This window comes from Budorcas taxicolor, chromosome 15 (genome assembly GCF_023091745.1).
Source record: "Budorcas taxicolor isolate Tak-1 chromosome 15, Takin1.1, whole genome shotgun sequence".
Classification (NCBI taxonomy): domain Eukaryota; kingdom Metazoa; phylum Chordata; class Mammalia; order Artiodactyla; family Bovidae; genus Budorcas; species Budorcas taxicolor.
The window spans coordinates 23,859,212-24,003,390 of record NC_068924.1 but is presented as its reverse complement, the minus strand read 5'-3'; the positions used below and the strand labels follow the sequence as shown (position 1 = coordinate 24,003,390).

The following is a 144,179-nucleotide window of genomic DNA, read 5'->3' as shown; positions in this document are numbered from 1 at the left end:
TAATTGTAAAGGATTTTGAATAAATACTAAAGAGTTTTAATTTTATTCTGAAGACAATGGGAAGTTATTGAAGAAAGCTAAACATGTAAAAAACATACTCAAATTATGTTTTGGGAAAATGACTCAGAAAGGAAGGTCAAGGAAGTAATCAAAGTTCTCCAGATAACTCCCCTTCTATCTATAAACTGTTTCTGTGTAAAGAGGTTTATCTTAAAGTGTTGGCTGATAGGATTAGAGAGGCTGAGAATTTCTAACATCTACAGTTGCCATGCTGGAGATCCAGGAGAGTCAGTGTGTAGATCGGATTGGAAAGCCAGCAGACTTACGATCCAGGACGAGCTGATGTTTCAGTCTGAGTTCTGAAGACCAGACAAAACAATATCCCAGCTCATGCACTCAGGCAGGAGGAATTCCCCTTTACCCATGGAAGTGTCAGCCTTTTAGTCTATTCAAACCGTCAACTGATTGGATGAAGCTCACCCACAGTAGCGAGCACAATCCACTTTACTCAAATGAAAGTGGAGAGTGAAAAAGTTGGCTTAAAGCTCAACATTCAGAGAACGAAGATCATGGCATCCGGTCCCATCACTTCATGGGAAATAGATGGGGAAACAGCGGAAACAGTGGTAGACTTTTTATTTTGGGGCTCCAAAATCACTGCAGATGGTGATTGCAGCCATGGAATTAAAAGACGCTTACTCCTTGGAAGAAAGTTATGACCAACCTAGATAGCACATTGAAAAGCAGAGACATTACTTTGCCAACAAAGGTCAGTCTAATCAAGGCTATGGTTTTTCCTGTGGTCATGTATGGATGTGAGAGTTGGACTGTGAAGAAAGCTGAGCTCTGAAGAATTGATGCTTTTGAACTGTGGTGTTGGAGAAGACTCTTGAGAGTTCCTTGGACTGCAAGAGATCCAACCAGTCCATTCTAAAGCAGATCAGCCCTAGGTGTTCTTTGGAAGGAATGATGCTAAAGCTGAAACTCCAGTACTTTGGCCACCTCATGCGAAGAGTTGACTCATTGGAAAAGACTCTGATGCTGGGAGGGATTGGGGGCAGGAGGAGAAGGGGATGACAGAGGATGAGATGGCTGGATGGCATCACGGACTCAATGGACATGAGTCTGAGTGAACTCCGGGAGTTGGTGATGGACAGGGAGGCCCGGCGTGCTGCGATTCATGGGGTCGCAAAGAGTCGGACACGACTGAGTGACTGAACTGAACTGACTAAACAATTCAAAAGTTAATCTCATCCAGAAGCACCTTCACAGACACATCCAGAATAGCATTTGCCCAAATGTATAGGTACTCTGTGATCCAGTTCACTGACACACGACAGTGGCTTGGATGAGAACAGTGGCTACAGCAATACAGAGGAAATTACGGATCAGAAAACTGTTAACAAGTTGAATGGGATTTGGTGGCCAGTTAGTTTTGAAAGATGGAGGAGAGGGTCTGTGATAACACCTGGGTTTTGGTTTGGGGAGACTAAGTGAAGGGTAGTTCTTTTTACTGTGATAATGTCATCTGGTTGTCTCTTAGCTTCACCAGTTCATGGGGACAAACGCTATCACATTAACAGGATAACTATCAATTTCACTAACTCAAAGCCCCACCTACAGATGGTTGCAAAGTTTTCCCAAAGAACTCCTGGTCTCTTAAAAAGTCTGACCCACATTCATGAATCCATCGAGTCACTAGACATGGGCGCTACCTCTGCAGGACAGAGATCCATTGTGCCTGCCCTCTCATTGGCACCAGCAGCCTCATGGAGCTCTGCCCAGGTGTGCAGAGGCTGTAGGGGGTTCACATCCACATGGCCACCTGCTGGGAGGTCAGAGGAGAGAGCTCCTTCCCCTTCGGCGATGAGACTGTCATAGACCATACAGCTTTCACAGGGAGATTCTTTTCTTTTTTTTTTTTAAAAAAAAGGACTTCGTGGCAGATTTATTCATAGCTCAGAGTGGATAAAGCCCAATGTTCATCACCAGAAGAATGGAGAAGCAAATCATGGCATGTCCTTCCAATGGAATACAATGTTTTACATACAAAAGTACACATTGCTGGGCGTCCCTGATAGTCTAGTGGTTAAGATTCCAGGCTTTCACTGCCATGGCCTGGGTTCAATCCCTGGTCAGAGGTCTGAGATCCTGCTAGCTGTGTGGTGCTAGTGGCATAAGGGAAAAAAGTGCAAGTTGCCGACACACGTGATGCTATAGATTACAGTCACATATGGTATGTGGACTGAAAGAGTCCAGACAGCTCATATTGCATGATTCCATTCATAGGATTTCAAGGGCAGGCAAAACTAATCTATGGTTCTAGAAATCAGAATAGCAGTCACCTGCGTCAGACGGGGCAAACAGGTGGATAGAAGAAAGAGGGACTTTTCTGGGATGCTAGAAAAGGTCTGTGTATCTCAGTCTGGTTGGTGATTACATGGGTAAAAATTCAAGCTGTGCCTGAAGATTAAAGAATTTTACGTACTTCATGTATGTTACACCCTGAGAAAAATAACAATGTCACCCTTGAAGCCCTTGTTCCCCAGGTACATACCTACCATCCCCTAGCTTCTGGGGGCTCCTCCAAACCAGCTGCCCTGCATCACCCAGATCAGTACCTAGATCACTCCCTTCCTATGACCACTGGGCACTTTTGGCAGATGTCCCACTTTTGACATCATACTAGGTGTCTCCATATGTGGTGAATTCTCTCCCAGAGGCCCAGAAGTTCTTCTAATTTGGCCTCTGCTAGCTGCCCTCAACCTCTCACCCCGCCCCACCCCACTGCACCTGACACGCCTCTATGTGGCTGGAATCCAAATGTGGGTGGATTCTCTGTCCACACACACAAGCGGTCCTCAACCGAATGAGTCAGTGCACGGAGGGAGAGGCTCAAAGACACGAGTCTTGTTCAAATCTTAGGGTGGTACTTTTAGGGTCTGGACTTTTTGTTTGCTTGCTTGCTTTGTTGTGCTTGTTTACTCTTTGATTTTGCTTTGGGATCATAGATGTGGGGGCTCGAGGTAACCACAGTCCTCATTCTGTGTTATCACCACCAAATCTGCATACGATCTCACTCTTATTTATTTCTTCCCCTTAATTCCATACCTAGAGTAACCGTTTATCACACAAGCAAGAACACTTTCGGGAAGAAAAAGAGAGACTTTAATAATCGTTATGCTGGGACCTCAGGGGTAAACCAGGATGGCTGCGGGCAAACCAGGACATGAGGTCCATGCTTATACCTGTGTCCATTCTTGTATCCCTCTAACAACCATTCTATTTTGTTTAATTTTATGTTTTTCTTTGGTATGTTTCTATACAATTGTGTATTTTTGTTTTGTGAGCAGGCATCTTTAATGTACATAACTGATACTTTGCGATAGATCTATTTCTGTTTCTTACCTTTTTCACTGAGCACCGTTCATGTCTACCTCGACGCTGTTGCTTCTAGTGAATGCAATAATCCTCCGTGTCGTGCGGCCTCCACAGGTACCCATGCACACACCTGGTGGTGGACGCCCACGTGCCCAGCCTCAGCCCATCACAGGACACGCCATCATGATTCCCCTCATTCAGGAAACCTCAAGGGCTGCTGGGAGAATTACTTTGGGATCTCAGAAACAGAATTGCCAGGTTGTTATTTAAGTAAGTAATACCAGATTGCTTTCCAAAATTTGCCTGGCTCTTCGTGACTGACGTACACGTTTCAGCTCCAGCCCAGCTGGGACGCCCCTGGGGAGAGAAGGCTGAGAACAGAAACCAAAGAAGCACCAGAATTTGGGGAGTAAGCAGAGGGGGTGGATATGATGGTGAAGACTGTGACCAAAGTGGCCACAGAGGAAGGAGGGAAAGCAGAAAATGAGATGGGGAGTCATGGTGACGCCGTGGCATGGTGGCCTGGAACGCTGGCTCTGAGGGCAGACACGCCTGCATTTGACCTCAGCTCGGCCACCAACTAGTTATACAACTTTGGTTTTCTCATAGGCACTCAGCCTTGGTTTCCCCACAAGTCAACTGGGTATGACAAGTCCCTGCTTGGACAGGTTGTAACTTAGCTCTGTATCTGGCACATAAGCATCCAGGAAATGCTAGGAATGTGATCTTCTAACAGTTTCTCATCCCAGCACTTATCAGAGTTTGTGGCTATGTTGTCATTTGTAGGATTATTTGGCTAATATCTGTATCTTCCACCAAGTTGTATGCTGCCTTGGGACTGGAGCCCTGTCTATTTGATGATGACTTTATCGTTAGTACCACAGTAGCTGGTGGGGTTTCCCCAGTGGGTCAGCAGTAAAGAATCCACCTGCCAATGCAGAAGACGCAGGTTCAATCCCTGGGTTGGGAAGATCCCCTGGATGAGGAAATGGCAAGCCATCCCAGTATTTGTCCCTGGAAAACTCCATGAACAGAGGAGTCTGGTGGGCTACAGTCCATGGAGTCGCAAAGAGCTGGACATGGCTGAGTGACAGTCAACAACAGACAGTGCCTGGCACAGAGGAGACAGGATAGAGATTTATTGCATCGACGACCCGATGTAAGTAGAATGTAGAGGTTATCACTGGTTGTGGTAAGTGCCATGAAGGAGAAGACATCATGAATGCTGGAGAATAATTGGACTAAGGGAAGAACACAGATAGGGTAGGGAAATCTCTGCGGAGATGACATGAGCTGAGGGAGACAGGCAGAGAATGGATGGTCCACCTGGGGAGTTGAGGGAAGAGCATTTGAGGCCAAAGGACAGCATGCTCAAAGGTCCTGAGGCAGGTTAGGGCTTGCCATGCATTGGGAAGTCAGTGAGGGATCTTAATCAGGAAAGTAACATATAGTGAGCATGCAGAGAAGCTAGGAAGCTGTTGCCATGGAAAGATTATGATGACTTGTAGGGTGAATAGATGAAAAAGAGTGGGTGTGGTTTGGGTGCATTTTGGAAGTGGAAGATGATGAGTGATCAGGTATAGGGCAGGAGGAAAATACATATATCAAGGTTGACTTGGGCAATCGTGTGACTGGTGGTGTCATTTACTGGGACTAGAAAACCTGGGAGGAAATAGGATTAGTGGTGGAGTGGGAAACTGAGAATATGAAGCTTATATCTCAACATACTAAGCTTGAGATAACTTCAGATCACCAAAGGGAAATAGTGAATAAGCAGTTAGAGAAATCTGGGGAGAGGCTCTGATTTATTTGGAGTCATCAGCCAATGAGATGGCATTTAAAGTCATGGGAGAGACCTCCCTAGTGTGCAGTGGTTAAGATTCTGTGCTTCCAAGGCAGGGGTCGCAGGCTCCATCCCAGGTCGGGGAACTAAGATCCCACATGCCGCGAGGCTTGACCAAAAAGTTAAAATTAATAAAATAAAATAAATTTATGGGAGAGGATTGAATAAACTCCAAAAGGAATAAAGTATCAATGGAGGTGCTAAGAAGGCCCTACGCAAAGCCTTGGGCCTCCAGCATTCAGAGGCTGGTGGAGGAGCCAGCGAAGGAGACTGAGCAGGCATGCTGAGCGACACCAGAGAACCGGAGCGGGTGATGCCGTGAAAGGCAAGAGGAGGGGATGGGCAGCTGGCAGGCTGCTGAGAAGCCAAGGAGGAAGGGGAGAGGGAACAGCGGCCTTTGGAGTAGGCGCCTTGAAGGCTGACAATAGGTTTTGCAGCATGCGGGACCTTTGGTTCCTTGACCAGATGGAGTCTTAACCACTGAACTGCCAGAGAAGTCCCTGAAATAAGGTGTTTCAGTTCAGTTCAGTTCAGTCGCTCAGTCATGTCCGACTCTTTGTGACCCCATGAATCACAGCACGCCAAGCCTCCCTGTCCATCACCAACTCGCGGAGTTCACTCAAACTCATGTCCATCGAGTCAGTAATGCCATCCAACCATCTCATCCTCTGTCATCCCCTTCTCCTCCTGCCCTCAATCCCTCCCACCATCAGGGTCTTTTCCAATGAGTCAACTCTTCACATGAGGTGGCCAAAGTAATGGAGTTTCAGCTTCAGCATCAGTCCTTCCAAAGAACACCCAGGACCGATCTCCTTTAGGATGGACTGGTTGGATCTCCTTGCAGTCCAAGGGACTCTCAAGAGTCTTCTCCAACACCACAGTTCAAAAGCATCAATTCTTCGGGGCTCAGCTTTCTTCACAGTCCAACTCACATCCATACGTGACCACTGGAAAAACCATAGCCTTGACTAGACTGAACTTTGTTGGCAAAGTAATGTCTCTGCTTTTCAATATGCTATCAAGGTTGGTCATAACTTTCCTTCCAAGGAGTAAGCGTCTTTTAATTTCATGGCTGCAATCACCATCTGCAGTGATTTTGGAGCCCCCAAAAATAAAGTCTGACACTGTTTCCACTGTTTCCCCATCTTTTTCCCATGAAGTGATGGGACCAGATGCCATGATCTTCGTCTTCTGAATGTTGAGCTTTAAGCCAACTTTTTCACTCTGCTCTTTCACTTTCATCAAGAGGCTCTTTAGTTCTTCTTCACTTTCTGCCATAAGGGTGGTGTCATCTGCATATCTGAGGTTATTGATATTTCTCCTGGCAATCTTGATTCCAGCTTGTGCTTCCTCCAGCCCAGCGTTTCTCATGATGTACTCTGCATAGAAGTTAAATAAGCAGGGTGACAATATACAGCCTTGACGTACTCCTTTTCCTATTTGGAACCAGTCTGTTGTTCCATGTCAGGTTCTAACTGTTGATTCCTGACCTGCATATAGGTTTCTCAAGAGGTAGGTCAGGTGGTCTGGTATTCCCATCTCTTTCAGAATTTTCCACAGTTTCTTGTGATCCACACAGTCAAAGGCTTTGGCATAGTCAATAAAGCAGAAATAGATATTTTCCTGGAACTCTCTTGCTTTTTCCATGATCCAGTGGATGTTGGCAATTTGATCTCTGGTTCCTCTGCCTTTTCCAAAACCAGCTTGAGCATCTGGAAGTTCATGGTTCACCTATTGCTGAAGCCTGGCTTGGAGAATTTTGAGCATTACTTTACTAGCGTGTGAGATGAGTGCAATTGTGAGGCAGTTTGAGCATTCTTTGGCATTGCCTTTCTTTGGGATTGGAATGAAAACAGACCTTTTCCAGTCCTGTGGCCACTGCTGAGTTTTCCAAATTTGCTGGCATATTAAATGCAGCACTTTCACAGCATCATCTTTCAGGATTTGAAATAGCTCAACTGGAATTCCATCACCTCCACTAGCTTTGTTCGTAGTGATGCTTTCTAAGGCCCACTTGACTTCACATTCCAGGATGTCTGGCTCTAGGTGAGTGATCACACCATCATGATTATCTGGGTCATGAAGGTCTTTTTTGTACAATTCTTCTGTGTATTCTTGCCACCTCTTCTTAATATCTTCTGCTTCTGTTAGGTCCATACAATTTCTGTCCTTTATTAAGCCCTTCTGTGCATGAAATGTTCCGTTGGTATCTCTACTTCTCTTGAAGAGATCTCTAGTTCCCATTCTATTGTTTCCCTCTATTTCTTTGCATTGATCGCTGAGGAAGGCTTTCTTATCTCTCCTTGCTATTTTTTGGAACTCTGCATTCAGATGCTTATATCTTTCCTTTTCTCCTTTGCTTTTCACTTCTCTTCTTTTCACAGCTATTTGTAAGTCCTTCTCAGACAGCCATTTTGCTTTTTTGCATTTCTTTTCCATGGGGATGGTCTTGATCCCTGTCTCCTGTACAATGTCACGAACCTCCATCCATAAGTTCCTCAGGCTATCAGTTCATCTGTCTATCAGATCTAGTCCCTTAAATCTATTTCTCACTGCCACTGTATAGTCATAAGGGATATGATTTAGGTCATACCTGAATGGTCTAGCGGTTTTCCCTACTTTCTTCAATTTCAGTCTGAATTTGGGAATAAGGAGTTCATGATCTGAGCCACAGTCAGCTCCCAGTCTTGTTTTTGCTGACTGTATAGAGCTTCTCCATCTTTGGCGGCAAAGAATATAATCTATCTGATTTTGGTAATGTCCATGTGTAGAGTCTTTTCTTGTGTTGTTGGAAGAGAGTATTTGTTATGACCAGTGTGTTCTCTTGGCAGAACTCTATTAGTCTTTGCCCTGCTTCATTCTGTATTCCATGGTCAAATTTGCCTGTTACTCCAGGTGTTTCTTGACTTCCTACTTTTGCATTCCAGTCCCCTACAATGAAAAGGACATCTTTTTTGAGCATTAGTTCTAAAAGGTCTTGTAGGTCTTCATAGAACCATTCAACTTCAGCTTCTTCAGCATTACTGGTTTGGGCATAGGCTTGGATTACCATGATATTGAATGGTTTGCCTTGGAAACGAACAGAGATCATTCTGTCATTTTTGAGACTGCATCCAAGTACTGCATTTCAGACTCTTTTGTTGACCATGATCGCTACTCCATTTCTTCTAAGGGATTCCTGCCCACAGTAGTAGATATAATGGTCATCTGAGTTAAATTCACCCATTCTGGTCCATTTTAGTTCACCGATTCCTAGAATGTGGACGTTTACTCTTGCCATCTCCTGTTTGACCGCTTCCAATTTGCCTGGATTCACAGACCTGACATTCCAGGTTCCTATGCAATACTGCTCTTTACAGCATCAGACCTTGCTTCTGTCACCAGTCCCATCCACAACAGGGTATTGTTTTTGCTTTGGCTCCATCCCTTCTTTCTTTCTGGAGTTATTTCTCCCCTGATCTCCAGTAGCATATTGGGCACCTAATGATCTGGGGAGTTCCTCTTTTGGTATCCTATCATTTTGCCTTTTCATACTGTTCATGGGGTTCTCAAGGCAAGAATACTGAAGTGGTTTGCCATTCCCTTCTCCAGTGGACCACAACCTGTCAGACCTCTCCACCATGACCTGTCCATCTTGGATGGCCCCACACGGCATGGCTTAGTTTCACTGAGTTAGACCAGGCTGTGGTCCGTGTGATCAGATTGACTAGTTTTCTGTGATTATGGTTTCAGTGTGTCTGCCCTCTGATGCCCTCTTGCAACACCTACCGTCTTGCTTGGGTTTCTCTTACCTTGGACGTGGGGTATCTCTCACGGCTGCTCCAGAAAGTGCAACCGCTGCTGTTTACCTTGGACGAGGGGTATCTCCTCACTGCCATCCCTCCTGACCTGGAAGGTGGAGTAGCTCCTCTCGGCCCTCTTGTGCCTGCGCAGCCGCAGCTCCTTGGACGTGGGGCTTCTCCTCTCGGCCACCATTTAAAAAAAAATAAATAACAGGTTTATTGAGATATCGTTCACATGCCACAGAAATTGTCCCATCTTAAGTATATGGTTCAGATTTTTCCAATAGTCTCAGAATGGAGCAGCCACCACCATGATCTAGTTTTTGAACTCTTCCCTCACACCTGTTAACAGTCACTTGTCTTTCCCCTTCCTACCCCCTACCCAATCCTAACTCCAAGTAGCGACTAATCTGCTTTCTGTCTATAGATGTGTCCGTCTGGATATTTCATGTAAATAGAATAAAACAAATGCAGTCTTCGTTTCACGTAGTGTAATGTTTCCAAGTTTCATCTATGTCACAGCATGTGTCGATACTTACTCCTTTTTTTTGGCCGCCCCATGAAGCATATGGGATCTTAGTTCCCTGACCAGGGATCGAACCAGTGCCCTCTGCAGGGGAAGCACAGTGGTCTTAACCACTGGACCACCATGGAAGTCCTCCATATATCATTCCTTTTATGACTAACATTCATATTATTCGCTTGTATGGATATGCCACCTTTACTGATCATGCATCGGTTGGTTGAAATTTGGATTGTTTCCACTTTTTAGCTATTATAAATAAGGCTGCTGTGAACATTGTGTACTAATTTTGCTATGAACATATATTTTCATCTCTCTTGGGTATATACCTAGGGTGGGATTTCTAGGTCATGTTAAACCTAAGTCATACTATGTTTAACATCTTGAGAAGCTTCCAAACAGTTTTCCAAAGTGGCTTCCAAACCGTTTTATATCCTCACCAACACTGTCTGAAGGCTCTCATTTAGTCACATCCTCACCATAACTTGTTACTGTCTTTCTTTCATTTTAGCCATCCCGGTGGAGGTAACACGGCATTTCATTGTGGCTTTTTAAACATTTGTTTTATTGACGTATAGTTGATTTATTGTTGCTGTTCGTTTGCCCAGTCATGTCCCATTCTTTGCGATCCCACGGACTGCAGCACACCGGGCCTCCCTGTGCCTCACCATATCCTGGAGTTGGCCCAAGTTCGTGTTCATTGCATCAGTGATGTCATCCAGCTATCTCATCCCCTCACACCCTCTTCTCCTCTGCCCTCAGTCTTTCCCAGCATCAAGGACCTTTCCAATGAGTCATCTGTTTGCATCAGATGACCCAAATACTGGAGCTTCAGCTTCAGCATCAGTCCTTCCAGTGAATACTCAGGGTTGATCTCCCTTAAGATTGACTGGTTGATCTTGCTGTCCAAGGGACTTTCAGGGCTCTTCTCCAGTACCAGAGTTCAAAGTTGATATATAATGCTGTGTTAATTTCTGCTCTACAGCAAAATGATTCAGCTATACTTGTATGTAAACATTCTTCTTCATATTTTTTCCATTATGATTTATCACAGGATATTGACTATAGTTCCCTGTGCCATACAGTGGCCTCTTGTTGTTTATCCATCCTGCATATAATATAGGTTTGCTTTTGCTAACCCCAAAGTTCCAATCCTCTCCTCCCCTCCCCTTCCCCCTTGGCAACCACAAAGATCCTTCTTTTGCCATTGCTTTGCACTGTCATCGTTGTCATAAACCAAGTATCCATATATATTTGTGTTTATTTCTGGAGTTTCTATTTTGTTCCGTTAGTCTATGTACCTATGGTTGCCCCAAGCTGTCTTTATTACTGTAATTATGTAAGAAATCTTAGGAAAAAAAAAACAGTATTGGAAATCTTCCAATTTTGTTATTCTTATAAGATTTTCTTCACCTTTAGCATTTTTTACAAGTGCATTAAAATATAATCAGATAATAAAAGGATAGGGACGTCCCTGGTGATCCATTAACACTCTGCTGCTGCCAGTGCAAGGGGTGCAGGTTCAGTTCCCGGCTGGGGAACTCAGATCCCACATGCTGTGCAGCTTAGCCAGAAAATGTTTTAAAAAGTAAAATAAAAATAATAAAAGGAGAATTAGTCTGCTGTGGATTGAATTATGCCCTCTGCCAATTATATGTAGAAGTTCTAACTCCCAGTGCCTCAGAATCTGACCTTATTTAGAAATAGAGTCTTTGCAGATGTAATCAGGTTAAGATAGGGTGACGCTGGAGTAGGGTGCGCCAGTATGTTGGGTGGGGCTCTATTCCAGTATGAACAGGGTTCTTATAAGAAGAGGAGAAAGGAGACACACAGAAAGAGTTGGTTATGTGATAGAGGAGGCAGAGACTAGAGTGATGCGGTGGCAAGTCAAGGGATACGAAAGGGCGATGACCACCACCAGAAGCTAGGAAGGGTAAGACAGGAGTCTCCTCTATGGGTTTCAGAGGAGCATGGGCCTGCTGACACCTTGATTTCCAACTTCCAGCCTCCAGACTGGGAGACAGTAAATTTCTGCTGTTTTAAGCCACCCAGTTTGTGAGATTTTGGTAAAGCAGCCCCAGGAAACTAATACAAAGATGTTATAACAATCAATTTTATACATGAAATAGACAAATACCTAGGGAAACACACTTGGAAAATTGATTTAAAAAGAAATAAATATTTTGAAATCCTCATATCCATTAAAGAAATTCAATCTATAACTTAAAAAACTTATCTCCACACAAAAAAAACTATAGCCCTATAGCCCCAGATGACTTCACTAGGGATTTTACCAAACTTTCAAAGATGCAATTTTAAATCCTCGGTAATGTGGAGAATTGGCCAGCGTCATAAATAGATGTTATAAGATCCCAGGGGAAAATGATGGAGACTTCACATTCTTTCAGTGAAAATGGGATGGCAAAGAGAGGATGGATAGAAGAGATTTTAGGGAGAAAAGGCAGAATCAACAGAATTTATGGATGTTCTAGACGTGAAGGAAAGATGCTGGACCGACATCCTTGCTCAGGTGTCCTCCATGGACATCGGAGTCAACAGTTGTAATATTCACTGAAATATTACAGAGAATATGGAAGAGAATATTACAGAGAAATATTCAGAGAATATGGAAGGTACAGCTGAAGGAGGGGGTTGGTAGGGATCCAAATTTGACCCACGGGGTTTGAGGGGAATGTTCGAGGATGGATGTTAGCTAGAAACTGGATATGTAGTTTAGGAGTGCAGTGTGGCTTGGAGGATACAGCGTTAGGAGCCCACTGTGATATTTGAAGCTGTGACAGTGGCTGAGATCTCCCCAGGAAGGAGTGTTGTCCGGAGAAGAGGTTAAGGACAGCAGCCTGAGGAATATAAAGACCTAACGGTTGTCAGTCCAGAAACTATTGCAATTAAAAAACAAAGCCAGGACTTCCCAGGTGGTGCAGTGGATACTAATCCACCTGCCAGTGTAGGGGACGTGGGTTCAGTACTGGGCTGGGGAGATCCCACATGCCGCGGGGCAACTGAGCCCCAGCACCACAGCTTCTGAGCCCGTGCTCTAGAGCCTGTGCTCTGCAAGAGGAGACGCTGCAATGAGACCCTGCATGCCACAACTAGAGAGCAACCCCTGCTCACCGCAACTAGAGAAAGCCCGCGCACAGCAGTGAAGACCCAGAGCCACCAAAACTAAATAAATAAAATGTAAAAGGCCAGAAACAAAACAAAAAGCCCTCTCCAACTAGGTGGAATGATAAAGAAAAAATGCAATTATGTATAATGCATAACAAGTGGTCTCAAGATAGGGTTGGTGGATAGATGGAAAGGACCTGGATTCATTTCCTAGGGCTGTCATTTAAAAATCGCACCCATTGGATGGCTCCAAAGAATAGAAACTTATTGTCTACAATTCTGGAGGCTAGAAGTCCAAAATCAGTTGTCAGCAGGCCCACGTTCCCGCTGAGGCCACGGGAGAGACACCAGTCTCTGCCTCCATCGCCACGTGGCCATCTTCTTTCCGTGTCTCCTCTTCCTACAAGGACACCAGTCAGATTGGATCAAGGGCGCATCGTACTTGAGTATGACCTTAACTAACTACGTCTGCAGCCCAGGACAGAGCCTTTCCATCTTTCTGCCCTGCCTTTCTCAACCTACTGGCTTGGCTTGAGTCTGCTTTTCTCACGATCAAACCTGTCAACGACAGTCCCAGGCCCCACCTCCAGCACAATAGTCAATTCCTAGAATTGGCTGGTTTTCCTGGAATCCAGGTAACTGGGTGAGTGGTAAGAGGGGGCAGTGGATTTTGATTTACTGCTGAGCAGTGAAAACAGGTTTACCGAGACAGAACTCAGTGTTCCGAGCTCAAGTTCAAACCCAGCCACATCCTGAGCTCTGAGTTATGGATAAGAGGTCGTGACTGCCGGGAAAAGCTTAGTACCTCCTCATGTATTTGCTGGTGCGCACATCTGTCTCCCCATACGTTCAGATGCGCCTATGGGCCGTCCCTTTCCACCTACTTCTCTCTCTGCACTTTTATTGTGGAGCTTCACGTACACACATAGCGATCTAGGGCCAAGTCCACGTTCTGGCGTTTGCTAGTGGAAGGCCTCTCTTGGCCCCCATTGTCACAGTCGTGAAACAGAGATAGCAATTGCATCTCTCACAGGGTTGTTGTGAGACTTGAGATCATTGTATAAATAAAAAGAGGCATATGGAACTGTTATTATGGCTACACTCTCTCTACACATCGCATCGTCGGGCCAACTGACCGCTGATTCCCAAGTGTTGGATGAGTACAGGTTTAAAGGTGTATTTATATTGTATGATTCCATCTATATGACATTCTGGAAAAGGCAAAACTATGGACACATTAAAAGATCAGTGGTTGCCAGGGCTCGTGGAGGGATGGGGGTGCGGGGAAGGAACAGGCAGAGCGCTGAGGGTTTTTAGGACAGTGAATCTACTCTGTAGGACATTTAGTGATGGATACATCTGTCCAAACCCATAGAAGGTGCAACAGCGAGAGTGAAGCCTGATGCAAACTATGTGCCATGGGTATGGGATGTGCCAGTGTGAGCTCATCATTTGTAACCAATCTGATGGGGGTTGTTGATCATGGGGAGGGCTATGTAAGGGGGTGGTTAGAGGGGTACATGGAAAATCTGTGCTTTTCACTTAATTTCATCATGAATCTAAAACTGCTCTAAAATGTCTTTAAAAAAAGTATATTTATAGCCTTCAACTTATACCCACCTACATGCGTCTATACCTAGAGAAACACTTGCTTCTAGCATTGCATATAAACATACACACAGCTTTCCACTTGTCTACCTGTCTTTCCAGCAGCTACTGCATAAACAAGAGGCTCTGCACAGAATCTCCATCGGCGACACTGATATATACAACTTTCTCTCCTTATGCAAATGCGAGGTGTGCCAATCCTGGGCCTCTGAGAATCAGATGCCCATGTGGGATTAAATGTGCAACATTTTACTGAGAGGAATGCCTGTGATGGGGTCTGGAGAGGGAGACAGGGAAGGTAAAGAGAGCTGTCAGACTGCTTGGTGGGAAGTCTGGTCTGAAGTGAAAGAGAGAGAAGGAACAAGGGAAGGAGTCTTCCTGGACTGCCATGCAGTGAAGAAAAGCTGTGGCGAGGCTGTCGGGGAGTCCTATAGCTGATCGTTCATCAGAGGGGTCCCCGTCTCCCGGAAACAGGTCCTTCTTAGCATCCCTGCCAGGATCAGCGCCTGGTCTGGAGCAGTCCTTGGGAGGTGTGGCCTCGACACCAGCCTCCTCCTCCCCTCCCCAGAATTTAAAACAAAACAAAACAAAACAAAACAAAAAACAGATTAAACAGTTCAAATGTGGAGAATTCACCTGGGGACAGTATCAGCTGTGTGGTCCTCTCCGCCACCACGGCTTTTCTAGTTGGAGCCTCTGCTCAGAGAGGCTCTTCAGGCTGGCCTCCAGAGGGCCAGGGCTGTCCAAGAACTAGGTGTGTGCTCTGCTCCAGGCGTGCCTTGGGGAGCTCTGACTGAACTGCCTCTGCTGCTTCCTGGCTGCCTTCAGGGAAGATTCCTCACTCAGGGCAGAGGCCAGGACACCCTTGGCTGGTTTCTTCCAGGACCCAAACCTCAGATCGGGAACAGGGGGAATGGGTAGCACCCCCTAAGGGATCCCATGATGTCTCCCGCTCCCTGGGGTCCGTGCCCTCCTTTGAGGCTGGGCTGCCCATCCAGCCCTGATTAGAGGACAAGGGACCAGGGTGGGCCAACCAGGCCAGTGACGTGGTGAACCACCTTGCGTCCAAGGCTGGGTCCCACTGATGAAGGTGCAGAGCCGCAGTGGCCCAAGCCCAGTACTGCACAGATGAAAGTCTTATTTGTGTGAAAGATATATCTACAGAGGGAGCAATAAACTGCAAAGCAAAGTATGAAGGTTTGCAGCAAATGCTGTGAAGTTTTATATTCCTGAAAACTAGGGATAAAAGATATAACCATTTAAAGCAAAGTGGATGAAAGGGGCTTCCATGCGATTGTAAAGCATCCTTATAACAGTTAATTGCTAGTTTCTTATTACAGCGGAGAGAGTCAAAATAACCTTTAAAATAGCCATCGTTGGAAAGGGAGAGGGAGAGGGGTCAGGGACAGGAGGGAGTGCTCTGCAAGAAAGAGGGTTGGGGCCCCAAGTGGTCTCAGGGGAAGGACCACTGTCACTCCTGCAAGGCGGTTCTGCCCCCAGTACTAAGGGACTGGTTGCTGCTCACTCACTGCTGCAGAGAACTCGAGTCATTTCGCCACCCTGGACCACAGCATGTTTTTCAGAAGGGAAAGAGTGCATAGTGACCTCCTGGGTCCTCCCAGCTCCAGCACTGTCCACCAGTGCCCGCACATTCCAGGCACTGTGTTAGGAAGGTGGAGGGAGGAAGGCTGAGATCCTGAGAATGGTGGCGATCACTGCCATTCCCATGTAATATGCTGTTGAACAGGGGTATGCGTGGGTGTTATGGACACTCAGAACTCTCAGAGAAGATGGCATCTGAGCTGCATCTTGGGTTGGGTAGGGACTTGCCAGAATGACATCCTAGCAGGGGACTAGTATGTGTAAAAGGCCCAGGATCAGAGCTTCCTCAGTGGTTCTTGAGGTCTGTGTAAATGTTCCTTCTGTGGTTGTACAGCCACCCCATAAACTGGGGCCCAACAGCAGACCTTCGGGGTCGGCTCTCTCACCTCCACCCCCATTTCCCACCGGCTCCCTTACATCAGGCCCCTTCAGGGTGCTACTGCTTAAATGTGGGCTGGCCCCAGGGGATTTCTGCTTTACTCCCAAACTCTTGGGGAAGCCCCAGGGAAGTGTCAGGAAGCTAGGGAAAGGCCCAAATCCATTTTCCCCTTTAGCAATACAATTGCCCTTTCTCTCTGCTCTGCGGGAGGGCATATGGGTTTCCTCCTCCACAAAAGGGATTATTAACAAAAAGTAAACTGTTAAGACAATGGTTTGCTTTGGGATTCCTTGTCAATCCAGCCCCAACTTTCAACCCCAAGGGGCACATCTCCTGCTAGCAGTGCCGGCTCCACAGTGCACCCTACCCCCACGTTCAAGCTCAAGCATCTCTGAGGGGGAGGGACCCCCAGGACCATGTCCTTCGGATAGTGGGGCAGGGAATGGGAGCCTCAGAGCCCCTCCCTGCCTGCCCTCCCACCCCCCCGCACCACTTCCTGCTCCAGAATCAGCCCATCCTTCTTCCTGGGGGCAGGGGGGGCAGAGGCCCAGGGAGGACTCCATGCAGCTAGCTCTACTGAGGACATGCGGCATTTGACCTGTGACCCCCACAGGAAATCCTTCCAACCTCTGAGACCAACCTCAGGAGGGAAACCATGACCCCGGAATGGACAGAGGGCAGTGCGGAGGCCTCTCCTCCCCTCCCCCAGCCCACAATGGCTCAACTCTGGAAACTACAGGCGTGGAGGCTCTCACAGCCAACCAGCCTGCTTAGGTCTCAGCCTTGGCAGGGGACCAGGGGACCCAGAAAAGGGGAGGAAGTTGCCTGCACTCCGCCTGCTCGGGACAGCCCATGTGTAATTATTAATGTCATGGTCTGTGCGCAGGTTGGAAAAGAATTCCCAGACATGAGGCAGAATAAGAGGAGAATAAAGTTTATTAGAGAGGGAGATGCTGTTAGAATAGCGAGCTGGCTCAAGGGAGAGCCAAACCCTTTCACAGCCCAGTAGCCAATTTTTATAGCTTCAAGACAGAGACAATTCCTATTGGAACAGTGGCATTAAGTGGTGGTTAGGATGCTATAGGGTGGGCATATTACCTAATATGGGGTCAGGGAACTGGCTGGTTTAGATCCGAGGCTCATGGCAACAGTTGCTAAGGGGCTTGGTCAGTTCCAGAGACTCTATCCTGTGACCTTGGTACAGGGCTCCACATCTGTGACCTTGATACGTGTGCTATGCTTAGTCGCTCAGTCGTGTCCAACTCTTTGTGACTCCATGGACGGTAGCCCACCAGGGGCTCCATAATTAACTGTGCTTCCAGTTCCAGTACAGAAACACTCTGGTCTGGCTGGTAATTACAAGATCATCCTGGCAGAAGGGGACTCACATGGAATCCACATCACCAACCCCTTCATTCATTCGAATACTGAGCTCCCGCCCTGAGCCTGGCACAGGTCTGGTCCTGGAGACACAGAGCTGAGTAACAGGCAGACAGTCCTGATCTCGGGTGCCCTCAGCCTGCAACAGCTTGGAGCGGGGCTGGGGTTTCCAGTTGGAGACTGAGGCCCAGTTAACGGCAGTGAAAGCACCAGATCCCAGCCCCTAGACCAGTGGTCAGTGACAAGGGCCTGGCCCTTTGGCTTTGCAAAAGAGAATTTCCACAAAGATAGAAAGTAGTGAAGCAGGCAAAGTATTTATCAAGAGGAAAAAAGAGTACAGTACATGTGGATAGGCACACAGGCAGACTCAGACGGAGAGGCCCTGAGTCGCGCCCTAGTGATAGTTTAAATCACTTACATTAGGCATTTCTTCTGGTTTTTCTTTGGCCAATCATTTTGATTTCCCTGGGTCACAGTCCATATTTGGTATATCTCAGGATCCTTCCAATTGTGTGCGCCCATCTCTTAGGCAAGATGGAGCCTACTGCTAAAGTCTGTGGGTAGCTCACCTTTCACCTCTAAGGAGCCTTTCCACACATGTGTGGTCGGAGAGGTCTCCTGACTTTGAGAATGAGAAATATGTGGTCTGGGCAGGGCCCAGCCTCCTCCCTTAGTTGTCTTGCTGTTCTCACCTTGGAGTTTCTCGTCCATAGGGAGCGAATCTCCAGTTGCTTTACCCTAGGGGGGCCCACCCGCCTTCTGCCTGAGTCCCGGCTATGGGAGCTCACAGATTTTGGCTGCTGCAGCCCCAAACCAACTATGGCACAGCGTGGAGGTGCTGGGGGAACGTGCGTCATTCTCTTCATTCCCTGCCTCCCGATTCCCCAGTGCTGTTCTGGTTGCCTGGGTCTCTCTTTCACCTTACTTCCTGCTCCTTAGCCCAACTGGCATTGGAGGTGAAGAGTAGATTAGAGAAAGGGTTGCGGATAAGGGCTCCCCTTTGCACACCAGGTGTCTCTTTCTCCAACCATAGCTCATTCACTCTTTTGCCCACTAAATGCCAAGCATGGACTATGTGCCAGCCCTGTGTGAGTGGTGAACAAAATGAGAAATAACCTGCCTTGGGCATCTAATGGGCTGGGAGTCAGGATAAATGCTAAAGAAATCACCCGACAATAAATAAATGAATCACAGTCCTGGAGAGAGTAAAGAAACAGGGTGGGTGTTGAAATTCAAGACATGCTGAATGAGGCCAAAGCAGAGAGAGGAACACATCGCTCACCTTCACGTGACTTTCGAAGAGGGGACTTCTCGTGGGAATTTGAAGCCCATCTGGTGGCTAGATTCAAGTTTCATGGGTGAGAGCAGAAAGATGAGTCCTTGGGTGGAAAGGGCAGGGGGTGGCTATGCCAGCAAAGAGAAAAGGATAGAGCTCAGAGCTGGCACCTCGGGCCGTGATGAAGGGTCACCTAGCGGAAAGGCACCATTTCCTGGACCCTAACCTCGGAAGGTCCTCCAGGGGTTGTTCTACCCGTGCCCCTTGCCTGTACTACGGTCTCAAAGAGGGCGGATCAGGAGAAGGATGTGTTTGTCTCTATGAAAGTCTTAGTAGGGAGGTGATTTTTCACCCCATGCTATGTTTAACATGTTGCCTCCAGAAGCCCTAAGGTGACTACCTTGGTGGTCCAATGGTTAAGACTTCCCCTTCCAATGATGGGGGTGTAGGTTTGATTCCTGGTTGGGGAACTAAGATCCCACTTTTCTCGGCCATAAAACCAAAACATAAAACAGAAACAATATTGAAACAGATTCAATAAAGACTTTAAAAATGGCAGAATGATGCCCCTCTCCCCAGATAACTTCTCCCTAACACCCAGAACCTGTGATTATGTTGCATTACAAGTCAAAGGGTCTTTGCAGATGTGATTAATTTAAAGATCTTGAGGGTGGGACTTTATTCTGGATCATCTGGGTGAGCCCACCAGATTCACAAAGGTCATTATAAGTGAAGAAGGAGGTAAAACAGAGAGAGACACGTAAGAAAGAGAGATCTGAAAGATATTATACTCCTCCTGGCTTTGAGACGGGGGGAAGGGGCCATCAGACAAGGAATAGAGGCAACCTCTAGACTACAGAAGAGGCAAGGAAACACAGTGTCTCCTGGAACTTCCAGCAAGAGCAGAGCCCTGCCAATCCACTTTGGACTGCAAGATAAGGAATTTGTGTTTTCAAATTGGCAATTTGTTATTTGCAAAACAGAAACAGCGATACAGACATAGAGAATAACTGTATTGATACCAATTGGAGGAAAGGGAGTGGGATGAATTTGGAGATGGGGGCTGACATATATACACTATTAGATAACTAATGGGAACCCTATGGTACAGCTCAGGGAACTCTAGTGCTCTGTGGCGACCTAAATGGAAAGGAAATCCAAAAAAGAAGAGATATATGTACATGTGTAGGGGATCCACTTTGCTGCACAGCAGAAACTAACACAGCATCGTAAAGCAACTATATTACAATAAAAATTAATTTTAAAAAGAATCAACAGGGGAAATGAATGAATAAATTGGTAATCTGTTACCGCAGCAGCGGCAGACTAATACATACAGCCAGCACGCTGCAAGAGCAAAAAGTTGTGGTTGTTGCCCTGCGATGGGCGAAGAAATCATGCCATTAACTCTGCTCAGGACCAACATCATCTCTGGTTCTTACCCCAGAGGCACTGGATGAGTGTCTCCCAGGGTGCACCTTCTCTAACTACTGACCTCCACCCCCACCCACACCTTCCCGGCTCCTGCTCTGGGCAGCCCCTCACTCTCACTTTTCCCTTCCCAGGACCATCGAGGATCATCTCAGAGCGTGTGTGATGTGGGCTGGAATTGGGGCCCTAGAGACACCGGCAGCAGAGAAACGTGGGGAGTCTTCCATGGACCTGTGTGTGTACGGGTTTTAGCTAAAACGGCTCCTTTCACCATTAGGCATTGATATCTTCATCACACAAGCAGAAAGGGGGAAATAAACTAGGTGTGCAGCTTGGTGTGGGCTTGAGGCCCGAGCACGGAAACAAAAGAGGCTGCCACTGAGGGATCAGTATGGGCACAGCCTCTGCCCAGAGCATCAGAACAGGGCACCGAGCTCTCTGAAACATGATCCTTGGTGCTGGCCAAAAGGAAGGGGCTTGCCTTGAGAAGAGGTGACTCAGAGACTCCCGAGGAGATGGGGCATTTGGGGGGAAGTGGGGTGAGGTGGGGGCAAAAAGTGTTTCGTAGGCCCCTCCATAGAACTTCTGGACTTTGCCGCCACCTTGTGGACAGAGTCTAGAAGGACAGGGTTGTGGCTGCCCTTGGCTGAAGTCTCACGCCAGGCCCTTAGGATGGTACTTCTTCCTGAGCTTTGAGTCGGGGGTTCTTCAGGGCACACAGAAATGAATCCTACGCTCCTATGATTCTGAATGTCATGCTCATGATGTGTCCTTCTGCCAAGAATCTAGTTATTTTTGCAGACAGGGACACAGGAGGTGGAATTGAAGGGAAGAGATCCAACTCGAATCAGGATAATCCACCCAAGTGTTGCCCAGTAGCCACAGGCTTTCCCGGAGAACTTGAAGCTGTGGTTGTATGAAGGAACTCTGTACAAAGGAGCCTGGGAGTGCTCAAGGGCAAGGCAGAGGGGGTAACAGTAGGAAAAAAAGGGACAGGAAGGAACAGGACATAGAGATGTGGGTTCAGCCTGGTGTGGACAGAGCTGGCCTTATAATGAGCGAGTGACCAGCTCACTTTCTCCTGCCCATTTCTAAAACGGAGACAACAAGGAAATGGGAGAAGTTCTCACCCATTCAGAATGTGATGTGAGCAGATGGAGGAAGGGTCCATATGCCACTCAACATCCCTCTACTCCAGCCTCACGACCTCCCTAGGCTTTTGCACCAAGCTGGGAGTGTGAAAATCAGCTTTCTCCACAGACCCTATGAGCCGGTACTAATGTGTACCCATTTTTCAGATGAGAAGATTGAGGCACGGAGGACTGAAGTGCTTGTCCAAGGTTTCACAGTGAGCATGTGATGGGGCCAAAATTCCACTGTGGGGGAGTCCACTCCACACAGCATGCTCATACTGCACCAAGTAAATATATTGCAAAAGGAATTGGGTGACCACACTTCTGGTGTCCTAGCTCTGGGTCTCTCCCAACTTGAGCTCTGGCAGGAGAATGATGCGGTTTTCTCCATGGTTTGCCCCTTCCCAACCTAGATAAAGGTCTCTCTTCAAAGGCTTCTAGGAAACGAGGTTCCATTCTTCCCTTTCAGACTCCCAGTCTCATGCATGTCAGGAATATGGCTCTCAGGAAGTTTCTCCTGCAGTCTAACCTTCACCCATCTTCCTTCAGGTCAAGTCCAGATAGAAGGTCCCAGACAGGAGAGAGAGCATGTGGACAGGCTTCTGTCTCAGAGAAGGGTATTCTTGGTCTCTAAAAGCAGGGTTTAATTCTCTACCAGTGACAGTCAGGGCCAGCCAATCACAGGCCTTAATGGGAGAGCTTAAATTATAGAGGACCAAGTTAGACGAAAGAAAAAAAAAATCAACAAAACCCACCCCACTCCCAGCCCCTGGTACTGCAGCTGATAGGTAATTATCTGCTGTTTGTGTGCGCTGTTTGGGCTCCAGCCCTGACTGCTCGGGATGGACAGTGTGGGGACCAGGCCATTGGGCTGGTGTCAGGCCAAGACAATTGAGAGGGGCCCCGGCCAGACCCTTCTCGACGTCATCTCCGCCCTCCCACCCCTCTACTCCCCTCCAATCAGGGGAGGAGCTGCCCTCTCTTGCCCAACACCCTCCCTGCAAACCCCGGGAGGAGAGAGGGAGTGATTAGCATGGGGCATTGTCCCCAGATAATGGGTCCCAGCTGCCGCTTGCAAGAAGAGACAAAGCGCTCGGCCGCTCCACAAGCATTATCCCCTCGTTAAATCTCTGTTATTAGATTAGATTCAAAATGTATTGATTCAGAGTCTGGCAGGGGGGAGGGGGCGCGGAGGACGGGGATGTGGCTGCGGAGTGCGGAACCACAGCTCTCCGAGGGCGCGCCCTCCCCCTCCCCCTCACCGCAGCAGGCAACTCTCCTTCCCGGTCTCTGAGCGGAACCTCCCCTAAGCCCAAACCCTGACTCTGAGTTCTGCTGCTCGTCTGGACCCTCGCCAGAGCTGCGGAATGTCCACTCTTGCGGGGGGCGGGGGCGGGGTGCGGGGGCTGGGGTCGTGGAGCGCAGATGAAGCCCGCCGCTCGGGAAAGGCAGCCTCGAGGAGATGCAGGCGCTGAGCTCCACAGCTGGGAGCCCTATGCAGGGCTGGGTCGCCCAGGCTGGGCGCCTTCAAGTCCTTTAAGGCAGTCTTCTGAGTAGAAATGACAGGTTTGGAAAGCAGTGCGGATGGGAAAGGAGGTGAGAACTGGGACTGTTGGTAGATGAGTGGAGAAGGCTGCAGAAGAGGAGTGGAGATGAGCTATAGAGAACCTGTCTAGTCAAGGCTATGGCTTTTCCAGTGGCCATGTATGGATGTGAGAGTTGGACTATAAAGAAAGCTGAGCGCCCAGGAACTGATGCTTTTGAACTGTGGTGTTGAAGGAGACTTTTTGAGAGTCCCTTGCACTGCAAGGAGATCCAACCAGTCCATCCTAAAGGAAATCAGTCCTGAATATTCACTGAAAGGACTGATGCTGAAGCTGAAACTCCAATACTTTGGCCACCTGATTCAGAGAACTGACTCATTTGAAAAGAGTTGCTGGGAAAGATTGAAGGCAGGAGAAGGGGATAACAGAGGATGAGATGGTTGGATGGCATCACTGACTCAATGGACATGAGTTTGAGTAATCTCCAGGAGTTGATGATGGCCAGGGAGGCCTGGCGTGCTACAGTCCATGGGGTCGCAGAGTGGGGCACAACTGAGCAACTGAACTGAACAGAACTGGGCTCTTCTCAGAAGCACTTGTTTTTAAAGACTTGGGTGGAGAATGAGAAATATCATATGATATCAAGTATCATATGATATCAAATATATGATATCAAATATCATATGATATCACTTATATGTGGAATCTAGAAAGAAATGATACAAATGAACTTATTTATAAAACAGAAACAGACTCACAGACTTAAGAGAAGGAACATTGTGGTTACCAGGGGAAGAGACAGTTAGGGATTTGGGGACGGACATGTACATGCTGCTATATTTAAAAATGGATAAACACCAGGGACCTACTGAATAGCACAGGGAACTCTGTTCAATGTTATGCGGTAGCCAATGGCACCCCACTCCAGTACGTCCTGGCAAATCCCATGGACGGAGGAGCCTTGTGGGCTGCCATCCATGGGGTCGCAAAGAGTCGGACACGACTGAGCGACTTCACTTTCACGTTTCACTTTCATGCGTTGGAGAAGGAAATGGCAACCCACTCCAGTGTTCTTGCTTGGAGAATCCCAGGGGTGGCAGAGCCTGGTGGGCTGCCTTCTGTGGGGTCGCACAGAGTCGGACATGACTGAAGTGACTTAGCAGCAGCAGCAGCCTGGATGGGAGGAGAGTTTGGGGGAGAATGGATACATGTATATGTATGGCTGAGTCCCTTTGCTGTCCCCCTGGAACTATCACACCATTGTTGACTATACTGCAATATAAAATTAAAAGTTTAAAAAAAGACAGTTGGCTTAAATAAAAAAATAAATTAAAAATAAAAATAGATAAGAGAAAAGAAAAGACATGGGTAGTTTCTGGTTTTCTCTCTCTGCCTAGGACAGAAAAAGAGGGAAGGAGCAGAAGTGGCTAAAGAAGGAAAAAGGGAAGTTCTGGAAGAGACAGAGGTGGAGGGAGCTTCCACGAGTTCTCATATCCCAGGCAGGGTAAAGGTCTGCTTGGGCGGCACCCAAGATCGATACTGATGGACAGGAGTGAGTAAACCAGGGGCTTCTCGGCCCCGGGCCTCAGTTTCCCCTCCCTGGGCAGCACAGCCTGGTTGCTGGATCGATGAGCTGATTGGCTGTGGCCAGTGGAGCCGACGATGTTACACGTGGCGGCTCATTCTCTAGGTGGTTAATTGGCTGCCTCAATGCTGGGCTCTGTTGCTCCATTGATTGTGGGTGGAAAGTGGGGAGGGGGAGATGGGGAATCAATACGTTGATGAGTGTCTTACTAGCTGTTTGGTTGGACACTTTGTCAATAGCCACCCACTTACTGATCAGCAGTGCATGGACAGTGCCAGACCATCCAGCTTTCTTTCTCTCTCTTTCTGGCCTGAGACATAAGACCCATGACTGGCCCATGACTGTATGACTTGGCCCAGCAAGTCCAAGTGGAAAGTGCAGTGGAACAGCTTTGATCCCAAGCTCAGGCTCCCAAGCATAGGCTGCCAGGATCATCCTGAGAAAGTCGGGATAAACAGGATAAGCAGGATCAAGATAAACATCTTTAGCCCAGTCTTTGCTCAGCAGAAGGCATCTATTGTGTGCTTGTGGGTGTACTTAGTCGGTCAGTCATGTCCCACTCTTTGCCACCCCTTGGACTGTAGCCTACCAGGCTTCTCTGCCCATGGAATTCTCCAGGCAAGAATACTGGAGCGGGTCGTCATTTCCTCCTGCAGGGGATCTTCCTGACCCAGGGATCCAACCAGCGTCTCTTAAGTCTCCTGCATTGGCAGGCGGATTCTTTACCACTGTGTCACGGGGAAGCCCATTGTGAATGGGAGCCATTCTCCAGCCCCGCAGTCTCCTGTTTTTTTTCCTGGAAAACCTACGCATCAACAAGACAAAGTAAAATCCTTTACTAATATCAAGAGCACATATGTCTGAGGTGGAAGTAGCAAATGAAACTCATCCCAGCTTATATTAGGAACCAGCAACCGGTGAGATAATATTTCATGAGTTTCTCCTGCTGGAGAAGCTGGGTGAGAAGCAGCTCCAGAAATCTAAACCAGACAAGCCTGCTTCCTCAGCCTCTAGGCTTTTTCAGACAGGAAGTTCTCAAGGCTCTGCCTCCCATCCAGCCTCCTTAGATGGTCTGAAAATTGGAGATGCAAGAGCTTGGGGTCAAGGGAAGGTGTCGGCTCAGGTATTCTGCAATGAACCCCTTATAGTTGGGCAGCCTGGAATAGCTCAGCCTAGATATTTTAAGAAGTCCTTTTCATTTAGCCTGGAAGACTTCAGTTCCTAAGAGACAGGCAGCCCAAGACAGGGAGACTGATAAGACTGGAAAGAGAAAGGAAGAACCAGAGAAAGTCTCAGGCAAACACAGCAGACTCTAAGCCATCATTCTTAGTGGGTTCTAGCATTCCTCTCCTCTGAATACTTGTTAGGTGGAGGGAGTGATGCAGTTTGGATGTTCCTTGTGCATGCCTGCATGCTCAGCCGCTTCAGTCGTGTCCGCCACTTTGCGAGTAGCCCGCCAGGCTCCTTGGTCCACGGGATTCTCCAGGCAAGAATACTGGAGTGGGTTACCATGCCCTTCTCCAGGGGATCTTCCTCAGCCAGTGATCGAACCTGTGTCTTCTGCATTACAGGCAGTTTCTTTACTGCTGGGCCACTGAGGAAGCCTGAGATGTTCCTTAGCATATCTTTAAACCCTGATGTGTGAGAGAGGGGCCAGGATCTGTTATGTAAGATCTCAGACCATGCCTTGGACTCTCCCTCCCTCGTGGTCCTGCTTTCTGGTGGCTATGCCAGGGGCTGGCTGCTAAGAGTTCCCAAAGGAGCTAGGTAAGTGCAAGACTTAGCATTCTCTGCTTTCAAACACCAAACCAGTGGGTGCTGGCCGTGGTGCTGATGTTCTTGCTAAAGGAGAGCGGGCTCCCAGCTTCCCCAAGAGGCCATGAGCCCACAATAATAACAGGACTATGTAGACCCTTCCATCATCTTTCCAGGGGATTACAGAACTGAGCATCATTCTCCCCACCTCCCCACTGCTAAGTGTTCCTGGTTCTGATCCTCACACCTTGAATCCCACCTCCAATTGTCTCCTTCAGAACAGCCACCATTTGGTCACCTCTTAATTCCTTGGGCCAGAAAGCACCAAACATCTGAAACCACAGATAATTCCCCAACCTCATTACCACCGGTAACTTCAGACATCATCTCCCATCTGCTCGGATGCTGACAAAGGGTCAATAAGAGAGTTTAGGGATTCATCACATTTTATTATCTCCTTCATCTGATGGGTGTTCAGGGAAGTGGCCACTGGTGAGCAGTGAGACCTTAGGGTTGGATGAACCTAATGCAGAGTAATGAGGCCCAGGTGGCAGACAGCTGGCTTACCTTCCACCTCAAAACAAGGCTGAGGGGGTGAGCAGAATTCCAAATTCCCAGTTCAGGGAAATGCCCGTGGGGAAACTGAGGCTTGATGTTTTAGACAGAGTGAAGTCAGGCCTTGTGTGTGTTTCTTCTGATCCAAGAGTGTGTTTTAAAGCCATAATGGGCCTGTAGGGGAGTGGATGAGCATGGAAGAATCTTAAACACCAAGTTTGGGGGAGGGAGAGTGCAGGCCCTGGTTTGGGACTGCTGAGATGCACTGGCACTGGAAATAGGCAGGAACTGTATATGTGCTTTGAGAACATCACTGGTGCCCCTCGGCCCTGAAATTCCCCCATTCCCATCCTAACAAGCGCCACCACCGCCCACTCCCGCCGTGGCCGGGCGCTGGGCTGGGCCCACTCAGGAATACTGCCAAATGGACCAGAGTGTGACCAGGGTGACGCTGTAGGCCAGCACCGCCAGCAGGTATATGCGGAAGAGCAGCCGGTCCAGCACGGAGCCCACACGCAGCCAGTCCCGGGCCACCTCTCGGCTCCCCTCCCGCTTTTCCAGGAAGTGCCGGATCGAGGTTAGCTCCTGCAGCAGCCCGCGCACCGCCAGGGAGGCCTCCCGAGGCGGTGGGGGAGGGCTGCCTCTGCCCCTCGGGGTCTTCTCCAAGTCCCGGGGTCCCCCCAGATGGCTGCAGTGGTTTCCCATGTCTAGAAGAAGGACAGAGCATTGGCAAAGGAGGGAGGCCCAGCAGGCTCGTGTGAACACTGGCCTTTACACTTCTAAGGCCTCAGACATTTTTACAGTGTATCATTTCAGACCTGAAGAGTACGGAGAGTAACTTACATCTTTGGGTACCCACCGTCCAACTTAAGCAAATAAAGAAAGCCGATGCAGTTGAAGATCACTGTATATCCTTCTTCCTTAGTCACATCCTTCATCCCTCCCCAGGTCAGCAAGACCGTGAATTTAATGTTTATCCTTCTTGCACGCATTTTTTTTTTAACCCAAGGGATTTCCCCAGCCATTTGATATCCGTTATATCATTTGAGAGCTTCCCTGGTGGCTCAGATGGTAAAGCATCTGCCTGCAATGCGGGAGACCCGGGTTCAATTCCTGGGTCAGGAAGATCCCTTGGAGAAGGAAATGGCAATCCACTCCAGCACTCTTGCCTGGAAAATCCCATGGACGGAGGAACCTGATAGGCTACAATCCATGGGGTCACCAAAGAGTCGGACACGACTGAGTGAACCTCCTGGCAGCCCCATGGAGAGGCAGACTTAGAGTGATTACTAACCACACTCTTCACATGAAGATGTGAAAGCTCAGAGAGGTTAAGTGACTAGCCTGCGGTGACACAGCCAGAGCATCATTTATCGGTGAGGCCACCGAGGTCCAGGTATCCGGACTCCAAATCCACTGCTTTGTCCACTACATCATGTCACCTCCCTGCACTCCTCTTCATGACTTTGAATCCTTCTTGACCAGAAAATACACCTTCAGATCACTGCCTTCACCAGGCGAGCAGTAGGATTAGGCATTAGTCTATTGCACGAGCTCATGATGAGATGGTCTTAGGTTAACCAAACATCTTCTACAAAAGGCCAGGCCCCAGCCAGGAGGAGGACTCAAAGGAGGGGAGAAAGGTGGAGGGTTTAAAACACCAGCTTGGAATCAGATGAGCCTGGGTTCAAATCATGCCTTCGCCAGGTCCTGGCTCTGTGACTTAGGGCAAGCTGTTTGGCCTCTCTAGGCTTCTGTTCCCTCATTTGAAAAATGGAAATGAGGATCCTATTGGGTCACCGTGAGAATGACCTGTGATAATGCACAGAAAATGCTTTGCACACACCTGGTAAAGTGCTCAAGAAATCAACAAACCAATCACTACCACCACCACCGACAGAAGCATGAGGAACTTAGGATCCCTCTGTGCCCTGTCTCTCTGCCTCACAGGTGTTTGAAATGCTAAAGGGCCAGGTCTTTGGCTGATTCTAATGAGAGGGCGTTAGGAACCAGGCTGCAGTGTTGAACTACAGGAGGGTAGTTGTCCCATGAGTGCCTGTTGTTGTCACTGTTTAGTTGCTAAGTCATGTCCAACTCTTTTGGTACCCGAGGGACTGTAGCCCACCAGCCTCCTCTGCAGACCCCATGGACTATGCCAGGTAAGAATACTGGAGTGGGTTGCCATGTCCTTCTCCAGAGAGTCTTCCCAACCCAGGGATCAGACTCGCGTCTCCTGCATTGCAGGTAGATTCTTCACTGCTGAGCCACCAGGAAAGCCCTATAAGTGCCTGGGGGCATCCACTTGACCTCCTTTGGGATCCATCTCAGGCGAGGTCACCCTCACCCCAGAGGTCTTAAGTCCTGACACGCTCAGTCTCTGGGACTCCTAAACCCTCTTCCCCTCCACCCAGGCTGCTGCTGCTGCTGCTGTTAAGTCGCGTCAGTCGTGTCCGACTCTGTGCAACCCCATAGACGGCAGCCCACCAGGCTCCCCTGTCCCTGGGGTTCTCCAGGCAAGGACACTGGAGTGGGTTGCCATGTCCTTCTCCAATGCGTGAAAGTGAAAAGTGAAAGTGAAGTCGTTCAGTTGTGTCTGACTCTTAGCGACTCCATGGACTGCAGCCCACCAGGCTCCTCCATCCATGGGACTTTCCATGCAAGAGTACTGGAGTGGGTCACCAGTGCCTTCTCCGCCCAGGCTGATGAGTGAATACAAAGTGAGGAAGGGGTTTGATTGATGCCTTTGGCTGAAGTCTGCCATGAGTTCTCTGTGCAGGACGGTACCCAGTTCACAGCCCTGCCCAGGCTCTCTGGCCTGGCGACCCCTCCAGAGCCTCCCCCACAGCCAAGTCCCTGCCTCCAGGTCAGAAGTTCCCCTCCACGTGGGACTCTCCCATTCCTGTCTCACCTGAGCAGTCATCGGTCTTGGTGGCTTGGGAGGTGGCTGCGGGCCTCCGGGCCATTGACTGCTCCCCTAGGCAGAGGAGCAGGGTGACTCTCTCAAGAACCAGGTGGCGCAGCCAGGCGGGCACTGGCTGCTGCAGGTCCTGTTTGTGTACCAGCCGCACGATGAGGATCGTCTCGGCCAAGCTGATCACCAGGAGGGCCATGCACACGACGAAGTAGACACCTATGTGCCCCGGGACGGGGCGGGGTGGGGGACACACACGGGAGGTAGGAGAGGCGCGGGCTCCTCGGCCCTGGGGAGCTCTCCCCCAGGAGCCGGCCTTACCGATGAGCGGCGTGCCAATGGCCGTGGCGGGCAGCGTGTCGGACACGATGATCAGGAAGACCGAGTACCCCAGGAGGAGTGTGATCTTGAAGGAAACTCTCTCACCGCTGTCCGGAGGCAGGTAGAAGCCCACGATGTCCACCACCATGAGGAAGATACTGGGCAGAAGCAGGCTGACCGCATAGAAGAGGGGCCGTCGGCGGATGACCACCTGGATCGAGAGAGGAGCTCAGGGGAGTCGGGGCAGACAGGATCTGGGCCCAGGAACCCCCCTCCCCATCCCAGATCCTCTTGCTTCATGGAGCTTTCAGCCTCGACTGCTGAAAGATATAGACAAACCCCAGATACTGTCCCTGGATCAAAGCTCGTGGCTGTTCAGGGAAAGTTAAGAGACAACGCAGCTGTGTTTCCCCAACCACTTTGCTGAGGCTGCAGGGCACCCTGGAGTTGGGAAAGGGCCATGGAGGTTTTTCCCCATATGCCTCCTGAAGTATGCTGGGGTGTGCCCCACTCACATAGAACTTCATCTCTGCGTAGCTGTCACTGCTTTCTATGCTGAACTCCTGAAACTGGGTCAGCACCCCCAGCAGCTCCCACTCGCCCTGGTTCATGAAGACGCTCCTGTCGAACTTCACCTTTTCAGGCAGGCGCCACAGAGAGATGTTGATGTCCTGGACTGAGACAGGAGACACAGGGCAGCTTTGGAGCCCAGGCCAGGGGCATGCCAGGCCCTGTAAGGGTGGGGCAGCACCCACATGGCATGGCTCAAGTCTCCAGCTCGTAATCTTCAGCCTGTTTCTTGGCTGTAAGATGAGGTCATAGTGCACCCTGTACCTGTCTGTGCAGTGGGACTGTACAGAGGGGACGGGTCTTGGATGGAGACACAGCAAAATGCAAACAGCCAGGCAAACTATTAGAATGCCTTCTCCTCTTTCTGTCTCCCCCCCCACCACACACACACACTCATCCCTTCAAGCACTCCTCTAGGTTACCTGTTAGACTTCCTCACGTAGGCAATGAGCAAGAGGCAGCTTTCCTCATCTTTGCCTTGACAGAGCTGCCTGCCTTCATATTTATTTATTTATGCAGCTACGCTGTGTCTTTGTTTTGGCATGTGAGAGAGCTTACATATGGCTGTGGCATGCAGGATCTAGTTCCCTGATCAGGGATCGAACCCAGGCCTCCTGCTTTGGGAGTGTGAAGTCTTAGCCACTGGCCCACCGGAGAAGTCCCTGAGCTGCCTGTCTTTAAAGGTGAATTAGGAAAATAAGCAAAATCCTCCCTTACAGAATAGCAGTTACACTGCTCCGCATCTATACTAGCGAAACAGATACACATGGGCAGCAGGAGACAGCAGTATCCGTTGCAGCAAAATACTGTAAACGATCTAAATTCCCACCAATCAGGGAAATGCTTAATAAAGTTTATGCAGTCCAAACCATGAACTCTTCTACAGCAGTCAACATTGATGAGGAAGAGCTAAACCTGCACTACCTGGAAAAATGCCCCAGACTGGTTGTTAAGTAAAAAGACTCAGGTACAAACATATATTGGAACACAAAATATTTTACATTTATGTAAAATAAAAATCCATAAAACAATGTCTGTATACTTTCCATAGATGTGTATGTATGTGTATGTATTCAAAGGCTGGAGAAGGATCTGGAAGAACATATTATATAAAATATGTATCAGTATATCTATGTATATCACGATACTGATAAAAATTAAGTCTCGGTGTAGGGAGTTGTTGGTAAGAGTTTGGGATTGAGTATAGAGGTCAAAAGTCAAAGATTATTTGCAATTATGACTTTTGTTCAAGGGAGTTACGTATTATGTTTGTCATTTACAATTAATAAAATCAGGATAGCACTGGAGGATGCCTTTATGCAGTAGAGGGCTGCTCACTTCACTAGACTTTGAAGGCACCTAGTGTGCGTCCACTCAGTGGAAGTTTGCCAAGCATCTTCCTTTGTGCTAGGCACTGCCTAGCATGGCCAGAAATCCTGTCCCTGCCCTCTCTAAGTTTCCATCTGGTGGAGGAGTAGATGTTGAAATAAGTCTTTACAAATGAACGGAAGTAGAGAGAAAACAGGAGCCTATAAAATTGGGTGATGGAGGTGCCTTGTTTGGGGGACAGATGGGGGTATACTGAGTAACTGACATGGACACTATGATTAGAAGTTGCGTGGAGGGACTTTGGGCTTCTCTGTGGTTAAAGAATCTACCTGTAATGCAGGAGACCTGGGTTCAATCCCTGGACTGGGCAGATCCTCTGGAGAAAGGAATGGACAGAAGGGAATGGTTCCCTACTCCAGGACTCTTGCCTGGAGAATTCCATGGACAGAGGAGCCTGGTGGGCTGCAGTTCATGGGGTTGCAAAGAGTCGGACTCGACTGAGCGACTACACTTTCACTGAGGGACTTCACTGGAGGTCCAGTGGTTACAACACCACGCTTCCAATGCAGGGGCCATGAGTTCCATCCCTAGTCGGGGAACCATCCCTAGTCCTGCCGCAGGTGTCAGAGGGCAGGAGTGGCGCCAGAAGGAGAAAAGGAGAGGGAGGGGCAAGGTGTCCCAGGAGAAGCAGCAGCATGTGAGTAAGGGAAAAAACAAGGGGTGCTGGGGCCGGGAAGGCAGGCAGCTGGGCTGGGCACTGAGTAGCAGGGGAAGCCGGAGTGGTGTCTGTGCGCAGAGGACTGGATCATGTCTCAGGAGTGCTGGCGAAACAGAGAGAGTTTTACGTAGATAGAGACATGATCAGATCTGCATGACTTTTCAGTTAAAAAGACGGGGGGGAGGGGGGCCACACACATGGGATATTACTTCCCCAACAAGGGATGGAACCTGAGTTCCCTGCATTGGAAGCTCTGGGCTTTAACCACTGGACTGCCAGGGAAGTCCCCAGATTTGCGTTTGCATAAGATCTCTCTGGCTGCTTCGAGGAGCATGAATTGGTGTGAGGGTGGGGACTGGAGGGGATGAGAATGAATGGGGACCGACTGCTAGGAGCTACTGCAGTAACCTGGGCGGGAGATGAGGGTAGCTGGCACTGGGGCGGGCGGGGTGGGGGGTCCATCAGTGAAGAAGTGGGTAGATTTGAAAGACACTTCCTGCCAGATCCTACTTGTGACTTGGGAAAAGCATCATTTGAAAGGCACTTCCTGCCAGATCCTACTTGTGACTTGGGAAAAGCATCATCCCTGACCGCATCTTGCCCTCAGTTTACATCGTCTCATTCCATCCTTAGGACAGCTGAGGGAGGTGAAGACGGCGACATAGTCAGTGCCATTTAGAGGACGGGGAAACAGAGGCTGAGCAACGTGAACAAATAAGAGGTGAGCGAACTGGAGAAGGGAGACTGCATCCCCAGGGGTGCTCCTCATGCAGGCATCCCTGGGCCCCCACCTGTTCTCCCACCTCCCAAAGCCCCTGGACTCACTGGTGTGCAGCCAGCTGGTGAAGGTCAGCGAGCAGTTCTGTACGTCGAAGGGGAAGTTGTAGATGTCCAGGGTACAGGCGGTCATCACCTGGAGGGGCTTGTAGTTCTGGACTTCGCCGTGATGCCGGACATAGACATACGGGATGTTTGGAGACTTCCCCACGTCCACACTGGCCAGGGAAGAGGGGCGGGTTTGGGGCTCAAGAAGCAGGCCAAGCCCTGGATGTCAGAAGGTCTCTGAGCAGTTCGGCAGGGGAAGAGATGCAGAACGGGCCCAGGCAACAGGACACCCTGGCAGTTTTGTCTGGCCTCGGCGTGTCCAAGCTTCTTATCTTAGGCTTCCTTACCTGCCATCGCCAAGGCCACTTTTCAAGCAGTTACAGAGCATTTCTCCTTTATTCTCCTGGCAACCTAGCCACAAAATGCAAGCCAGGAGTCCATGGACCCCAAAGCCCCGGGGCATAAGGAGAACACCTAGCTGTCCCCCACGTGCTGCCCAGCCGGGCTAGGCAGAGCTCAGCTCCCAGGATCGACAGCCTGGTGGCAACAGGCAGGCTTGGTGGCAGAGCAGACCCTTGGGTTCCATCCCTAGGAATCCCTGAAATGAAAACAATCATTTCCAGGGGTGGGGGGTGGGGACAGAACTGGAGAAATCATTGAGAAGAATTAGGGCAAGTAACGAAGTCCTGTAAGAGCTCATCCCACTCTCTTTGGGCAGACCCCAGGCCAAGCTCCCTCAAGGGAGCCCTGGAGCTAAGCCTGGGGTCCTGAGTCCGTGGCCTTCTGTGGCATCAGGCTGAGAGACAAGACGTCAAAGCCAAGGCTACTTCAGTGTTGAAAATGGAGATCCAGCCTGAAACTGGAGATCCGCAGTCCCTCCAGCCTCAGCTCTGCAGGGAGTGAGGCTCTCAGTCAGCTGCCTCCCTGAATTATGAGCATCACCCCCTGGACATGGGCGATGCAGTGGGTACTGGGTGGAGGACAACTGGCCCCCGCCACCTTCTCCTTCCATCTATCTCCCCAGCTATCTTCCTAGCCCTTGGATTCAGAAGCCCAGGCAGTGGAGCCTGCAGGATGGGGAGAAGGAATGTTGGCTGCTGGGAATAAGGGCTGGTGAGACCCACTTCATCCCTGGGTGCAACCTGTGCCCACGCAGGCACGTGTGTGGCTTGAAAGTTTGAGTGTCTCCTGGCCCCAAGTCTCCTCTGCCAACCATCGCTGGCACTTTATTCCTTTCAGAAATATTCCTGCCCCCTTTAAAAACACTGCTCCTCACTAGACTATTATGACAATGTGGATTCTTTCACTGGCCTCCTTTCTCCCTGGAAAGAGATCCTTGGGTTAAGGAGAAGAGCAAAGTTTCAGCATCAGGCATAGAAAAAGGGGAGTTTTTAAAAGAAAAGAAAGGGAGAAAAAGATAAAGGGGAATGAGGGCCCCATGCAACTTTACCTCCATTTCTACAGGTCTGGTGGAGCATCTCAAATGCAACAGCAGTGATCTTGTCTCCTGCCCCCCTGCTGTCCCCAGCCCCCACGCCTCTGGCTGCCAAGCATCCGATGACAGTACTCACAACTCATTGATAAGGATGTCTGGGACCCAGATGCTGTCTGTGGGGATGGACAGTTTGGTGATGTTGTCAAAGTCCTCCGGGTTCCACTGGAGAAACTCATCGGTCCAGTACTAGGGGAGGAGCAGGAACGATCACGGGTGACCCAGTCCATCATGGGCCAACTTCACCGCTCAGAGCCCAAGCAACAGGGTGGGGGGCATCTTCTTGGGAGAATCTGGGTGTCAGTGGCACCCAGCTTACTCAGTGGTACCCAAGAATCCCTTCCCCTCTGCACTCACACATCCCTACATGCGAATATATACAACACAGACAGATGCAGCCTCTCCCTGGGGAAGGTATCCAGTCGTTGCTAATGTTATAAACCACCTAGCCATCAACTGACGTACGTGTGCTAAGTCGCTTCAGTCATGTCCGACTCCTTGCAACCCTATGGACTGTAACCAACCATACTCCTGTCCATGGGGTTCTCCAGGCAAGAATACTGGAGTGGGTTGTCATTTTCTCTTAGACAAATCCCTTCTTGGGTCTTGATGTGCACACACATAGACAGGGGTAATGGTGTGCACCTCACAGGGTAAGACATGGCTATTGCTAAACTTTGATCAATGCCTTCCCCACTATCTTGCCAGAATGACTGGTCTAAAATGTAAATGCCACCGTGTCGCTCCTTTGCCTCTGAGCCCTCCTTGCACCTTGCCTGAGCGGTGCCCATCAGGAGCTGGAGGAGTGGGGAAATGGCTGGGGATAGGAAGACCAAGTGATGGGATCATCCTGTTTCAGTCACCCAGTTTGGGCATCATCCAATTTGGCTTTAATAGAGGGAAGAACTTTCTAGCAATTAGAGCTGTTTGAAAGCGAAGTGGCTGCCTTCTGAGCTGCCAGTCACCGAGGCGTTTGATCAGCAGAAGCGGGACAAACACTTGTTAGAGATGCTGTGGAAAACCCTGGAAACCAGAGGGGATGTTGGGGGATTTCTCCTCTGCTTGGTCTTTAAGCCGCCTCCCATTCCCAGTCCTGAGGTTAGAGGGGCCCAGATCCAGGAGACCCCAGATCTCATGAGCATGCGTCTCCCCTCCTCTCCTCTCCCCTTTCTTCCCTGCCTTCTCTTGCCCAAGACCTCTGAGACTCCCAGCTCCTCTGAGACAGAGGAGTGCCCTCAGGAAGGGTTGCCCGCCCCCCAGTCCCAGGAAATGGGGGTGGGGGAGGGGCTGGTTGGCTCACCTGCCGATACCAGATGTAGGTGGTCAGGACCTGATTCTTCTCATCCTGTGGAAGGAATGGGAGCTCAGCAAAGGCGGCCCTGTGGGCTGGGAGCCCACCTCGCACACGCCAACCCCAGTAGGAGCTGCTGCTCTGTGTGCCTGATCCCTTGAGAATGAGGAAATGGGGTGGGGAAAGGGGCCAGCTGGGAAAAAATCAGCCTTTTACTAGGAGACACCTAGGAAGAAGTTCACGGATTTCTTTTTTAACATATGTGTGTGTTCACACATATATGTCTTCTAGTATCTTCTATCCTGTTGTGTATATTTCACATAAACATAAATAATAACATAATAAAAGATTAATAGAAGACATAATAACAAGCCTAAAGAAGGCTGAGTGCCAAAGAATCGAGGCTTTTGGATTGTGATGCTGGAGAAGACTTCTGAGAGTCCCTTGGACTGCACGGAGATCAAAGAAGTCACTCTTAAAGGAAATCAACCCTAAATATTCACTAGAAGGACTGATGCTGAAGCTGAAACTCCAATACTTTGGCCACCTGATGCAAATAGCTGACTTATTGGAAAAGACCCCGATGTTGGGAAAGACTGAGGGCAGAAGGGCATGACAGAAGATGAGACGGTTGGATGGCATCGCCGACTCAACGGACATGAGTTTGAGGCAACTCTGAGAGGTGGTGAAGGACAGGGAAGCCCGGAGTGCTGCGGTCCATAGGGTTGCAGAGTCGGACACGACTTAGCGACTAAACATCATATATGTGTATATCTGTACAATTATATCTGTATGTATGTATCTACACCTATTTCCTACCTTAGCATGAAGTCAAAAGGTACAGACCCACATAAAATGAAAAATTCATCACTCTCCCTCCCTTCCATCCAATTCCCAATCTCCCTTCCTGAAACAGCCTGCTGACTCTAGTAGAGATGCCCAGCGAAGTCAGTTCTGCCCACCCTACCCCAGCGCAGCACCCGCATCTCTGCAGTTGCCTTCTTCTTATCTCAGCCCAGCATCCAACCCCCTCTGCTGGGCAGTGCACCCCACCCCACTTCAGCAATTGATTAATTGCTTTATTTATGAGTAATTCTTCAACCACGATTTAGTAACACCCGCCATGTACCAGGGACGTGTGTAGACAGTGAGGGTGTAGAGGTGAAAAGGATGGTCTGCACCCCCACCCAGCTCACCCCGGGAGGTGCAATGTGTGAAGAGCCACACGTATGCACAACCGTAGGGAGCGTAGGGTGTGGGAGAGGCAGCCATGCAGGTGACCCCAGTTTTCAGTTTGGGGAGCATCCTGAGCTGTGGTATCAGGGCTCAGGGGCTATGGGCACCCAGAAGCCCGCCATGGACTGGGTCTCACATGGTCTCCCACTCAGAAGGTCCACCCTGGAGCAGGGCAGTGGGGCCGGGCGCTCACCACGCTGAGGATGGCATAGACAATGACATCGATGGACACGGTGGTCGGTGTCCTCCAGTCCCGCACGGGCCGCACGCCCTTCTTGTAGTTGGCCAGCAGGTGATCTGACAGCCGCAGCAGAGCCGGCCTGGAGGCGTTGGGGGGCTGGGGGTCCCCCCTGTGCTTGGCTGGGAAGGACAGACAGCGCAGCCTGAGTCTGCCCCAGATCTCTGGCCCTGGTTTCAAAGCTAGTAAATGTGTCCCCACTTAATCCCACCTCCCAGAACTCCCAGATACCCCCACAGACTGAAATTCTCATCTCCAGAGCATTTTTTGCCTACAGAGGTTCCTGCCAAAACACAAAGGTATTCATAAGGGTAGCCCCAGCCCCCGTTTATATGAGAAAGGAAGCTGGGCTGTGAGAGCAGGTGGCACGAGGCAGGTGAGGTCTCAAGTCAGCCAAGGATGAGAAGGGTTGAGAGAGTCGCTGCCCGCCCAGAGGAGGTAGGCCTCTGGGGCCTGGACGAGGGGCTCTGGGAGCCGAGGGAAGCTGGCCTTGGCAGGAGAGCCTAGAGAGTGTGGCCCCAAGTGCACAGATTCTAAGCCCAGTGGTCTGCAAAGTGTCAGCCTCCGCGGAGGTCAGAGCTCAGCGTCTGCACAGCTCACGGTCCCCAGGACCCCAGCCCTCAGCTGACGAGGAGAGAAGGGTGGGCACCCAGCGAAAGGGGACATTCCCTCTCTGACCTGCCAAGCCCCCCAGGGAGAGCCCTCCCCATCCCCACGCTCGTGCAAACTCCCGAGGAGTCCTTGCCGGGCCTTCTTAGTCTAGCTCTCTGGGCTGCTTTGATGGCGTTGGCAAGAGGGCTGGCGTGGGGTCTGGAGGGAGTCAGTAGAAACCAAGCTGCTCCCAGAGCCAGAGGCCTGCAAGGATAAAATCGTGAAACCCCACACCTAGGCCCTCGCCCCACTCTGTGGGGATTTCACAGGAGCGCCTCAGCTGTCCCTCTGGGAAACAGTAAGAGTGTTTCCTGAAAGATGCCAGAAACACAAAGGGGAAAGATAGGGCGAGGAGGGGCCCCCTGGAGGACACAGGGCACTACTGGGGGCGGGTGGGGGGGGCAGGGCCTTTCACAGCCCAGGGCCCTGCAGGCTGGGCTTTCCCTGGACCGAGCTGCCTCTTCTCCCACCTCATCTACCGTGTGGGCAATCCCTACAGCAAATCCGTCCTGCAGGTTCCCTTTCCAGCCCCTCCCCTGCCCCTCCCCCGCTCCCCAATAAACTTTCAGAAAAACAACAGAGAGAGAGACCAAGATGAGAGGATGTTTACTGAGCATCCCCTTTGGGAATAATACCAATGAGCATATCGTTCATTTCAGTATCAGCCCCCTGGGCTGGCTGTTACCAGAGTCCACATTACAGATAAAGATGCCCAAGGCTCAGACAGGCGAGTACTGTGTCCTGCCAGGCAAGGGAGCTGGGATTCAGACCCAGGTCCCTGTGTGTCTTCACTGCACCAGCAACAGCCCAGGTCTTATCGTCTGGGATTCTGACCAGACTGGGCGCCTCAGACCTCAGGGCCAAGGACCAGTGCTGGGAGAGACAGAGCTCCCCCTCAACCAGAGAGGCCCCAGATCACAGTCTTAACTCACAGCCTGGGCCTGCTCGTCCCACTGAGCTACCCCCAACGACACGAGGAAAACCATCGTGCCCCTAAGCCCCTCAATGCTGTGCATTTAAGTACATCCTAACTGTGCCCGCCCTGCTTCAAAGAGCTCTGGCTGGAGAGAAAACCTTCCCATGAGGGGTGGAGGTGGGGGATGAATATTGTCTGCAACAAAGGAAATGGATTCTTTTGTGGCTAAAACTCCTTGTATCCCCAGGAGGCAGGAAAGGATGGGTGAGGGAATGCAGAGAGAAGTTTGGTGCTATCTGAGCTGAGCCCTGGAAGGAAATTTTCTAGACAACCAAGGCCCAGAGAGCTTGTGCAATGAAAGCAGAGAAGTCCGGGAAGATGACATCTGTCCTGGTCTCTACTGCTGCAGACCTGTGTGACCCTGGGTAAAATCTACCCACCCTGGACCGCAGCATTCCCATTTATAACAAGAGAGAGGGGATCAAGAGAGCTCCAACTTCCCTTACAGCTGCCCTTCGATGAGTCTGGGGGCCGAGCAAGGAGGAGAGGAGCCCCTAAGCATTTCCCACACAGCAGGCTGTGCCACGCCCCACTCTGCGAGCTCTGCTCTCACTCTTCGCTCCAGACGCCCAACTTTCTATCTGTATCCCCGGGGCGTGGAAATCCCCTCTTGCGCACATGCAGTAAGGTCCCTGACTTTCCTGTTGCCTCACCCGCTCCAAAACCCTCCTTCCTTCAAATTTTGGAGGCGCTAAGCATCCCCTGCTTCACCTCTGTCCGCTGCTGCCCAGGTGCTACGTGCTGTCCCGCCGTCTCCTTACCTTCTCCCTGTGGTGCCAGCAGCGTGGGCAGAAGCAAGCCGAGCAGCGCCCGTGGCACCCAGGGCAGCATAGTCGCTTCTCTCGGAGCAGCCTTCAGGGTGAGCGCTCCGGAGGACCAGCCTGCCCGCTGCGCTCCACCAGCCTCATATCAGCCAGCCTCCCGCACCTCCTGAAGCTGCAGCCTTACGCTGCCCCTGGCCACCAGGGCTGGGAAGCCGCCAAGTTTTCCTGCAATCAATCCTTCCGCTGGATCAGGTTTCAGGGCGGGGGAGGGAAGGGGAGGAAGCCGGCCAGGCTGATGTCACGGGGCCAATGGAGCTTAGTCCTCCCGTTCAGCCAGGTGGCCTGGCCAAGTTCCCCAAGGAGTAACTCAGGGACAGAGGGCTGCAGGAGCCCCTGGAGCAAGGGGGCAGCCTGCCTGTTGAGAGGTACTCTGGGCTGCTGCCTTCACTTATACCCCTCGCACGCATTGAGCCGGGGCATTTCTGGTGGCTCAGCTGTAAAGAATCCACCTACAATGCAGGAGACCAGGGTTCGATCCCTGAGTCCAGAAGATCCCCTGGAGAAGAGCATGGCAACCCACTCCATCATTCTTGCCTGGGAAATCCCATGGACAGAGAAGCCTGGTGGGCTACAGTCCATAGGGTCGCACAGAGTCGGACAGGACTGAAGTGACTTAGCAGCAGCAGCATTGAACTGGGGCAGAATGGGTTGAGGCAGGAGAAGCAGGAGGACCATGCTCTTCCTCCACAGGTGACACCGTGTCCCCAGCTAAACAGGTGACTGCGCATCATCAGTAAAGAGCAAATACACATTTAACTGCTCCCCAGACACACCTAACCATTGCCCCTAAATGTCCCATTCTGTGTCCTTGGGGCTCCCTATATGAATCCGTGAGGCACCCCCCCCCCCCCCACTTCCCTGTTTCTTGCTCCAAGTCCTGGCCTGTGTGGCCTGGGGGCCCATGCCTTCCACCGAGCCAGGCGCCCCCTGGAGACAGAGCCGGGACGGTAGGAGCATCAAACACTAAACTTATTCTACAAGGGGCAGCGCCAAAGCAGGAGGGAAAACACGGCAAGAGGAAGATGAAAAGAAGCAGAAGGTAAAACTGTAGAAAAGACCTGGAGAAGAAGGGGGAAAAGGAAGGAGAAAAGGAAAAGATGGGAAAATTTGTAGGAAATAGAAGGAAGAGGAAAATAGAATTAAAAGGCAAGAAGGAGGGGGACAAAAAGAGGACAAGAAAAAAAGAAGGAGGAGGAGGAATCAGACGCAGCAGGAAGATGCTGAGCCCTGAGCCCAGGGTGCCTGAGTGTGGCTGTTCCTTCCGGAATGGGACCCTGGCTCGTGGCGGGGTGGTGGATCACCTCGGGACAGTGAGGAAGCCTGGAGACCCCGTCCCACGAGCCCACATTGCTGCAGTGAGCTCCTAGGACCCTCTGAGACTGCCTGATTGTGTTGGGGGTCGGGGAGAGCATGTCATGGGCACAGTGTGTGCATTTGAAAATTAGCTTCTTAGGTAACAGGATTAGAGCGAGCTGGGCAGGCCACAGCCTTCGATGGAGATGTATTGCCCGTGCGTCTCTCTCTGATGGAGCAGCAATCAGGTTTCCCCTGAAGAAATTTCCTATTAATGGATTTGATGGTGCACCAGACAAAGGGAGTTGGAGCCGTGGCCAGTGGCGGGGTGTAAATTGCCTCCGATGAAACCGTGGAGTCACTTTTGCCCCTTTTAAACAAGATAAGAATTAGTGCGAGGCCTTGATGAACTCTCCTTGGCCAGTGGGGATGAGGGAAAAGCAGAGGCCTGGCTAATTTGATTCCTGAGCTCTGCCTGTAGACGGCCAGTCTCCTCCGAGGGAGCGGAGGCAGACACGCAGATGGCAGCTGGCCAGCGTGGGTCATGAAAAGCTCGGAGGCTGCAGGGCCCAAAGCCCCAGGCTTCCTTTGAGTCCGGCAGCTCCAGGTGCCATGGGAAGGAGGACTGTTTGCACACGTGTCTGGAGCTTCCCACCCTTTGTGGTGCTGTCTCATGACATACCCCTGATCTCTTTTCTTGCTCTCATTTTCCAGGTTCAAACACTCCAGAGCCCAGAGCGCCTCCAGGACTTGCCTCAGCCCCTAAAGCTAGTTACGGATGGAGCTGAGATTCTCCAGAATCCTGACTCCAGCTTTTCCCATTACAGCTGCATGTTTCCCATCTTCCCCAGTAGATTTTTTACTGGTCTGTAAAACTTTTACCACCAAAGAGCCTGATCTTTTAACACCTATAAACCTATAAGAATTCTGCAACCCACCATAACATCTGGCCCCATTAGGGGCCCACCTGCTAGAGAAGGGCTGGGGGAATCGTGTGGCTTCTCACCATCATCCTAAGTGGGAGATACAGCTTCTTACTCCCCAAAGCCTGAGGAGAGGGATTCAGGAAGCCCCGCGGTTGGTTGGACACTCAGGTTTGGCACTTGCTCACCAAGTCCCTACGAGACCCACCCCTCTCTCCTCTGGGGGAGCATTGAAACGAGCGGAACCCTATGGGCCTTGCCCGCCACGTCTTCAGCTTGTGTTTTGACTGTGAAAAAGCTTCAGCCAGAGAATAAATTTAATCAAAAAAGCGAGAAAATGCAGAAACAGGGGAAAATAGTCCAACAAGACTAAGTAGTCATAGCTTAGTCGTTAAGCATCGTCAGTGACCTTTAGTTCCTCCTCGAGGGCTATAGCTGCTGAACAACAATAGCAAGGGCTACAGATGATGATCTGAGCCATATCCCTGAGCTGTCTTATAGATACTGAAACCCTCAACAGCTGGAAGAAGTTAACTGCACGATGACCGGACTGTTAGCTGTACTGCCACAGCTCTGAGAACTGGCCTCAAGGAAACGGGAACAGACAGACCCTGGAACTGAAGATTAACTGTACTTAAAACAATCAAGATGACGCGGGTCAGACTACCGATGACCAATTTCAAGATGACTGTCAGAGCTGGCTGTGCGGTTTCTACATGTTGCCCCTACCCCAGCCTATAAAAACTCTTGCCCATTGGTTGTGGTGGTTGGGGTGGGGTGGTCAGCCTTTGAACAGAAGTCTGCCCTTCTCCCCAGGTGCCACATCCAAAATAAAGCAAACTTTCCTCTCCACCAGTCTTGCCTCTTTATCAGCTTTCGAGCAGTGAACAGCTGGATCCCACTTTTGGTTATAGCATGGGGGCAGCCTTTCTGCTACCCAGTTCTGGGGGCCTGACACACTTTGGCATGGAGGCTGGGCCACTTACGGGTTGTGTGCTCATGGGAAGGGGGGAAGATCCCTGCCTCAGTTTCCCTAGTCCCCCTGCCCAAAGAGGCAGCAGTGGCCTTTATAGGGAGGAGAGTAGATTAATAGTATCCTCAGACACTGAAGAGTCTCTTCTGTCTTGATCTTTCTCTCCTTGATGTCCCATCCCGTCCCGCCATGACCTGTTCCCTAATAAGGACCCGGTCTGATCCTTGGAATGGTCTGGGCCTGGCCACCACCGCCAATACCTGCTATTTATCAAACATTCTATGTGCTAGGCACTTTATCATATTTAATCCTTACTTCCTGTGAAGAAGATATTACTCCCATACTGCAGGTGAGGAAACTGAGGCACAGAGAAGTTAAGCAACCTTATATAGCGATTAAGTGGAGAGTGTGGTATTAAGTCTTATAGACTCAAAAGCCTGAGCGTTTAACCACCTGCTTGCACAGGGTCCCAGAGCATCTCTCTGAGATCCAGGCTGATGGGACTCTGGCTCCAATCCCTGTAATGGATGGGGGTCCTCATTCTTACCTTGATGAGTTTTGTTGGAAAGCTAAGCTCCAGAGTCTACTAATTAAAGATATTTTTATTGAGGAGTATCATAAGTAAGAATATATGATGACTTAATGGACTGTGAAGTGTACCATTTTCCCCACTACAAAATAGATTCAGAAATATCACACTCTACCATTCAGGTCCCGGCAAAGCCCATTTATGCAAATGTCAGGTATGGGCTGCACAGTGAATGTGGGACCAGTGACTTCTGCAGTTCCTCCTCACGGTATGAATGTGATGCTAGAGAATTTTACATATACATTATTTTAGTTATTTTGGCTGTGCTGGGTCTTCCTTGCTGCTCCGGCTTTTCTCCAGGTGTGGCGAGCCAGGGCTACTGTCTAGTTGTGGTGTGTGGGTTTCTCATTGTGGTGGCTTCTCCTTGTGCAGAGCATGGGCTCTGGGGCTTGTGGGGCTCCGTAGTTGGGGTGCACAGTCTCAGTACCTGCAGCTCCCTAGCTCTGGAGCACAGGCTCCACAGTTGTGGTGCATGGGCTTAGCTGCTCTGCAGCACGGGGGATCTTCCCATATCAGGGATTGAACCCGTGTCTCCTGCATTGGCAGGCAGATTCTTTACCACTGAGCCTCCTAGGAAGCCCAATGCTAGAGTTTTTAAATTTATTTTTATTTATTTATTTGGTCAAGCCACATGGCATGGGGGAGTTTAGTTCCCTGACCAGGGGTCAAACCTGTGCCCCCTTCAGTAGAAGCACAGATTCATAACCACTGGATCTCCAGGGAAGTCTCTAGAATTCTTAGAGTCTAATATTATTCTGTGGAGTATGGGAACATGGGAGTGAGGCTTCATTAGAGGATGCGGTTATTACTTGGGTCCTGCCACCTGGGGAAGAGGCTTTTTATAGCCCTCCAAGAAGACAGGGTGGAGATATTGAAGTAAATGACACACTGGGGATTTTTTCTGTCTTGAGAGGTGGCCGCTGATATTTGCCACCTTCCACATGCAGACAGGCAAGAAATAAGAATGAAGAAACCAGGCAAGGGGCTGATGAAGTTTAGTGTCTCTCTGGGACTCTGTGAAGCTACCGCGGGACACCAGGTCTGAGAGCACTGAGCACCCTATGCCCCACAGCAGAGTGTCTCAGCTTTCACGCACCCCTCTGCTCACCTCCCTCACCCCTTCCCCTAATACGCACTCATCTGGGATTCCAGTCTTCACGCACCCCTTTGCTCACCTCCCTCACCCCTTCCCTTAATACGCACTCATCTGGGATTCCAGTCTTCACGCACCCCCCTGCTCACCTCCCTCACCCCTTCCCTTAATACACACTCATCTGGGATTCCAGTCTTCACGCACCACTTTGCTCACCTCCCTCACCCCTTCCCTTAATACGCACTCATCTGGGATTCCAGTCTTCACGCACCCCCCTGCTCACCTCCCTCACCCCTTCCCTTAATACACACTCATCTGGGATTCCAGTCTTCACGCACCACTTTGCTCACCTCCCTCACCCCTTCCCTTAATAAGCACTCATCTGGGATTCCTCCAAGAAGGAAGGGACTCTGCTCCGTGTGCGTGGTGGCAGCAGCAATGGCCTGAGAAGGAAGCACCCAGTGCAGTGAAGCCCAAGGGACCACGATGGACTGCTTGAGTCCCCTGCCTGGAGATCCCTCTGCTTCTCATCTTCGGAGATCAGTGACTCGTTTTCACAAGGGAGCTGGTAACCCTTCCCACAAGCCATGGCCGGGGAGTGGGTCGTGGGTGTGAGAAACAGCAGAGCAGGCAGGGTCAACTGGCACAGAAGGATGGAGGTCTCACTCAAATCCTTGTGAGGATCCAAGAGGGGGATGGCCCAGCCTCTTGAATATGTCTCCTTCCTCAAGATGAAACTGTGCCACTTCTCCTCTCCCCAAACCTCCATCAAATTCCAGCCTTTTTACTTCCTTGAGATCAAAGCTTGTCTTCTTGTCTTCTGTACCCGCCACCCCCCGCCCCCCGGCAAATAAAGTCAGGTCTAGGGTGGTCTCCAGGGTAGAAGGCCATCCATAAAAGGGCATCTAGGATTAGCAACCTGGTAGCAAAGGCAAGCCTTAATGGGGATGGTGATGGGTCATTAGTCCAGCTGGCCACCCCAGAACCAGACCTGGGGACAGAGGCTTAAGTTCGGCTTCAATTTCCCTCTAACTCAAAAGAAGGAATAATTCAAGGGAGGAAGGAACCAGAGAGCACATCTTATTCCTAGTGAATGGCCATTCATCCATCTGGCCACCCCAGAGCTGGACCTGGGGACAAAAGATGGTTTGGCTAAAACTTCTCCCTTATTTGAATTCCTATCCAGATAGGAATTTGATAGGAGTGGCCAGGAGTGGCCTTTTTATCCATGCCTTTGTTTTTGGAAAATTGGAGTCTTAATATGTTGTTATTAGTATTTTCTGAGAAATTTTCAAAGAAATCTCACAAACCCCTTTGGGATTCCTAAACTTAGTTTCTTTCAATATCTTACTTTAATTGCACTTTGTACAGTTTGTATCATTTCCTTCCATCCTGTAGAAATGAGTTGCATCTCTATCCATCCTCTCCATTGTTTCTGAGAGGTGGTGAGAACACCGTGGTCATTTCCGGACTCTTCCAGAGAAAAGAAAGCAGAGGCGGAGAACACCAGCCTTTGTACCACACTGCATGGATCACAACGCACTTTCACACACAGTCTCATTCCCTTTGAAACGCACTCGATCTCTCTGAGATAGGTGACATTATCCCCATTTAATAAATGGAGAACTACCATACCAAGATATTTAGTAATTTGTCCAAGATCACTCAGCTAATAGGCAGCCAGTCCTGCTTGGGAACCTAAGCCAAGCTAGGGTGACGCTCATGAAAAGTGGATGCTGTCTTGTACCTTTTCTACTGAGATAAGCAAAGAAAGAACCCCAACACACTGTAATGCTTGTCGCCTCTTGGGCAAGCAGAATGTGGATCTAGAAATAGGATAGGCTGGGTGGGCTGGTAGATTTTTCTGTATCTACCTGTTGTGCTGTTAAATTTTGTACTATGTAAATATATTACCTATTAAAAATGTGGTTTTACAAAGAAGCTATAGGAAGAACAGAATATAAGCTGGGTAGGCATGGCTCCATCATAACCTATCTGTGTGACCTTGGGTAAGCCAGCTAAACTGTCTATACTTCAGTTTCAGCGCCTGTCAATGAGGATAAGGAATAATTGTCCTGACTGCCACATTCACCAGTCTATCGAGTTCACAGGCTTTTCTTATTGGAGTATAGTTGCATTAGTTTCTGCTGTACAGCTGAAGGAATCAGCCACACGCATACATGTATCCCCTCTTCCTTGGATTTCCTTCCCATTTAGATCCCCACCGAGCACTGAGTAGAGTTCCCTGGGTTATAGAGAAGGTCCTCATTAGCTATCTATTTTATACACAGTAGTGTGTACATGTCATTCCCAACTGCCCAATCCATCCCACTCCCCCTTCCCCCGCCTTGGTTCTGTATGAATGTGACTCTATTTCTGCTTTGCAAATAAGTTCATCTATACAGTTTTTCTAGATTCCACATATATGCATCAATTCATAATATTTTTCTCTTTCTGACTTACTTCGCTCTATGCGACAGTCTCTAGATCCAGCCACCTCTCTGTAAATGACACAACTGTGTTCCTTTTTATGGCTGAGCAATATTTCAGTGCATCTATGTGCCACAAGTTCTTTATCCATTCCTCTCTTGATGGACATTTAGTTGTTTCCATGTCCACACAGGACTTTTTTGGAGAATAACAGAGTTCAGTAACTGTTAATCTGGAATGGGAAAGGCAGTATCAGCATCACCTGGCTGAAACTGTGCCTGCCTCCTCTTCCAGATATTCTGATACCTACTCCCCCTTCCCCATTACATGATCAGGAAAACCATAATTCATAACCAGTCTGAGTTAGGAAAACCACGGATGCTGAAGGCAGGCTAATCTTGAGCTCAGATGTCAGTTGTTCAGCTGACTAGTTGTATGAACCTGGCCAAGATACCTAATCCTCATTTTCCTCATATCTAACTTAGGCACAACCATACTTATCCTCATAGGTGGTTGTGAGCATTAAACGAGATGGTGGACATAAAGCGTGTCACACACTGCCCAGGACCTAGTATGTACTCAAAAGCTGCATAGTTTCCTTCTCATTACAAATAAAAGGGATCAATAGAATTAATAGCCACCATCCATTCTACTCTCTGTTTATATGAGTTCGACTTTTAAAAAAAGATGATTCTACCTACAGGTGACACCACAGAGTATTTATCTTTCTCTTATGGCTTATTTCTCTATGCATGACGGTTTCAAGTTCATCCATGTTGTCACGGATGGCAGGATTTCCTCATTTACGGGTGAACAATAAATACTCCGTGTGTCTATATGCCACATACTGGTTCCATGTTGGCTCTTTCCATATCTTGGTTATTAGACATGGGAGTGCAGATATCTTTCTGAGGGTCTGATTTCGTTTTCTTTGGATACATAACCCAGAAGTGAGATCGCTAGATCTTACCACACGTGTGTGTGTGTTAAGTCATTTCAGTCATGTCTAACTCTGCGACCCTATGGACCGTAGCCGACCAGGCCCCTCTCTCCATGGGATTCTCCAGGCAAGATCCTGGAGTGGGTTGCCATGCGCTCCTCCAGGGGATCTTCCCGACCCAGGGATCAAAGCTGCGTCTCTTAATCCTCCTGCATTGACTGGCAGGTTCTTTACCACTAGTGCCACCTGGGAAGCCCCAGATCTTACCGTTCAGTGCAGTTCAGTTCAGTCGCTCAGTCATGTCCAACTCTTTGCGACCCCATAGACTGCAGCTCACCAGGCTTCCCTGTCCATCACCAGTTCCCGGAGCTCACTCAAACTCATGTCCATTGAGTCAGTGATGCCATCCAACCATCTCATCCTCTGACGACCCCTTCTCCTCCTGCCCTCAATCTTTCCCAGCATCAGGGTCTTCTCAAATGAGTCAGCTCTTCGCATCAGGTGGCCAGAGTGTTGGTGTTTCAGCTTCAGCATCACTCCTTCCAATGAATATTCAGGACTGATATCCTTTGGGATGGACTGGCTGGATCTCCTTGCTGTCCAAGGTTTACCATAGTTGTTTTAATTTCTTTTCCCCCACGGACTGTAGCAGGCCAGGCTTCCCTGTCCTTCACCGTCTCCCAGAGCTTGCTCAATCTCATGTTCATTGAGTCAGTGATGCCATGGACATGAGTTTGAGCAAGCTGTTCTAATTTTTAAAAGAAACTCCATAATGTTTTCTATAGTGACTGTAACAGTGTACAAGCGTTCCCTTCTCTCTACATCCTCACCAACACGTCATTCTTATCTTTTGATAGTAGCCATCTTAACAGGTATGTTGTGAAGTGATGTCTCATTGTGGTTTGATTTGCATTTCCTTGATGGTTAGTCAGGTTGAGCACCTTCTCATGGACCTATTAGCCATTTGTATATCTTCTTTTGAAAAAATGTCCACTCAAGACCTTTCCCCATTTTTCATCAGATTGTTTGTTGTTTTACCAAGTTCTATCTGTTTCTCACATTTTAGATGTGAATCCCTTATCAGATATGTGGCTTGCAAATATTCTCTCCCATTTCATAGGTTGCCTTTTCATTCTGTCGTTTCCTTTGCTGTGCAGAATATTTTTACTTTGATGTAGTCCCACTTGTTCATTTCTGCTTTTGTTAATTGTGCTTTTGGTGTCATATCAAAAAAAAAAAAAAAAAATCAAGACCAAGACCAACGTCCAGGAGCTTTTTTGCCCTGGGAGTTTTCTGATTTCAAGCCTTATACTTAAGTCTTTAATTTTAGGTTAATTTTTGTGAGTGGTATGAGATAGGAGTCCAATTTCATCCTTTTGCATGTAAACATCCAGTTTTCCCAACACCATTTATTGAAGATACTGTCTTTTACAGGCGCTTCCCAGGTGACTGACTTCCCAGGTGGCCCAGCAGTAAAGAACACACCTGCCAATGCAGGAGACCTGGGTTTGATCCCTGGGTCAGGAGGATCCCCTGGAGGAGGAAATGGCAACCCACTCCAGTATTCTTGCCTGGGAAATCCCACGGACAGAGGAGCCCAGCAGGCTACAGTCTATGGGGTCACAAAAAGTTGGACATGACTGAGCAACTAAATTACAATCCTTTACAGGCAGAGATTTTTTCCCCATCTGTTCTGTTGGTTGTTGAATTCCCAGAACCTGGAGGGCTGCCTGTAACATAGTAGGTGCTCGATAAGTATTTGTTGGGTGAATGAGTGAATGGCATTAGCAGAAGGGAAGAAAAGTGGGACTATCTAGGAAACCCCTCCAGTGCTCGTCAGCCCTCCTGGCCTTCCTGGATGGGAGGGTGGAGCCTGCCAGCTGAGGCAGGAGTGTGTCACCAGCCCTGGAGCTGGGGTCTTGGCGGCCCCCTCTGGTTCTGGGCATGTTCTGTGCAGACTGTCACGGTCTAGCTGCTGCCATGACTCTGGTCTGCTCCTTCCTTGGACACATGGGACTCGGCTGGCTACTGAGCAGCTTGAATTGACACAATAATGCATTTCTTGGAATGCAGAACGATTTGGTACCCTGAGCTGCCATTACCTGGAAGAAGGAAACACTCTGGGCCCCAGAGCCTGGAGTCCTGTGTGAGAACGCAGAGAGGTGGACAGTGGGGCGAGGCCAGGCCCAGAGCAACCCCAGCCTCAGCCCCGACAAGGGGAGGCAGTGAGGCCTTGAAGCAAACTCGGTTAAGGAACATTCAGCCCACAGCACCCGGTGAAGAGGTAAGGCCCACCGAGAAGCCTGCATGCCCCCTGCTTCAGAGGCTACCGTCTGATTCACCTCGGTGCCCATGGGAGAGCAGTCTAACCCTCAGACCAAAGCAAGACTCTCAACACAACCCAACAGCCTCAACCTGCCTTTGTACCACCGTCTTCCAGAGTGGCAGATACCTGAGAAAATTCCCTCGGGCCTTAAAAACCATCTAATCCAGCCTCCATCTAGCACCCAAATCTCTATGAATCTCCACCAAATGGCCTTCCCAGCCTTTGCTTGAAGACGTCCAGTGAGCAGAGCCCATCGCATTTTTGCAGAAGCCTTCCTTCTCTTGTCTCCCAGATCTGTTTTGCAAAACTTTCCACCCATTCAGTGCCTTCCTTTGGGACTACTCAGAGGAAGCCGAATTCCATTTCAAGGTCAGAGTCTTCCCATCATCACGTCTCTAGGCCCCTCCCCTCACTTCTTTCAGCAGAGTGTAGAGCAGGAAGGACCCAGCACAGGGAGGGCTGAGGCCGTGCGTGACCCAGCTTAGAGTCTGCAGCGCTGTGCCATGCCGTGTGCCTGGGGCCCCATGGGTACCTGACAGTGTCCCTTGAATAAGTGGATGAGGCAAAGAATTGGTGCAAGTGTCTAAATGTAAGAGCAAGGAAATGCATCTCAGCAAGAATGTGACGTCAGCAAGGCCAACAGTCGTTCACGCCAGAACTAGCGCTAGTTCAGGGGACTTTCTCCGGAGTCCCTTATCAGAGGGTTTAGAGAACTTGCTTCAGTTCGTCTTCTCTCTTCTTTCTGGGTTTGGCCTCAAGCTCATCCGGCCCGAGTTCCCTCTGTCCTTAATTCTCTGCCCCTCTTCCTGTGACTGCCTCCCCTGTCATCCTGTCCACCCTGCCTTAGACCTTTTGCTCTAGTTCTCTCTGCCTAGGGCTCGACATGCCCACTTGGCTAATTCCTCCTTCCTTCCTTCAAGCTTTTGGCTTAATCTTACCTGCTTGGTGAGACCAATCATGACCATTTCACTTAATACCTTCACCTATTCCCATCCTGCCCTGGCACACCTGATCCCTCTTACCCTGCCGTACTTTTTCTCTTTTTCCCATAGCCCCTTCACCTCCTAATATTCTACAGGATTGACTTATGTTGATTCTTTATGTTCTGTCTCCACTGATAGACTGTTACCTCATTGAAGGGAGGGAACTTTGGGGGCTTTGTCAGCTGATAAGTCCAAAATACCTAGTACAGTGCCTGACATCTAATAAGGGCTCAATAAATATTTGTTGGAAGAATCTCCTACTCAGAGAACCCAGCAAGGCCCCAGGTCTGAATTGTCTACCATATGGCACAATAGGGGCTGCGCACATATTTGTTAATAGTTGGACTGATTGATTACATGACATAGCTTTGCTGCTCTACAGCACGTGTACTGGGTAGGCAGCTGAAGCAAGACATGTGTACACAGGCTCTCCTGCAGTCACCACAGAGGTTGCCTCCACGGCCACGGGTGCCCTCTGTGCCAGTCCCGAGCAATCTGTGCAGTACAACTGGGTTCATGGTTGCCCCCTTTGCTTTCCAACCCATCTCACATCCTCCACGTGGCAAACTGAATAATGGCCCCCAAGATACTCAGGGATTAACCCCTGAATCTTTTGAATGTTACTTTATATGGCAAAGGAAGTTTGCAGGTATGATTAAAGATCTTGAGAGGGTGAGAGTCTCCTGGATCATCCCAGTCTGCCTTAAATGTAATTACAAGTGTCCTTGTAAGAGGGAGGCAGAAGGAGACGTGATGACAGAAAAGGAGGAGGCCGTGTGATGTCAGAAGCAGAAACCAGAGTGGTGAGCCTTGAAGGAGGAGGAAAGGGATGCAAGCTGAGGAATGCAGGCAGCCACGAGAAGCTGAAAAAGGCGAGGAAACAGATTCTTCCCTCAGAGCCTCTAGAAGAGCCAGTCCTGCCCAGACACCTTGACTTTAACCCTGTGAAACTGATTTTGGATTTCTGACCTCCAGAGCTGTAAGAGCACATACCTGCATGGTCTTAAGCCACTAAATTTTTGGTAACTTGTAACAACAGCCATAGGAAACTACTACAGGTCAGTCCACAGGCAGTTTCCCTTCACAACCACTAGCACAGGTATGTTTTCTCACGACACATAGAACCTCAGACTCTCACAGACTCACGTCTGGGCAGGAGGATGCTGCAATGTCCTGGGTGATGGCAGCCCTGATAGCATTGTGTTGCTCCTAGTCGATCCGTCTCATCCCTTATCTCTCCTCCTCTGGAGCTTTCCAAATGCTTTCCAAAGGTTTTGCTGCTCTGGAGCAGCGTCCCTGAGAAGACCTTCTCCATCTTCCTGCTTTGAGTATCTAATTAGTCCTAAATGAAGAGTCTTCCAAAAATGTACAGCACTTTGCACATTTGATGATCTAATCACATTTATATGCTTGCTGTTGCTGGTGATCGTCAGCCTGGAGAGTTTCCTCCCCTCTGGGTCCCCATAGGTGATTTCAGGCACATAGACAGCATAGCATGTCCCCTCATTTCCTGGGAACTTTCCAAATTCTAAAGCTCCACTTGTCATTTCACCAAACCAAGGTTGAGCAGACCAGCCCCTGAGTATTGATTCCCCCACGGACACAGATCACCATGAGGCAGGGGTTCCAGGATAGGGCTTTTTATACAGTAGTCAGCACAACAGTCCTGAAAGGTAGAATTATTATTCCCTCCTTACAGGTGAGGAAACTGAGGTTCAGGATACTGTGGAATGTGATTAGAAACCAGATACGGTGACCATTCATACTATGATCCAAATATTCCAACTGTCTCCTTTTCTGGGCACTTGGAAGAACCAATGAGTCAGTTCTTCGCATCAGGTGGCCAAAGTATTGAAGCTTCAGCATCAGTCTTTCCAATGAATGTTCGGGACTGATTTCCTTTAGGATGGACTGGTTGGATCTCCTTGCAGTCCAAGGGACTCTCGAGAGTCTTCTCCAACACCACAGTTTGAAAACATCAATTCTTTGGCGCTCAGCCTTTTTAATGGTCCAACTTTCACATCCATACATGACTACTAGAAAAACCATAGCTTTAACTATACGGACTTTTATAGGCAAAGTAATGTCTCTGCTTTTTAATACACTGTTTAGGTTTGTCACAGCTTTTCTTCCAAGGAGCGTCTTTTAATTTCATGGCTGCAGTCACCATCCACAATTTGAGTGACCTCCCCCTCAAACACACACACACACACATACCCTCTACTGTTCAAAAGAAGTGGCGCAGGTGACTGCAGACCTACATAGGAAAAAGCCAGAGCTCTGCTCAGTGGCCTTCAGTCTCCAAGTTCAGGGGGCAGGGAGAAGCGGCTGATAGACAACAGGGCAGAGGGGCTAGGGGAGACAGACCAAATGATCAAAAGGATCAGCAGGCTGTTGGGAGCCCTAAAGGCCTGGATCGCAGTCCCAGAGCCATCTCCTGCAGCCCCAGAAGCAGTGCCCCATAAAACCGAATGGGTGTTTGAAGCCAGAGAAAGTCTGGGAGACAAGAGAGCTCTCATCTCTCCCGGGACTGGGCCGGAGACATGGTGGCGCGAGGCGCGGGTGGGGAGACAGAGCGTCGCCTCCACTTAAGTGCCTCCTCCCAGCACTGGCACCTCTGGAAGGCAGGCAGTGAGGGGGCGACAGTGGCACGGCGTACCCTCTCACCTGGGGTTCTTCTTCTCCCCAACCCCAATACCCAGAGCTTTGATCAGGGGTGGCAGCAAAGCTCTTGTCCCCCTGCAGCTTGCCAGGCGGCCTTCCGGGGAAACTGGAGCGCAGATTAGCGTCCTCATCCTGAACTCCCAGTGCGCATGCTCCGTGCAGGCTTGCGCAACAAGCCCGCACCCACGCTCGCGTCTCAGGTGTGCCGCCACCGGATGTTCTGATGCGCCAGATTCTGGGGAGTGGCGAGGATGTGGGTGAACAACCGTGCTACCTGCGTCAGAAGGCCAGTCCCTTAGAGGAAGCCCCTCCCTTGTGGGAAGGGATTCACACGATGGAGGTGCATGGAGACACGGTGACCAGGCTGGCGGGAGGGCTCAGGAGTTTGCTGCTGCACTGAATTTGCTCCAGCGCAAGTGTGCTCTGGAGGAAAGGGGGGCGCCCGATGGCTGGTGCTGGCAGACTGGTTCTCCAAAAACGAGGATGTCTGCTGTCAGGGGAAGGAGGACAGTGGCAGGGGCTTCACTCCCCTCTCTCTTTGGACGGCACACACAGAGCCATCTCCGCCATCTGCCCGCAGCCTATAATTCAGCCACCCAGCTGCACTGCTCTGATTGTGGGGAGGGCAGATTACCGAGTGGAGCGCGATGATTGGCAGGTGCCCGGGGGCCCAGCTGTCCTGGTAGCAAAAACGGGCTCCACGTGACACTGTACAGCCCGAGAAGGCCCAGCTCCCAGGACTTCTGAGCGTCTCCTTCCCAAAACGCAGACTGGCCCGCTTTGCCTTCATCGTTCTTTAGACCCAGGCTTCTCCAGCTGTCAAGTGCAAGTGAATGGTCCGGGATCTGGTTAGAATTCAGATTCCAGTTTAGAGCCTAAGATTTTGTATTTCTAGCTAGTTTCCCCATGCCCCTGCTGCTGCTGATCCAGGTACCACGTTTTGAGTAGGAAGTCTTTAGAGTTTACACAGCTTTTTTATATATATGATCTCTGGGCTCACCTAACAATGCTGTGGAAAGATGGTGATACTATTTATTAACTGCTATCATTCTCAGTGCCTCCAATACACAGCACTGAGCTCAGCACTTCATAAACCCTACCTCAGTCCTCACAGCACCTCAGCAAAAGAGTTCTTTCTCAGAATTTGCAGATGAGAAAAAAACTGACATTTTGAGATAATCCATAACCTACCCAGAATCATAAACCCCATGAGGGGTAGAATTAGAATTCAAATTCCCATCTTCTAATGCTGGGTCCCTCCTCTAATTATACATAATGTTGGCAAGTTTAAGCTTCTTTTACATGTAAGAATTAAAGATTTTAAAATTAAAAAAAAAAGAAAAAAAAATTATGGGGAAGTAAGCACTCATAAAAAAAAAAAAAACTAGTTGTCAAGGATGTAAGCTCTGGAGCCAGTGTGCCTGTGTTTAGCAGAGATCCCGAGTCTGGACCCAACTCAGATTTCAATGCTAGCTTTGTTACTTGCTGGCCTGGTGGCTCAGACAGTAGAGAATCAGCCTGCAGTGCAGCAGAGCTGGGTTCGACCCTTTGGTTGGGAAGATTCCCTGGAGAAGGGAAAGGCTACCCACTCCAGTATTCTTACCTAGAGAATTCCACGGACAGAGGAGCCTGGTGGACCATAATCCATGGAGTAACAGAGTTGAACACAGCTGAGTGACTAACACTTTCACTTTTCACTTTTTTTCTTTGTAACTTGCTACCTGGGTGATTTTAGGCAACCTACTTAACCACTCTATTCCTGTTTCTTTCACTGAAATGGGGATGATAATCCTAGTTACTATGAGGATTATGCAGTCAGCTTTCTGTCTCTGTGGGTGTGGAACCTGCAGATATGGAGGGCTGACTATAAGAATCTTGAGTATTTACAGATTTTGGTATCCATGGGAGGGGTCCGGAAGCCAATCCTCTTTAGATACCATGGGACAGCTGTATATACCATGATATCTCATATATATGTATAATCTTTGTAATAACCATAGTATTATCTATCTATTGTTGAACTTAAACAAATAGTTACTTCTTCAGCAGTGATGGACTTATTCAGTATCAGCAAAAAATTGCAATCTGGGGTCTGCAACCATGGCGAGTGCAAATCTCATGCAGCAAGGAGAAAAGAACTCTTTCATAGAGAGGAAAAGGAAGCTGCAGGGGCTATAGTGAGCAGAGAGTCCACTTCGGGAATTGAGAAGTCTAAGCAGAGTGGCTTTTCATTGGTTGAGCTCTTGCCAGGCTAGAAGAGAATGATTTTCCTTCTTCCTGTTGGACTCTGCTGTCATCTCGGGTGTGAGAACTCACCCTTCTGACCTCCCTATTTTAATTGAGGTTCCTGTTTATTAATGTTTATATTATCTATCTAAAGAGATTACAGAGAGAGAGCACTTAGAGAAGTGTCTGGCACTGAAATCAGTGATATTAATTACTTGCAAAATGGCGATATGGATACTAAGGATAAAAATTATCATTTAATCATGGCCTTAGCTTGTGTCAGACACTTTTCTAAGCATCTTAATGTAGTAACTAATTTAATTCTCATAATAACCCTATAATCTAGGCATAATATTCATCACACTGTATAGAAGAGAAAACTGAGGCCCAGAGCTTTCACAACTTGCCCCAAATCACACAGCTAATAAGTGATGGAGCTGGAATTTGAACCCATTGGGGTTCACACAACACATCTTGACAGTGATTGAGTGTTTCCAGTGTACCAGGCACTGAAAATACAGCAGTGAACACAATAACCCCCCTGCTCTCCCAGGACTGACATGCTAGGGGTCCTAGAATAACACCCGCTGAGCACTCAGCATAGTGATTGGCACGTGGCAGAATTAGCTCTGCTTGCTCTCGTCCTATTTTCTTGCCTGTGGCAGACATCACTAATTGATCACAGCACAGCTGTGATTCTTCCCCGCAGAGCTGGCCTGTGGCCCAAAAATTGGTCTCAAGACAGCCCTCCAGACAGCCTCTGCCTGACCCTCAGGTCTGCACTGAGACCAGAGCTATGCGAGTCCTGAGTCACTGTGCTGCAGTGGGACAAATGAGCGTTTCTGCCCCCAGAGCCCGTGGTGTCAGCACCAGGAGGAGGCAGTTAGGACAGAGATATACAGGGAGGCGCTTATGGGGAAGAGCAGAGAAGCCAAGATTGACCAGAGTGGGGGGTAAAAAGAATGGCCCACAGCCCTCAATCCCTGGTTCTTGGCCTAGAGCTCTCCAAAGAGGATGAGCAGGGTGACGGGGGTGGACTCTGATCAAGGGCTGGTCATCTACCTGAGGTCTGTCCCTCGTGGCACCAATTAGGACTGAAAATCCAACAAGGCTCAAGTGCGCCCCGGGTCTTGGGAGCTTGGTCAGCACCTCCTCCTGGTGCTGACACCACAGGCTTTGGGGGCAGAAACGCTCATCTGTCCCACCGCTGCACAGTGACTCAGAACTGTGCTAGGCTCAGAGAGAAGTAGAAGGCGAGGTAAGGGGTGAGTAAGGGGCTCCCCCACCCAGGCTCTGGCGTCTGTTGCCTGCCACCCAGCCCACCCACTGCCCAGCAGTCGCTTCCCAGCCAGCAGAAAGCCGGGCTGCAATCCCTACTTTATGGTCTCTGCTAAATGAAGCACGAACTTAACTACATCACCCCTCTCCAACCCTGATAGGATGGGGAGGGGCTGGAGTGGCATGCTGGGCTGCTTCAGCCCCTAATCTAATCACCGGTGTGGGTCATTTCAGTTCCACACACCGGAGTGCGCTGGGGGCATGGCAGCTCATAAAAGCCTCCATGCTGGTGCTCAGCTAATTGTGAAGCGCTTACTGTCTTGCAGGTGAATAACTCAGGACTGAGAGCTTCCAGCTGCTGAGATGGCATGTGAGCCGGGAAATGGGACAGGGAGAAGCCTGGGATGGGCCCTGTGGCAGGGAGAGAGGCATTTCCTTCTTGGAGGGGACACAGTAAGTTGGGTCTCTGCCCTGGGATGACCACTCACCACCTGGGAGTTGGCAGAGAAGCTCTTTACCTTAAACCCGAAGACCTGAAGTTTTCTGGAACCTGAGAACCACAGACTAGGGTAAAAATTTAAACGCTGCCCCTTTCTACTAACCTTGCCTTTAGATATATAATTAGATCCCTGAGAAGTGAGAGGGCCTGGGAGCCCTTAGGGCTGTACCCAGGGGAGGGCTGATGCCTTTGGGGGCAGCTTTGTACTGGTGGCTCACAGGGCCACTCTTTGGTTCACTTGAGGACCTAAACCATCCAGCTTCAAGCTGGCCCCTGGGAGACTGGCTGAGTCACGGAGATATTAGAGACCAAGGGCTCAGCGTCCTTAACTACAGGGCTCCTTTCCTGTAGGACAACTGCGGGGAGAGGTGGGGATGTCCTGAAGGGAAAGTGAGACCCCTGTGGAGGCTGTGGGAGATCATAGCAGAAACCCTTGCAAGTTCTCCTGAGATAGAATGGCAAATGGAGGGCTGCCTGCCTAGACAGGGGCTGCGCTCCACCAACTCTTTATTCTAGACATCAGTGAAGTCTCCAAGAGCTGGAGCTGTGATTTCTTGGTAAGTGCTGAAAAGACTTGAGATTCTGGGAAACAGCAGATGGTAGGAGCAGTCACAGCTGGGTAAATCCCATTCTTGCTCTGTTCCTCAGTTTCCTTCCTCTGTGAACCAGGAATCATGAGATTGATAAGCACTTGGAGAGGCTGAGCCAACAATGCTTTGGAAGTAAGGGCTGTTGGTGCCCTGTCTTCCTCCCATTGCAGAGGGGCCCTCTTCCAGGAGCGGTGCTCTAGTGCCATTTGCTAATGACGGCTTTACTTCTGGATGCTGACCTGACCCAGGGCTTAGCATGTGTCCCCGGCTGCCATGTTGCGATCAGGGCCACTTGGCAATTGGACAGAGGAGATCCACACACTGGGGCCGCACTCAGCATCCATCCAGGCTTCACTCCCGAAGGGCTTTTTCTTAGAGGCTGACTTTGAGAACCTGGGAGCTATTCCCTAGGCAGGGGAAGCCAAGGGAACTGCGTGGGAAATAGGAAGTCCCTTGGCAGTACCCGCCCCCCCCACCAACCCGAGTTGCCCACAAGGAGGTATATAGTGGCTTCAGTCCTTGGCCTTTGGATTCTGGAACAAGGACACTTCTGTGGAATCCAGCCTATAACTGTATTCTGATAGAGATTGCTAGAACAGAACCTCATGCTGAAGACTCAAGATTGGAATCCATCTGCTGATAGCAGGCAAGCCTTTTTATTTCATAATATATGACTTATCTTTCAAAGTGTGCTTAAGTACATTGCTTCATTCTCATCCTCAAAATTCTGTGATACGGGCAGAATAAATATACGCAGTTCTGATGTCAAACAGGGTAGGCTGAAGCTCAGAGAGGTCATTCTCAAGGTCCCCTGGCTAGGCAGTGATGGAGCCAGGAGCAAAGTCAGGTGCTTTCTCCAAGACAGGTGGAAAGGATGGAGACCCCGTAGTGGGGACTTACTGCAAACCTTTGCCTCCTCTAATAACCGAGGAAGTGAAGAGAGATTTAGGGATCAATTTAGAGGCTAACTGAGCAGGTCAAGGCAGAGGAGGCCAGGAATAGGAAGTAGGAATCGAGGAGAGAAACAGGTGGAGGTTTGCATGGACACTTCCTGTTCACAAACTTCTTCTGCTCATTTCATTAACAGCAGCAGTGGAATTTCATGGACAATTGGCGTTGAGCACTAACTTGGAGGTAATGAGAGAGGGAGGAGGCAGGTAAAGGCTGTTTGAATTTAAATTCTCTTTCTTTGGGGGGATGGGGGGCAGATTTTTTTTAAGGCAATTTCAGTGCTGGAAAAAGTTGCAAGCAAACAGCAGTCCTCTGTAAGCAGTGTTGGGAGTGATGCCTATCTCTCAGTCCCTCTGTGTTCTACCCACCAGCTCCTAGTGGCTGTCCTGAGTGAGGGATGCTGAGGGCCTGGGTGTCTGACCCTTGGCAGATTCAGTCCCTCAGACTTGCGGAAACACACTAGAAATCTGTCCTCCATCAGTGGTGAGCTAGAATGTGTATCTCTGCAATAGTTACAGCAGAATTACCATGAAAAAAAAAAAATACTGTATGGACCTGGGCCAAGATGGGAATGAGTTAGAAATAGAAAAGATTTCTGTTCTAGGAGTGTGTGATTGATCTGACAAGTGATGCATGCGCGCACGCGCGTACACACACACACACACACACACACACACACCAGGCCATGAAATATCCATGGAGAGGAGGATGAGATTAGGTACATCTAAAGTTAGAGGAGAGGGGACAGAGTCATGGGGCAATCAGGTGGGAAGGGTGGGAGAAGGAGGCTGGAGTTTGAGCAGCGTCTTCACACAGGGACATACAGATGGATGAAACAGAAGACTAGAAGTACAGGCTTGGTGGCAATAAACCCTTTCCTGAGGAGGCTGGCAGGCAGGCTGGCTTGGCTAGATTGAAGACTGTAATAGAAAACAACAAGAGGGACTGGCTGTCCAGTGATTAAGACTCCATGCATCCATTGCAGGGGGGCATGTGTTTGATCCCTAGTTGGGGAACAAAGATCCCACGTGCCATGTGATGTGGCCAAAAAATAATAAAAATTATTAAAAAAAAAAAAAAAAAGCAATGAGAAACGAAGAAAGTCAAACATTGTGGAAGGCTTGAGTTCTAATCTTAGTGTTCAGGTTATGAGGTCATAGGAAATGGCATAAGATCGGTTCATCAATCCAGAATTGACTACTGAGGAGACTGAACCAGAAATTGGTTAGTTACCCAAGTGCAAGGTGATCAGGGCTCGTCTATCTAGACAAGAGGCTGTGGGCACAGATGGGAAGCTAAGGGGCCATCGAGACTCTGATGGCTAATTTTAAGTGTCACCTTAGCTGGCCAACTGATATTTATTCAAAGATTATTCTTGATGTTTCTTTGAAGGTATTTCTTAGATGTTTAAAGTCTTAAACGAGTAGACTTGGAGTAAAACAGATTAACCTTCTGAATGTGGGTGGGCGTCATCCAGTCACTTGAAAGCCTTATAGAAAAAGACCAACCTCCCCAGAAGCAGAGAGAATCCTGCTAGAAGACCAGCTTGGGACTCCAACTGCAATTCTTGCTTGGGTCTCTAGCCTGCCAGAATACCCTCTGGATTATGGACCTGGCAAGTCTCCACAGTCAAGTGAGGGTTATGGGCTGAACTGTGTCTCACTCAGATCCATGTGTTGAAGTCCTAATTCCCAGCACCTCACAAATGGGTGTGCATATAGAAAAAAGGGGCTTTTAAAGAAGTAGTTAGGATTAAATGAGTTCCTTAGGGTGGGCCACTCCAATATGACTGGTGTCTTTAGAAGAAGAGGAAGCTTGGACACATATGTGCACACACAGAAGAAAGACCAGATGGGAACCCAGGGAGAAGGCAGCCACCTACAAGCCCAGGAAGAGGCCTCAGAAGACACTAAACCTGTCAACACCTTGACCTTGGACTTCTAGCCTCCAGAAGTGTGAGAAAATCCATCTGTTTAAGCTCCCATGGGTCTGTGGTATTTTGCTATGACAGTTAGAGCAGGCTAATGCAAGGACAGTGGATTATAAACTTCCTGAAACTCCCAAGGGCCATGCATTAAGCTTGTTCCCCCAGCTCAGTGCCTCACGCATGGTGTGTGTTTATGAGATGTGCTAGGTCTGGATCCCTTCCAACAGGAACGCACAGGGGAGATGGACTCCCCTGGGATGGTGGGAACCAGAGCTCCAGGAGACAGACATGACTCCAGGATTCAGAACTTTGTGTTCTGGTTGGAACAAGGTTCTTCAGAAAGCAAGTCAAGTGAAGAATGATCTGAAATGGACTTACTCTGTATTCTCTGGTATGCCTAACATAATGCCTGGGGCTTCGTGGCCACTCAATACAAGTTTCGCTGAATGACTAACTGAATAAGTAACCACGACAGGACTGGAGATGGAGTGCATTCTTAACACCTTTTAAAAACCAGTTTAAACATACACGTATGTTTGCATGTGCTTAGAAATTTTCTGAAAGAGGCTGCTAATGGTGGTCCCTTCTGGGGAGTGAACGGGGTAAGAAGCCAGGCTTACTTTTCCCTGGATACTTCACACTGTGTATGCATTTTCATCATGAGCGTATTACTCCTCGGTCATTCAATAGCTCATTAGATGATGTGTGTTCTGGGGGCTGGAGAACTTTTTAACTCACCGTTCATCTCCTTCCAATATTCCCCGAAAAAATGTTCAGCCTTCCCCAAGTGCCAGGAGAGCCCATGGATGAACACTAGCAACCCTGGGTCTTCCTAGCCACTCCACGACACCCAGAGGGAGCTCAGGGTGACGGCATAGAGCCCCAGCACAGCAAGGTAGCTTTGGAAGAGCAGGCGGTCAAAGCGCTCCAGGAGGGCCAGCCACCCAAGCTCCTGTCGGTCCACCTGGTCCTGGGTTTGGAAGTAGCTGCCGATGGATCGAAGCTGGGACCAGACTTCCATCAGGGTCCCTGATGGGGCCTGGTACTCTTGACAGACGGAGGACTCTACGTGAGAGGAAGATACTGTAGGTGAGCCAGGGGACACCATGGCTCCCCCTGCCTTTCCATCAAAGCCAATGGCCTTATCCTTCAAGGAAGGTTGAGGGCAAGTGGCCAGTGGGCTGGAAGATTGGGGATTCTCTCCCTACCCACTGAGGGGAGGCAAGGCTGTGCTGAAGGAACCCTGGAGAACATGGCAAGCAGGGTGATGAGTCTAGGTTACATCCTTCTGGGAGATTTTTCTGAGGTAGCACAGCCCTTGTTGACTTAGAGCTTTAGGGCAGGAATGGTTCTTCTTTAAATTGAGGTATAATTGATATGTATCATCATATTAGTTTCAAGCATACAACATAATGATTCAATACTTGTATATACTGTGAGATGATCACCATGATAAGCCTAGGTAACACCCATCATCTCACACAGTTACAGATTTTTGTTCTTGTGATGAGAACTTTTGGACTATAGTGTCTTGTTTATGTTCAAGAATACAGTAAAGTTAATGAGAAGTTGCTGTATAACAGGGAGCTCAACCTGGTGCTCTGTGACAACCTAGAGGAGTGGGATGGGGTGGGAGGTGGGAGGGAGGTTCGAGAGGGAGGGGGCATGTGTATACTTATGGCTGATTCACATTGTTGTATGGCAGAAACCAACACAACATTGTAAAGCAATTATTCTTCTTAAAAATAAATAATTTAAAAAAACACAGTAAAAATATGTACCAGTTCATGCCTTTGCATGTCATCCTTGCCCAGGGGCCATACTCATCTTTGTATTACTCCCGTTTTAGTATAAGTTCTGCCAAAGGGGGCACTGGGATGACTTGTATATTTCTGCACATTTGGCAACTAGAACCCAAATGTATACAAACTATTTGTGCACGTGTGTGTGCGTGCATGTGTATGCAGGCATTCTGCTATTCTGAGGTCGGTGGCTCCAAACTAGTAAATAAAACTAGCTAAGGGGACTGAGGGGCTGATCTCTAGGCTACCATGAGGCTTTCCATAGAGCCAGCAGAAGACTGTCTTGTCTCCACAGAGTTGATGTAAAATGCAGGGCAGAGGCTAAGAAGCAGATGTTTCCATTTTTTCACACAGTGATGCTTGGCTACTGCTCCACCTGTGGGCACTGGGGCTGAGTGATCAAGTGAGACAAACAGGGACCTCAAGGCTTCTCACAAACCTGCTACCCCAGCAAGCTGGGCCCCGGGATCCATTCGAGGCTGGTCGGTTTCTGTGTCCCCTCGAAGACACAGGAGGGTCTGCTCCTGCTGGCTGCACTGCTCATCATAGAGGAATTTGACCAGCAGGATGGACTTGGATAAGCTGAGAACCAAGAAGGCCATGCAGACCGTGAAGAAGACCCCTGAGGGAAGGAGACAGCGGAGGTGGGGTTAGCAGGAGTCTCTGGGCCCCTTGCTTCCCTGTCTGAAAGGCAACATCAGATCTTGGACAGAAGTAATGCCAGATGGGTGCCTGGACTCCCTGGTGGTCCAGTTGTTAAGAATCCACCTGCCAATGCAGGGGACATGGGTTCCATCCCTGGTCCAGGATGATCCTACATGCCCTGGGGCAACTAAGCCCAGTGCTGCAGCTCCTGGACCCACCATCCTAGAGCCTGCGCTCTGCAGCTAGGGAGTAGCCCCTGTTCCCCTCAACTAAAGAAAACCTATGTGCAGCAATGAATGTCCAGCACAGTGAAAAATAAATGAATAATTTTTTTAAAGGCCTGGTGACCCCGGGGCTGCTCACCAATCAGAGGGGTGCTCCCTGCACTCCTTGGCACCTCATCAGACATGTTGACCTTGAAGACAGTATAGCCCACCAGCACGCTGGTCTTGAACAGAATCCTGGCTTGGCAGGTGGGCGGGAGGTAGAAGCTGCCCAGGTCCACGAGCATCAGGAAGATGCTGGGGATCAGCAGGCTCACCACGTAGACCAGAGGGTGCCTGCGAATCACCACCTGGGCAGGGACAAGCAGTCTGTTGACAAGAGGATCCAAGCCAATGGACTAGCCAAGAACACTGCCGTCCCAGCATTTTTACATAATATGAAAAGTCTACATAATTTATTTTTATTTTTTAAAAACTTATTTATTTAGCTGTGTCAGGTCTTAGCTGCAGCACATGTGATCTTTGTTACATCATGCGTGATCTTTCACTGTAGCACACGAAGTCTCTAGTTGTGGTGTGTAGGGTATTTGCAGCCCACTGGTTCCAGAGAGCACAGGTTCAGTAGTTGAGGTGCATGTGGGATCTTAGTTCCTCCACCAGGGACTGAACCTGTGTCCCCTGCATTACAAGGCAGATTCTTGACCACTGGCCCATCAGAGGAGTCCATCTATGTCGTTTGGAAACAGAAGGTTATTTTGTGGTTTAGAAAATAGCAGGGCGGGGTGATCCTTTAAGCTCTTCTGCATAACTAATATGGATAATATTATTCATAATTATAAGAAGAAGAAGCCACCATTTATTTAGCACCTGCTGTGTGCCAGGCACTGGACTAAGCATTTCATATGATTTGTCTTCTTTAGTCCTCACAGCAACTCTGGGGGCTGAGTATTTTTTTTGAGGGGGGGGTGCTGAGTATTATAACCTGCATTTTAACCCGGAGACAGAGGATCCTAGAGACTAAATGGCTTGTCCAAATTCACATAGCTGGAGAGTGAGAAACTGTTTTAAAATCAGGTCTCACACCCAAAATCTTTCTTCTTAAACCACTTAGTTTGCAAAATATTACACTGGTTTTGGTTTAGTCTCTCTTCTTACTTGGAATGCACACACTTTAGTACCTGTGTGTGTGTCAGAGACTGGCTAGGAGCAGATAGCACAATGAAACTAGGAGGGCTGAGGCGGGCTTGACAAGAGGTGGGCGGGACATACGGCGATCACAGGAGGAGGGCAGCCCCCCAGGAACTGGGGCACTGGCTGAGCTGTTCCTACCTGTAGGCCTGAAGGGGCCCAGGGCCGGCAATGTGGTTGAACCTGAGGGGAGAGGAGGCTGGGGGGACCTGTGGCATCCTCTTAGGAGCCCGGCCCGCGGGTGGAGGCTCCTTGGAGCGGGGAGAAATGGAAAGATAAACGCGTCACTCGGTCTCCCCCTCCCTCCAACCTCCAGCCACTGCTCCCCCTGCCTGCTGCTCCCAGACTGGACCAGGGCCCCCATCTCTGCAGGTCGCAGTCCAGCCTCCAAGAGCAAAAGTAGCTGTGAAGTGGGGCAACCGCAGAGATCCACCAGGGCCCACAGCATGGCTGGGCAGAGAGCTGGTCCAGTAGCCGGGAATTTTTTTTTTTTTAATTAATTAATTTATTTCTTGACTGTGCTGGGTTTTCGTTGCTGCCCACAGCCTTTCTGTAGTTGTGGCGAGCGTGGGCTCCTCTCCAGTTGTGGTGTGCGGGCTTCTCACTGCGGTGGCTTCTCATTGCAGAGCACAGGTTCTAGGGTGAGTGAGCTTCGTTAGTTGCAGCCTGCGGGCTCTAGAGTGCAGGCTCAGTGGTTGTGGTGCAGGGGCTCAGTTGCCCTGTGGCATGTGGGCTCTTCCTAGGCAAGGAAACAAACCTGTGTCCCCTGCGTTGGCGGGTGGATTCTTAACCACTGGGCTGTGAGAGAAGTCTTATAGCTGAGAATTTAAGTCTTATAACATTACAGTGAGAGCCACTGCCATTTTGTTATACCCAGCTTCTCTGGGATGGTCATAGGACGTGTCTATAATGAACACAAAACCTATTCTCATCCTTCCTGGAGAGAAACAGGATATGACAGGGCTGCTTTCCCCATCAGACTATGGACCCTTTGAGGGTGAGAATAGTAATTTTTAATCCCTCATGGGGGCAAAAATAATGCCTATTTTATGACAGAGGATGGGATGGTTGGATGGCATCATCGACTTGATGGACATGAGTTTGAGCAAGCTCTGGGAGTTGGTGATGGACAGGGAAGACTGGCGTGCTGCAGTCCATGGGGTCACAAAGAGTTGGACATGACTGAGCGACTGTACTGAACTGATCAGTAGCTCAGTGGTAAAGAATCACCTGCCAATGCAGGAAACATGGGTTTGATCATGGATTTGGGAAGATCCCCTAAAGGAAATGGCAACCCAGTCCAGTATTCTTGGCTGGAGAACCCAATGGACAGAGGAGCCTGGCGGGCTATAGTCCATGGGGTCAGAGAGAGTTGGACATGACTCCGGAACTAAAAACACACACACACACACACACACACACACACACACACACACACACACACATTCAATAAATGTTCACTAAACAAATGAATATTCTGGGCCCTGTGCTGCTAGATTTGAAAAAAAAAAAAAAAAGTCTGAAACCTCCCATTTCTCTGATTCACCAAACAACTGAATGATTTCTGCATGTCAGAAAGTGTGCTAGACCCTTTTTGACGTGGAATGTGAGTTATTTAATACTCAGTGTGAATTTGTTGGCAGGTAGTATGGCATCCTACTCTATAGATTTTTGAAAATAAGGTTCAGCCCCGTAAGTAAGCTGAGTAAGTGGGATGTGCCCATGCACCTTCTGGTTCCAAGCTCTGTGCTCTTTCCCAGACAGCCTCCTCTGTTTGATCAGACCTCGAAGCTGAATTCAGGGTCTTCTCTCTCACCTTGGCCTCCCTGCCTGGAAAAGAATTACTTCTAGATGGAGTAGAAGGTGGTGGGGGAGGAGCCTGGCTGGGTGAGATGAGATGTCACCTTGCTGGTGGGAGTCAGGTCTCCTCAGCCTTTGGGTCTTGAAGCATATCCTGACTCAGTGGAGCTCAGTAGACCAGGGCCATTTGGCCAATTGTAGTCTGACTGTGGTCTTCCGCATTAAACTTAATTGCCTGCAAACATCTAAACCAGAGTGACACTCACTGTTTTGCCATTATTTGGTTAAAATACATCTTTACCAAAGTGCAGTCAACAAGAAAAAACATGAACTGTCAAAACCCTGCATCTCTTTCCTTGCTTTGTCGTGCTGTGACAGGCGTGGCCGCGGTAGGTGGGGTGGGGAGAAGAGAGTTCAGGGCCAGAGTCCACACGAGGTCTTGCGTTGTGGGCCCCACCTGGGCTGTGGGATGGGGGGCGACCGAGTCTGCTGTCTCTGGAGGGTAGAAGCAAGAAGACCCCCCGAGACTTCATGGTGGACGTTACATAAAGGAGATGAAGAGAATAAGAATGCTACCCCAAAGAAAAGCACAAGCAGGCATGTTTGGTTAAGCAGAGAGAGCCCAGACTTAGAGTCAAAGAACAGCAGAGGCCCTGAGCCCCTCCGTTCCATGTGCCGGTTTAAGGGACTCTGGATGGCATCAAACCTCTCCAAGCCTTGATTTTCTCCCCGTTTTTAAAAAACAGTTTACTTTTGCCTCGCCAAGCATCTTGGGTACAATTGAGATCAGCTGCTGTACTCTTTAAATAAAGTTCCCACGTAAATAGCACATGCTGAGACGATTCCTCTCCACCCAGAGGCTGATGCTGAGAGTGAATAGAAATCTGGGTCAGAACCAAAGAGGAGCAGTGTGGCTCCTTAGGGTCCCTGGTTCCCAAGAAAGTGCAATTTCACCGAACCTCAATGGCAAGCCACTCCGGTGTTCTTGCCTGGAGAATCCCAGGGATGGGAGACCCTGGTGGGCTGCCGTCTCTGGGGTCGCACAGAGTCGGACACGACTGAAGCGACTTAGCAGCAGCAGCAGCAGCATGTTCCACAAGAACTGAGAGGCTGGGAGGCAGGCTGGCTTCATGCAGTCATAGGGAGTCCTGCACTTAGAAGGGCCCCATGCTTGGCTTGGTGTCATTTTGATGTTCTAATAATTTTTAAGCAAGGGACCCTGCATTTCCACTTTGCATGAGGCCCCACAAATTTATGTAGCCAGTCTCAATGTGAGGATATTCCTCACTGGATATCGAGAGTAGTTGAAAGAAGAGAGGAAACAGGTAGGTACAAGGGTAGACAATTAGCTTGGGCTGTGAGATAAAGCAGAAAGTTCTCCAACTCAAAAAACTGTATAAGTTATAAGCTGACATAAAATCGTAAACTTAGGCCTTCCAAAACCACTTCATCCATTCTTCTGCCTTTTAGCAAGGATGAGCCAGTTCTTAAGATGGATCAAACAGTACCTGTAGTTTTGCTTTCCTTCAAGAACAAAGGACCCACCTTTTTCTTTAGGATGATTTGGGGGCAATACTACCTATGGACTAGTCTGCTTTTCTCTACAAGCCCAGTGCAGCCTAAAGAAACTCTAATTTTATCCCACAGTTTTGAGAAATGTTTTGTTCCCATGATCTCATTTGATCCTCAAAGCCCTTTATGCTCATGTTCAAGAAACATGAATTGAGCATGAACAGAGGTCAGGCACAATCCTAAATATTAGAGTTAGAACTGCTGACAGGACGGGTCCCCGCTCTTGCCCCTGACTCCTGACCCCATGTCTTATGGGATCAGGAACCAGATTCTGACAGTTAGATGTTTCACAGGCCTGCAGACAGAAGTTTGCCCCAGAATGGACCATACCCAGAGTCTATACTTGATTTGATGAAAACATTTGGGACTTTCTGAGTTTATATTTAGATGATATTTTCATCTTAGAGGACTTCCCTGGTGGGTCAGACTATAAAGAATCTGCCTGCAATGCAAGAGACCCAGGCTTGATCCTTGGATCAGGAAGATCCCCAGGAGGAGGGAATGGCTACCCACTCCAGCATTCATGCCTGGAAAACCCCATAAACAGAGGAGCCTAGCAGGCTGCACTCCATGGGGTCACAAAGAGTCAGACATAACTGAGTGACTAACACTTCATTACTTTTTGGTCTTAGAATCAGTACTGAAATGGGTTAAGATATTTGGGATGTTGGGATAGGGTGGCTATATTCTGCATGTGGGACAGATATGAATTTGGGGGAGTCAAAATGTGGCAGACTCTATTGGGTTGAATGCTGTTGTTTATCACCAGTTCTGTCCAGCTCTTTTGTGACCCCCATGGACTACAGCCTGCCAGGCTCCTCTGTCCATTGGATTTTCCAGGCAAGAATATTGGAACGGGTTGCCATTTCCTTCTCAAGGGGATCTTTCCAACCCAGGCATGGAACCTGTGTCTCCTGCACTGGCAAGTTGATTCTTTGCCACTGAGCCTCCTCGGAAGCTCCCCTGGGTTGAATAATGCTCCCCAAAATTCATGTCCTTCCAGAAGCTCAGAATACAGCCTTATTTGGAAATGAGATCATTGCAAATGAAATTAGTTAAGATGAGGTCTTACAGAACAGAGTGAGCCCTTAATCCAATATGACTGGTGTCCCTGTAAGAAGAAGAGAAGAGACATACAAAGGATAATACCTTTGTAAGCATGTGAAGATGGAGGCAGGCATTGGAGTGATGCATCCTACAAGCCCAGGGAAGCCAAGATTGTTAGCAACCACCAAAAGTTAAAGGAGAAGCAAGAAGCAGACTGTCCCTCAGAGTGCCCAGAAGGAACCAACCCTGCCTACATTTTGCTTACAGGCTTCTGACCTCCAGAACTACGAGAGAAGAAAGTTCTATTGTCTTAAAGTGGTACTTTGTTATGGCAACCCGAAGAAACTAATCAGGTGGGGACTTCCCTGGTGGCCCAGTGGTTAAGAGGCCAGGCTCCCAATGCAGGGGGCCCAGGTTCGATCCCTGGTCAGGAAACTAGATCTGGCATGCTGTAACTAAAGGATCCTGCCTGCTGCAACTAAGATCTGGTACAGCCAAATAAATAAATAATTTTTTAAAAAGTGGGTACAGGCGACTTGGCCAGTAACACACAGTGGGAAACTGTCACAAAATGGACTGGAACATACTGCTTCTCTTTAGCTGTGTGTCAGTCAAGTCCTGGTTCCACCAGTCACCTGTTATCCTTGGTTAAGTTGCTTAAGTTCTCTGCACCCCAATTCAACCACTTGTAAAAATGTGGATATGTGGAGTCCCCATCTCGTAGAGACGTAAGGATTAAACACAGAAACTTTTAAAATGGTGCCTAATACAGACTCAGTGCTTGGTTTTTGTGGTCGCTGTTATCATGCCTCCTTGGGCAGATTTTGAGGCCCATGATAGGAACCTAGAGTCTTGTTTTATTCATGCTGGTGTCCTCGGTGCTTAGCAATGAGCTTGGCACAGGATAAGAACTCAAAAGAGGTGTATCGAGTTGTATTAGAGTCTGCTAATAATGGTTCTTTTAGTTCCAATGGGTAAGAGAGTGGAGTGAGCCCAAAGTGGGGCTCCCCTCTTGAAGTCAGTCTTCTGGGGGCCACTTCTCTGCAGCTCATGTCAGAGGCAGTGACCCCCGTATGCCAGCAGAATGGTACATCACCAGCTCGGCAAGACACTGCTCTCTGCAGAACTGCCCCTACCTAGAGCCCATCATTTCTAATGGACTAAAGGAGCTGGTGCCTTTAAATTCCACAGAAAGGGAAGAAAAAGCACTTTAGTTTCAGTCCGTGTTCTCCATTAGACACCCTTCAGGTGTTAGCAATATTATGCCACAATTTCATTATCCATTAAAGCCAGGTAATAATAAGTACACAAAGGTATTTGGAGCCTATTGATGTTAATGAAAGAGATCAATCTAATTCAGAATGTGTGTGTGGAGAGCTCCTTGGAGATGGAATAGGCCCGAAGGTTAGCCTCTAATTGCCTCCTTGATGATAGACCCCACCAGTACTCAATTTTGCATGACCGTCTTTATGACATAGTTGGAATTTTGACGCCCAGACTCACGCTTCATACAGAAGCCCATTTTCCTCCTCTCCCAAGCCCCTCCCAACATTCCCAATTCAGAAAGAACGGGAAAGTTGCTGCCATTTAAGTAAGATCCTTGTGCAAGAGTGAGAGCTTCTTGGATCTAGACCATGGGTCGAGTTGGTTTAGCAGAAAGTCCATGATTCACCCTGGAGGGTTTCTAGGGGTCCAAATTCTCTCTCTCTCTCTCTCTCTCTCTCTCTCTCTCTCTGGAGTGACCTGTAGAGCTTGGAAGGATCTTCTATCAAGTTTATTAGCTGCATTCAATCGATATCTCAACAAAATTAATCTACTCTAATCTAGAAAGGAAAATTATATCCGAAAAATAGGATATATGAGGCATATTCCTTCCACAAATGCCCCTCTTCATTTTTCTAGGAGTCTCCTATAGGTCTCCCAATTCCTGCTCACATGAGCATATCCGGGAGAGGATATCTGGGGTCAGGGCTCACTATAGTTCCCACAACTGTCTGCCAGTTTGCATCCAATGCATGCATGCTAAGTCACTTCAGTTGTGTCCAACTCTTTGCAACCCCATGAACTGTAGCTTGCCGAGTCCTATGTCCAAGGATACTGGAGTGCGTTGCCATGCCCTCCTCCAGGGGATCTTCCTGACTCAGGGATCAAACTGGCCTCTCTTATGTCTTGTGCCTTGGCAGACGGCTTCTTTACCACTAGCACCACTTGGGAAGCCCTTGCATCCAACAAGAGTTCTCAAGTATCATTTCTACCTCCACGTACCTCTACCATCATTCTTTAGAAAACAGAAAAGAAACAAAACAGTGCCAGACACGGGCTTCCCCGGTGGCTCAGTGGTAAAGAATCTGCTTGCCAATGCAGGAGACACAGGTTTGATCCCCAGTCTGGGAAGATCCCACGTGCCACAGAGTAACGAAGCCCATTCACCACAACTATTGAAGCTGTGCTCTAAAGCCGGTGAGCCGCAACTTCGGAAGCCCGAGCACTCTGGAGCCCGAGCTCCACAAGAGAAGCCCCAGCAATGAGAAGCCCGAGCGCACACCAACCAGAGAGTGGCAGCCATGCAGCAGCGAAGACCCAGCGCAGCCGTGAATAAATAGATAAAATAACTTAAAAAAAGGCACTGCCATACAGAAATTGAATGCTCATCCTGTTTCTGGGAACCAGTGCCTCCAACAGTGTACTGAAGGAAGCCTCCCCTCCCGTGGCCGCTGGCTCAGGCACCAGGCTGCACACAGGGTCTGTGCCTCTGCTCTGGGCTCCCTGTGGAATGCAGCCTGACTCCAAGGTGTCAGCGGTGCTCTCTGATCAACAATACACGTCCTGGAGCCACAGACAGATGGCGCGTTAGCAGGAACCAGCGGGCACCCGAAGCATTTGATTCAGTGTCAGTGGCAGCGTGTACATCAGGCCCAGGCGGAACATGCATTTAGATCTTTGTTCCTCCTTCTGCCGTCACCCTGCTTATTTAACTTCTATGCAGAGGACATCATGAGAAACACTGGGCTGGAAGAAGCACAAACTGGAATCAAGATTGCCGGGAGAAATAGCAATAACCTCAGATATGCAGATGACACCACCCTTATGGCAGAAAGTGAAGAGGAACTAAAAAGCCTCTTGATGAAATTGAAAGAGGAGAGTGAAACAGTTGGCTTAAAGCTCAACATTCAGAAAACAAAGATCATGGCATCTGGTCCCATCCCTTCATGGCAAATAGATGGGGAAACAGTGGACACAGTGTCAGACTTTATTTTTTTGGGCTCCAAAATCACTGCAGATGGTGACTGCAGCCCTGAAATTAAAAGACGCTTACTCCTTGGAAGGAAAGTTATGACCAACCTAGATAGCATATTGAAAAGCAGAGACATTACTTTGCCAACAAAGGTCTCTCTAGTCAAGGCTGTGGCTTTTCCAGTGGTCATGTATGGATGTGAGAGTTGGACTATGAAGAAGGCTGAGCGCCGAAGAATTGATGCTTTTGAACTGTGGTGTTGGAGAAGACTCTTGAGAGTCCCTTGGACTGCAAGGAGATCCAACCAGTCCGTTCTGAAGGAGATCAGCCCTGGGATTTCTTTGGAGGGAATGATGCTGAAGCTGAAACTCCAGTACTTTGGCCACCTGATGTGAAGAGTTGACTCATTGGAAAAGATTCTGATGCTGGGAGGGATTGGGGGCAGGAGGAGAAGAAGACAGAGGATGAGATGGCTGGATGGCATCACTGACTCGATGGACGTGAGTTTGAGCGAACTCCGGGAGATAGTGATGGACAGGAAGGCCTGGCGTGCTGCGATTCATGGGGTCGCAAAGAGTCGGACACGAATGAGCAACTGAACTGAACTGAACTCTGCCGTATCTGTCCCCAGCCCCGTGCTGGGCAGCCAGGATGGAGACACAGCAGGTGATTAGATTAAGAGGAAGCTGGCCTTTTGCTGTCAGGACCCCGGCTGGTCCAATGTGGGCAGGAAACTGGGCTCTGAATTTCACATCATTGCCTAAAGGTTGTTGAAGGAGACCAAAGTGACTTGACTACTCAGTTCAGAGCTGGCTATCTGGCATGGAGCAACGAAGAGAACATGAGCCATCACTGTGCACGTAGCGGGAACAGGGGAGTCGCGGAGGCTGGGAGAGGTCAAGGGGGCGAAGAACTGACCTGGAGAGTCACTCGGTCTACTTTGTCTTCCAGAGTTGCAGAACTGTTCCTGAGTTCGGCTCCCTGCCTCACCAAGCACGATCGGCGACTCTTCTCAGGATTCTGCTCCCGAGAGCCAGGGTGGAAGGCAACCCCCCACCCACCCAAACAACCCACTGTAGCCCGCACGGCAACAGAACCCTGGGAAAAGCTCCCAGAGCAAGAAATTGGTTCACTGTCCTCTCCGGCTGCCCTCAGCGGAAACACTGAATGGAGAAGAAGCATGGCGGGGAAGACAGCAAAGAAACGCGGACCTGTTCCCTGTGATTCAGGGAAGCCTCTCCTCTCTTTAACAATATTTTATGCCTGTGCTCATCATATTTAAAATGGAGCTAGGACACAGAAAAACTTGACCACCATTGAGAAGACGATATTTAGGGTAGAGGGTGACATGTAACTACAAATAGCGGCTGCGCTATGGAGAGATGGGGAGCGAGCGTGTGCGCGCGCACTCCCACACTCCGGCTTGCCTGCCCCTTCTCCCGTCTTTGTTTGTCTCCGTGCAGTGTAGGTAATGGTGTGTGCAGCCTTCTCCGGAGTGCTTGGTAGGTGACTATGTTCCACCTTGCACGTGCTACTCCCTCACATTTCCCTTTAATGCTCTCCATTATTCGGGCTGCATTAATAATGTTTGCAGGCTGATATCTTTAAAATTAATGAGGTGTTTACTCTGAGCCAAGAAACTCATTGAAATTAAAAAAGCTTTCTTTTCCACCGCCCCCCCTCCCTTTCCCTCGGTAAAAAAGTGGACAAACAAGCCACAATGTAAGCTTTGCTAAAAAACCAAGTAGAAGAGGCAAGGACTCAAGCCCTACCACAAGGAAGGCGTGAATTGGGGTTAGCTGGTGCCCAGCATTATACATCAGTCAGGTTCAAATCACAGCTGTATTTAAGAGGCCTTGTTTTAACAAGTGCTTTACTAGAAAACTGCATACCACACCTTCTAACCAATGGAGGGTTTCTGTGCCCTCAATAATTGCTTATTTCACCACCACCATCCTCCTTAGCAGGTAATTATCCATTGTAACCATAGCACCTTAGTGTAGTCTAATTTTTTCCTTCTTATTCAAAAGGTTTGTTTCTAGGAGAATTCAGCTGTGCTTAATCCTGACCTGTCTGTAGTCTCTAGCTTTCGGTCAGATTACCTGGTCTGAAGGACCCTCCCACCCCCCAGCTACCACCATCACTAGCTGACTTTGTGCAGAAAAGCAGGGTTGAACACTAATGACAAGTCTACTGGCTGCAGAAACTTGCTGCAGACCACATGTCAGGATGGTTTGTAGGGAGGGAAGGAGGAACGGTGCCCCTGGACTGCAAAGCAGCAGGCTTCACTGTCCTGCTCCCACTGCCCCCTCCAGGCAACAGTGGACACATTTCCCCAGGAACAATGCAGCCAAAAGCATTCCTGGTGGCGCATCTGAGAAGCCTGAGTTCTTATCAGGTCCGTGCTGAGCAGTTGTACTTCTCAGATCTGGAAACCACCAGCGGTCTCTGAGGATCCTGCTGGTGACAGGTTAGCTAATCCCTCAAGAAACTTAAGTTAATAATATGATAATTTTATGCATTTGCATCTGGAATAATTAATAATTTACTTAATGTCACACAGGACATTCATACTGAAGAGACATTTTTCTCCTAATTTTGGTTGCTGTGTGTGGGTTTCTTCTTTCTTTCTTTTTGCTTCTCAGTTGCAATTAGAAGTGAGAATGTTATATGTGCTGAAAGGCGTGAGGACTCCTGCTGCAGTGGCTGGTTCGGGGCTCTGTGTCTGAAAACCATCCTCTTTATGTTCATGAATGTAACCGCTCCAGCAGGAGTCCAGGATCTAAGGCTGAACCTCTGGGCTCAGATGCAAATGGATGTCTGGAGCCATCTGAATCAGCTGTGCTTAGGTGATACGAATGAGAAGATGCAGGAGAACAGAGATTGCCCAGCCTGATAGGGGAGGTGAAAGACTGCACAGAAGTGGGCAACAGGGACAGGAAGAGGGGTGGAACCTACATTGAACTGAATCTGTGCAAAATCTCCAGCGCTGTTCTGCAGGATGCGGTAGGTTGAGGACACAGAAAGAAGTTCCCACTCACTGTCATTCAAAAATGCCTTTCGGTCATGTGTAATGTCTTCTGTGCTTCTCAGGAAGGCCAGGTCTACATCTTCCACTGAAAATAACAGAAACAGTTGATTTCCCATAGAAACAGGCACCAAAGACAACCCACTTTTCTAATTCCCAATTAAAACCCTTCCTTTTAATTCTTGCTCCCATATGGACAGTCTTACTGAGATGGGGTTCAATATACCATTTTGAATTAGGGGTAATGATGAGGAACAAAAACTTTCTGGTCGTGAAAAAAAAGCAGCTATGAACTGAGGGTTTGCACTCCATTGTCTGTAGAATGAGAATTCTGTAACGTTCTCAATGGCAATGGAGGCCTAATGTTGTGTTTTCAAATCAACAGCAGCAAAGGGCCCTATCTCTGGGCACAGTACTGTGGTTAGTCTGAATTGCACCAGGAGCCAAATAACGGCAAGAAGATTTTAGATTTATAAAAAGCCAGTTATGTGCAAAAATAAAATCAATTGAGGGGCCACATAACATAATTTCACCTTTGTGTGCCCACCCAGCACAAGTGCGTTTGCCCACTAGCAGACTACACTTCTCATGACTTACCTGTGTGCAGAATGCTACTGAAGGTTAGGCTGCAATTCTGGACATCAAATGGAAAAGCATATGTCTCCAAATTGCATGCAGAGACCACCTGGATGGGCTTGGAGTGTTTAATGGTCCCAGATGAGTTCACATAGACATAGGGAAGGTCAGGTGATCTTTCAATGTCCACACTGTGTGAAACACAAGAGATCTTGTTGTTACAGAGTGAGCTTTCATCATTTTAATACATAAACAGAACTGATTATGAGATGATAGTGACCATATATCATTCCAGACTAGCCCAGAAGTGCAAAGACTGAATCACATTGTCCATGAGACAGTCATCTGGCAAACGTCGGTTCAGCAATGACAGCCTCACGGGCCAACTCACTTGCTACTGTTAAAACACAGATATAATCCAAGGGCAACATCAAGCATTAGCAATCAAATCTTTATCTTAAAGGGCTTCCCAGGTGGTGCTATGGCAACACACTCCAGTATTCTTGCCTAGATAATCCCATGTACAGAGGGGCCTGGTGGGCTGCTGTCCATAGGGTCACACAGAGTCGGACACGACTGAAGCAACTTAGCATGTATGCATGCATTGGAGAAGGAAATGGCAACCCACTCCAGTATTCTTGCCTGGAGAATCCCATGGACAGAAGAGCCTGGTGGGCTGCTGTCTATGGGGTGACACAGAATTGGGCACGACTGAAGCGACTTAGCAGCAGCAGCAGGAATCAAATCTTTATCTCAAAGGGCTTCCCAGGTGGTGCTATTGGTAAAGAACCTGCCTGCCAACGTAGGAGATGGAAGAGATGCAGATTCAATCTCCGGGTTGGGAGGATCCCCTGGAGGAGGGCATGGCAACCCACTCCAGTACTCTTGCATGGAGAATTCCATGGACAGAGGAGCCCGGTGGGCTATAGTCCATGGGATTGCAAAGAGTTGGACACGACTGAAGGGACTTAGCATGCGCGCACACACTGTATCTTAAATGATGTCAACTTAGGGTTTTGATACTGCTAACCTGAATGCTCCCAACAATATAGCTCCTCTTCAAATTGAGAAACAAAAAATAGTAACAATGTCTGAAAGGAAGCAACAACTGGCTTGAGTATTCTAAGCAGTCTACACCCCACAGAAACACAACCCAACACACTTACTACTCATTTATGATGATATCAGGGGCCCAGATGGCACTTAGAGGTAGAGAGATCTCTCTAATCTCATCAAACATGCTGGAGTTCCAGGATAAAAACTCATCATCCCAAACCTGTAGCCAAAAAGAAAATGTCACAAAGAGGCAGTGTCAGCCCCATCAAAGAACTGAAGAGGAATTTGAATGAATAACTCAATTGATCAGCCTGTTGCTACTGTCAGGGGAGAGGACTTCTCACCCAGTTCCTAAAGATGTTTGCCCTAATCAGAAACAACAGCCATATGTCTTACTCAGATTCTAATAAATCAGGCCTGCTGCAGATGTAAGGAACTTTAAAAGGAAAGATAATATCTATTCCTGGGACTTCCCTGGCAATCCAGTGGTTAAGACTTAGAGCTTTCACTGCAGGGGGCATGAGTTTGATCCTTGGTCAGGGAAATAAGATCTCACATGCCACATGGTGTAGCCAAAAAAAGAAAAAAAAAAGATAATATCTATTCTTTCAAATAATTACATTTTTCAGCAGATCAATTTCAGGAGTCCAGCATGCATAAAAGGAAAAAAAATAATCATTTACCTCACGATACCATATGCTTGTCTTTAATTTTTGATTCTGTGTATCCTGCAAAGCAAAGATTAAATACACACCAAATCTTAGAGAGTCAGTAAATCAAAGCCCAATTCAACAGTATGACAATTTAGAGGAAGGAAATTGCATCCAAGTAAATAATGCTGATTTTAAAACATTACCTTGACTCTTTAAGATCTGAATATTCCCAGTTATTTATTACATACACCTGTTGCTATAAGCTTTACTGCATTATCTATGACAAAATGATGCTTTAACTGCACTTGACATGTTAAATGATTTGCTAATCTCTTTCCTACTTTAATAGTTACTCTGCCATTAATCAGACTAAAAGATGATATATAGTTATAGACAATTCTGGACTAAAAAGATGAGACCAAGCTCTTATCTGTAATTAAGATGTTATTCCTAATCTTTGAATGAGTATTATCAATATTCCACTTGCCATTGGCAGCCTTTCCTGTTGTTACCTTATGTTTGGATTTCTCTGCTTATAAAACAGACTGAATGAGCTTAATCCAAGTGAGGTATATTTTTGATAATACAAATAGATGTGATTTCCCCATTCTGCAATGAATCAGCAATTAAAAAGGCAAAGACCCCCAAAAACAAAAAAAAATCCTCTTCATTAAATTTTTTTCATATTGAATCTAGTAAAAAAACCAAAAACATGCTATAGTTACTATGTTCTTAGGGATTAAAAGAAAAGGAATATTTCATACCACATTCAAACATTAACTCAAAATGGATCATAAACCTAAACGTAAGAGCTAAAACTACAAAACTCTTAGAACAAAACATAGGAGTAAATATTCATGACTTTGAATTAGGCAATAATTTCTTAGATAAGACTCCATAAGCACAAGCAACAAAACAAGAAGTAAATGGGACTTCATCAAAATTTAAAACTATTGTGCTTTAAAGTCAAATGACAGGAAGTCGATGACAATCCACAGTGTGGGAGAAAATACTTGCAAATCACATAGCTAGTAAGGGGTTTGTATCTAGAATATATAAAGAACTCTTATAGCTCAACAATAAAGATAAGTAATCAAAATTTAAACTGAGCATCAAAGAACTCATATAGTGAGAAGGAAACTCATGGAATGTGAGAAAATATTTGTGAATCATATAGCTGATAAAGGGTTATTATCCCGAATATTAAAGAACTTTTACAACTCAAAACCAAAATCCTTATATAAGAATGGACAAAAGACTTGAACAGACATTTGCCCAAAGTAGATATTCAAATGGCAATAAACACAGGAAAATATGCTCAGCATCACAGCTATGGACCAAACTGTGTTCTTCCAAAATTCATATATGGCTGTATTTGGAGATAGGACTTTCAGGAGATAACTAAGGTAAAATGAAGTCACAAGGGTGGGCCCTCTTCCAAGAGGCTTGGTGGCCTTAGAAAAAGAGGAAGAGAGAATGATCTCTTTCTCCTTCATATGAAGACACAGTGAGAAGGCAGCCATCTGCAAGCTGGAAAGACAACTTTTACTAGGAACCAAATTGGCCAGAACTTTGATCTTGAACTTTCCAGATTCCCAAACTGTGAGAAATAAATTTCTGTTGTTTCAGTCACCATGTCTATGGTATTTGTTATGGCAGTCAGAGTCAGAGCTGGCTTATATAATCTCTAATCACTAGGGAAATACAAATCAAAATCCACGATGACATACCATTTCACTCTCATTAGGATGGCTACTTTGTTTTTTAAGCAGAAAATAAGTGTTGGTGAGGGTAATTGGAATTCTTGTGCACTATTGTTGGGAACGTAAAATGGTGCAGCTGCTATGGAGAACAGTGTGCCATTCGTAAAAACTTAAAAATAGAACTACTACATGGTCCAGCAATTCCACTCCTTGGCATTTACCCAAAAGAACTGGAAACAAGAACTAGGACAGATATTTGCACATCCGTGTTCACGGCAGCATTAGTCACAGTTGCCAAGGGGTGGAAGCAACACAAGTGTCCATCAGTGGAGGGATGAATGAACAAAATGTAGTACATACATACAATGGAATATTACTCCGTCTTTAAAAGAAAGGAAATTCTGACACGTGCTACACTATGGATGAACTTGAAGTCTTTATGCTAAGTCACAAAGTAAGCCAGTCACAGAAGGACAAGGGGATTCCAGCATACACTAAGTCTAGGTACTTAAACCAGTCAAATTCAGAGAGACAGAAAGTAGAATGATGATTGCCAGGGGCTGGGAAATGGGGAGTTAGTGTTTAATGGGTAGAGAGTTTCAGTTTTGGAAGATGAAGAGTTCTGGAGATGGACGTGGTGATGATTGCACAACAATGAGCATGTACTTAGTGCCATTGAACTGCACACTTAAAAAAATGGTTAAGATGGTAAATTTTATATTATGTGTATTTTACCACAACAAAAATAATTATTTAGGGACTTCTCTAGCAGTCTAGTGATTGAGACTCCGAACTTCCAATGTAGGAGGTATAGGTTTGAATGATCAGGGAACTAAGATCCCACATGCTGTGCGGCCAAAAAAATTTTTTAAATGACTACTCAATATTCTGCAATAACCTAAATGGGAAAAGCATCTGAAAAAGAATAGGTATGTATATGTATAACTGAATCATTTTGCTGTATACCTGAAACGAATACAATATTGTAAATCAACTATATTCCAATACAAATTTGAAAAAAAAATGAGCAAAGGACTTGAATAGATAGTTCTCCAAAAGAAATATACAAGTGTGGCCAGTTAGCACTTGAAAAGATGCTCAACATCATTAGTTATTAGGGAAATGCAAATCAAAACCACAATGAGATACCACTCTATCCCACTAGGATGAATAAAATTAAAATAACAAGTGTTAGGAAGAATGTTGAAAATTGGAGCCTCATACATTGTTAGTGGGATTTTAAAGTTGTGCAGCCACTTTGCAAAACAGTATGGTAGTTCCTTAAAATGTTAAATATAGAGTTAACATATGACCTAGCAATTCCACTCCTAAGTGAATAATCAAGAGACTTGAAAACAAGTCCACACACTCAAAAAAACCTGTACAGAAAAAAAAAGCAAACCTGTACAGGAATGTTCACAGCAGTTAAAAAGTAAAAATAAGCCAATGCCCATCAGCTGATGAATGGATAAACAAAATTAGTATATATCCATTCAATAGAATATTTTCCAGCACTAAAAAGTAATGAAATATGATATATGCTACAATATAGATGAACCTTGAAGACATTATGCTAAATGAAAGAATTTAGTCACAAGAGGCCATTTATTGTAAGATACCATTTATATGAAATGTCTAGAATAGGCAGATCTATAGAGGTAAAAATTAGATTAGTGTTTGCCTAGGGCTGGTGGGGATGGGATGCAGGATGTGACTGCTAACGGTATGAAGGCTCTTTTTGAAGTGATAAAATGTTCTGAAATTAGATATTGGTGATGGTTGCACAACTCTGTGAATACACTGCTGCTGCTACTCCTGCTAAGTCGCTTCAGTCGTGTCCGACTCTGTGCTACCCCACAGACGGCAGCCCACCAGGCTCCCCCGTCCCTGGGATTCTCCAGGCAAGAACACTGGAGTGGGTTGCCATTTCCTTCTCCAATGCATGAAAGTGAAAAGTCAAAGTGAAGTCGTGCCCGACTCTAGCGACCCCATGGACTGTAGCCCACCAGGCTCCTCCGTCCATGGGATTTTCCAGGCAAAATTACTGGAGTGGGGTGCAATTGCCTTCTCTGGTGAATATACTAAAACCACTGAATTGTATACTTTAAATAGATGAATTTTATAGTTAGGTTATACATCAATAGAGTTGCCATTTAAAAAATGTATTAATAGAGAAAAAGGAAACCATTTTTGTTGTTGTTTACTTTTTAAAATTTAAATTTATTTATTTTAATTGGAAGCTAATTACATTACAATATTGTATTGGTTTTGCCACACATCAACATGAATCCGCCACGGGTGTACACATGTTCCCATCCTGAACCCCGCTCCAGGAGGGAGGAGGGAGAAACCCTCCCTGTACCATCCCTCTGGGTCATCCCAGGGCACCAGCCCCAAGCATCCTGTATCCTGCATCAAACCTAGACTGGTGATTCATTTCTTATATGAATATATAATATACATGTTTCAATGCCATTCTCCCAAATCATCCCAGCCTCTCCCTCTCCCAGAGTCCAAAAGACTGTTCTATACATCTGTGTCTCTTTTGCTGTCTCTCATACAGGGTTGTTGTTACCATCTTTCTAAATTCCATATATATGCGTTAGTATACTGTATTGGTATTTTTCTTTCTGGCTTACTTCACTCTGTATAATTGGCTCCAGTTTCATCCAACTCATTAGAACTGATTCAAATGTATTCTTTTTAATGGCTGAGTAATACTCCATTGTGTATATGTACCACAGCTTTCTTATCCATTCATCTGCTGATGAGCATCTAGGTTGCTTCCACGTCCTGGCTATTATAAACAGTGCTGCGATGAACATTAGGGTACACGTGTCTCTTTCAATTCTGGTTTCCTCAGTGTGTATGCCCAGCAGTGGGATTGCTGGGTCATAAGGCAGTTCTATTTCCAGTCTTTTAAGGAATCTCCACACTGTTGAAAACATTTCCAGGGAATGTATATGTAAGAAGGCTGATACAGACTACAGACAAATCCATTTCTTCCCATGGGCTTCCCTGATAGCTCAGTTGATAAAGAATCTGCCTGCAATGCAGGAGACCCCAGTTCGATTCCTGGGTCAAGTAGATCCCCTGGAGACGGGATAGGGTACCCATTCCAGTATTCTTGGGCTTCCCTTGTGCTGGTAAAGAAGTCGCCTGCAATGCAGGAAACCTGAGTTTGATCCCTGGGTTGGGAAGATCCCCTGGAGAAGGGAAAGGCTACCCACTCCAGTATTCTGGCCTGGAGAATTCCATGAACTGTATGGGGTCGCAAAGAGTTGGACACAACTGAGCAACTTTTTCACTTTTACAGTCCATCATTAAAAGTTGCATTATTCAAAGAGACTAGAGATATAGAAAATCCAAGATGAAAATATGTAAAATAAAATGTGAAACGCTCCTCCTGTTGATTTTGGTTCAAAGGTAAAGAGTCATTTAAGTAACATTTGTACTTCTGTAATATTAAGTATAATACCAGTTTCAGTAAAACAATGGAGCTGGGGAGTTATGGCATGAAAGCAAATAAACAGGTCCATTTTCTTCCCTAGAACAAGATACATTAAATTAATTTTCCAGGGAATTATCCAACCACATCAAAGATATATGATGTTTGTGCATAGGGTCAAGACTACCACTGTCCTCAGTCCAGGTTGGGTGGGGCTAGGGAGGTGCTATCGATATTTGCTCTTTGGAGGGGGTGCACCTGGAAGTGTGCAATACTCAAGACTATACAGGTGTGCACAGGGGGTGGCATAGTTTGAAAGAGAAACAATAAACTTTTAAAGTTCCCCTTTTCTGAAATCAAGAAAGCAAGTTGTTATTGCATAAATATTTCTAGGTACCTTTAGAAAAAAAGGATGGTTCACAAATACAGTAACCCGTTATAGTTGTTCAACAAAGGCTAGCCTGAGTGTACTTGCTCTACAGATTTTTGTGAATCTCAGATACTTGGGAAAAGCAGGTTTTAAAATGGTATACACTTGTCCTTCAGAATCCATGGGGGATTGGCTCCAGAGGCTCCAAAACCTTCTTGGTTACCAAAATCTACAGATACTCAAGTTCCTTATGTATAAAACAGAGAGGTATTTGCATAGAACCTACACACATTCTCCTGTATACTTTATATCATCTCTGTGCTGTAATTGCTTATTTGCTTTGGTTGTGTCTGACTCTTTGAGACCCCATGGGCTGTATCTCACCAGGCTCCTCTGTCCATGAGATTCTCCAGGCAAGAATACTGGCAGGGGTTGCCATGTCCTCCTTCAGGGCATCTTCCTGACCCAGGGACTGAACCCACATCTCTTGTGTCTTGCGCTCTGGCAGATGGGTTCTTTACCACTAGCACCACCTGGGAAGCCCAAATCATCTCTAGAATACGCGTAATTACCCAATACAATATAAATGCCATGTAAATAGTTGTCAGTGCATGGCAGGCAAATTCAAGTTTTATTTGTTGGAACTTTCTGGAATTTAAAAAATGTTTATTTTTGGTCTAATGGTTAGGACTCCATGCTTTCACTTTGGAGGACCCACGTTCAATCCCTGTCAGGGAACTAAGATCCCACAAGCTGCTGGGTATGGCTAAATAAAAAAATATATATATTTTTTCGATGCAGAGTTGGTTCAATCCGCAAATATCTGCAGTCCTCCAGGACTGATTGTACAAAGTGAAAACACTGAATTCACAGCATTTCCCTAAGAAACAGCTTGGAAGTGGGACAGAGGGGACTCCCAACCAATATCAGCTCTGTGGGGCTCAGGGCAGGGAGCTTACCTGTGGCCAAAGAATCAAAACATAAAACAGGAGCAACATTGAAATAAATTCAATAAAGACTTAAAAAAATAAGACCTCTAGTGAGAGCTCCAGGTTGGGCACACCCCTTTCTTCCAAGTTTCACTGGCTGAGACAGCCTGAGATAGATCATGTCTCACCTATGAAAGCACAAAAAGAATCCATTCTAGGCTTAGTTGCTTCCCAGGTGGCTCAGTGGTAAAGAATCCTCTTGCTAATCCAGGAGACACGTTTGATCCCTGGGTCGGGAAGATCCCCTGGAGGAGAAAAATGGCACCCCACTTCAGTATTCTTGCCAAGGGAGTCTCAAAGAGTTGGACACAGACTGAGTGTCTGAGAGTATATAGGCTTAGTTCCAGTCAACCAGGGTCCCCTCGTCATAGGGAGAAAAGGTCCGGAGTGTAGTTTCCATTCCCAAATAATACAGCTTTTCACTTACTCCCTCCTAACAAATACACCTTTACATCTACAAAGTGTCCGGACCAGTTTCTTCCCCACTGTGTATCTTGCTGACTCAGTCACGTGGCTGGGGAGGAAGGTCTCTATATCCTAATGTTTCCTTTCCACTGTCATTATATCCAGTTTGGTTCTTATTAACTGCCATGTTGATGCCTTGGCTTGTTTCTCTCTTCCTGCCCATCCCTTTGTCATGTTACACATAATAATAGTGTTAAGGATTTTTTTCCTAACATCTTAGAGGGGGTGTCTGGGAGGACTGGTTATTCAGCCCTAAAGAACACAATGTCAAAAAGAAGTTTGAGGCTAAAACTGAAGTCGGTTTTTTTTTTTTTTTTTCATCAAGAGAAACAAGTTTCTCAATGCCAGCTGGTGAACATAATTGGTTCTCTGGTGGCATTATTCACAGCTTTTCCCTCTGTGTATCTCTCTCTTTTTTTTTTCTTTAGATACCTTCCATCCTGCTTGTTAAAAGCAAAGGATATTTCAGAGAATTGGAATTCATTAGTCTTCCTAACAGAGGGAGTCTATTTAGATCTAAATTGGTGGTTAGCAAATATACAGATAATTCCCGCACATTCTTATTTATCTTTTCCAGTTCTGAAGACTATAGAAACAGATGCCTCAACGTCTGGCTGGGAGGCTCTAGTCAATGGACTGGAATACAAAGGTATCTGTGATTCGGAATTGACAAAACTCAATAGAAACAAATGGAAACTCTTCACTGTTGAGTAGATTATCTCTATAATCAGATTTCCCTAAGGTACTCATAATACCCAGAAATTCTAAGACGAGACTGTAGTCTTTCATGTAAATAAAACAGGAGGCAAAACATTATAATGAAAGCGAGGTGCAGTGATGAAAGCCGGGCTGAAAGCTCTTCACTCTAAACAAAAGTTGCCAGCAGTTCAGCTGCTGGCAGATGCATCCAGCAAGTTATCTATTCACATTGGGAATGTCCTTGTCTGAGCAGAATCTGTGAGCAATTTTCCTCAAGTTCTTCAAACCAGTCATGCTTCTGGAACGAACCTAAGGATCAGCCCACCTGAATGTAATATAGACATTTGCAAAGACTAAGTCATTCATAAAGATTCTAGAATTGAATTCACATATCCTAATTAACTGATCAGGCAAATATCTACACAGCTAGCTTTGAAGGAAGGTGTGTGTGTGTGTGTGTGTGTATGTGTGTGTGAAGTCACTTCAGTCATTTCCAACTCTTTGCAACCCTATGGACTGTAGCCCACCAGGTTCCTCTGTCCATGGAATTCTCTAGGCAAGAATACTAGAGTGGGTTGCCATGCCCTTCTGCAGGGGATCTTCCTGACCCAGGGATTGAACTGGCATCTCTTATGTCTCCTTCCTTGGCAGGCAGGCTCTTTACCACTGAGCCACCTGGGAAGCCCGAAGTAAGATATATTGTCCTGAATATTGTGGTAAATAGGATCCTGAGTTTGAAAACCCTTCCCTCCAGTGGCTATTTTTAAATAATAATAATTATTATTATTATTACTGTTGATATAGGTTATGTTTAAATCTTTATTGAATTTGCTACAATATTGCTTCTGTTTTATGTCTTTTTTTGGCCACAAGGCACGTGGATCTTAGCTCCCCCAGGTATTGAACTGGCACCCCCTGCATTGGAAGGTGAAGTCTTAACCACTGGATCACCAGGGAAGACCCTCAAGTAGCTATTGATACATTAGGGTATGAGACATTTGGGGCTTGCCAGATGGCTCAGTGGTAAAGAATCCGCTTGCCACGCAGGAGATGGTGGTTCAATCCCTGGGTTGATAAGATCCCCTGGAGAAGGAAATGGCAACCCACTCTAGTGTTCTTGCCTGGAATATTCCGTGGACAGAGGAGCCTGGCGGGCTGCAGTTGATGGGGTCGCAAAGAGTTGGACACAACTTAGTGACTAAACAACAGCGGCATAATGTGTCATTTTAACAGTCAGCTATGTGCATGAAGAAATATACATATTTCATTGTATTCAAAGGAAGGAGACATTGCTGCCAGATTGGAGAATTGAGTAAAATTTCTTTTAGGAGCTGAGATTTGAGGGCTATAATCTTTTGTAGATGGAGAATGATAAAGAAGACGCATTCAGTTGAAGAAACAGCAGAATGAACAGGATACAGGCTGGACCCAAGAAGTTCAGGTTCATTGTAACACTGAGTACACGTAGAAGATAAAGTCAAGACAGGAGATAGGGATGAAACTAGAGGGATGGAATGTAAGATTTTACATAGTTCAGAAGACAAGTTTTCCATATCCAATATAATTATATGTCTAACACATTCTTGTAAAACATAGTATATTTCACAACAGTGGAGTAAAGCATTATCTTTGAAAAAATAATAGTGTTCTTCCTTACCTATTATAATGGCTATGATTTGTTTTCTCTTATTAAGGTGGGAAGAGCTAGACCAAAAATTCAAATTCGATACCTTCAACTAATATAGACAAGTGAAACATTTAAAAAAAAAACACTATTTCAAAAGATATTAATAATTCTCATCTCTTGATGTGACTGTCATGTAAGTGATCTAAAATTGTCAGTTGCCCTGAGGTATTGAGTAGGTAACAAGGAGTGGAGTGGCATGAATTGTATTGTTCTCGAAGCTTTGGCCTACAGGGCATTTCTTTGCACTTATGTGGACAGATTTGGATTTCAGATGTCATGTGGGCAACTAAGCATTGCCAGACCAGAAGCTCCAAGTTCACTGTCATTGATGGAGTGATGCATTAAGTTCTTGCAGAGGCCTAGTGTTTTATAGTTTACAGCAATGATAATCTCAAGCTTTAAGGGTGTCAAATTATTTGGTGAATGTTAACTACTTTGCCCTGGTTATCAGTAAGTCGTTCAGTGATTATTGTGTTTTTGTAATAAAGACTAAACTTCTAAAAAAAAAAAACCTCAATTTGATATTGTTGTTCCAAGGGAAAATATTAATATAAAAACTTTACTCCTTTCCCTTATTTCCAAATAAGCCTGTAAAGGAAACTCTGAGCAATTCTACTTTACCTTCATCAATATGAAGTCAGAAAGTAAAAGGATGAGGAGAGACCTAGAAACCTTTCTTCGTCTCTTACTCAAAGCTGATGTTATCCCCGTGTTGGAGTTTCATGTAACATGGTTCATATCATGTCTTTTTCAAATCATGCTTTTCCCATTGGACAATGTCCAATAAACAATACAGACATAATAACCTACTGACAACTAAATAGCAAGGACTAATGAAATATGCCAAAGCCTTTGTGGATCACAATAAACTGTGGAAAATTCTGAATGAGATGGGAATACCAGACCACCTGACCTGCCTCTTGAGAAATCTGTATGTAGGTCAGGAAGCAACAGTTAGAACTGGACATGGAACAACAGACTGGTTCCAAATAGGAAAAGGAGTACGTCAAGGCTGTATATTGTCACCCTACTTATTTAACTTCTATGCAGAATACATCATGAGAAATGCTGGGCTGGAGGAAGCACAAGCTGGAATCAAGATTGCCTGGAGAAATATCAATAACCTCAGATATGCAGATGGCACCACCCTTATGGCAGAAAGTGAAGAGGAACTAAAAAGCCTCTTGATGAAAGTGAAAGAGGAAAGGGAAAAAGTTGGCTTAAAGCTCAACATTCAGAAAACTAAGATCATGGCATCTGGTCCCATCACTTCATGGCAAATAGATGGGGAAACAGTGGAAAAACAGTGTCAGACTTTATTTTGGGGGGCTCTAAAATCACTGCAGATGGTGATTGCAGCCATGAAATTAAAAGACGCTTACTCCTTGGAAGGAAAGTTATGACCAACCTAGATAGCATATTGAAAAGCAGAGGTATTAGCTTGCCAACAAAGGTCCATATAGTCAAGGCTATGGTTTTTCCAGTGATCATGTAAGGATGTGAGAGTTGGACTGTGAAGAAAGCTGAGCATCGAAGAATTGATGCTTTTGAACTGTGGTGTTGGAGAAGACTCTTGAGAGTCCCTTGGACTGCAAGGACATCCAACCAGTCCATCCCAAAGGAGATCAGTCCTGGGTGTTCATTGGAAGGACTGATGCTAAAGCTGAAACTCCAATACTTTGGCTAACTCATGCGAAGAGCTGACTCATTGGAAAAGACTCTGATGCTGGGAGGGATTGGGGGCAGGAGGAGAAGGGGATGACAGAGGATGAGATGGCTGGATGGCATCACCGACTCGACGGACATGAGTCTGAGTAAACTCCAGGAGTTGGTGATGGACAGGGAGGCCTGGCGTGCTGTGATTCATGGGGTCGCAAAGAGTTGGACACGACTGAGTGACTGAACTAAACTAAGCATCTCTTAAGTAGGTGAAGATGCAGTCCCAGAAAATTGTCTCTAAAATTCTAGATCAACATCAAAATAGAAAAGAGGTTTAAAGGAGTTTTCTATTGGAGCATTGTGTAAGACTACATTGTGCAGAGTAAGAGTGGGCATTTTCTGCCATTTGATTAAAAAGTATTTTCTAGGATCCTGGATATAGTGCTTTTACTAGTGTGAGTGGGAAAGGAAAGCTGAGTAAAGTGAAACTGTTTGCTAAACGAGGGATTTTGTGTGTGTGCTCCATTTAAATGCACCTGCTTATGAGGAACTAATGAGTAGGGGTTTATCTAAGCTAGGGAAAAATTATGCTAAAATAATTTACATCAGATAAAAAATAATTTGAACCGTGGTATAATTTATACTTTTATTTTAAACTATTTTCCATCAATTTCAATACCTGAATCTCAGTCAAAAAATCAGAGTCTGTAATTCATAGCATAGCACTCAAATATTAACGTAGAAAACTACCTCCATTAAAATAAATTAAAGAGAAATTATTGAATTATTTTAGCAAAGTACATTAAAATAATAGTATTGTATAGTAGGATACATTATGTATGCAAATGTAAAGGGAAAAGGTATGTGGAATTTTACTGTTGTAAGCTTTCTATATTTTATATGAACTATAATAACATTAATTCTAAACACATTATATTAAGTTAATGATGGCTATGGAAACCCCTAAAATAACATTTAAAAATAATACACAGAGGGACTGCAAAAAAGTCAATTTGATTTTAGAGGAACTAAAATCAAATATTAAAAAATATTTAGTTTATCCCAAATAAGGCAGGATAAGAGGAGCAGAAAACAGATGAGACAGCTAGAAAACAAATAGCAAGATGGTATTCATAAATGGACAAAACACTTCAGTTAACATGCACAGAGTGGCAGGTTAAAACAGCAGTACCCGGGAACTCAGCAACAGCAAGGAGTGAACGACTGGTATACACAACGACCTGGGTGAACCTGCAGGGAATTATACTGAATGAAAGAAGGCAACCTCAAAGGTAACATACTATATGGTTCCACTTATATAATAGTCTTCAAATAACACAGTTATAAAGATGGAGAAGAGATTTATTGGTTGCCAGGATTTGTCAGAAGAAAGGATTGTGTCTATAAGTGAGCAGTATCAGGGAACCCTGTGCTGAAGATTGTGTAGATCGATGTGGTGGTGGTGGAGGTCACACAAAGCTACACGTGTAATAAAATTACAGAGAAACACACACACAAATACACATACACACAAGTATATGTAATCTAGAGAAATCGGAATAAGCACCAATGTCAATTTTCTAGTATTTCTGCTATACCAAATTTATGCAAGATAAATACAGGGGGCATTGGGTGAAGGTTGAACAGAACCTCTCTATAAATTGACTTGCAACTTTCAATAAATTTATAATTATTTTAAAATAAAAAGTTGGAGAAAAGCAACACCAAACTACTTGCTCTCTCTAAGAAATGACTTTGAAAACAATGCCACAGATACTGAAAATAAAAGGAAGGCAAAATATATACCATGCAAAAAATAAACATTAAAAAAAAACTTCAAGAAAAAAAGTATTACCAGAGGTAAAAAAGGGTATTTCATAATGGTAAAAGGTTCTATTTGTCAAGAAGACATATAATCTTAAATGTATATGCATCTAATAACACGACAGAGAAAGAGACAAACCACAATTATAGTTGGGGATTTTTATATACCTCTCCGTGAATTAATAGAACAACACCAAAAAAAGTTGAAGTTGTAAGAATCCTTAGCAATACTATAAACATGTTTATTGAATTTATATTTATAGAACAGTGTACGCTTCTATTCAACATTGTACTAAAGGTTTGAGCCAGTGCAATAAGCAATGAAAGAAAAGGCATACAAATTGGAAAGAAAGAAGTACAACTTTCATTATCTACAGGCAACATGATCTTCTCATAGGAAATCTGAAAAAATCTACAAAAAGGCTCAAAAATTAATGTAATGGCAGGGTCAAGGCCAATATATATAGATCATTTATATTTTGTATGCTAGTGAGAAACAGAAACCTAAAATTAAAATACCATTTATGATAGCATCAAAAATGTGCATTACTTAGAGATTAAATTTAACCAAATATGTACAAAACCAAAAAATGCTAAACATTACACAAAGAATTAAAGAGCTAAACAAATGGAGAGAGACAGTGTTGTCATGGATTAGACGTTAAGATTTTGACTCTCCTTTAATTGATCTATAGATTTCATGTAACCTCAATAAAAAAATATGTCAGTCTTAAAAATAGAAATGAGTGAACTAATTCTTCAGTGTGTATCAAAATGTGAAGTACCTTGAAGAGTCAAAACAATTTTAAAACAGAAAATTATGTTTGGAAGACTCACACCACCCGATTTCAAGACTTCTGTAATGCGTAATAATTGACACGATATATTGATGTAAGGAGAAATATATTGACTAGCTGAACAGAATAGAATCCAGAAATAGACTAAAACTGTACAAAGAACTCTTGCAACTCAATAATAAGATAGCAAACAACCCTATTTTTTTTTAAAGTAAAAGATTTGAATAAAAGGTAAAAGATTTGAGTGAATACTTCATTTTAAAAGATAGATAGTTGACAAATAAGCACACAGAGAGATGTTCAACATCATAAGCCTTTAGTGAAATGAGTTTAAAACCACATTGAGATACCCACAAACCTAACAGAATGGTTAACATTTACAGAGATTGACAATATCAAGTGTGGTAATCACGTGGAGGAACTGAAACTCTCATAATTTGCAGGGGGAATATACAATGATACAGCCACTGCGGAAAGCAGTTTGACAGTTTCTTGTAAAGTTAGAATTGCCTTATACCACTCAACAATCCCACTCTCAAGTATTTATCCAAAGGAAGTAAAAACATATGCAAATATTTATAGTGATTTTATTCAAAATTGCTCGAACTCAGAAATAACTCACATGTCCAACAACTGGTAAATACATAAACAAACTGCAGTACATTTGCACAATGGAATACTACTACTGATACGTGCAACAACACAACATGGATGGATCTCAGAGGCATTAAGTGAAAGAAGCCAAAAAACAAAGAGGAAAATACAATATGATTCCATTTATATGAGAAAGGCAGAAACATAGGGGGGAAAATAAAATCTGTGGTTGCCAGAGACTGGGGTTAGCAGAGGAAGGGATTGGCTTTAAAAAGATGAGTTTCAGTCTGTATAATATATATCTCAAATTTTAAAATGCATCAAAAGTTCATAGGATGCAGTTAAATTAGTGTTTGGAGGAAAATTTATAACTTTAAATGCTAAATTAGGAATGAAAATAGGTTTAAACTCAATAATACAACTTTCCAATTTAAGAAACTAGACAAAGAAGGACAAATTAAGTGCACAGTAAGCAGAAGAAAGGAAATACACATAAGAGTAGATAGAAGTGAAATAGAAACTGAAAGGAAAATTCAAAAGCAACATTTGGTTCTTTAAAGAAATAAATTGATAAACAATTTGGTGATACTGGTCAAGAGAAATAAGAAAAAACACAAATTATTAATATGAGGAATGAAAGAGGTAGCATCACTGATGATCCTTTGGACATTAAAAGAATTAAAAGGGAATATTATGAAAAAATAAATTTGCAACTCTGATAAAACAGACAAATTCCTTGAAAAATATAAATTCCAAAAGTGACACAAGAATAGAAAATTTGAAAAAATTTTATGTTAGTGAAATTGAATTTATATTTAAAAACCTTCCCACAAAGAAAACTCTAGCCCTAGATGGTTTTGCTGGTGAATTCTATCAAACATTAGGGAAAAAAAATTATCTGTATTACACAATTCCTTCAGGAAATTGAGGAGGGAACACTTTTCATCTGGTTTTATAAAACCAACACCAAAAGCAGACAACTACATTACAAGAAATAAAACCATAGCCCAATAGTCCTCATTAACATAGATGCAACCTATCATAAGTAGGAATTCAAATTCAGAAGTATATAAAAAGGTTTACATGTCAGGATCAAGTAGAGTTTATTCTAGGAATGCAGGAGTGGTTTACCATTTGAAAGTCAATCAAAAATAATTTACCATATTGACTGCATAAAACAAAAATCATGTGACCATTCAAATTGACTGAGAAAAATACTGGTGTAATTCATAACATTCAAGATTTTAAAAATATCTCTCAGTGTACAAAAATAGCAGGAGACTTCTTCAACTTGATAAAGATCATTTATGAAAAATCTAGAGCTAACATCATATTTAACGGTGAAAGATTTTTCCCTGAGGATGGAACAGATACAGATATGTGCTCTCGTCACTCCCATTAACACTGGTAGAGGTCTTGGACAATGCAATAAGACAAGATAAGAAGAATAAAGAGCACACAGATTAAAAAAGGAAGTAGTAAAACTATTTGCAAATGAAATGATTGCATATATAGAAAATATTAATTTTAAAAGAACTACTGGAATTAGTAAGTGAATTTTGCAAAGTCCCAGGATACAAAGTCAACATACAAAATTAATCCAGTTTCTTTATAATAGCAACAAATAAATAGAACATTTAAAGTTTTAAGTAATATTTATAACAGCATCAAAAATACTATGGAATAAGTTTAATAGAAACATGTATGACACTTCTATGTTAAAAATAATACACTGCCTAAGACCCAAATAAATGGAGAGAAATACCATATTCAACAATTGGAAAACTCAATATTGTTAAAATATCAATTCTCCCGTTAAATTTCTCTGTGGATCTCACAGCATTCCAAACAAACTCATAGCAGGTTTTTTTTTTTAAGTAAAATGTGATAAGAATGAATATAAAATTTGAATATAAAATTTATTTGGAAGTACAAAAGACCTAAGAAGTCAAACTATCTTAAGAATAAAGTTCAAGGACACATACTATCTGATTTCAAGATAACAAATAGTCTGACACTTCTCAGTTAACTTAATTTTCAGTCAAGATACCAAAGCAATCCAACGGAAAAAGGGAAACTTTTTAAAAAATGGTGCTGGAACAAATTCTTTCTAAATGCAAAACGAAACACAAATCAGCAACAATAAAAACCTTGACCTATACTTCACACCATTATAAAAATTAATTCTCAACATGTCATAGAATCAAATATAAGGAACTAAAAACCATAAATCTTCTGAAAGAAAATATAGGAAATGTTTTGATGAACATGGAGTAGATTTCTGAAGACAATATCCAGAAAGCACTACCATAAATAAAGGAACTGGTAAAATTGGACTTCATTAAATTTTAAAATTTTGTTCCTCATAAGCTCCATTAGGCAAATGTGTAGGCAAGCCACAGCGGGAGAATATACATTCGCAATACATAGATGACACAGGACTTGTATTCAGAACATACAAGCAATTCCTATACATCTATAATAATAATAAAAAAAACAGCAACCAACACTATAAAAAATAGGAAAAGACTTAAACAGATACTTCACAAGGAAAGATACACAAGTGGTCAATAAGCACATTAGAAAAGAGTCCCTATTTATTAGTCATAGGATGTATAAAATAAACCACAGTGAAATAGTCCTACATGTTTACCATAGTGGCTAAAATTAAACAAAACTGATAATACCTGATGTTGGTGAAGATGTGGGGAAATGGGAACTCTCATAGCTGATGGGTGGGAGTTACAACGTACAATCACTTTATAAAACAATCTGGCAGTTTCTCATTAAATATATATATCTATTCTATGAGAAGTGGTGGTTATTCCACTTCTAGGTTTTACATATGTACAGCAAAATACTGTACAGAAATGTTCATAGCTTTATTTGTAATATACTAAAACTGGAAACAACACAAATGCTTATCAACAGGAGAGTGGATAAACAAATCATGGTATAGCCATAACCAAATACTACCTATCAGTAAAAAAGAAAAACTACTATGTACAACATGAATGAACCTCAAAAAACATTTCAATATATGTTAGGTGCAGACAAATACTGTTTGATTCCACTTATATGAGGTACCTAGAACAGCCAAATTCAGAGAGTCAAAAAGTACATTGGTAGATGCTAGGGGCCAGGGGGTAGGGTGGGGTGGAGAAGGTATATGGGGAGTTAGTGTTTGATGGGGACAGAGTTCCAGTTTAGGAAGGTGAAAAATTTCAGAGATGGATGATGATGAAAGTTGCACAATAGTGTGAATGTCCTTAGTGCTACTGAACTGTATAGTTAAATATCATTAAAATAGTATGTTTTATATTACTTGGCTTGTACCACAATAAAAAATATTAAAAAATAAATAAACATAGGAAAAAAATTATGCTGAATGAAAAATCCAGACACGAAGTACATACAGCAAATTTTCATTCTTATAAAGTTTCAGAATTGGCAAAAATAATCTATGATGACAGATATCAGAATGGTGGTTTTCCCTGTGGATAGAGGGGATGGTGATTGGAAAAGAAATGGGGGATCTTTGTAAGATGATGGAAATGTTTGATATAAGGATAGGGATATGAATTGTGTGGGTGCATGCAATTATCAAAACTCATTGAACTGTACATTTAACATCTGTGCATTTCAGTATCTGTATATTATGTCTCAACTGGAAAAAGGTTTTGAAAAGTAAATTGGAAAAAAATTTTGAACTATGTTAACAAGCTCAGTAAAGTCTGATTTTAAAAGAAATCAAAGTAAATCTAGAATCTATTAATATTGAAGACTTTGTAATTAAGAAAAAGGAGAAAGAAGGAGCAGAGATAATTATAGTCTATCATCTACTGAGGGTTAACTAAGATCTCTAGTAACTACATGCATTTTCTCATTTAATTCCCACAATAACCCATTTTTCAGCCATAGTAGGAAACACATGCTTTAATAAATAAATCTTTCTACCACCCTTAGCAAATGTCTTAGGTATAAAGTCCCTTAAAAACTCAGGAAACCAAGACATTTTTTTTCTCATTTTAAAATTGCAAGCAGTAAGTTGTAGAAATTGTTTCATAAACCTACTGTTACCACCAAGAAACGTGAACCACATAAGATAATATCTATTACCATTTCTGGTTGCAGCGATACTCATAAAATATGTGTGTGACCTACGCCCACAATTCTGAAAGCATCTTAATTCTGTGAAATTCCTATTTCTAGACTATCTGCCCCTCACAGTGTAAGTTGGGGGCTAGTTAGCATGATTAGGTACCCCAGGCTCACTGCTAAGATGAATCTAACATTAACTTCTCTATCGGCTCAATGAGAGTCTCAAGAAAAAAAACTTCTCTTGCATAAATAGCGGGTAATTTTACAAAAGAATCATGGGACTAGGAGATGGTAGGATGGTCCTTACCACATCCAGCACGGCGTGAACAGACACGTCCAAGTATACAGTGGTGGCCTGGGTCCAGTTGTGAACTGGCCTTACTTCCTTCCGATATGTCTGTAATAGCTGCTTGGTGAGATGATGCAGAGCAGGACTCCTGGAATGAGGCGTATGTATGGCCAGGATTCCTGAAAAAGAAAGCTATCACTGTGAGGGTGAAAATAAGAACTTAGCATCTTCAGGAGACTTCAGACTGCCCAGGGCTCGGTCACTCCTGGAAGAATATAGTCTTTAGCTCACCCCAATCTGCTGAAGTTCACAACCAACTCATGGACATTTTGTCAGACACATTTAAAGGACGCTGATGATACAGAAAACAAATTTACAAGTGACCAAATGGGAAAGAGGGGGTTAGGATAAATTGGGAATTAGGGGTTAATAGATACACAGTATGAAAAATAGGTTAAAAAAACCCCGAGGACCTACTATACAGCACAGGGAACTATATTCAACGTCTTATCATAACTTACAATGGAAAAGAAACTGAAAAAGAACATATATGTGTAAGTAAAAGTGTTCAGTCGTGTCCAACTCTTTTGGACTGTAGTCTGCTAGGCTCCTCTGTCCACGGAATTTTCCAGCAAGAATACTGGAGTGGGTTGCTATTCCCTACGCCAGGGGATCTTCCCAACCCAGGGATCAAATCTCTTGTGTCCACTGCAGTGGCAGGTGGATTCTTTACCACTAGCGCCACCTGGGAAGCCCGTACGTGTGTGTGTGTGTGTGTGTGTGTGTGTGTGTGTGTGTAAATGAGCCACTTTATTGCACGCCTGAACACTGTAAATCAACTATACTTCAATAAAGAATAAAAAAAATTAAGTCAGCTGATGGCCTAAATGCCCAGTTTAGGAGAAATCTCACTGTAAAGATAAATAAATCAACTCCATCTCTGAGGGTGCAAACTTGTGCTACGTTTCCATCTTTAGAGCTGTCTTGCATCTTGAAGACAGCATCCTTTCTTTATTCCTGTATCACCCCCTCCTGGTACACAGGAGAAAGCTTCTGATGCACTTAGCCAGCTTCCTCCTTGGATTTTTCTTTCGATTTTTCCATTTATAATTCAAAAATCACATAGAAAAACCCAAGCAGAAACATGGACAAACCACTTGAATCCAAAGAGCTGTGTGGATTTCTAAATAATGGAATCAAGGAAAATCCAATTCATATTTTTCTCCTCAAAAATCGTATTTGTTCTCTCACTCAGTCTGTCTTAAAATGCACTTGTCAGAAAACGAGATCTTCCTTTTGGGAAAATTCTCTGAGGTCCCAGGGAACAACCATTTCCTGTGACCGAGGAATCTTGATTTGCGGAGGAGCCGTGATGAGCGTCGAGGCTGGAGAGGCCAGGGGAAAGGAAGCGAGAGAAATGAGCACCAGCAATTGGAAGCGACAGATCCGTGAGGGCTTTCTCGAAATTGCAAAAAGATATTTTGTTCACCAGCTTGGCCGGCCCCTGGGGGATTCAAAGCTTCCCTCAGTTATCGGACTGAAGCAAATTGCACACCCCCCTGCCACAGCGCGGGCGAACTCTATCCGTGGTGTCCTGCGCGTGAATTCACCGCGACTCTCAGCGGTTTTGATGGTTATTTTGATGAGCTGCTGAAGGTACGCAGGCTCCATCAGGAAACTGTAAATGAGGTACCTTCCCCCTGTGCGACGATCCTGTTTATACCCGTCTCTTTATGAATGATACCGTGTCACTTGCCGCCACAGGCAGCAATTTCTATGATTTATCAATGCCAGTGTGACCAAAATGCTAACGACGGTGCTGGAGGGGACATCCAGACTCATTGTGGGCAGTGGAATATTCACTTTCATTACCATCCGAGCTGGGAATCTAATGAGCGTTTTAAACTCCCTAACTATTCATCCAACAAGACGCCAGAAGAGGCAGCCGCTCTTCAGGCATGCGGGAACCAAGGTGGGTGGCTCACATCACGCATCATCTTTAGCTTTTGTGAACTGCGATTGTCAAAGATGCGCTATGAATCTTTGTTTTGTTGTTGTTCACTGGCTAAGTTGTGTCTGGCTGTCTGTGACCTCATGGACTGCAGCACGCCAGGCTTGTCTGTCCTTCACCATCTCCTGGAGTTTGCTCAAACTCCTGTCCATTGAGTTGGTGATGCCATCCAACCAGCTTATCTTCTGCTGCCCCCTTCTCCTTCAGTCTCTCTACTTGGGACTGTTTCTTGCTGGCTGACCCTATGGGAAAGAATTCTGGACCCCAAAGCAAAATTAGTCTGGTGTTTTTCCTGTGAATTTCACTTAGGGCAACTTCAGTTTTACCTCCCTTGGAATCTCCTAAGTCCCAGCTGGGAAAACACTGAAATGTGCGTGTTTCAATACAGGAAACCACCTGAGACAGAGTTAATAATTCCGAGAAATGAATGTTCTCTACACCCTCTGCTCATAGGGCCTCAAATTCCCCTCTGATATCTTTCCTGTGGATATAGGTCCCTAATGGATAAACATATTTTCAAGAATGAGTCAAAGTCGTTGGGTAAAAAGAGAAAGTTCTGGAAGCTGGAAATAAGAACAAAAGAGCAACCGGGAGTGATAGAAAAATAAGCAAAGGGGAGCGTGCTTAAATAAACTACAGGGGGAAATAGTTCTTTGTTTAAAATGCAGAGAAATAATAAATTACATTTCTACTATGAATGCAAATTTGCCTGAGGAGAAAGATCAATTACAAGAGAGAGATTAAGGATTTAAGTGACCATTAATTAACAGTAAATTATGCCCCTTGAAAGCTAATGTGACATTCACACAAGCACTAAATGACTCACAGTTCAGTGATGTTTCAACAGACACTGATGGAAGCTATCAACAGACCCAGAAAAGATACCACTCTAGCACTGTCTCCTCGAATGCTAATGATCAGCATCAAATAATGCACTCGTAAGATTTCTGAAAAGTAGAATGTGTTACGAACTGAGTTGTGAACCACTTCTAGGTGAAGAGAGGTTTTAAAAAGATGAGGATACAATAGAATTATTCCTTTGCTTTCCTTATTTCAGTGAGTTACATACATACCTATCTTAAAGTTTTCTGGGCACTTTGATGAAAAGAGCTGTTTCTGGTTTAATGAGTATACCACCTTTAGGACTATAAGAGACTAGAACTGCAGCAGGCTGGGACCTGGGACCTAGGGTCCTTTGCTGTAGTGTTTGCACCTGGGCAAACATCTCCTGGAGAAACAGAATACAAAGAAGCTATAAGGGACTAAAAATAAGTATGTGCATGTGTAGTTAGGGCAAATTATGAACAAGATACAAAAAGACCAAAATCCCAAATGCCCCTTCTGAAGAGTGTTTGCCCCCTGCATACAACACTACCAAAGTGGTGGGCAAAATACCTAAACCACGCCTCTGGCTCGATCCCAGACCCACCCCTACCTTCATCCCATGTAAAGAGCCAGCTCAGCTCGGAGTGTGAGCTAGGGAGCCTGTTAGTTGTGTAACTTCTCCCTGCTGCAGCAGGGGCCCCAATAAAGACTTGCCTGAATTTCCTGTCTAGTCTCTGATCAATTTCTATCGAACAATAGATAACAATACATAGATCTGAGAGGTTACAATCTATCTGAGAGGTTCCAAGGACACAGTGGTTTAGGTGTGTGGTATTATTAAATACCTAATACTGATTAAATGCCTTGCTGTGTGCCAGGCACTGGGCTAGAGCCCTTTACGTAAATTATCTCATTTAACTTCTACAAGAGCTTTATGAAATAGGTACTCTACAACCCTGTTAGGACTCACTTACAGGTGAGGGACTCTAGGTGGTGAGGTTAGTACTGCTGAAGATCACACAGCTTGCAAGAGAAGAGGATGGAATTTAAACAAGGCGGATCTGGATCCAAAGACCAAGCTCTTACTCTGATACTACAGCGACTTGGCTCCGTGAGAATACTGGGAACAACAGTGAGTAGCCCTTCAAAAGGAAGAGTTGCATATGTACACTACCATGTGTAAAACAGCCAGCCAGTGGGAACCTGCTGTAGAGCACAGGGAGCCCAGGTCCATGCTCTGTGATGACCGAGAGGGGTGGGGTGGTGCTGGGAGGGAAGACGAAGAGGGAGGGGATTTATGTATACACACGGCTGATTCACTCTGTTCTACAGCAGAAACTGACACAGCCTTGTAAAGCAATTATACTCCAATAAAATAAATAAATAAAGAGTTGCATGGTGTACATTTTTGGAAAGAAACAGCTCATTGTTATTTTCTGTCTTTGTGTGTTTTCAGGTCAACAATATCTTACATTTGCATTGCACCTGACGATTTCATAATGCTTTCATATTTGGTCTTCATGAATATGCAAAATAAAAAGTTAACTTACAGGGAACCAGAATCTCTGAGAGGTACATGGACTCGCCCGGGTCACATGGCTGGTGAGCAGTGTGGTAGGAGCACATGGTTCTAATTCAGGCCTCCTATCCTATTCCAGCACACTGCCTCTGGGTCCAGCTCTAAATTGGTGGTTTGTTAAGTGCTCTTTTATTTATAAATCAACCTGATATTAACCCAGTAAAATTTCAAAGGGTAAATTCTCAGTATGATTTATGGTCAAGTGCTGACTATGAGACGCTATTAAAACACTTTCTCTGCCACATTTAGAACAAAAATCAAGCATAATACAAAACATTAAAAAGAGCAATCATTAAGAAGAATTTCTTCTATTTTCAAACCTTCATTTTTCTATTTTATCTTGCTTCGTTTAATGTTGACAATTATTTTCTGCTAAGAAACCCATTTGGCATTTAATGAAATTTCCTCTGTTTTCATTTTTATAATTAAGATATGCTTTTATCCTTTAAGTTCAACATCCAAGATTTTTAAACTTTAATGATAAGTGGCCATTTTTCTTCTCTGTCCAATAAAAAAATCATTTCCAGCTGTTTGGCTACCAAATTCCTTCCTCATCTCTGTAATTGACTCATTCCACTTTCAGTTATATTTTAAAACATGGAAATTCAGATATGAGCTCTAGGAGAACCCTCAGGAACAAAGGGTGTTGGGAAACACTAGCATGAACATAAATTTTTGATCTGTGTATGTTTTTTAGGAACCAATTGTATCCTAACTCAATTGGTTTAATACGGTAGCGTTAATACTGGCACCATGGAAGTTTAATTCCAGAAATGTAGGGGGGAATATATATATGTACACACAACATATTTGTATTCGTTTCTTAAGTATTTTTTTAGGGGAACTGTACATTCAAAACATGCAAGTTTCTACAGCTCATCTTTAGAGAAACACTCCACATCTATACAGACTTTGTAGGACTGGATGTAAAACCCTAACACCAAAATGACACTCAGGTGTCTGTAGCTATGATGGATCCAAGGGACTCTCTGTGGGCTTCTAAAGACCAAGATTGTTTTGGAATAATAAAAATATACTCTTCAGACATACAAGTAAATCTGAAAAAGAATGCTCCAAACTCTCAACATCAATTGTTGTAAAGAGAGCTTGATTTCTAAGGAAGGAAAAATTTATCAAACAAACATTTATCAAACCTTTCAGAGCATACTTTTAACTTTGTGGAAAGCCCCACTGTGTGGCCCTATGGATATACACACCTATAACTGTAGGAGCAAAGTCATAACAAAGTGTTGGTCTCCTTGTAGATTCACCGGACTGGCATTTTACAGATGGTAAATAAAAGCAAACACCTGTGAGGAGTTACATAGCACAACATAGAAAGGCTTGTCTCTAGGTTCTAGGCGTTAATATTCGATGCCTAGTAAAATCACTAACGTACTCACCTGAGGCAGCTGCCAGGACGAAGGGCCACAGAGGAGCCATTATACCTGCCAGTATTCCCCAGGCACGTCCTGAAGATGAGAAACACAACTTGCCTGCTGGATAGAATGTCACTCAGTCTCCTAAAAGAGCTCCTTTCTGCTCCATTCTTCTCTGCCGGTTTATGCCGTCCTTGCTGATGCTATTTTGTAAACACTGAAGGGGACCAAAGGCAATACCAATGCCACACAAATGTTTTGGGGTTGGTGCCATTGCAATACCCCTTAACTTCTCCATTTGGTTCTGCCCCAGGATCAGATCATGGCCAACATTTCAATTTCCCTGACAGGAGATAGCTAAGTGAATAATGTAATCTAAGAGGAGCCCCTAAGGAGGGGAAATTCCACACTAATATGATTTCCTTTACAGCCTTTACCTAAGGCAATGCTCTTGCTGACATTCAGGACACTAATTTCATTAATAATTGAGATCCAAATAGCTGTTCTAAATCAGACTTATGCAGAACATCTTCAGCATTTGACAATGATTATTGGACTCTTGAATTACACTAAGCTAATGGAAACCTGGTATCATCAAATGAACAGCAACTGCAAACAGTACAGTGGGAAGAGCGTGTTTTGTTTTTCCTAATCCCCTTTCATTAAAAGAAACATTGATTGTTTTTTTGATAAACAGAAATGCCTCTTAAATTCTCACTGCCCACAATTCAGAAAGTAACTACATAAGAGAGAATGTGTATAGGCTTATTAAAGATGAAATTACAAAAGTTTAATGTTCATAAAAAAGTTCTTTTTTCAGTTTCTGATTGAGCCCCATTCACTGTTAATTATTAAGGAAAAAGATGCATCATTCCACATAAATTTATTTTCCATTAGTAGACTCCTAGATGCTCTAGAAACAAAAATTAAATTTCATACCATTTCCAGCATCTGTCTGCTTTTTACTCTAAATCAAATGTAGAGCCCACTGGCTTGAGATAAGTTTTCACAGAACAAATTGAGAGGAGAAATATATACCTGATCCCTTTTCTCCTAATTATGTGATCCCTTTGTTTAGAATCATGAAGCTCTCTCTCAGTGTACCCTGATTAGTTTCCCACTGCTGGTGAAAGAAGTTGCAAACACGGAAAGGAAGAAAACTAGGATGAATCCTGTAGTGTTGAGCTGGTTTTGGAAGTATCAGAGTGAGCTCTTGGTTTTCAACACATGTAGCTAAATACAGAAATAAATACAAATGTAAAGCTGTGTGTGTGCCTCTGTTCATAAATGCATATGTTCCTAGCTCTGTCCACTAGAGGGCCTGGGAGCAAGGACACCCCAACAGCAGTGAGCACGCCTAACACCCAGAACTTGGTCTCTAAATAGCACACCTACCTGCAAGGAAGAAACGGAGAAATGTGTGATTCGGGCCGGGACGGGAAAGTATAATATAAGAGTCTAGAACACCTCCTTGTACCATAAAGAAGTGCTAAAGAAATTATGGGAATGGGATACGTGGACATGGCCAGCTTGAAGGGGCTCTCTCTGGCCCAGTCTTTGATGATTTGAGCTTCAAAACCAACAATGATGGCAGAGAATTATAACCTACAAAACAGGATAACAAATATTCCACAAGTCTATCCTGATTTAAATAAAGAGGTGAATGTGAGGAAGGGAAATCTTTTCCTTTAAATTAGAATGCCAGCTAATAAATGTAGAGGAAAGAATGGAATCTTTGTAGTGATAACTAATTTACAGAAGAAACATCAATGGGTGATGAAAACCAGTTGGTGAAAGTTGGATGAGGAACAGGACATTGACATAAAATACTTATTAATTACAGAGATTTAAAAAAATCTACTAGTGGAGAAGCCTGGCAGACAACACCTCAATCAAATAATGAAAATTAGCATCACCAGTTATGAGCTGTGCACCAGGAGACAGGATCTGAGAAGATGCAACAGCCCTTCTGTCTTCATCCTGCCAAAAATTCATAACTTGAATGTATCCTGGAGGAAACTCCATACTGAGGGACATTCTACAAAACAGCAGGCATGTGATCTTCCAAAGAGTCAAGGTTATGAAGGTTAAAGAAAGACTGAGAAACAGTACCAAACAAAAGGAGATTAAAGAGACCTGACAGTTCGATGCCTGTGTGGTTCTTGAGTGGATACTTTTGTTACAAAGAACATTTTGTTAGAAATTTTCAAAATAAAAAATTGGGGGAAAAAAGAACATTTCGGGGTGAACTAGTGAAACTCAACAGGGTCTGTACTGACATAGTGATGTTAATTTCCTGATTTTGATTGTATTGAGATTACATAAATTAATGTCCTTGTTCCTAAGAATAACTCTCTAAGTATTCACAGGTGAAAGGTCACCATGTTTGCAAAGAACTCTCAAATGGCTAGCAGAGTGGCAGTGAGTTATTTCTACTATGCTTCTAATTTTGCTGTGCATTTGAACATATTTCAGAAAAAAAAAAAAGGAAATATAACCTAGCAGAGGAAACAGAATACAAAGTTAAGGGAAGTTTCAGAAATAACCTTGAGAGAAAGTGTTTGGTGCAGAGGTAAAGAATCTGCCTGCAATGCAGGAGACTCGGGTTTGATCCCTGGCTTGGGAAGATCCCCTGGAGGAGGAAATGACAACCCGCTCCAGCATTCTTGCCTGGACAATCCCATGGACAGAATCTGGAGGGCTAGAGTCCACGGGGGTCACAAAGAGTAAGACACAACTGAGAGACTGAGCAGGCACGCACAAGAGATAAGATCACCAAGGACTGGTCAGGGCCTCAAAGTCCCATCACTCTCCAGAAATGCTCTGAATTGTTGGTTTCCACCTAAGGTGAATTAGCACAGGAGAAAGGCAAGCTGCATACATCAGTGCACATTGTCATGGGCAGGGAACACAGAAGCTTGCCTTTATGCAAAGGTTTCATTGAGACGGTAATCAACATTATCATCCTGCCACGCACTGTAGTAAGCCATGGCTCTAAGTCAACCCCTCCGGGACATGCTTGTCCTCCCTTCTGTCTCGCCTTCTCATATACCCATCTGTTACTGGAAGGCCATTGCTAATGATGTGTAATACAGGTACATTATGACCTTCATTAGCTAATTTAACAACAGTCTGGTGATCCTGCCTATTACAGCTTTTTATTGGCTGATGAATTCTGCTGAGACAGGAAAGGTTTGTATGAGTGACTTATCTTCGAAGTAGTTTGCACCCAAATCCTTCCTGATCTTCCCTTGATCTCCCTGCTCTGCACCACCAGATGGCTCAGAGCTTTCTTTTCCCAACCTTACTGTCCCATCTGGGTTTAGTTTGTATATTCAGTGCCTTTACATTTGGTGTCTGTCCCTTGCTCAACCTTTAATTTTCCATGGAAACTGTCTCTTCTCACTGAGTAAATTCAGCAGTTTTTACTCACATTGTTTCTTACCACCCATCAGTCAAAGATTTTACTCTCCCTTCAGTTCAAATCAGTCACTCTGTTGTGTCCGACTCTGCGACCCCATGGACTGCAGCACGCCAGGTTTCCCTGTCCATCACCAACTCCCAGAGCTTGCTCAAACTCATGTCCATCGTGATGCCATCCAACCATTTCATCCTCTGTCATCCCCTTCTCCTCCTGCTTTCAATCTTTCCCAGCATCAGGGTCTTTTCCAATCAGTCAGCCCTTTGCATGAGGTGGCCAAAGTATTGGAGTTTTAGCTTCAGCATCAGTCCTTCCAATGAATATTCAGGACTGATTTCCTTTAGGACTGACTGGTTCGATCTCCTTGCATTTCAAGGGACTCTCAAGAATCTTTGCCAACACCACAGTTCAAAAACATCCTTAGACTTCTCTTTAGGGGGCTTCCCAGGTGACTCAAGTGGTAAAGAATCTGCTTGCCAATGCAGGAGACACAGGTTTGATCCCTAGGTCGGGAAGATCCCCTGGAAGAGGAAATGGCAACCCATTCCAGTATTCTTGTCTGGAAAATGCACAGAGGAGCCTGGTGGGCCACAGTCCATGGGGTCACAAAGAGTCAGACACAGCTGAGCACACACACACAAGACATCTCTTTAGGAAGGATGAGTATAACGTGAACCCTATTCAGGCACTTCAGACAAATCAGGGTATTAAAGTAAAAAAGTGGAACTGTCAGGCGATACGCAGTAAGGCTTCTTAAATATCACCTGGGAAAAAGAAAGACAATTTGTGGTTTAAATCTGCCATTCTCTAATAGCAGTTCAGGCCAGGTCAATCATTAAGAGAGCACCTAGAAATATATTTATTTCAGAGGTCCCCTCTCCACATTCCCATGAGCCCTTGCACACTTTGTTTTCCATCACTTCCAAGTAAGATATGACACCCTTTAGATGGGCCAGTCTTTTGAAGAAGCAGGGGGAGACGGTTTATTATGCAAACATAATAAGGAAGTGTTTATTATGCAAACAGCAACTGAGTTATGTGTCCTTTAAGACTACTAAATAGTTTTTAATTACTGCTATATCAGTAAATCCCATAAATATGCAAATGCAATTAGTTCACAAAATAGGCCTTAAATATCTTTATTCCTCTCCAACAAAGTTCTTTGAAGTTAATCGCTAACTCTCTTTGTTCACTCCCTTGGCAGTCGTGCTAAAATTGACAGGAATTTTGACAGATGTACATATTCAGGGGGAACCAAATTTTCTGAGCACATCTGGTCAGGCTGGAGGAGGAAAGCTGAAATGGTCACTGAAGCCAAACTCAAATATTTAATGAGTAGAGTCCCATACGAAATTTCTTCTGCTCCATAGCATTGTGCTCTGAAATAAATATCAAGGTAACCACTTGGGTTTCACTTCAAGTTCAAGGCTACATTCAACATTTGATTTTTCTCCTCGCACAGTTCAGTTCAGTTCAGTCGCTCAGTCGTGTCTGACTCTTTGCGACCCCATGAATCGCAGCACGCCAGGCCGCCCTGTGGATTTCATTTTTTTTAATACTAATGTGCATTTTCTGGTCCCTAAAAATAAACAAAGACCCTGACCTTTTGTGGTTACGTGACATGGTTTTCTATGAGAACATAGGAGCTAAGGTTCCAGACTTTGGAGTCAGACATACCTTATCTTGCCTCCCAACTCCATCATTTGTTAGCTGCTCATGGGCTTGGTCAAAGTGCTTACTGCTTCTAAGCTTCATTCTTCATATCTGTAAAAAGGGTATAATAGGCTCTCTTTAGTTTGCTATGGTTGCAAGAGAAATTACCACACACTTAGCAACTTAAAACAAAGCTCATTTGTGACCTCAAAGTTCTCTAGGTCAGAAGCCCAGGCACAGCAAGGAATAAAATTCTCTGCTCAGAACCTCACAAGGCAGAAATCATGGTGGTCTACTGAAACGGGCTCTTACTGCATCAAAAGGGCCAACAGTGGGGACTGCCCTAGTGGTCCAGTGGTTAGGACTCCATGCTCCCACTCCAGCGGCCATGGGTTCGATCCCTGGTTGGGGAACTAAGATCCTGCAAACATCCAGAGTGACCAAAAAAAAAAAAAAAAGGTTGGGTGGGACTGTGTACATCCCTTCCAAACTCTGCGTTCAGTGATATTAGTTAGTAGCTTGAAATCAGCCATGCTGGGAGCATTTGCCATATGGGAACCAGCAAACACTAAAAATCAGGGTCCCTCCCACCAGCTGGTTACTATACACCCACTAACACACTAGTGCCCAATAACCTTGAACTTACAAGGCTTCACAGACCCCTCCATTACAGCACTTATTCAAGTGTATTATCATTACTTGTTTACTCTCCTATCTCTTTCAGGATTCTGTGGAGTCCTTGTAGGCAGAGCACTGTGTCTTATTCATCTTTCTGTCTTCAGCACAGACCTTGGTACCTAGTGAGTGCTCATTAAATGTTTGAGAAGGATGGAAAGAGGAGAGGGAGGAAGGAATTAATAAATAGAAAATAATTTTGGTTTATGCAAGAAAGATGGTGCCAAGAAGGGCCTAGCTTTTTCACAACCACATCCAATATGCTCTTCTTTCACTATCCATCTCATGAAGGATGGGGGAAAAAGATGATTTGGGTTTAGATCAAGATTGCTTTTATTTGGTTTGCTCCAGAACCTGCCAGCAAGACATGCAAAGGATAAACATGGGACACAAATGCAGGAAGTTCATGCCTCTCTTTGAATCTCTCAGGGGCGGCTTAAAATTCAGAGGTCTTGTGGTCATCAGGAGCGAGATGTCCCCCTGAAAGACAGAGGAACATGGAACTGTGTGCTTGCTGTTTCTGTGTATGCTCCCCACGAGAGCAGTTCCAGGAAACTGCTTAGGCTGCGCTGTCAGGCCAAGAGCCTCACTCAGTGTGCCATGCTGGCCAGGCCTTATGCACAGGTCATGAGCCTTGAAGTCTTGCTGTGCCCACCCTGGGGAATCTTCTGTGACCTGTGGCTCACCACAGAGCCCAGGACTTTCTGTTTAGCTTCATTCAGGAGTGGAGAAGCCTGGAAATGGTCAATAACAGTGGCCAGTAAGATTTTTCTGGTTTGAGTCTAAATTTACAGATATTTCAGTCTCTGCTTTAGACTCAAGATGGGCAAGGGCTTTGATCTTCTAGAGCTTGTTTTACTTTGACATTCATTCACTGTATGGAGAACTGTGGTAGACACTGGAGACCTAAAGACGAGAGGGTTCAAGGATCTTGGGATGGAGGTAATAGATGAGAAACACCTAGAATACAATGAGATAGATGCCAGCAGATGGGTGAAAAACTGGGGAAGATGGAATAAAAAGGGGACTTCTCTGGTGGTCCAGTAAAGACTCCATGCTTCCACTGCAGGGGGCACAGGTTTGAGCCCTGATCAGGAAGCTAAGATCCCACATGCCGTTTGGTTCGGGGAGGGGTGGGTGGGGAGGATGGGGGAAGAGCCTGGATTTGGGGTAGGTGAGGAGAGGATTTCTCACAAATGGCATTTGTTCTGGGTGAAGATCACAGTCAGCTGGGGGAGGGGAGACCTTGGAGAGCAGAAGGAATAACACATGAAAAGGCTGGAGAGTGAGATGAAAGAGCATGGCAGCACTAATAACACCATTTGTAGCGACTTCATGAACCAAGGGAGTACCATGCTAAGTGAAGTGAGACAGAGAAAGACAAATATCATGTGATATTGCTTAAATGTGGAAGCTAAAAAAAAATGATACAAATGAACTTATTTACAAAACAGAAATAGACTCAAAGACATAGAAAACAAACTTCTGGTTATCACAGGAGAAAGGAGGACGAGGGATAACCTGCGAGTTTGGAACTGACATATACACACTGCTATACAGTCCTCCTTTTATTCCATCTTCCCCAGTTCACCCATCTGCTGGCATTTATCTCATTGTATTCTAGTGGCAACCCACTCCAGGGTTCTTGCCTGGAGAATCCCAGGGACGGGGGAGCCTGGTGGGCTGCCGTCTCTGGGATCGCACAGAGTCGGACACGACTGAAGCGACTTAGCAGCAGCATTCTAGGTGTTTCTTATCTATTACCTCCACCCCAAGATCCTTGAACCCTCTTATCTTATACAGCTAGTAGCAAAGAACCCACCTGTCAATGCAGGATCCGTAAGAGACATGGGTTTGAATCCCTGGGTGGGGAAGATCCCCTGGAGGAAGGCATGGCAATCCACTCCAGTATTCTTGCCTGGAAGAATCTCATGGACAGAGGAGCCTGGTGAGCTACAGTCCACAGGGTCGAAAAGAGTCGGACACAACTGAGTGACTAACCACGCGCACACACACATATATAAAGTAGATAATAAGAACCTAGTATATAGCACCAGGAAATCTGCTCAATACTCTGTAATAACCTATATGGGAAAAGAATCCTAAAGTATGTACATACACCTGAAACTAACACAACACTGTAAATGAACTATACTCCAAAAAAAAAAAATTTTTTTTTTAAATTTTAAAAGAGAAGGGAAAAAAAAAGCACATACTTTTCAGGGGGCTGCAAGCCTCACTTTGTAAAACTAGGGGGCAGAGAATTCCAGATTCACATGGGTTGAGTGGATTAACAAGTTCGTGTTAAAAAGTGTCAAGGGGGAAAATAAAACAGAAAAGTGAAATATTGCATAAGTCGATGTTAAGTGCTGTTATTATAAAGCTGTCTCCAAATGGCCTGTAGCAATTATCCTAAAACTCACAACAGCTGTATTTGTCCCCTTTCTGCCACTGCTGAAATTTACACTGTCATTGCTCCAGGAGGAAGGCTTGGCACTAATAATAGGCTGGCTGACTATGGCTGGAGTGTGACAGACCTCTAGTTAGAGCCCTTGAAGACTGCCGAGTGGGAAAACGGAACGCTCTGAGGAGAGCAAAGTGAGTGTGGTCAGAGCGCGCCTCCTTGTGGCAGTAGTCATAACTGCAGCCCCAGGAAACGCCAAGCTGTCTTCTATTTTATTATACGGTGCACTTTTCAGTGATTTTCAAGTCCCGTCTGGCCTCTATTCGTGTTAGCACTCTTTTTCCTTTGTTCTGAATATCCCTCTTTATACCCCCCAACATCAACTCACACCAACCTATCTAATCTACTTCCACTCTGTTTACAAATGTCAACTAATCCCTCCCGCTCGTTTACTTACTCTCCTTCCTCCAAACGCTTGGTTCCTGGGAATTTCCCAGTGACTCGGTGACTTCTTAAGGGGCTATTTCCCTACTCTGTTCCTAAGAGCAGGAAGAAGTAAAGCCTTGATGCTCTTTATCTGGAAGGTTATAAATAGTGTTACTGAATGCATATTAGCAACTGCCCTCCACTCTTTTCCAGCAGCATATTGGACACCTTCCGATCCAGGGGCTCATCTTTCGGTGTCCTATCTTTTTGTCTTTCATACTGTCCGTGGGGTTCTCGAGGCACGAATACTGGAGTGGTTTGCCACTCCCTCCTCCAGTGGACCATGTTTTGTCACAGCTCTTCACTATGAGCCGTCTGTCTTGGGGGGCCCTGCACAGTATCGCTCACAGCTTCATTGAGTTATGCAACCCCCTTCGCCACGACAAGACTGTGATCCGTGAAGCGGATAATATTACACAGAAAGAATACAATTACGAAAGTTGGCTGTCTTAAATTGTTTTTTATTAATATATCTAAGAATTTGTGAACTCATATTTATTATAGAAGTACTCACAATAGAAATAACTAAGGAGAAACAATGGCTTTAGCTTGACATGGCAGTGAAAACGATACGAAAAGGCTGTTCATTAGTAACGGAGCCTGGCTGGCATACCTCACCTGTCAGTGGTTGGCTTTGAGCGGGGGTGGGGGGGAGTAGGGGTTGGGGGGGTAGACAGGGGTGAACTCTCAGGCATTTCCTGCTCTTTTCTTGGGCAGACAAATGTCAATCGTCCAAGGGAAGTTCTATGACAGTTCTGACTGACTGCCGTGCCTGCTCAGTTGTGTCTGACTCCTTGCGACCCCATGGACTGTAGCCTGCAGTCTTCTCTGTCCTTGGGATTTCCCATGCAAGAATACTGGAGTGGGTTGCCATTGCCTCCCCCAGGGGATCTTCCTGACCCAGGGACAGAAGCCCAGTCTTCTGCGGCTCCTGCACTGGCAGGCAGATTCTTTACCACTGCGTCAGCTGGGAAGCCCCCCTTAATTAAATGTTTACGTGTGTGTGTGTGTGTGTGTGTGTGTATGCTCAGTCCCATATGACTCTTTGTGACCCATGGACTGTAGCCCACCAGACTCCTCTATTCATGGGATTTCCCAGGCAAGAAGACAAGGAGTAGGTTGCCATTTCCTACTCCCAGGGGTCTCTCCCAGGGGTCTTCTCGACCAGGGATCGAACCCACGTTTCTAGTGTCTCCTGCATTGGCAGGTGGATTCTTTGCCACCAGTGCCACTTTGGTAAGCCTATAAAAGTTCCAGGTATTGGCATTTGGAAGCAATAGCACACAGAAGTTGAGAGAAGGGAGCACAGAAACAGTGAAAAGAAATCTGAGATCTGGGAAGGCTGCTGGAGGTTTCCACTGCAGAGTCCGCGAAGATTTGTGGGAGGCACTAATTTTATTATTTCTCCAGAAGACTATTACATTCCAAAGAAACTGATAATCAACTTTTCCAGAACCTAAGCCTGGTAGGCTACAGTCTATGGGGTCACAAAGAGTCAGACACAACTTAGCAATTAAAAAACAACAACAAATCATATAGAAATATAAAAAGTTACCTTCAAATTAATACTGGAGGTGGTTTAGTTGCTAAGTTGTGTCCAACTCTTGAGACCCCATGGACTGTAGCCCACCAGGCTCCTCTGTTCATGGGATTCTCCAGGCAAGAATAGTGCAGTGGGTTGCCATTTCCTTCTCCAAGGAATCTTCCTGACCAAGGAATTGAACCCAGGTCTCCTGCATTGCAGGCAGATTCTTTAACTGAGCTACTAGCCCCTGCCAAAGAAAGTTCTTCTTGCCCGAAAATACTCAATGATGATTTTGCCATAAATTTTAGCGGTTGTTGTTGTTCAGTCGCTCAGTTGTGTCTGATTCTTTGTGACCCCATGGACTGCAGCATGCCAGACTTATGTGCCCTTCACTATCTCCCAGAACTTGCTCAAACTCATGTCCATTGAGTCAGTGATGCCATCCAACCATCTCGTCCTCTGCTGTCCCCTTCTCCTCCTGCCCTCAGTCCTTCCCAGTATCAGGGTCTTTTCCATTGAGTTGGCACTTCGCATCAGGTGGCCAAAGTATTGGAGCTTCAGCTTCAGCATCAGTCCTTCCAATGAATATTCAGGATTGATTTCCTTTAGGATTGACTGGTTTGATCTCCTTGCAGTTCAAGGGACTCTCAAGAGTCTTCTCCAACACCATAGTTCACAAGCATCAGTTCTTCGGCATTCATCTTTCTTTATGGTCCAATTCTCACATCCATACATGACTAGTGGAAAAACCATAGCTTTGACTATATGGACCTTTGTTGGCAGAGTAACATCTCTGCTTTTTAATATGCTGTCTAGGTTTGTCATAGCTTCTCTTCCAAGGAGCAAGTGTCTTTTAATTTCATGGCTGCAGTCACCGTCCACTGTGATTGATTTTAGAGCCCAAGAAAATAAAGTCTCTGACTGTTTCCATTATTTCCCCATCTATATGCCATGAAGTGATGGGACTGGATGCCATGATCTTCGTTTTTTGAATGTTGAGTTTTAAGCCAGCTTTTTCAGTCTCCTCTTTCACTTTCATCAAGAGGCTCTTTAGCTTCTCTTTGCTTTCTGCCATAAGGGTGGTGTCATCTGCATATCTGATGAAATTTTAGCAGAGGTACATGATTTCTAACTTGATCACATCATTTAAGAATAAGATATGAAATCCAAAATCTGAAGTCTAAACTATAATGGCATGAAGCCGAAACAATCCTGGAAGCATGTCGGCAATCACTGGAGTATTTAAAAACTTAAAAAATATAAAATTACATGGGCCCCACCTTCACAGATTCCGATATTATGGTAAAAGGTGGAACCAAGCACTGGCATGTTTTTGAAACTCCACAGGTGACATGTGCAATCAGGTCTGAAAATCACACGTTTAAATCAAAGCAAATAGATTCACTTACAGATGGGTGGAATGAATTACCCTTTATTCAATATTATTGAATTCTACTCCGATTCTTGTAAACAGGAACTGTCGAGATGTTTGCCCTGTCCCACTTCCCTTCGAGGATGGCCTCCTTCTCCAGTTCCAACGGCCGTGCGTGGACTGTTCTCCCACCCACTCTGATCCGAGCCAATAGGACAAGGGACGGTCCAAGTGGATCACTAGACTCTCTCCCAGAACTTGGGCAATAAGTTACCAGCCAGTTGGTTAGTGGTGCTGGGACTGGAAAAGGTCATGGACCCAGGGCTGGGTTAGCGGGGGTTGGGGGTGGATGTCCATTTCCATGGAGAAGCAAGGGATGATGACCAACTGACACTGATAAGAAAACAGAGCTGTAGAGAGGTCAAGGGTGAGAAGCCAGCGCTCAGCAAGTAGAGGAATGACCTCGATTGCCAACATGTCTCCAAGAACTGGCTTCAGTGCTTGTGTGGCCCGGCTACAGCACCAAGAGGTTGTTGTCTCTGATTAAAAAAAAAAGCCCTCCCTGCTCTTTTTCACTGGGAGCTGTTTTGTGCTGGTTTCTCTTGCTTGCAACTAAAAAGTGAAAATGAAGTCGCTCAGTCGTATCCAACGGATTTTCCAGGCAAGAATACTGGAGTGGGTTGCCCATTTCCTTCTCCAGGGGATCTTCCTGAGCCAGGGATCGAACCCGGGTCTCCCACATTGCAGGCAGACGCTTTACCGTCTGAGCCACCAGTGAAGTCAAAAGCCTTTGTTAAAACTATGGTAGGGACTTCCTTGGTAGTCCAGTAGCTAAGACTCTGCACTCGCACTGCAGGGGGCTGAGGTTTGATCCTTGGTCAGGAACTAGATCCCACATGCCGCAACTAAAGGTCTGGCACAGAAAATAGAAAAAAAAAAAGAAAAGAAAAGAAACCCATGTTAGTTTGGCAAGGTGCTAAGTTTATGCCCCAAATATCTTTCAGTTAGGTAAAGGATGTGAGCTGATGGTGCATATACATTTCTGAGCCTGTGTGAAATTATTCTTCACCACCATGATTATCTGCCTCACTGAACTAGAGGCCCCTTAAGGGAAAGAGGCTGTGCCTTCATCAGCCAGCCAGCACCGGGCATAGTCAAATGGTACAGTGGATATTCAATAAATGACTGTTGGATTCAACTCTGAGGCTTGCCAAATAATATATGTATATTCTGCAAGGGCTATCATAACACAATACTACAGACTGGGTGGGGGCAGCGCTTAAACAATAGAAATTTATTTTCTCAGAGTTCTAGAGGTTGGAAGTCCAAGGTCAAGGTGTCAGTAGCATTGGTTTCCTCTGAGTCCTCGCTCCGTGGCTTGTGGGGAGCTACATTCTCACTGTGTCTTCACATTGCTGCCCCTTGGCCTTTTTTTCTGTGTCCTGATCTTCTCTTTTTATAAGGATTCCAGTCGTATTGGACTAACAGCCACCCTAATGACCCTATTTTAACTTAATTACCTCTTGAAAGGCCCTGGCTCCACATATTCTCCATGTAGAAGCATTCTGAGGTACTGGGGGTTAGGGCCTCTACATCCAAATATGGTGGGGGTGGGGGATGTACACAAGTCAGCTCAGAACAGTGTCTGCTCCTTCATTTATGCATCCAGCTTGCTTTTATTGATTGTAATGAAACAAGCCTAGTATGATCCTTCAAACTAGAATTCTTGGGTGCTCCATCACTGCTAAATATGCCAACCTTCATATTCTTAGTCTGTAACTCTCAAAGGCTCTTAGTTAGAGATTGAATTTGCTCCAGATTATATAATTAGCCCTCAGAGGAAATCGAAAGCTGCAAACTTCAGAAAAATTGGTAAGTTCCTAGCAAAAAATCTTATTTGTTAAAATTAGTATGGATTCAGGTTGGGTTTTTTTGTTTTATAAAAATGTTTTTAAAGATTTTTTTTTATGTAGACCACTTTTAAAGTCTTTATTGAATTTGTTGCAGTATTGCTTCTGTTTTCTATGTTTTGTTTTTTTGGTCGCAAGGCATGTGGAATCTTAGCTTCCCAACCAGGGATCCAACCCACTCTCCCTGCATTGGAGCTAAGCATAACATTCTACAGGTCCCTCCATGTTGTTGCAGATGGCGAATTTTCCCTCTTTTTTTGTGGCTGAGTAGTATTCAATGGCACCCCACTCCAGTACTCTTGCCTGGAAAATCCCATGGACGGAGGAGCCTGGTAGGCTGCAGTCCATGGGATTGCTAAGAGTCGGATACGACTGAGCGACTTCCCTTTCACTTTTCACTTTCATGCATTGGAGAAGGAAATGGCAACCCACTCCAGTGTTCTTGCCTGGAGAATCCCAGGGACGGGGGAGCCTGGTGGGCTGCCGTCTATGGGGTCACACAGAGTCGGACATGACTGAAGTGACTTAGCAGCAGCAGCAGTATTCCATTCTACGTGTCTTTATCTATTCATATGTTGAGGGGGATTTAGGTGGTTTCCATATCTTGGCTATTGTAAATAATGCTGTTATGAACACAGGGATGCATGTATCTTTTTGAATTAGTTTTCTTTCTTTTGGGTATACACCCAGGAGTGAAACCTATTTTTAGGTTTTAGAGGAACAACCATACTGTTTTTCAAAGAGACTGCATCAATTTATATTCCCACCAATGGTTTATGAGAGCTCCCTTTTCTCCACATCCTCACCAAAATTTGTTATTTGTGGTCTTTTTGATAACAGTCACTCTGACAGATGTGAAGTGATATCTCATTGTAATTTTGATTTGCATTTATCTGGTAACTGGTAACACTGAGCAATTTTTCTTTTGCTTGTTGGCCATAAGTATGACTTCTTTGGAAAAATACCTATTCAGGTCTTCTATTTTCTGATTATGTTCTTAGTTTTTTATTATTGAATTATATAAGCTATTTATATATTTTGGATATTTACCCCTTATCAGACATATCATTTGAAAATATTTCTCCCATTCAGTAGGTTGTCTTTTAATTTTGCTGATGATATCCTTTGCTGTGCAACAGCTTTTAAGTTTAATTAAGTCTTATTTTATTTTTGTTTTTTTCTCCCTTTGCCTGAGGAGTCACATCCAAAAAAAAATTGTTATGAATTTTGATTTGCATTTGCATTGAAATTTGCTATGAAATTTGATTTGCATTATCCTATCAAAAATGTTTGCCTATGTTTTCTTCTAGGAGTTTCTTCTAGACTCATGTCCATTGAGATGATGATGCCATCCAACCATCTCATCCTCTGTTGCCCCCTTCCCTTCGTGCCTTCAGTCTTTGCCAGCATATCATGAATATCCCCGGAGAAGGCAATGGCACCCCACTCCAGTACTCTTGCCTGGAGAATCCCATGGACGGAGGAGCCTGGTGGGCTGCAGTCCATGGGGTCGTGAAGAGTCAGACACAACTGAGCAACTTCACTTTCACTTTTCACTTTCATGCATTGGAGAAGGAAATGGCAACTCACTCCAGTGTTCTTGCCTGGAGAATCCCAGGGACAGGGGAGCCTGGTGGGCTGCCGTCTATGGGGTCGCACAGAGTCGGACACGACTGAAGCGACTTAGCAGCAGCAACCAATATCCCAATCAAGCACATTTCCAGAATTTTTCTTCATGTTCTCTTTCTACTCTAACACATCTTTGCCTTCTGAATTTTATATAATTAGAATGATATACAGTGTATTATTTCGCGCCAGTCTTCTTTTTCACAATTAAATGTTTTTGAAATTCAACTACATTGTTTTTGTTTTTGAAATTCAAATATATTGTTTTATATTTATAAATGTTGCTATGTATAACAATAATTCTTTGATTTTTATTGCTGAGCAATATTTTATTACCTGTATATGACACAATTTGTTTATCTAATCTCCTATTGATAAACATTTCAGTTATTTCCAATTTGAGACTATTATGAATAAAGATACTATGGACATTCTTATTCAAGTTTTTTATGGATGCCCACTTTTTTTTTCCTCCCAGGTAAAAACCTGGGAATGGATTGCTAGTTATTTAGAATATGTGTATGTTTAAAACAGAAGAAACTCTCAGTTTTCTAAAGTGATTTTACCACCTTTTACTTCCACCAGTAATGTATATGAGTTTGAGCTTCATATCTTTTCCAAAACTTAATAAAGTCTTTTAAATTTTAGTCATTCTAGTGAGTGGGTAGCAATATCACATTGTAGTTTTAATTTGTATTTCCCTGGTGACTAGTGATATATTGGTCATTCATATATCTTACTTTGTAAAGTATGTGTTCAAGTACCTTGCCATTTTAAAATTGAGCTGTCTTTCTTTTAATAATCTGTAGGCATTCCTTATATATCAGGCTATAAATAATTTTATAAGATACATGTATTGTAAATATGTTCTCCAACTTTGTACCTTAATAGTTTTTTGAGGAACAGAAAATTTTCATTTTGATGAAGCCAATATATCAATTTCTTCTTTTATGTTAAATGTACTTTCAGTTCAGTTCAGTCGCTCAGTCGTCTCTGACTTTTTGTGACCCCATGAATCACAGCACGCCAGGCCTCCCTGTCCATCACCAACTCCCGGAGTTTAAGCAAACTCATGTCCATCGAGTTGGTGATGCCATCCAGCCATCCATCCTCTGTCGTCCCCTTCTCCTCCTGCCCCCAATTCCTCCTAGCATCAGGGTCTTTTCCAATGAGTCAACTCTTCGCATGAGGTGGCCAATGTATTGGAGTTTCAGCTTCAGCATCAGTCCTTCCATTGAATATTCAAGACTGATCTCCTTTAGAATGGACTGGTTGGATCTCCTTGCAGTCCAAGGGACTCTCAAGAGTCTTCTCCAACACCACAGTTCAAAAGCATCAATTCTTTGGTGCTCAGCTTTCTTCACAGTCCAACTCTCACATCCATACATGACCACAGGAAAAACCATAGTCTTGACTAGACGGACCTTAGTCGGCAAAGTAATGTCTGCTTTTGAATATACTATCTAGGTTGGTCATAACTTTTCTTCCAAGGAGCAAGCGTCTTTTAATTTCATGGCTGCAGTCACCATCTGCAGTGATTTTGGAGCCCCCCAAAATAAAGTCCAACACTGTTTCCACTGTTTCCCCATCTATTTCCCATGAAGTGATGGGACCAGATGCCATGATCTTCGTTTTCTGAATGTTGAGCTTTAAGCCAACTTTTTCACTCTCCTCTTGCACTTTCTTCAAGAGGCTTTTTAGTTTCTCTTCACTTTCTGCCATAAAGGTGGTGTCATCTCTATATCTGAGGTTATTGATATTTCTCCCAGAAATCTTGATTCCAGCTTGTGCTTCCTCCAGCCCAGCGTTTCTCATGATGTACTCTGCATAGCAGTTAAATAAGCAGGGTGACAATATACAGCCTTGACGTACTCCTTTTCCTATTTGGAACCAGTCTGTTGTTCCATGTCCATGTTGCTTCCTGACCTGCATATAGGTTTCTCAAGAGGCAGGTCAGGTGGTCTGGTATCCCCATCTCTTGAAGAATTGTCCACAGTTTATTGTGATCCACACAGTCAAAGGCTTTGGCATAGTCAGTAAAGCAGAAACAGATGTTTCTCTGGAACTCTCTTTCTTTTTCGATGATCCAGTGGATGTTTGCAATTTGATCTCCAGTTCCTCTGCCTTTTCTAAAACCAGCTTGAACATCTGGAAGTTCACGGTTCATGTATTGCTGAAGCCTGGCTTGGAGAATTTTGAGCATTACTTTACTAGCATGTGAGATGAGTGCAACTGTGTGGTAGTTTGAGCATTCTTTATGTTCTGTCAAACAAATACTTGCCTGTGTCTAGGTAGAAAAGATACTCTCTTATGTCGTCTTGTCTGTAGAAGCACTGAAATTTTAGTTTTACGTTAAAAATAATTTTATGTGTTTATTTTTGGCTGTGCTGAGTCTTCGCTGCTGTGCAAGCCTCTCACTGTGATGGCTTCTCTTGTTGTGGAGCACAGACTTCAGTAGTTATGCACATAGGCTCAGCAGTTGCAGTTTCCCAGCTCTAGAGCATAGATTTAACAGTTGTGGTGCACAGGCTAAGTTACTCCACAGCATGTGGGACCTTCCTGGACCAAGGATCAAACCCGTGTCTCCTGCACTGGCAAGCAGATTCTTTACCACTGAGCCACCACAGTGGTTTTACATTTAGATCTTTGACCAATATGGAATTAGTTGTTGTATATAATATATAATACTATAATATTATGTATATAATATTCATTGTTTTTATACAAATATCCATTTTTAATCATCATTTATTGAAAATGCTTTTTCAGTGAATTGGATCAGCGCTTTTCTGAAAATCAACTGACTGTGTAAATTTATTTCTGGACTCTCTTGCACTGTTGCATTTTATATTTGTCTATCCCAAGGTTTCTCAATTTCACAAGCTTTCTCAATTTCAGCACTGTCGACGTCTTGAGCCAAGTAATTCTTTCTTGTGGAGAGGTTTGTTGTCCTGTGCATTATGCTTGCGTGCTAAGTCACTTCTGATGTGTCTGACTCTTTGCGACCCCATGGACCTGCCGGGTTCCTCTGTCCATGGAATTTTCCGGGCAAGAATACTGGAGCGGGTTGCCATTTCCTACTCCAGGGGATTTTCCCAACCCAGGGATAAAACCCACATCTCTTGTATCTCTTGCATTGGCAGGCAGATTTTTTACCCCTGCACCACCCACCTGACTCCCTCTCCAACCACTCCTCCACAGTGCCAGGTCTCAAGAAGCCACAGCTCAGAGAGCCTGGCTCTCACTATGAGGGCCAATGTTTTACAAAGTAATCCACCCCACACAACAGGGACTTGTAATTTTTGCCCAACTTACGTGCCAGTGTTTTCCTACTCCTTGCCCACCCATTCAGCTCTCTGCATAGACTTGCACTATCCCATATGGCAGCCACTAACTAACATGGCTATTTAAATTTAAATTCACTAAGATTAAATAAGGGATTTGATTTAGGTGATACCTGAATGGTCCAGTGGTTTTCCCTGCTTTCTTCAAATTCAGTCTGAATTTGGCAATAAGGAGTTCATGATCTGATCCATAGTCAGTTCCCAGTCTTGTTTTTGCTGACTGTATAGAGCTTCTCCATCTTTGGCTGCAAAGAATATAATCCATCTGATTTTGGTGTCAACCATCTGGTGATGTCCATGTGTAGAGTCTTGTCTTGTGTTGTTGGAAGAGGGTGTTTGCTATGACCAGTGCGTTCTCTTGGCAAAACTCTATTAGCCTTTACCCTGCTTCATTCCACATTCCAAGGCCAAATTTGCCTGTTACTCCAGGTGTTTCTTGACTTCCTACTTTTGCATTCCAGTCCCCTATAATGAAAAGAACAACTTTTGGGGGTGTTAGTTCTAAAAGGTCTTGTAGGTCTTCATAGAACCGTTCAACTTCAGCTTCTTCAGCGTTACTGGTTGGGGCATAGGCTTGGATTACCGTGATATTGAATGGTTTGCCTTGGAAACAAACAGAGATCATTCTGTCGTTTTTGAGATTGCATCCAAGTACTGCATTTCGGACTCTTTTGTTGACCAAGATGGCTACTCCATTTCTTCTAAGGGATTCCTGCCCACAGTAGTAGATATAATGGTCATCTGAGTTAAATTCACCCATTCCAGTCCATTTTAGTTCACTGATTCCTAGAATGTCAACGTTCACTCTTGCCATCTCCTGTTTGACCTCTTCCAATTTGCCTTGATTCATGGACCTGACATTCCAGGTTCCTATGCAATATTGCTCTTTACAGCATCAGACCTTGCTTCTATCACCAGTCCCATCCACAACAGGGTATTGTTTTTGCTTTGGCTCCATCCCTTCATTCTTTCTGGAGTTATTTCTCCACTGATCTCCAGTAGCATATTGAACACCTACTGACCTGGGGAGTTCCTCTTTCAGTGTTCTATCTTTTTGCCTTTTCATACTGTTCATGGGGTTCTCAAGGCAAGAATACTGAAGCGGTTTGCCATTCCTTCTCCAGTGGACCGCATTCTGTCAGACCTCTCCACCATGACCTGTCCATCTTGGGTGGCCCCACGCGGCATGGCTTAGTTTCATTGAGTTAGACCAGGCTGTGGTCTGAGTGATCAGATTGGCTAGTTTTCTGTGATTATGGTTTCAGTGTGTCTGCCCTCTGATGCCCTCTCGCAACACCTACCGTCTTACTTGGGTTTCTCTTACCTTGGACGTGGGGTATCTCTTCACGGCTGCTCCAGCAAAGTGCAGCCACTAATCCTTACCTTGGACAAGGGGTATCTTCTCACAGCCGCCCCTCCTGACCTTGAACGTGGAGTAGCTCCTCTCAGCCCTCCTGCACCCCTGCAGCCACTGCTCCTTGGATGTGGGGTAGCTCCTCTCAGCTGCCACCCCTGACCTCAGACGTGGGGTATCTCCTCTTGGCCGCTCCTGTGCCATCGCAGCCTGGCGCTCTCGGTCGCTGCCCCTGACCTTGGGTGAGGGGTAGCTCCTCTTGGCCACACTTCTGCATGGTCCGTCACAGTCAGTGCGCTTCTGCAGGGTGCCAAGGGAATATTTCATGCAAAAATGGGCTCAATAAAGGACATAAATGGCATGGACCTAATAGAAGCAGAACATATTAACAAGAGGTGGCAAGAATACACGGAAGAACTGTACAAAAAAGATCTTCACGACCCAGATAATCACGATGGTATGATCACTCACCTAGAGCCAGACATCCTGGAATGTGAAGTCAAGTGGGCCTTAGAAAGCATCACTACGAACAAAGCTAGTGGAGGTGATGGAATTCCAGCTGAGCTATTTCAAATCCTGAAAGATGATGGTGTGAAAGTGCTGCACTCAATATGCCAGCAAATTTGGAAAACTCAGCAGTGGCCACAGGACTGGAAAGGTCAGTTTTCATTCCAATCCCAAAGAAAGGCAATGCCAAAGAATGCTCAAACTACCGCACAGTTGCACTCATCTCACATGCTAGTAAAGTAATGCTCAAAATTCTCCAAGCCAGGCTTCGGCAATAGGTGAACCATGAACTTCCAGATGTTCAAGCTGGTTTTAGAAAAGGCAGAGGAACCAGAGATAAAATTGCCAACATCCGCTGGATCGTGTAAAAAGCAAGAGAGTTCCAGAAAAACATCTATTTCTGCTCTATTGATTATGCCAAAGCCTTTGACTGTGTGGATCACAATAAACTGTGGAAAATTCTGAAAGTGATGGGAATACCAAACCACCTGACGTGCCTCTTGAGAAACCTATATGCAGGTCAGGAAGCAATAGTTAGAACTGGACATGGAACAACAGACTGGTTCCAAATAGGAAAAGGAGTACACCAAGGCTGTATATTGTCACCCTGCTTATTTAACTTACATGCAGAGTACATCATGAGAAACGCTGGGCTGGAGGAAGCACAAGCTGGAATCAAGATTGCCGGGAGAAATATCAATAACCTCAGATATGCAGATGACACCACCCTGATGGCAGAAAGTGAAGAGAAACTAAAAAGCCTCTTGATGAAAGTGCAAGAGGAGAGTGAAAAAGTTGGCTTAAAGCTCAACATTCAGAAAACGAATATCATGGCATCTGGTCCCATCACTTCATGGCAAATAGATGGGGAAACAGTGGAAACAGTGTCAGACTTTATTTTTGGGGGCTCCAAAATCACTGCAGATGGTGACTGCAGCCATGAAATTAAAAGACACTTGCTGCTTGGAAGGAAAGTTATGACCAACCTAGATAGCATATTGAAAGGCAGAGACATTACTTTGCCAACAAAGGTCCATCTAGTCAAGGCTATGTTTTTTCCAGTGGTCATGTATGGATGTGAGAGTTGGACTGTGAAGAAAGCTGAGCACCGAAAAATTGATGCTTTTGAACTGTGGTGTTGGAGAAGACTCTTGAGAGTTCCTTGGACTGCAGGGAGATCCAGCCAGTCCATTCTAAAGGAGCCCAGTCCTGGGTGTTCAATGGAAGGACTGATGCTAAAGCTGAAACTGCAGTACTTTGGCCACCTCATGCGAAGAGTTGACTCATTGGAAAAGACTCTGATGCTGGGAGGGATTGGGGGCAGGAGGAGAAGGGGATGACAGAGGATGAGATGGCTGGATGGTATCACCGACTCGATGGACATGAGTTTGAGTAAACTCTGGGAGTTGGTGATGGACAGGGAGGCCTGGCGTGCTGCCATTCATGGGGTCACAAAGAGTCGGACATGACTGAGCGACTGAACTGAACTGAACTGAAGATGAAATAAAATTTGAAAGTCAGGTCCCTGTACTAGTCACACTTCAAGTGTGACATGTAGCTACTGTGTGTGTGCACGTGCACAGTTGTGGCCAACTCTTTGCAACCCCATGGACTACAGCCAGCCAGGCTCCTCTGTCCGAGTGGGATTTTCCAGGCAAGAATACTGATGTGGTTTGCCATGACTTCCTCCAGGGGATCTTCCAAACCCACGGATCAAACCTGTATCTTTTGCATCTCCTGCATTGGCAGGTGGGTTCTTTACCACTAACACCATCTGGGAAGCCCCTTATGCGTTACATAATAGGATATTTAACAGTGTCTCTGACCTCTCTGCTCATTAGATGACTGAAATACCCATTCCCTAATTGTGACAAATAAAAATGTCTCCACGTATTGTCAAATGTCTCCTGGGGGACAAAATTGTCCCTGGGGAGAGTCATTGGCATATCCTTTTGCCAACACCACATGACTTGAAATTACATAGTATAAGGTCTCCAATCTGTTCTTTTTCAAGATTGTATTAGTTATTCTATCGCCTCCACATTTCTATATAGCCATAACTCAGAGATATGTGGCTTCAGTTCCAGACCACTGCAACAAAGTGACCATCATAATAAAGAAAGTCACATGAATTTTTTGGTTTTGCAGGGCACATGCAAGCTATGTCTTCCCTATACTATAGACCATTAGGTGTGCAGTAGCATTATTTCTAAAAAATAGTATACATATTAATTTTAAAATTCTTAACTGCTAAAAAAAATTGGTAACCATCATCTCAATTTTCAGTTAGTAGTATTCTTTTTGCAATAGTAACATCAGAGATCACATAACAAATATAATAATAATGAAAAACTTTGCATTACTGTGAGAATTACCCAAATGTGACACAGAGACATGAAGGGAGCCAACGCTGTTGGGAAAATGGCATCAATAGATTTGCTGGATGCAGGGTTGCCAAGGCTTCCCTGGTGGCTCAGAGGTTAAAGCGTCTGCCTCCAATGCAGGAGACCCGGGTTCAATCCCTGGGTCGGGAAGATCTCCTGGAGAAGGAAATGGTAACCCACTCCAGTATTCTTGCCTGGAGAATCCCATGGACGGAGAAGCCTGGTAGGCTATAGTCCATGGGGTTGCAAAGAGTCGGACACGACTGAGCAACTTCACCCTTCAACTTTGCCAACTTATATAAAACCACAGTATTTGCAAAGCACAATAAAGGTAAGTGCAATAAAATAAGGTATGCTTGTGTAAGTTTTAGAATCAGCTTATCAATTTCTACCAAAAACTACCTGCAGAGATTTTGATGAAATTATGTTGAATCCATAGATGAATTTGGAAAGAATTAATATAACAATTACTGAATCTTCCTATCTGTCTTAGCTTAGGCTGACTTTATTATTTCATGATATAATAAAAATATCATGGGCTTGTTGACTTAAACAGAGGTTTAGTTCTCATAACTCTAGAGGCTGCGAAATCCAAAATCAAAGTGATTTATTCCTGGCACTCACTTCCTGGATTGCATAGAACCACTGTCTCACATCATTATATAGCCCTTATTATAGACCGTGTGGTTTAAACAACAGAAATTCATTTTCTTATATTTTTGTAATCTGTAAGTCCAGTATCAAGGTATGCCTAGTTTGTTTCTCCTAAGGCCTCACTCCTTGGTTTGTAGATTGCCTCCTTCTTACTCTGTTTTCACATGACCTTTTCTCTGTACACACATGCCGTTGGTGTCTCCTCCTTTTCTTATGAGGATACCAGTCATAGGATTAGGGCTCCACTCTTATGACCTCATTTATCTTAATTATTTCCTTCAATACCCTATCTTCAAATACAGTCACACTACAGATTAGAGCCTCAATATGTAAATTTGAGGGGAACACAATTCATGAGGGTTATCAAATTTCCAAAGTATGCTTCCTTTTTTTTTCCAAAAAAAATTAATCAATTTATTTTAATCGGAGGCTAATTACTTTACAAAATTGTGTTGGTTTTTGCCATACATTGATATGAATCAGCCACGGGTATACACATATTCCCCCATCCGGAATCCCCCTCTTACCTCCCTCCCCATCCCTACCCTCTGGGTTGTCCCAGAGCACCAGCTTTGAGCACCCTGCTTCATGTATCAAACTTGCACTGGTTATCTATTTACCTATGGTGATATACATGTTTCAATGCTAATCTCTCATAACGTCCCACCCTCGTCTTCTCCCACATAGTCCAAAAGTCTGTTCTTTACATCTGTGTCTCTTTTGCTGTCTTGCATATAGGGTTGTCATTACCATCTTTCTAAATTCCATATATATGCATTAATACACTGTATTGGTGTTTCTCTTTCTGACTTACTTCTCTCTCTGTAATAGGCTCCAGTTTCATCTACCTCATTAGCACTGACTCAAATGTTATTTTTTATAGCTGAGTAATATTCCATTGTGTATATGTACCACAACTTCCTTATCCATTCGTCTGCCAATGTACATCTAGGTTGCTTCCATGTCTTAGCCATTGTAAACAGTGCTGCAATGAACATTGGGGTACATGTGTCTCTTTCAGTTCTGATTTCCTTGGTGCGTATGCCCAGCAGTGGGATTGCTGGGTCATATGGCAGTTCAAAATTGATGCTTTTGAACCATGGTGTTGGAGAAGACTCTTGAGAGTCCCTTGGACTGCAAGGAGATCAAACCAGTCAATCATAAAGGAAATCAGTCCTGAATATTCATTGGAAGGAGTGATGCTGAAGCTGAAACTCCAATACTTTGGCCACCTGATGTGGAGAACTGACTCATTTCCCTGATGCTGGGAAAGATTGAGGACAGGAGAAGAGGGTGTCAGAGGATGAGATGGTTGGATGACATTACCGACTCAATGGACATGAGTTTGAGCAAGCTTTGGGAGTTGCTGATGGACAGGGAAGCCTGGTGTGCTGCAATCCATGGGGTCGCAAAGAGTCAGACATGACTGAGCAATGGAACTGAACTGAACTGATGGCAGTTCTAGATCCAGTTTTTTAAGGAGTCTCCACACTTTTCTCCATTGTGGCTATACTGGTTTGCATTCCCACCAACAGTGTAAGAGGATTCCCTTTCCCCCACAACCTCTCCAGCATTTATTGTTTGTAGACTTTTTGATGGCAGCCATTCTAACCAGCCTGAGATAGTACCTCATTGTGGTTTTGATTTGCATTTCTCTGATAATGAGTGATGTTGAGAGTCTTTTCAAGTGTTTGTTAGCCATCTGTATGTCTTCTTTGGAGAAATATTCGTTTGGTTTTTTGGCCCATTTTTTGATTTGGTCATTTATTTTTCTGGTATTGAGCTGCATGAGCTACTTGTATATTAACTGGAGAGTAATTCATTGGAGCTGCTTGGAGATTAATTCTTTGTCAGTTGTTTCATTTGCTATTATTTTCTCACATTCTCATGACTGCCTTTTCACCTTGCTTATAGTTTCCTTCATTGTGCAAAAGCTTAAGTTTAATTAGGTCCCATTTATTTATTTTTGTCTTTATTTCCATTACCCTGGGAGGTGGGTCAGAGAGGATCTTGCTGTGATTTTTGTCAAAGAGTGTTCTGCCTATATTTCCCTCTAAGAGTTTCTTGTCTTACATTTAGATCTTTAATCCATTTTGAGTTCATTTTTGTGCATGGTATTAGAAAGTGTTCTAGTTTCATTCTTTTACAGGTGGTTGACCAGTTTTCTCCGTTGTATATTTTTGCCTCTTTGTCAAAGATAAAGTGTCTTTAGGTTTGTGGATTTATCTCTGGACTTTCTATTGTGTTCCATTGATCTATATTTCTGTCTTTGTGCCCGTACCATACTGTCTTGATGTCTGTAGCTTTGTAGTATAGTCTGTAGTCAGGTGGGTTGATTCCCCCAGTTCCATTCTTTTTTCTCAAGATTGCTTTGGCTATTCGAAGTTTTTTGTGTTTCCATACAAACTGTGAAAATAGTAGTTCTAGTTCTGTGAAAAATACCATTGGTAGCTTGATAGGGATTGCACTGAATCTATAGATTGCTTTGGGTGGTATATTTATTTTCACTGTATTGATTCTTCCAATTCACAAACATGGTATATTTCTCCATATAATTGTATCATCTTTGATTTCTTTCATCAGTGTTTTATAGTTTTCTATATATAGGTCTTTTGTTTCTTTAGGTAAATTTATTCCTAAGTATTTTATTCTTTTCATTGCAATGGTGAGTTGGATTGTTTCCTTAATTTCTCTGTTTTCTCATTGCTAGTGTATAGGAATGTAAGGGATTTCTGTGTGTCAATTTTATATCCTGCAACTTTACTATATCATTGATTAGCTCTAGTTATTTTCTGGTGGTGTCTTTGGGGTTTTATTTCTAGATGAAGATCATGTCATCTGAAAACAGTGAGAGTTTTACTTCTTCTTTTCCAATCTGAATTCCTTTTATTTTTTTCTTCTCTGATTTCTGTGGCTAGGACTTCCAAAACTATGTTTAATAGTAGTAGTGAGCATGGGCACCCTTGTCTTGTTCCTGATTTTAGTGGAAATGCTTTCAATTTTTCACTATCGAGGATAATGTTTGCTGTGGGTTTGTCATATATGGCTTTTATTATGTTGAGGTATGTTCCTTCTATGCCTGGTTTCAATGAGCCAGAGTTTTGGCTTTGCTATTTTGTTTCGTCTGTTTTCTATTTCATTGTCTTATCCTCTTTTCTTTATTATTTCCTTCCTTACGCTTACTTTGAGTTTATTTTGCTCTTCTGTTTTGACTGTCTCACAGTCTTATAGTGGAACATTGGGTCATTGATTTAAGACCTTTTTCCTTTTTCTAACACAAGCATTTCATTTCATATGATTTCATAAAATCATACATTTCCTCTTGGCACAGTAAACATGGCATTGTACAAATTTTGATATACTGTGGATTTACTATTTTTATTTTAAATATTTTCTAATTTCTCTTGTGATTTATTTATTGAGCCATGTATCATTTAAAATGAGTTGCTGCTTTAAAATTTTTGGATGTTTTCTAAATTTTTTACTGCTTTTGATTTCTAGTTCTTGTTTTGGTCAAAGAACACATCTTATATGATTATAATAATTTCGAGAGTTTTTTTAATGCATAGCATATGATTTATTGTTGTGAAAGCACCTCTAGAAAGGAATGTATATTCTCTGGTTGGATGTAGCATTCTATGAACATCAATTAGATCAAGGTGGGTGACAGCATGTTCAGATTATATTTTTGCTGATTTTTTGGGAGGAGTCTCTTGTTCTACCTCTTCCTACAAGATGTTAAAACCTCCTACCACTATTGTAGAATTGTATATTCCTCCACCATTTTGTTCTTTCAATTTTTGTTTCATGGATTTCTGAAGGTCTGTTATCAGGCACACACCCATTTATGATTATTATATGTTTCCCCGATGACTCAGATGGTAAAGAATCTGCCTGTAATGCAGGAAATCTGGATTCAGTCCCTGAGTTGGGAAGATCCTCTGGAGAAGGAAATGGCTACCCAAGCTGGTATTCTTGCCTGGAGAATTTCATGGACAGAGGAGCCTGGCAGGTTACAGTCCAGGGGTGGCAAACAGTCAGATACGACTGAGCAACTCACACTTTCACAGCTTCCTGATTAGTTGATGCTTTCACCAGTATAAAATGACCCTCTGTGTTATAAGATCTATTTTGTCCTATATTAACACCCACTCTAGCCTTCCTATGGTTATGTTGCAGGATGTCTTTCATCATTTTGGGCAGCTATAATAGAATACCATAGCCTAGGTGGCTTATAAACAACAGAAACTTATTTCTCAGTTTTAAAGGATCAATGTCCAGATCAGGGTGCCAACATGGTCAAGCTCTGGTGAAGGCCCTCTTCTGGGTGGCAGACTGCTTGTATACTTATATAGTTGAAAGACGACTAGAAAGCGCTCTACAGCCTCTTTTATAAGGGCACTAATTTCATTCATGGAAAATAGATGGGGAAACAGTGGAAACAGTGTCAGACTTTATCTTTTTTGGCTCCAAAATCACTGCAGATGGTGAGTGCAGCCATGAAATTAAAGATGCTTACTCCTTCGAAGAAATGTTATCACCAACCTAGATAGTATATTCAAAAGCAGAGACATTACTTTGCCGACTAAGGTTTGTCTAGTCAAGGCTATGGTTTTTCCTGTGGTCATGTATGGATGTGAGTTGGACTGTGAAGAAGGCTGAGCGCCGAAGAATTGATGCTTTTGAACTGTGGTGTTGGAGAAGACTCTTGAGGGTCCCTTGGATTGCAAGGAGATCCAACCAGTCCATTCTGAAGGAGATCAGCCCTGGGATTTCTTTGGAAGGACTGATGCTGAAGCTGAAACTCCAGTACTTTGGCCACCTCATGAGTAGAGTTGACTCACTGGAAAAAGACTCTGATGCTGGGAGGGATTGTGGGCAGGAGGAGAAGGGGATGACAGAGGATGAGATGGCTGGATGGCATCACTGACTTGATGGGCGTGAGTCTGAGTGAACTCCGGGAGTTGGTGATGGACAGGGAGGCATGGCGTGCTGCGATTCATGGGGTCGCAAAGAGTTGGACATGACTGAGCAATTGAACTGAACTGAATTTCATTCATGACAGTGCTACTCTCATGACTTAATTACTTTTCTAGAGGTCGCATTTCCAAATACCATTACACTGGGGGTTAAGATTTCAGAATATGAGTTTTAAAGGGGGCAAAAACATTTAGTCCATTGCACATGGTATATTGGTATATCTCTTCTTTTTCAATCCATTTACATATGTTTTTATATTTAAAGTACATCTCTTGTGTAAAGCTTAGTTGGGTCTTGCTTTTAATTGCATTTTGTTAATTTATGTCTTTGATTGTTATGTTTGCTCCATTAATATTTTAAGTAATTATTGATATGGTTGGATTTAGGTCTCCCATTTTATGATTTGCTTTCTACATTTGTTTCATTTATTGTTTCTCCTTTTCTGCCTTCTTTTTCAGTTTTTTACTTTTAAAACTCCTGTTTAAGATTACCTGTTGGCTTTTTGAGCTACCAGGGAAGCATAAGAATGTTCAAACCTTCAGACAATTGCACTCATCTCCCATGCTAGTAAAGTCATGCTTCAGTTCAGTTCAGATGCTCAGTCGTGTCTGACTCTTTGCGACCCCATGAATCGCAGCATGCCAGGCCTCCCTGTCCATCACCAATGCTCGGAGTTCACCCAAACTCATGTCCATCAAGTTGGTGATGCCATCCAGCCATCTCATCCTCTGTCATCCCCTTCTCCTCCTGCCCACAATCCCTCCCAGCATCACACTTTTCCAATGAGTCAACTCTTCACATGTGGTGGCCAAAGTATTGGAGTTTAGCTTTGGCATCAGTCCTTTCAAAGAACACCCAGGACTGATCTGCTTTAGAATGGACTGGTTGGATCTCCCTGCAGTCCAAGGAACTCTCAAGAGTCTTCTCCAACACCACAGTTCAAAAGCATCAATTCTTCGGCACTCAGCTTTCTTCACAATCCAACTCTCACATCCATACATGACCACTGGAAAAACCATAGCCTTGACCAGACGGACCTTTGTTGGCAAAGTAATGTCTCTGCTTTTCAATATGCTATCTAGGTTGGTCATAACTTTCCTTCCAAGGAGTAAGCATCTTTTAATTTCATGGCTGCAGTCACCATCTGCAGTGATTTTGGAGCCCCCCAAAAGAAAGTCAGCCACTGTTTCCACTGTTTTCCCATCTGTTTGCCATGAAGTGATGGGACCAGATGCCATGATCTTTGTTTTCTGAATGTTGAGCTTTAAGCCAACTTTTTCACTCTCTTCTTGCACTTTCATCAAGAGGCTTTTTAGTTCCTCTTCACTTTCTGCCATAACGGTGGTGTCATCTGCATATCTGAGGTTACTGATATTTCTCCCGGCAATCTTGATTCCAGCTTGTGCTTCTTCCAGTCCAGCGTTTCTCATGATGTACTCTGCATATAAGTTAATTAAGCAGGGTGACAATATACAGCCTTGGCGTACTCCTTTTCCTATTTGGAACCAATCTGTTGTCCATGTCCAGTTCTAACTGTTGCTTCCTGACCTGCACATAGGTTTCTCAAGAGGCAGGTCAGGTGGTCTGGTATTCCCATCTCTTGAAGAATTGTCCACAGTTTATTGTGATCCACACAGTCAAAGGCTTTGGCATAGTCAATAAAGCAGAAATAGATGTTTTTCTGGAACTCTCTTGCTTTTTCAATGATCCTAACCTTTACACAAATAAACATTGTTAAGCAGGATTACCGGGGCTGGGTAACTGACAAGGGTGAGTGAGGTAAGGTTCAGCTCCTAGTATTGTTGTAAGTTTGTTTTCCCCAAAACTATGTAACTTACATGCCTTTGCAAGGAGTTAGCTGAGTTGCAGAAGCAGAAGGAGCATGAGGTTATTTCTAGTGGGGTGCAAGTTTTTAAATATTCCTCTTCACCACTGCTGCTGCTAAGTTGCTTCAGTCATGTCCGACTCTGTGCAATCCATAGACGGCAGCCCATCTGGCTCCCTCATCCCTGGGATTCTCCAGGCAAGAACATTGGAGTGGGTTGCCACTTCCTTCTCCAACTACTTCATGGCAAATAGAAAGGGAAAAAGTGGAAGCAGTGACAGAATTCCTCTTCTTGGGCTCTGAAATCACTGTGTATGGTGACTGCAGCCATAAAATCAGAAGACGATTGCTTCTTGTCAGGAAAGCTGTGACAAACCTAGACAGTGTGTTGAAAAGCAGAGATATCACTCTGCCGACAAAGGTCCATATAGTCAAGGCTATGGTCTTCCCAGTGGTCACGTACGGTTGTGAGAGCTGGACCATAAACATGGCAGAGCACCAAAGAATTGATGCCTTTGAAATGTGGTGCTGGAGAAGACTCCTAAAAGTCCCTTGGACAACAAGAAGATCAAACCAGTCCATCTTAAAGGAAATCTTCCTTGAATACTCATTGGCAGGACTGATGCTGAAGCTGAAGCTCCAGCATTTTGGTCTCCTGATTCGAACAGCCAATTCATTGGAAAAGTCCCTGATGCTGGGAAAGACTGAGGGCAGAAGAGGGAGTCAGAGGATGAGATGGCTGGATGGTATCAGCAATGCAGTGGACATGATCTTGGGCAAACTCTGGGAGATGGTGAGGCCTGGCATGCTGCAGTCCATGGGGTCACAGAGTGGGACATGACTGAGCAACTGAATAACAATTGACATTTTAGCTATGCCTTTTACTTAATTTTCTTAGTGATTGCACTAGGGATTAAAATATCCATTCTTAACTTTCCACAGTCCACTTTTAGAGTTAGGACTGTTTCTTCCCATGAAATGTAGTAACTTTGTTATCACTTAGTTCAATTTATTAGCTCCTGTTATTGTCATATGTATTCTATCTACATGTATTATATACACTATAAAGTGAAGTGAAGTTGCTCAGTCGTGGGCAGAGTCTACACAAGAACCCAAGAATACTCTACTTTTCTCCTTCTCAAAATTCCCTTTCTCACTTTTGAGTGGCTGTATTTAAATATCCCAAGCTCTACTTTATGGTTCATCAGTCCAGAAATCTGATTGGTTTTCTATAGTGCTTCAACCACTCTGTCCTGCTGAAATTACAGCCTGTTGTTAGGACAATGCTACCTAATGGGGCACACACCCTTTCTCAGAACTTTCTTTCACATTTTGATTCCCTTTTAAGACCTATATTTCATGCTCAGATCCTTCAAGTGGTTGTTTTTTGTCCAGAGTTTATAGTTTTTATCTGTTGGAGGGTAGGTTTGTTACAATTTTATTCCTCTGTGTCAAAAGCAGTACTCTTGATTGCTACACTTTTATTTACATTTATTTTAAAAGTCAAGGACTTCCCTAGTAGTTCAGTGGTTAAGAATCCATCTGCCAATGCAAGAGACACAGGTTGGCTCTCTGGTCCAGGAAGATCCCATATGCCATAGGGCAATTAAGTTGTGCGGCACAACTCCAGAGACTGTTCCTAAAGCCTAGAGTCTGTGCTCCCTAACAATGGAAGCGACCACAATGAGAAGCTGATGCACTGCAACTGGAGAGTGGCCCCAGCTCACTGCAACTAGAGAAAGCCTGCAGGCAGCAATGAAGGTCCAGTGCAGCCAAAAAAAAAAAAAAGTCAACACTGTATCAGTAATACAGAAGGAAAGTATCACTTGCTGTGAACTGAATATAATCATAAAATAATGATTCATTATTATTAATTTTTCAAACCTGAAAGTAAAAATAGATAAGAACTATAATAATAAATAAAAATTTAAAATATAAATTCTTTGGTGAGAAAATAAAACTACTTTTAATGTCATTTGTAAAAGAGACAATAGCTTTAGAAGGTTAGTTTAAGATAAAGATATCTTATCCTTGAATGGTTCATTTTTTTAGATTTTACCAATAGAGATTCCCAACTAACATGTGAATGAGAGTGGAAAAGCAAAAGATGTACCATAGTTTTTCTAGCATGACTAAATACAGCTAATCAAGAAAGGAAACACAAATGTCACTCTAACAAACTTCTGCTTCAAGAAATCTCTAGAATCTGCTCTGAATGTACAGACTTACTCAGTAATGTCTGCAGGCTAATGGAGTAGGGGCTCTTGACCCCATCTAGTTTGAACAATGCATATTCAGCATTTGTAAAAATAAAAACTTTTTCAAGTGTCAGTTCATGTCATAGTATTTTCATGTTCATCAGATGAGCTCAGAACCAGCTCATTCAGAAACAAATCACAGGGTTGGTTTGCCCTCTGCCCATTCTCCTTGACTTGCCATCAAAATAATAATTTAGCATAAAATAAGTTACTAGGATCACTGTTCATCTTTTCATGAAGTTGAGGGAACAAAAATTGAGAATCCTCTTCTTCAAATAACAAGACTGACAATTTAATCTTTAATTTTGCCTGCATGGGTGGGCTCTCTACTTCTGGCACACTAGTCTAGTTACCCCCTGGCATGTGGGATCTTAGTTCTCCAACGAGGGACTGAACTTGCTTCTCCTGCAATGGAAGGCAGATTCTTAACCTGAGGACCACTGAAGTCCCAACATGACTAACAATTTTAAGTGGAAATACTTTCCCAAAGCTTTTTACTCCTTAGTACAAGAGCTCCTTGATTTGTAGAGACCATCTCTCTAATCTGGTGGCTCCAGGAAGATAATATGTGAACTCCCTGAAGCCGCTGACACCCATTCTATAGTGCTGCAGTGCCTCACAAAAATGGCTGGGTTTCAATCTATTCAGCACCCTGTTCCTTTGGTTTTAAGCTGCTTACTAGGGGTTACTCTTGGAGAAGGCAATGGCACCCCACTCCAGTACTCTTGCCTGGAAAATCCCATGGACGGAGGTGCCTGGTAGGCTGCAGTCCATGGGGTCGCTAAGAGTCGGACACGACTGAGCGACTTCACTTTGACTTTTCACTTTCATGCACTGGAGAAGGAAATGGCAACCCACTCCAGTGTTTCTGCCTGGAGAATCCTAGGGACAGGGGAGCCTGGTGGGCTGCGGTCTCTGGGGTTGCACAGAGTAGGACACGACTGAAGCGACTTAGCAGCAGCAGCAGCAGCAGAGATTACTCTGGAGAAGTGTTAAAGACAATAAGTACAACAAATAATTGTTTCAGAGCTTCCAGTGTTCTCACCTTTGCCTCCTCAGGTCTGAAATTCTAAACTTTCCTCTCCAATGGGAGCTGAAACGCGTTAGTTGCTCACTTGTGTCGGACTCTTTGCGACCCTATGAACTGTAGCCCTCCAGCCTCCTCAGTCCATGGGATTCTCCAGGCAAGAATACTGGAATGGGTTGTTATGCCCTCCTCCAGGGGATTTTCCTGACCCAGGAATCAAACCCAGGTCTTCTGCATTGCAGGCAGATTCCTTACTGTCTGAGCCACCAGTGAACCCTTGGGGCTGAAAGCCCCATTTAATTTCTGCCCTTAGCTTTTACCCCTGAGGCAGAGATCATTTATTTATCCACTCTCCCCCCAACTCCAATTCTCCATCTCTTCAGCGCTGGCCTTGAGGCCATCTAAGCCTTGCCAATAAAGGTTAGCTTACAAAAGTGAAAGAGTTACAGCCTCTTAAGGGCATGAGACTCCAGGCAGGGAATTCATTCACTCTAGGCTACCCTCTATTCCTTCTAGCTGTGAATGATACATGCTCAGAAATACTTCGGGAAATACTATGGTTAAGATTCTCTAGGATCACTGCTTAAATTCAGGTTAAAATGCTCTGTAAGTAGACAAAATATATAATTTATCACCCAAACCTATACATTTGAGAAAGGCAGAGCTACTAACAATCATGCTTGGAAAATAGGGTTAAACTAGAACTGCACCAGCAATCTGGGACCTGTGGTTACCCCAACAGTAACTGGTCTTCTGCGAGCCAAGATCCCCATTGTCTTTCTCAACTCAAATAGCACCTCCTCAGAGAAGTCGCTGAAGGGTTTTTGTTCTCTTATTTGTTCATCTTTTGCAGCTAGGGTTTCTCTAAACCAGAATCCTCTTCTGTCTCACCTCAGGCTATAGAGAGACAGACAGATTGCTTAGCTTAGAATCCTGTCTCTACCCTTATTAGTAGAGTCTTTGGCAAATAAACATTTCTGTAGTGGTTTACTCACTTGTGAAGCAGGTATTAAAAAAAAACAATCGAACTTACTTGGGAGGATGAAATGAGTAACACATGCAAAGCACTCAGAACATCACCTAGTCCATAGCGCTCGGCAAAGTTAGCTATCATTTCCTCTAAAAACGCCCCCCACTTCAAGAGTCAAGTATCTGATCATTTAAAAAATACAAGCAAAATTGTATATGTCACTTCTGCCTCATCCATTCTTTCCAATCTGATATTTTGAGGAGGAATATATTTTACTTTAATAGTGATCCTGAGTGAAAAAAAAATTTAGTTGCCTGGAGCCCAAATTTATGTCACAGTACTTGCTGCATTATAGACGTTTCTATTTGCTTTTCTTGGGTGGTAGCTTTCTGGTTTTTATCTCAAGTCGTGTTTTTGTTTTTGTAGCAAGGTCCCAACTCTGACACATGTGGACAAAGTAGGTCCTGCCTGCCATTTCAGTAAACAAAGTATGTAGCAGCCATAAAGCCACCTGTTGTGCCCTGAGGGGAATTTGGGGCCAAGAAAAGATTCTGACCCTCGACAGCACACACGTTGTTGTTCAGTCGCTAAGTGGTGTCCAACTTGTGCCCCATGGACCGTAGCACACCAGGCTCCACACTCCTCCACTATTTCCAGAGTTTGCTCAAATTCATGTCCACTGAGTGAGTCGGTGATACTATCTAACCATCTCAATCTCTGCCGCACCCTTCTCTTTCTGCCTTCAATCTTTCCTAGCATCATTTCCTAGGGTCTTTTCCAATGAGTCGGCTCTCTGCATCAGGTGGCCGAAGTATTGGTGCTTCAGCACTAGCACCAGTCCTTCCAAAGAATATTCAAGGCTGATTTCCTTTAGGATTGACTGGTTTGATCTCCTTACAGTCTAAGGGACTCTAAAAGATTCTTCTACTCTAAAAGAGTCTTCTACAGCACCACAATTGGAAAGCATCAGTTTTTTGGTGCTCAGTCGTCATGGTCCAACTCTCACATCTGTACGACTACTGGAAAAACCACAGCTTTGACTATATGGACATTTGTCAGCAAAGGGATGTCTCTGCTTTTATAATACAGTCTAGGCTTGTCATAGCTTTCCTTCCAAGGAGCAAGTGTCTTAATTTCATGGCTGTAGTCATTATCCACAATGATTTTGGAGCCCAAGAAAATAAAATGTCACTGCTTCCACTTTTTCCTCTTCTATTTGCCATGAAGTGATGGGACTGGGTGCCATGATCTCAATTTTTTGAATGTTGACTTTCAAGCCAGCTTTTTCACTTTCCTCTTTCACCCTCATCAAGAGGCAATTTAGTACTTCACTTTCTGCCATTAGAGCGGTATCATCTGCATATCTGAGGTTGTTGATAAGATGTATATCAAAGGAATAATTTCAGTAAGCCCAGACTCTTACATCTTTCCTACATAGAAAAATACTAAAATCATCTTGAGATGTCTTTTTTTGTGATTAGCAGTAATTTTTTAATGCTTGACTACATTGTCCTTTTCACAAAAACTCCTATATATCCTTTTCCCTTAGGTGCTTGGAACAATTCCTCAGAACATGGCTGTATCCTAGGCTATAGCCCTCATTAAAGCTACAGAATTAAACACAATTCTCAACTGCACCTGTGTGTTTTGTTTTTCAGTCAACCCACAGAAGTCTTTTGCAAAGAGCTGGGAGCTAAAAGGGAAAATATTTTACAATGTAAACTTGCTAAAATCTATAATCTGGATTTTTGACACATCCTACATAAAATGGAATGGTAATTTTTGTTTATCTTGAAGATAGTCAACTTACAATTTCTACTTATTAGGAAAGACTGCCTTATCAATCACATAATAGTTTTCTGTAAATTTGAGACTTTTGCCAGTTTTGTGAGGACCACAGAAATGCTATTAGAGAATGAGGATGGTATGCTTTTGAGCTTTATTTTTTGACTCGTGTACTTCTGATCTTGTTATAGAACACATATAAAATGATTTAATGAATACTCATGTATCTACCACCTGACTTATGAAAATAGAACATTATCAGTATCTTTGAAGGCGCTTATATGACTCTTCCCCATCCCATCTCTTCCGTCACAGCTTCTATTCTGAATTTTGGGTTTATAGTGTTCTTGCTTTTATTTGTAGTTTAATCGTTTGTCTCCATAGACAAAATATTAATATTTAAAAAATTTGTATAAATGGAGTCATATTGTATGCCATCATCTGTGCTTTGCTTTTCATCCCACAAGACTATGATCCTGAGCTTCATTCTTGTTATTGCATGGCTATCATTCATTCCTTTTTGATGTTGTATGATGTTCCACTGAATGTCTATACAAGAATTGAGCAATTTATATACTTATATACTGTTGATTTATTTAGGTTATTTCCTGTTTTGTCTGCTGTTGAAAGTGTTATGAATATTTTTGTACATATTTTGGTAAAAATGTTCAAGAATCTTTCTAGGATACTTACTTAGGGGAGGAATTGTTGGCCATGAGCCACACATGACTTTAAAGTTTAGTTATTATTTAATTGCTAGGTTGTGTCCAACTCTCTGCCACCCCATGGACTTGCCAGGCTCCTCCGTCCATGGGACTTCCCAGGCAAGAATACTGGAGTGGGATGACGTTTTCTTCCCCAAGGGATCTTTCTGACCCAGAAATCAAACCTGTGACTCCTGCATTGGCAGATGGATTCTTTACCGCTGAGCCACTAGGGAAGTCCAATTTTAGTAGCTAATGTCAAAGTGTTTTCCAAAGTGGTTGTGCTATTTTACACTATCAAACAGTGCAAAGTGTACTTCCATTGCTCTGCATTCTCACCAACACTTGTTAATGTGGACTTAAAGTATTTTGTCAGTTGAATCCATGAAATGATGTATTTATGGTTTTAATTCATGTGCTCCTGATTACCAGTGAGTTTAGCACCTTTAAAAATTTATTTTTGGTCACGCCCTGCACGGCATGCAGAATCTTACTTACTCAACCAGAGATGGAATTTGCACCTCCTGCAGTAGAAGCAACCCACTCCAGTGTTCTTGCCTGGAGAATCCCAGGGACGGAGGAGCCTGGTGGGCTGCCGTCTATGGGGTCGCACAGAGTCAGACACGATTGAAGTGACTTGGCAGCAGCAGTAGAAGCACCCACCAGGGAAGTCCTCAGCTTCTTTTTGTATGCTTGTATTTCCTTTTCTGTGAAATGCCTTGCTTAGGCCTTTAGCATTTTTTTTTCTATTGCATTGTCTTTTAATTTGTAAGAGTTTTTCACTTAATTTACTTGTCTTTAATTAAAATATAGTTGATTTACAATATTGTATTAGTTTCATGTTTACAGCATAGTAATTCAATATTTTAATAGACTTCACTCTATTTAAAGTTATTATAACAAAGGATTAATCTCCAAAATATACAAGCAGCTCATCCAATCAAAAGGTGGGCAGAAGACCTGAACAGACATTTCTCCAACGACATACAAATGGCTAACAAATACATGGAAAGATGCTCAATATCACTCATTATTTGAGAAACGCAAATCTAAACTATAGTGGTATTGACACAGCCACTATAGAGAACACTATGGAGATTCCTTAAGAAACCAGGAGAAAACTACCAGATGATCCAACAATCCCACTACTAGGCACATACCCTGCTGCTGCTGCTGCTGCTAAGTCGCTTTAGTCGTGTCGGACTCTGTGCGACCCCAGAGACCGCAGCCCATGAGGCTCCCCCATCCCTGGGATTCTCCAGCCAAGGACACTGGAGTGGGTTGCCATTTCCTTCTCCAATGCATGAAAGTGAAAAGTGAAAGTGAAGACGCTCAGTCGTATCCGACTCTTAGCGACCCCATGGACTGCAGCTCACCAGGCTCCTCCATCGATGGGATTTTCTAGGCAAGACTACTGGAGTGGGGTGCCATTGCCTTCTCCGAGGAAACCATAAATGAAAAAGACATATGTACCCCAATGTTCACTGCAGCACTATTTACAATAGCTAGGACATGGAAAAAACCTAGATGTCTATCAACAGATGAATGAATAAAGAAGTTATGATGCTTATATACAATGGAATATCACTTAGCCATAAAAAGGAACATGTTTGAGTCAGTTCTAATAAGGTAGATGAACCTACTATACAGTGTGAATTAATTCAGAGAAACAAATGTCTATAAAGGCATATATATGGAATCTAGAAAGATGGTACTGATGAACCTATTTGCAGGGCAGCAAGGGAGACGCAGACATAGAGAACAGACTTGTGGACACCGGGGGAACGAGAGGGGAAGGATGAATTGACAGAGTAACAGTGAAACAAATACATTACCGCATGCAAAATAGCCATGGGAATTTGCATATGATGCAGGGATCTCATACCTGGTGTTCTGTGACAACCTAGAGGGGTGGGATGGGATGAGAGGTGGAAAGGAGGTTCAAGATGGAGGAGACATATGCACACCTATGACTGATTCATGTTGATGTATGGCAGAAACACAATATTGTAATTATCCTCCAATTAAAAATATAATTAAAAAACTATAAAAAGTCATTACAAAATAATGGCTATATTTCCCTGTTGTATATCCTTGTTGCTTATTTATTTTAATACACAGTGTTCTTTATTTCTTAATCCCCTACCCCTATCTTGCCCCTCTTTTCTTCCCTCTCTCCACTGGCAACACTAGATTTGTTCTCTATATCTGAATCTGTTTGTTTTGTCATATTCATTCATTTTTTAGATTTCACATTATGTAGAATATTTGTCTTTGTCTGACATATCATTTTTCATGTAGTTTAAATATGTGATTCTCAAATGGAGGACAAATTGCCCCTTAGGGAACATTTGGCAATGCTTGGAGACATTTTTAATGGTCACACAACTTGACAGGGAAAGTATGTAACAGGTTGAGATCAGAGATGATGCTAAATCATCCTATAAAGCACAGCCTCCACAGTAAAGAATTATCGGGCCCAGTATGTTAATCATGTCAAATGAATACTAGAGATTTGTCCTAGACACCAATATGTTATCAACTGTATGTGTTGTAAATATTTTTCCCAGTTTTTTGGTATCTTCATTTTTCCTGTGGTACTTTTTGATGATAGGAAATTCTTAATTTTAATATATTTAAGCTATCAATCTTCTCGTTTATGGACTATGCTTTTGTCTCTGATTTAAGAAGGTTCCCCATGCCTTAAGGATAGAGATTTTCCAATGAAATGTTTCATAAGTTTAAATTTTGCTTTTTTACATTTAAGCCTTTGATTATATTTGTTTATAACCTAAGAGTCCAAAACTAATTTTTATATGAAGAAATGAGGACTATTTATTTAAAATCCAGCTTATCCCCACTGGGTTACAATGCTGTCAAAACTGAAGTTTGCAAAAATGGGCTTATTTCTAGTTGTCTATTTTTACCTTTTTATCTGGAGGCTACAGTTGTTTTCATTTTCTTATTAAAAAACTGAATCCCAAGAGTTTAAGGTTTTCATAAATTTCATGAAAATAAATTTTAGAAGCTTTTTTCGAAAGTGTTTCTCTGTCTTTTCTAGAGATATAAAAGAAGGGAATTTGATGTTATTTTGAATACCAAGACGAAATACTTCTCAAATCATTATAAAATGAACTTATTAATTTCACTGACAGTTGTTTCACTTCTCCACAAACTACACTGCCTACAGTATACATTTCACAAAGGTTGGAAACCCATTTACTGACTGGCAAAATGAGAGCCTTTCCTCAAATATTTTTTAACATCTATATTTAACCTTATACATCATCCAATTCTTTTATCTAGGGGTTGTAACAGAAATACCCATATTCTTTCCTCCATAGTAAGAAAGACCATTTCCTAACTGCTGAGAAGCTGGCTCTTAAGGACATTCCGAACCAGATCATTCCTGGAAAGGAATCCATAGCTCAAAACACATTCACACCTGTCAATCAGCCTCAGCCATCAGCTTTCAAATCCAGTTGCTCTGAAGAAAGAAAGTGAAATCACTCAGTCGTGTCCGACTCTTTGCGACCCCGTGGACTGTAGCCCACCAGGCTCCTCTGTCCATGCGATTCTGAAGCCAGTGGCAAAACTATTCACAGGGTGAAGCAGAGACGGAATATACGTAAATATCTTTGTTTCCTTTTCTCTTTTTTTTTTCTAACATTTCCCCTCCATTCTCATTTAGCCCACACAAGCTCCAAACTAGTATTCAATAACACTGAAGTGGGATCATTTTATTAAAAGAAACTATATACTTTGGAATTGAGGTAAATCAGAAGCAGAAGTATAAATCCACTGATTCAGAAAATAACTCAGAATTGGGACAAAAACTTTTCCAGGAAAAGAACATTTTTTTTTTTTTCAACTTTTTCCTTTGGGAAAATACTCTGGAAATTATTCCCTTTTTAAACGTATTTGCTATTGCTTGTTATTATTTCTTTTTTCCTGAATATTCTTGAAATGATTATCAACTAATGATGCAATTAATCTGGAGCTTCAAGTATGGGTTTAAGGGAAAATGAGAAGGGGTTTTCTGTAGTGACAGTACTTTCCATGATACCTACTTTTGATATCTGATCACCATAAAGATTGAC

At 44.9% G+C, this 144,179-nt stretch overlaps 2 protein-coding genes and 2 non-coding genes across 4 annotated transcripts; 1 reads left to right on the top strand and 3 right to left on the bottom strand.

The window, feature by feature from the left end:
• Positions 1 to 27,311: 27,311 nt before the first annotated feature.
• HTR3A (5-hydroxytryptamine receptor 3A) lies at positions 27,312 to 40,292 on the bottom strand. The gene is made up of 9 exons (XM_052653052.1): positions 40,223 to 40,292; positions 37,790 to 37,956; positions 36,370 to 36,414; positions 35,149 to 35,258; positions 33,578 to 33,747; positions 30,651 to 30,811; positions 30,136 to 30,346; positions 29,812 to 30,033; positions 27,312 to 27,610 (listed from the first exon to the last, which is right to left on the bottom strand). Exons 1-9 carry the CDS (start codon positions 40,290 to 40,292, stop codon positions 27,312 to 27,314), a joined length of 1,455 nt encoding a protein of 484 aa, XP_052509012.1.
• A 22,510-nt stretch (positions 40,293 to 62,802) lies between these two features.
• Positions 62,803 to 123,262, bottom strand: HTR3B (5-hydroxytryptamine receptor 3B). Its single transcript, XM_052653026.1, has 10 exons — positions 123,223 to 123,262; positions 103,240 to 103,308; positions 97,440 to 97,600; positions 78,827 to 78,871; positions 78,254 to 78,363; positions 77,109 to 77,278; positions 76,442 to 76,599; positions 64,781 to 64,991; positions 64,212 to 64,394; positions 62,803 to 63,035 (listed from the first exon to the last, which is right to left on the bottom strand). Exons 1-10 carry the CDS (start codon positions 123,260 to 123,262, stop codon positions 62,803 to 62,805), a joined length of 1,380 nt encoding a protein of 459 aa, XP_052508986.1.
• LOC128061067 (U6 spliceosomal RNA) lies at positions 63,740 to 63,843 on the bottom strand. Its single transcript, XR_008200685.1, has one exon. It is a non-coding gene; the product is annotated as a U6 spliceosomal RNA (small nuclear RNA).
• Positions 123,263 to 125,954: 2,692 nt separating the features above from the next.
• Positions 125,955 to 126,026, top strand: TRNAW-CCA (transfer RNA tryptophan (anticodon CCA)). Its single transcript has one exon. It is a non-coding gene; the product is annotated as a tRNA-Trp (tRNA).
• The last annotated feature ends 18,153 nt before the right edge of the window (positions 126,027 to 144,179 follow it).

Excerpts from the sequence above, each read along its gene's own strand:
- HTR3A (XM_052653052.1), bottom strand. The coding sequence starts at position 40,292 with ATGCTGCCCTGGGTGCCACGGGCGCTGCTCGGCTTGCTTCTGCCCACG. Across the intron at positions 35,259-36,369 it reads CCTACATCTGGTATCGGCAG|TACTGGACCGATGAGTTTCT; the intron begins GTGAGCCAACCA and ends CTCCTCCCCTAG. Across the intron at positions 27,611-29,811 it reads CAAGACCGATGACTGCTCAG|ACATGGGAAACCACTGCAGC; the intron begins GTGAGACAGGAA and ends TCCTTCTTCTAG.
- HTR3B (XM_052653026.1), bottom strand. The coding sequence starts at position 123,262 with ATGCAGAAGTGTGGCCAAGAGGAGCTACCCCTCACCCAAG. Across the intron at positions 97,601-103,239 it reads CGTCCTGGCAGCTGCCTCAG|GAATCCTGGCCATACATACG; the intron begins GTGAGTACGTTA and ends TTTCTTTTTCAG. Across the intron at positions 76,600-77,108 it reads CAGTAGCATTCTGCACACAG|TGGAAGATGTAGACCTGGCC; the intron begins GTAAGTCATGAG and ends TGTTATTTTCAG.